This window comes from Genypterus blacodes, unplaced genomic scaffold (assembly GCF_046128005.1).
Source record: "Genypterus blacodes isolate CSIRO-AG114 ecotype Tasmania unplaced genomic scaffold, CSIRO-AGI_Gbla_v1 ptg000076l_1, whole genome shotgun sequence".
Classification (NCBI taxonomy): domain Eukaryota; kingdom Metazoa; phylum Chordata; class Actinopteri; order Ophidiiformes; family Ophidiidae; genus Genypterus; species Genypterus blacodes.
This window is the reverse complement of record NW_027466885.1, coordinates 4,227,850-4,372,028: the sequence shown is the minus strand read 5'-3', so window position 1 is coordinate 4,372,028 and position 144,179 is coordinate 4,227,850. Positions and strand designations below refer to the sequence as shown.

At 44.7% G+C, this 144,179-nt stretch overlaps 1 protein-coding gene across 1 annotated transcript; it reads right to left on the bottom strand.

Annotated features, from left to right (window-relative positions):
* Window positions 1–32,505: 32,505 nt before the first annotated feature.
* Window positions 32,506–88,502, bottom strand: LOC143006988 (cadherin-18). Its single transcript, XM_076158368.1, has 11 exons — window positions 88,260–88,502; window positions 76,413–76,707; window positions 71,439–71,558; window positions 60,756–60,923; window positions 59,594–59,781; window positions 57,456–57,709; window positions 54,578–54,714; window positions 51,177–51,298; window positions 48,008–48,125; window positions 38,822–39,073; window positions 32,506–33,062 (listed from the first exon to the last, which is right to left on the bottom strand). The coding sequence occupies exons 1-11, from the start codon at window positions 88,500–88,502 to the stop codon at window positions 32,506–32,508; spliced, it is 2,454 nt and encodes an 817-aa protein (XP_076014483.1).
* Between the last annotated feature and the right edge of the window lie 55,677 nt (window positions 88,503–144,179).

The window sequence follows — 144,179 nt, the reverse complement described above, 5'->3', positions numbered from 1 at the left end:
GCTCCGCCTTTATTGGATCATGAATTCTGAGTTCTAATTGTGCGTGCCATTTTTTAATTAGTGAGTTATTACAAGAGGTCGCCTTGGAGATGCGCGTGGCACTCTGAGCTCAGATGGACGAGTTACTGCATTAAGGAAGGGGGGGTGGAGGATCACTTCTAGGAACCCTAAGCTTCTGACGACGATGATGATGATGAGGAAGACCCACATGCTCTGTTAGTAACGTCGCTTTGTTGAGCGTACGCCGATAAATCGTCAAAATGAGGTTCAACCGGGGAGTTGTGTCGCAGCCGGAAGTATGTTTTCATAAATGGGATGATATTTGCCCTCAATTAAAGAAACTAGGGGGTGGAATAAAAACTCATTAAACCAAACAGAAGGGAGGATTACATATGAGGTCACACTTTGAGACAGAACTGAGTACTTGTATATCTCCATTGTTGTTGATAACTCTGTAAAAAGTAAGAGTTCATCCACAGGACAACCACATCTGCTTCAAAACATCCTTCACAACCAGCAACATTGTATCTCATCATTCGTTCATATGGTGAGTTCAGGGAAACTGGTTTGATTTCATACAGGGGTGTGAGAGGAAAAAGTACATGCTGTGCCTTTCTGACAACATATCATAACACCACCTCAACATGTCCACATGTGCTGAGAGCTGCAACACAGAACATGAACATGACCTCACTACCTGCTACAGCTGCTCCTCTGTGTCCATCACAGAGATCAAGCAGGTCAGGTCAGACAAAGTATCGCTTCACTTTCTGGACTAACAACATGTTACTCAGTATTCATAATTGTTATATTCTCGGGCAAATTTTTCTCCCTCAGGCTACCGCTCTGCCCTGCACTCTGCACTTTTCCTACCCAGTAATTCTTCTTCTAGCTTGTATCACTGACGACTCATGATGATTCTCTGGCTCTTCCCATGCATAAATAAACGGTTGCCTCCTAATAAAGCCGTAACGCTACATTACTCCACTCATCTCATCATGAGGGGCATTGACATTGCCCCTTTTTTTTTTTGTGAGATTACAGTCTAAGTTCAACCCAAATGCAGAACACAAAGAGGCAGAAGGCAGCGGTTTGGGCCAAGAATTCACTAAGTACATGCAAAATACACACACAAGCTGACAGGAAGTGACAAACTAGCATATGGGGGGAAGACAAGCTGACAATGAAGGTTTGTCTTGATTACAGACGAGGAACAGGTGGAGACCAGCAGCCAGGTGAAGAGCATCAGCAATCAGGAAAGAGAGAGAGAGAGAGAGAGAGAGAGAGAGAGAGAGAGAGAGAGAGAGAGAGAGAGAGAGAGAGAGAGAAAGAGAGAGAGAGAATGATCGTCATGAACTGTAAAATACTTTGTTTGAACACCATTGTAATATTCTTTTATTTTCATAATGGTGAAAGATCAGTGTAATAATAATCTTGTTTCCTGTTGTGTTTACAGACATAAGTATGTAAGACAATGTCAGTGACCTCAATTTCCCTGAAAATCCAGTTTTACCATAAAACTGATGGCTTGTTGAACAGAACAGTACAGAATAGCGACGTTACACACCAGGGACGGAGCTCTGCAGTCTGCGCAACATCAAACAAACAACAGCTGAGGCGTCCGTATAAACACTGCCGTGACCGTGTGTGCGTGTGTGTGTGTGTCAACCGAACACCCGCAGAGACAAAGCCTGTCACGCAGCATTTTGGGAGAATGGATGTCACAGGGAACGAGGGACACGGCATCGAGTAAGACGTCCGACTGAAAGATTGCAGCAGTATTGCATCTTCCTCCTTGAAAAAAGAAAGAGGAGGCTTAAGTTTGGGAGATGGAATATAAAGTGGCGGAAGAGGGAGAAATGCTTATTTTTGTATTTTCTTTCATTCTTTTAAACAGTTTTCTGGCCCGCAGCTCGCTGATTAAAAACCTTGCTCATTTCCTCTGGGCTCTCATCCCCGTCTATCACTTTCTTAATGAAGCGTTGGCGTCACCCTCTCACACAGTATGGAGACGGCGAAGCATGCAGCACGCCACTGAACCCGGGGAAAGATATGAAAAGATTGTAGACACAAGTTTTTCTGCAAATAGCATTTCTACACACTTGTTCCAGACAAATAAATCAGCAAAATACATTGAATCGGCGAATAAATACGGTGTCAATAATAAATAAGGAGCCTGCGCCAGTGAGGAGTCATCATGTTTGATCAATCAGCAGAATCCATCAGAAACTTCTAATTCAGGCCTCATTGCTGCGTCGTCATCTTCATCACTCTCCCCCGGTGATACAAATCAATCACAGCCAGCCGTTGTATTGTTGTGAACTGAGTGACCCTGTTTGCATCAGCTCGTTGCACCTCCTCATCCGCCTTTAACGCTTGTCAAATACGCGGCGGCGAGAGCGATCGCGCCCAACGATAGATTAATCCTGACACCCTGCACATCAAAATGTCTCAGTCCAATCAGCATTCCAGCGTCCTAAAGGACAGTGGACGTGCAGTGAAGCGTGCCAGGCTCACAAGAAAAGGCTAATGCTCGTTAGTGTGTGTGTAGGAATTAAACTAAAGCTCCAAGAAAACCAGGCACATCAATTATTCAGACACGCTTAATTGGTTAATTATGAGGGCAGACGCCTGTATCTGCTTTAATAACCTTTTGTATAGAGCTGGAGTGCGTCGTAATGGAAGTATTTAGAAAATGTCTCCTTATAAATCAACACCAGCTCTCTTTCTGTTTGCCTCATTGATTGCCAGATATTCAAATCATCCCAACTTATGTTTCAAAACGGTATAATTGAAGCACCTGCTCCTTCAATCAGCTTCTGTGGCTGCATGTGTTTGTGGGTAAAACATCAGCCTGCTGTGTGAAACCTTCTCAATGTTTCCCTCGTTTACAAATGCGCCACATAGAATGCAGCGCACGCATGTATTATTAAACTAGCTGCTTGCTTTTGCTGAGCAGTATTATCGCTCATTAGCTGTCATGCTATGCGGCTTTGTAGTCACGGGTAATGATAACAAGTCATTTCAATCTGTCATGTGAAAGTAATTAGGGAATACTGTGTAAAAAAAAGGCTGTGATCGTGACTATGACTCAGTTAATTATTCAGCATTGTTTCTAGCACAGTGTTCAAAACACAAGAAACACATTAGCAACCACCAGGCAGAACCCTAGTAACCAACAAGAAGCCACCAAACATCAACATCAATACAGTTTTGATCTCCTGACCTGCTGCTTTGTATCCACTTAAAAACATGCAGGACGACCACAACAACCTAAAAACACCATAAAATGATCCCAAATACCCTAGCAACCTAACCTAACAACCAATCAACAACCAATCATACCATGTCTCCACGAATAATGATCCAAGCACTGTACCAAACATCAGCAACCACCTAGCAAACACCATAGCAACCAAAAAGAAACCATTCATATAGCCTTATACAACACCTATCACAACCATAGCAACCACATAAGAGCATACTAGCAATCACTCAAACTCCTTGGTTTCTACCAACCAAAGAACAACTTACAACCACTGAGATCGTCTTAGCAACCAATTACGGATGTCCTCTGCATAGCAACCCACATAGCAACATCGCGTCTGCAGTTATAAATGTTACTAAGTTGTTAATAAGCCCAACAGGTCTGTGGTTGTGGTGTAATCAAATGGTAAATGAAGAGTTTTGGTCTCCATCTTCATTTCAGGGACCCTGGAATTCCCCCTTATCATTCAAATTTAATATATGTTTCTGCATCTAGCAATTAGAGATGCCTTTGAGCTTTTAGGCCAAGAAAAATGAGAATTTATTCATTGGTCGGGTAAAAAGGGGTTAAAAACACAATTCATTTATAATTTATATATTATTAGAAAAGTGGAGCTGAGATCGTCTGGCGTGATCACGATGTCACACTCAATGCTTGATTTGTAACACACACATTGACTTTTGTCATTTTCGCTTCAAACACATTTGAAAAGGCTTTGAGGCTTACACACTCACACACATACGCACACACACACACACCCTAATCAGGAGGAGGGCCGAGTTCATCGCACCGCTGATTCCCCGGACTCCAGAGACTTTACAGTTAGCCTTTCTGCCTCTCGACTCGATCTCTGCCACGGCTTCATTACCCGTCGACTACAAAGGATTCTCTCTCTCTGGTGGCCCACACACTGTGATCACTTGTCCCTGCTAGTCAAAGTGTGTGTGTGTGTGTGTGTGTGTGTGTGTGTGTGTGTGTGTGTGTGTGTGTGTGTGTGTGTGTGTGTGTGTGTGTGTGTGTGTGTCTCGAAGTGTCATGGCTTTATTGTCCTCATCGCTCATTAAAGCTCTCCTTTGAGGGATGTGATGGCAATAAACAGCAGGAGCGGCAGGCAAAAAAACATTGCGGCGGCGTCAGGATCGATGGTCTCCTCGGCCCACTTGATGACCGCGGGGTCACTCGTGGCGTCGGGCGGCTGATAATGTGGGAGGATGCAATTGTGGCCGCCTGAATGGCTTTTTAATTCAGGCTTTTTATTGGAAACAGCGCTGGCTATGGTTCTGCCCTCCAGAAAGCGGCGCTCAGCCTGACCTTGGCTCACAGATGCCGGTTTTTTCACCGTCCTCTTCGCCGCGGCCACACAGGAGCTCAGGAGGTCCAGTAATTGTTTGCCTGGAGTGCTGTGAACCACAGTCAGAGAATGTAAATGTGCTGCCAGGTCCGCGGGGACACTGATACAGTGTGAATGTACCACAACTCGACGCGCACAGACACTTCTGCGCTATAAAAGCCTCAGAATGTTTAACACTTTAACACCTTTTTCTGTTACGCTAAAGGATAAATTTGTTTATATAACCTATAAGCTCTTCCATCGTTGCTAGAGCTTCATCCTTAACGTTCCCCTGCTGCGATACCGTGCAAACTGGTTTCCCTTCTGAAGCTCCTATCCAAAATGAATGGGACCAACCGAGGCAGAATCCTGGCCTCTAGCTCCATCACATCGCACGTATACATACAAACTGCACACCTATACACAGCTGTGACCTCTGACCCGTCAGAAGCGCTTCAAGTGGAATGTGACTTCACACACAGCCGACACTACACGTGTGAAGTTCTACCTCTTCTTTCTCAGAGAATAAACCATGAGGAGAGAGTGGTGAACCTGCCTCCTCCTGAGCTGTGACGTGCCTCCATTCTTCTCTTTCTGCAGCTCGCGGCTCTCAATATCACAGGGGCTCTTTTGTTCTTCTAATTGCCGCATCAGACGCTTCTCCATTGCAAAGAGAAAAGGTTCTGCTGACAGACTTTCAGCTGCAGTAACAAATCACACATCAATGTATATACTAACTATTCCCTTCATGTACAATACAACTGGGCAGAATAGAGATTTTTATTCATTTGTTGGTCTCACTTGGGTAATTTTGCGCTTAAAGAATACACAAACTAAACAGACTCACAATCAAACTGTGAGGCAGTTCCAAACATTGTTTCTTAAAGTGGGAAACACAAATTCTTCTGATCCGTATGTGGATTAATGTCTCCAGCCTGAAGCTTCCAGGTTAGATGGAGCCGTGTTAATGTATATTGATATTTCCTGAATGTGCTTTACTCTTTTGTTGTACATGTTGTGCTGCACGAATATGAGCAAACAAACGAGAGCCCATTAACCTGAAGCGGCTGCTCCAGCTCATTAAAGCCTCACAGAGGTGCCGGGGTTCTTGGCTTTGTGAGCTAATTAGACTTTTCATTAGAAACAGGCAGGTGAACCTATGAGCTCATCAGCTGTTTTCACTGAAAACACACGTTGACGAGGTATTAGGTGGTTATTCTGCATCACCAAGAGAGGATCTAGGTAACACAAAAGGTTTAATTGATCAGGACGCAGTGTGAGTCATAAATGTAAAGATTCAGAGCAGCATGAGTGTGTGGGCTGACATATCAGCTAATAGAATACATTTACAAAACATAAAATACAAAATTATTAAATTATTAAATGTACTTAAAATACTTTTCCCACTTAAGTAAAACGGGAGGACGAAATTCTATTTTGATTTCAATGATGGCCATGAAATTGAAATGATGTTTAATGTCGTGAAGATCTGTTTCATGACAAAGATTTCTGCCTCTCCAAAAACACATTTACATCTGTTTGCATCATCTCAGAAGATGATGAGGAGAGATTGAGGGAAATCTTTTTTAAAATGGTCTCGCTATTTTGGGAAAGCGGTGAAACCCCGGATCGCTCTCGTCCTCTCCGGGCTTCTGTAGGTTAGCGAGCAGAATGAACCACGTGTGAGCTCTGTACAGACAGCTAAGATTAGAAACACAAGTCAGCTGTTCTCTGCTGCCCAGAAGCTGAAGACGTCCTGTGAGGACACACTCATCCAGAGGGCGCGTGTGTGTCTGTGTGTCTGTTATGTCACCTGAAAGCTCGGCGATTGTGAGACGACTTGGCAGGCAACTGTTTCCCCTCGAAATTACTGCCTAGATATTAAATTCAAGCTGATGCAAACGTCCTCACATGAACCACAGAGTCGCTCAAACACTGCAGACACCAGAACATTTCCTTATTATTCATTTGTGTGCATAAACGTAAACAACAGTTTTGACACGAGCTGTAGATCACTGAAGGAAGGAATTTTGCGTCTTGGTTCCTTCCCCACGTTTGTCTAATTGGTCTCGCGGATGCAGAACATGTTGCATTGTTTGTCAAGTTCCTGCGCGACCAACGCAATCATGTACAATCTTCACCCGACCGTCATCATCACAATTAATTGAGCAGTCAGCGAGACAGACAGGAAACGTAAAGAGGGCTGCCTCAACTCCTCGGCAAATGTGAAAGTTTGTATACGTGATGAATGTCAGAGGGGAAACATGCAAATTGCTGATTGCCGCTGTAAACATTAAACTCACTTTGTGATGAAACGCTTCATTATGGAGTAATGTGTAATTTATCCTCCGTTTACGCCGTTATTCCGAGCGAGTTCCTCTCAAAGGCCTGAGCTCTAAACTTAAGCAGATTCGGGTGAAATACTGATTATTCCAGGATGAATTCATGAAAGCACAAAGCAACAATCAATCTTTTGTAATTACTCTTTGTCTAATGTCTCAGCCATAAGCGCCGCAGTGTCTGTCTGTACATTTAAAGAGCGCCGTCTTAATTATCCGAGGTGATTAAGCACAGTGGAAGGCTTCCAAACACACTCATTAAGACACATTCAAATTCAATCTACCGGCAGTCAGAGGCGATTACAGCCAGCATGGATTCTGATTGCTGATTAGAAGCTTTGATGACTTCAAACCTCTCGGCTGGCCGTTACTTCATACAATCCTAACCAGGCCGATCGCCGCTTCCGGTCATCGCTTCATCATTACTGCTTTGTTTCTCCCCCGCTGGAGTTGTACGTCTCCACAGCTACCCTAAACATACCTTTTGGATGAAGGGAGGGTGGTGCATTAGTGTCCTGACCAGCAGAGCGTCTCTCACACAGGAAGCATCCCGTCGATGCATCTCAGCCGCCGTCCCAACGTGTGACATCCAGGTGTGGAGATGGACACCATTTGTGAGCGTGAAACAGAAAAAAAGGGTGTGAGGACGCACAGCGATGTCACAGCTGACTCTTCCAGAAATACTGTCGAGGTGTGGGTGCGAGGATTAGCCACAGTCAAGCGAGAACCAACCACCTATCACAACTCAGCTCAGTTCCCCTGTGCCGCAATCTTGCATCCTGCTATCTTATGTTTCAATCACAATATGAGTGAAACCAACAGTGATCACATCAACTTCTAATCCTGGGACCTTGCTGTACATGCTGAGACTCTTTTCAACCTTAAGTACTCACAAAAGATTATGAATATATCTTTATTTTTAAATGTACAGACGTTAGAGAGTGATTTTGATGATTGATCTCTTGCTGAGTGTGGAGGAGTTATGTCCCTGTGAAGGAAACCTGAATGATTCCTGTTCTACTGCTGGAAAAGGCAGACAACAGAGGAAGAGTTAGTCATCGCAACACAGGAAACAACACAGCTGGTATGATGTCACTGTGTCTCTGTCTCCTCGCCTGTTTTTTGTAGAGCAGGATGAAGGCGTCTGTCTGCCTCTTCTCACACGCAGAATCGCACGTCGTCTCCTCCACCAGCTTGTCGTTGCACGTGATCCAGCCTGCCTGCTCGCCAACCCGACACGGCCCGGAAGGCACAGTCGGCGATGTAATGACCTGAAAGCAGGGGGAGGCTCGGTTCAATGGTGTTCCAAGAAGAAAGTAAAAGAATTTGTGACCAAACACTGACCTGAGTCGACCGTACGGCCCAGATGGCTCAGGATGCTCACAAGTGGATAGGTGACCTGGAAGAGAACGCGGAGAAGAACGTACACTGAATGAGGGACGTGGAATATCGTGTTTTTGTCCTTTTCACGAGATGTTGAGGACAGAATAATTTGCTCCTTGCTAGAATTCTGATCCTAGTAATCAGTTTACTCTTACAAACAGTGCTGGTTATCTTTGTGGTTAATGTGAAGACCGTGGCGTTGGGGGGGGGGATGTGGCTGTGCCTACCGCTGCCATGTCATCACTCTGGTGTCTGGCGTGCACCAGAAGCTCTCGGCTGAGGAGTATTTTGTTCTGCCTTTTGATCACTTTGCACCTTTGGAACTGAAAATGACTCAATTGGAGGATCAGTATGCTGTTGATAGAGTGAGACACGGGGTTACTGTAACTGAGCCACAGGGTCAGGGGTTAAGATTAGCACCACGTTGAGGGAGAGGATGGTGAACTCCTCCTTGGTGAGGGTCTGCAGCCCACACCTACACAGAGAAGAGACAACGGAAATCAAAAACAGCTCCAGAAAATGTCTTCTTTTGTCCAAAATGTCAAATTGTGGTCTTACCCGCCACATGTCCTGGTGGTCAGCATTACAAACACCATGTTGGATTGTACGGGGCAGGTGTACTCCACCCCCAGGCCGCGGGCTTTGATTGCCAGATCGGTGAAAACAACACCTGAGCCGGTTGAGCACAATTATCATAAACTCCTGGGCATCCTGCAAACAAAGAAACACACAGAGGAGAAGTTCTGAATACTAGATAAGACCTGGAGCCAGATTCAGCACAGCTTTCAGCACCACGGACAGCGAGCCAGACGACAGGAGACTCAAATCTAGGGCTGCAAAGAAGTGCTGCTTTTTAAGATGGTAAATACAAATAGAAATAAAGTTGACTTGACCTAAATCATAGATGCAATGACCAGCCAGGTGCCAAAACATAGTAAGTTAGTCTGACCCCTGGAGTGCTATGCTATATCATGTAATGGAGAGTTTACTGACCTTTTGATGGTCGTCCTCAAACTGTTGTTCATATTCTTCCACCATGTACTTCAAACATGACAGGGCGTCTCTTCTGAAGCATTCGTCTCTGGAGAGTCGGGACGCGTCAATGACCGCAAATGATCTGGAAAGAGAAGATAGGAAAATGTAACAAGGACGTTCTTGCTTTTAAATTGGAACACAGCTTTTCTTTAAACTCGGATTATAGTGAGTGTGACAGTGTGGGTGAGGACCACACCTCATGAAGCAAGGCTGAAGATCCGAACCCCAAACACTCAGCCTCAGCGTCAGGAGGCTCTGGAGTGTGGCGTTCATGTAACACGTCTGCGCCAGGATGGGGAACCTTTAAATACAAACAAAAGACGGAGACAAAAGTCAGAGTGGCCCCTTTTTTAAATGAAAGTGAGCTCAAAGTGATGTAGTTGGTTCTCACCCTATGCAGATATGATCCCACTGGGACTCTGGCAGGGTGACAGTGGCCCTGCTGAGGATGAAGGGCACGGCATGCTCATACAAATGAATGTATCTCTCGCTCCAGCTTGAGAGATTTTCTGCATGACCTGTAAACTTCCCCTCACTAAATCTGTCTTGGTAATGTCTCCTGGTTGCTATAGAGATGAATTTATCAGCCAACTTGGTGGAACTGAATTGCTTTTCCAGCTCTTCCACCTTCTTCGCAGTGGCACTTGAGATGTTGCTGCTGCCAAAAGTAAAGTAATAAAACTCATGAGCTTCTGAAACATAGTTCAGTCAATACTGTGAAAGCATCCAATATGAACAGTATTATACGGACAGTAACTCACTTGTTCATAGCATTGAGGGGCCATCTGCCTGTGATGGGGTCAAAGCGGCTGATGTGGACCGAGCTGCTGAGCAGATTCATCTGAGAAACAGTCTCTTTAAAGCTAAGCAAAGAGATGGGCGTCCCCTGATCTGAGGACGGAGCGCGTGGAGCTCCCTCGTTTCTTTCTTTGCCTTTCTGTCGGGTCGTTTGGACACAAACCCAATTAAATACGGCGCAAGACATCAGCAAAATCAAATAAACATCATTCATCTGGGCTGAAAACACACCATGTAGCAGACGAAAGGCAGACACCACGGAACCTCCTCCTCCGCCTCGTCCCTCTTCTTCTTCTTCACAGCAGCCACTGAGACAGTCAAGGCTGGACTGTCCACAGCAGATTCTCTCCTGGAGTCCCATCTAGATTTGATTATTCAAAGTGATACAGATAAACATTATTTATTTAGACCTTTAGAGTTTGGGCTGATTTAATATTCATATTGATAATCTTATATAAAGCAGAAGCAGAAATGTACAGACTGAGGTGTCGCTTCTGTATGTTGGCGGTGATGTAACTGCCAGTAATAATACAGCAGACTTCGGCACTTAATTCAGCAAGTCTAGACACTTGTACTTTCCTGTTAATTGTCTGATAAACTCCGATCTGCAATTTGTCGCTTTAGACGTGTTCGCCCTTTTATCAAGTTTTTTGTGTGCGAGCGGCGCTGTAATAATAAACTCACCTTGCCAGGAGACGGAATAAAGTGAACAAATGTGTTTACGTCCTCTGGCTGCTGGTGAACGCTTTACGCCACCAAGGAAGCGTCTTTGCTGCCCGATGTTTAGTCTCAATTGCGACTTTGATACTAAAGTCGTCGTTGTCCTGTATTAAAACAAAGTATTCAATGTCATCGGTAAGAGAAACAGGTAAGTAGAAGAGCTGCTGATGAGGACAATCAGCTCAAACTAACAGCATTCGTCTCAGTGAAACATACCTTGTAGCAGATGAAAGGCCGCTGACACCAAACCCTCTCCTCCTCTTCCTCCTCCCTCTTCTTCTTCTTCACCGCAGCCACTGAGTCTGTGGACGCATACGAGGCTCGACTGTCCACAGCAGATTCTCCATTGGAGTCCCACCTGGTTTGAACAAAGATGGTTATTCACAGTAATACGGATAAATATCAATATTTGGTAAGAGAAACCAGAAAGCTCCAGCCATTTTAATATTCATGTTGATTATCCCAAAGATAGTCAACACACTGCCATTCAAAGGATTGTAATCACTCAGAAATGTTTTGATTTTGAAAGGAAATCACAGATAATTTTGTAAATGACTATTAAAGCTGCAAATGGCAGATTTTTGATGGAATATCTGCACCGGTGTACTGAGGCCCATTTCCATCACTCCTGTGTTCTAGTGGCTCATTATGTTGGCTAATCTTAAATGACCATGTTAAAAGGCTTATTCATCATTAGAAAACCCTGATGTTCGCAGAGCTGACAGCGGTGTGCTGTTCAAGGGAGCAGTAAAGCCAGAGCATCAGCATTTGTGGGTTCATTTATGATCTGAAAAAGCCCAGAATGAGCAAGGCGTCCTTCAGAAAGCTGTCAGTCTATTGTTTTTTGGAGAAATGAAGGATATTCCCTGCCAGAAATTGCCAATAGACTGAAGCTCTCTTACACCGCTCCCCTAACTGAACAGCACAAACCGGCTCTAACCTGGAGAGAAGGAGAAGTTGGAGACGCCGCAGAGTCTGAATCGTAAACAAGGAACACCACGACTCCATTGTGACAGCAATTTCATTCTACGACAAGACAATGATCCAAAGTTCTGATCCTAATTATGCAACAGGAAGCTGTTGTTCAGTCAGCTGAGTGAGCTGTTGTTGGAGCATCTTCACCGTATGGAAGCACACAATTGCTATGTCGAGCGGTAACCTTGTTGATGTTGTTAATTTAAAAAAATGTTGTTACTATATTTTCTTTTCATTCTATTCAAAAGCTGGACATTACTGCGGGATCCCAAACACTTGAACCATCGTGTAAACAACCTTGGGAGAGAATAAACTACACAAAGCTTACCTCTGCTTTCTATGAGCAACAGCTTTACGCCACCAAGCGAGCAACTTTGCAAACAGCTGTTTACTCTGAGCTGAGACAGATAGAGGCTCTGCAGAGGCCCCGTCAGGTCTGCGGTCCAAGGCGTCGCTGTTGTCGTGCTGCATGTAGAAAGAATCGAAGGTCATCAGTGAAAGAAACAGGAGTAAACTATCTACAAAACAACAAAACAAACAGATTGGCAGCATCATTTATCATAACTGCAAATGAAGTATCACCACTTTATCTTTGCTTTGTCATCATCCTTTTAAATTCACATCATTCGAATGCACATTTCTGTGAGAAAATGCACTAAATTACTCTGGTTACAGAAGTGTTACATGGGGGACGATATTAAACCCGGAACCAGTTTTGCGCGCTTTTAGTTTATTTCCGGCCACCGGGACCACCACCAAAAAACTTCTGATCTATAAAAGGGGGGCGCGAAAGAAAAAGTTTGAGAACCACTGAGCTAAATGAAGAACGTACCTGCTGGTTCTGATCATCGTCTCTCCCCTTCTACTGCTCCTGATATTTTGAGTAGCTCGAGCTCCCGTGCGGCGCGTTGCGCAGATTTATGACCTCATGCACGCGCCCAGGTGCGAAGCAAAGTGCCGGAACAGCTGTTTACACGCAATGGCGTCGGAATTCAAACACGCGCATCGGAGATTCACGAGCATTTTGCATTTTCAGGCGTTTTCATCCCGTGTGTGTCTGTGTATGAGCGTTCCCATCACACAGGCTACAGTGATTATTGATCATTATCAGCTGTTGGCTGTGTATTCTGATCCATCGGCTCAGTCAGCTGGTGGAGCTGCGGGGGTGTAGTGTTGTGTCATATTACACACTAACAGCTTTCACTCATGTGTTACCATATTGATTAATGTATCCATACTCTGCTGTATTCTATTTACTTTAGTTGTTTGCTATGGTAAAATATTTTGTATTTTTCTACATTTTGCATCAAATATGGTAAAAAATTCAAACGCAAATAAATCTCTTTGTATGGGCTCATTTCCCTTTATTCCAGCGATACACAACGTGACATACAGTATATATGTCAACACAATGACTTTTACTGTCGATCTTTCAAACTAAATACACAGGTTTCAACCTAATTACGCTGCAAAGAAGTCGATGGCAATAAATGAATCATGCTCTGTTTTATCTTCTCTTGATCTCTATCGTTGTGATACGTGAAAGTGTCTCTTCTTTCTTCTTTAGGTGTTGTGGTGTTTACTACCCGGCCTGACAACATGCTCAGGGAAGCGCTGCGATATGAAGACGTCACACATGGTTGAGGGCCCTGCTGTTGATTGATTAGCCATCAATCACATTTAAGTGTTGACAAGAAGGTAGATGACACTCGCTCACTGTCATGTGCACACACCCGCCTTCTCCCACACACTGACAAACACACTCGCACACACTCACCACCTACGTGATGTTTGAAATCTGATGACACATCTGTCACTGCTGGATCATCACGTGCATCACAGGTAGCACCGGTATGAACTGCTGCCATCATGAGGGTCCTGGTCACTCACAGGGGCCGCTCACTGTGAGACAAGAGGAATCTCCGAAGCCTGACTTATTCTCTTCACAGCTTCAAGTTCACTTAGAGAGTTTTAGTTGAAATGAGCTTTAAACCAGTTGAACAAAGTCACATCCAACATACTAAATCTTTCAGAATTCATAGAAATCTGGATGTATATGAAAGACAAACCTGTTCCTGCAGCCCGAACAGACTTGGAGTCGTGGGTAGAGTCTAGATTTTGTAGGGCAGACGTCCCTAGATGTCTCTCTCGTGCTGCGTGAGTGTGTACGTTTCATCCTTATGCAAACTCACTGGCGTCCTCGTCTGGGCGAAGGTTACTCTGCTGTGAAGGAAAGAAGGACGGCGTTAATGACGGCTTTGATCCACACGCCTGCTGTGATTGTGCAGTCTAAGCAGGAAAGTGACCGACCGCTTCTGTGCCATTTTCTCCTGCTAGGACACACACACATATACACACACACACACATACTGAACAGAAGAAATACGCTAACAAAGTATCTGCAAGTATCAAACAAAAAGTACTGGGAGGTGGTTATTTGTGTGTGTTCTAATCGTAGGTAATCTACACCCAGCGGTTCTCTTGATCCCAGGCTTTAGTCAGACCCGTTTTTGAGTTGTCGGAATCACGTGGAAACGGGGAATGGAGTGCACTGCCTAATCCCATTTTTGCATTTAATTACCCGGCACTTCAGAACGCCCGCCGGCTCGCTGCACCCTGGCTGCAGAAATGTTTGGAAAAAAAATCCCCCAAAAACTGGAAAGTAGAATCCCACTCCACTCCACTCACACACACACACACACACACACACACTCACACACGAGGGAGAGAGGCTTGGCTGAGCGATTGTTCATCCCCCTCACATACGCCTGACATTAGCATATCTGGCTGCCTGAACAGACATTAAATGCAGGTGAAGCACAACCGCGGTATTATCACACTTTGTTTAGAACACAAAGGCAGTGTGTGTGTGTGTGTGTATCTGTGTGTGTGTGTGTGTGGTAGTGTCTGCGCTCTTCCCCCCACTTCATTTCCTCTGACACCATCAGACGCCACACACACGCTCTGCATGTTGTTGTTTTCTAATTGCCTACTTGGATTGTGAGTCCTGACCTGTGATCTCTGTCTGTCCTCAGCTGCTTCCTGTCTCGTCCTCTACAGAGACGCTGTGGCTTCTTCTTTGTCAACACACACACGCAGAAAACGCGTCTGTGTGCCACCGCTGAGCGTCGTCTTAATTTAAACACTGTGTCAGAGTAATTAAGCGATGGATGAATAAAAGAATGAATGATAACGACATGTCACTCAGTTTGTTTTGAAGTAGTTTGCCTACAGAGACGTCTCCTTCCCTGTTATCTTACATACCGCTCACACCTACACACATACAGCACAGTACAGACATCCCTTCTCTGGGATTTGTCTCGTTATCCTGGGAATTTATACAGAGTACACAGAAGGTGGCTGTGCCGGGAGAGTAAACTTTGTCTCAAAAATAGCCGTAGAATTCACGCAGCTTCAACAGATTGGTTGGAATGTGACAGAAACGTTCTTCGCTCTCATGCCGAACACAGCAAGCTGTCTCATTGCCCCACTTTCACTTTTACAGGAATATCGTATCCCTTCACACATTTCCTTATCCGGTATTATCCATTAAGACGATTCGTTGAGGTGCGGCCTAGTTCGGCGATAACTGCAGATCCGCGTTTGAGATCCTATCACAAGCCTGCAGCGTCACAACAAAAGCTCTGCAACGGATCCACCTGCGCTAAACAGTTTGAAGCGGAAGGGAGGGAAGAGCGGGAAGCAGGAAGCAGTCGTCGTTTACATATGTTAGGAGGTTGGCGGCGCAAACGGGCATCTCATCGCGCTATCAGGCACGTGTGAAGCTGATTGGATGCGGCAGACGTCTTAGCTGCGGCTGCCCGGCGTTGACGACGTGGTAATCAGCATGCCATCGCGCGGCTCCGTGTGTACAGAGGTGTCAGCGTTAATTAGACGTTCCCATCGCTTGGCTTGTTGACGTTGTTGCCTCTGCTGTGAATTGTAAACGGCCTAATCGCCCTTGTGTGTCTGCGATGGGTTTAAGGCGGCGCTTTGTACTCTGATTCACTCACAAAGCAGGCTGATGCAGAGGTGCAGCCCGAAAAAGACAATATGTAAATGAAGTGAGATGAAAGTTACACAAGCTGACATGAACGGTATAAAAAGATTGTCCTGGAACTCCTTTATGTGTCTCCATGCTGGAAACCTCAGGTGGGCTGTTCCATTAAAGGAAGCAGTGTAGAGGACGTTTGGCTTATCCAAGGGCAGCAGCCAGCCTTTGTTGGGGATGTGAGAGAGGAGGAAGATGCCAGATTTGCTGTCTAAGAATTGACTCATGCTGTACGTGAGCGCAGGACTGGCGACTGAAAAGTGTTGAGCCAGAAAGCTGCGGTGTGGGGAAGGATCCTTCATCACACGCCTCCTGTTCCATATGGTGCCTGTGATCCTTCAGGGGTTTGTGGATTCAGGAAGCTGTGTTGCTATGGATCCCTGAAGGCCATTGTGACGGACGTGCCTGCATGGCCGCTCCACCACTCGCACGCACACACACACACACACACACACACACACACACACACACACACACACACACATACGCTGACTAATTTGGAACATTCACAGTGAAGATTTGACAGTGATTCGTCTTGATTTAGTTCTGTTTTGTTCTTTCCTGTCAGTGTTTATGTAAATGTGACCTTTATTGCTGAAGTTCCACTCTACTTTCTCATCACCTGGTCCAGAGTCAGTCGGACCTCAGAGTTTGAGTCACATCTGAAGGCTTTGCAGAGGTCCATCCCACCAGGGGGCGCCTGCCTCCATTCCCCCCTGTACAGAGAGCCTGGAAGTCCACTGAAACATCCTTTTTTTTTTACTACTTTCTCTTAAAGGTTGTAGTGTTTCTAACTAATTTGTGAGGAGGGTTGCTTGGATGTAGCTTAACTACTTTAAGTGAAATGTAACTTGTAGCTTGAGCTGGTACGATTTCAAAGAAGCCTCCCCTGACTTATTTGCGTTGAAATGAGCTCAGCAGTCGCCCACACTACATCTACAATTTAGCACCGAATGAAAAACGAATTATTCACCTCACAACATGAAAGGAACGTGAGTGAAACGCAGCCACGCCGGCTTCAGCCTCACACACACGCACACATACGCACACGCACACACACACACACACACACACACACACACCTCTCCCCCATCTGAGCCAAGCAGCCTCATTGATCACCTAGACCTCTCATTCAATACCAGGCGTTGCTCTCTCGCTCGCTCGCTCTCTTTCAGCAAAGCTAAGCAACCTTTCTCTCCCCCAAGCCTGAGCGGATCCAGAGGTCTGATCCGTGTATCAATTAGCTGCAGGTAGACAGTATCTGCAACACACTGACATTAACATGGTAATTAAGCCCGAGATGGATAATGGCTTATTTACACACCCCAGTCATCGGCGGGGGTCACGTTCGCCCCCGACGAAGCAATTTTCTTTGATAGACCCTCAGAAGCCGCCTGTGCATGTCAATGGCGGCGTTCATTAATATGTGCCCGCTCTCTGCTATTACTACCAGACTCCGGGTGGCATTACCAGGCAGTGGGAAGTGGGATGGATGGACCTTTCGCTTTGCTCTTCGCCGCGGCTTGCGTTATTAATTTGACTCCTCGCCTGTGGGAGTGGTGTGTTTTCCTAATAACCCTCCTCCAAGTTGTTAATTGGCAGCACTGACTTGCGTTGGACTGTGAAACTGGCGTTAAGAGGCTAACTGTTAGCAGTGTGTATGTGTGTGTGTGTGTGTGACAGAGTCCTAGCATACCCAGTTGGTGTCATTGGCGGCGTTGTCGGGCGCCGGCTCAATGACTCATTAATCATGGAGAGCGGCGAGAGTGGGATGACAGGCAGTCGAGTGTGTACACATGCAGAATCACATCATGACACAGAGTACACGGGGGGAAGCTCGCCATGGTGTGCTCCGCCTGCTAATGTGCTCGCTGGAGTGCAAACAAATCTCGCATCCACGCCGCCGCCACCTCAACGCTAAGAGGCCCCGTCCACTCACCGATGCAGCTTCCTGTTTATTCGTCTCCTGATTTTGATTAATGCGTTTTCTAGAGTTTCTTAATTACACACGACACGCTCCAACCAGGAATTAATGGAGACGCATTCTGCTCGGCATTAGCACGTTAGATTTGTTGCCCGTAAATGAAGTTTGTGAAGTTCGTTGGCAAATTAACACACAAAAAAAATACCCAGAGAAACTAATTTGTATTCATCTTGGAGGAGGATCTGTTTTGGGTGGGTGGGGCCAGTTTGCAACTGAGCTACGGCTCTGATTGGTCGTCTCATTGTGCGACTACTGATGATTGAAGCTCCTGCAGTTTGTAAAATTTTCGATGTTTTTTCAGACAAGGATGTCGAACCTTAACAACTATCCAGATTTATTCCAGAGTTCCTTGGCACATCTTCCTATCTTACACACACACACACACACACACACACACACACACACACACACACACACACACAAACACACACACACACACACACACACACACACACACACACACACGCACACACACAAGCACACACAAGCACACACATACACAAACAGAGCTGAAAACTGCAATGTTCATATAATAAGCATCAAACTCTCTCTCTCTCTCTCTCCCTGTTTCTCTCTTCCTCTCCCTCCCTCCCTCCCTCTCTCCCTCTCTCGCTCTCTCCCTCTCTCTCTCCCCCTGCCTCTTTCTCTCTCTCTCCACCATGTTGCCAGGTCTTGTCATTTACCAGCAGTGTGCAGATGTTCTGATGCACAAAGGTCCCGCTTGGCCGTGATGGGGAACAGCTTGCCTTTGTGGTCGCCGGGCTCTCCGTGGAGCGGTCAGGTGGCAGACACACACACATATAATAAGATGGGCTATTGTGTTTGGACGGGCCTGCAGCGAGCCGGGGCAGAAGAGGTCTAATGAGGACTCGTGTTCCTACAATCACACATAAATACAGTACAACGCCGCCACCTGATCACCGCCTTCGCACCAACCGCAAAAACGGAACAGCCGGTTGGAGATAATGGAGTGTGAAATCCTCTGGCCTCTGATACAAATAACAACAATGCTCAAAGATGTAAAGACACATTTCCTTACAGACCACATGGCTCGGGTCTGAGTAAGTATGTCTTTGTGTGTGTATTGTGTCTTAGGGAGTGTGTAAGGTTTCAGAACGTCAACTTTTCACCAAGTTTTGTTATCAGGAATTCTTCCGAAATATGTGTTCAGAATGCCTCAGTGGAAGCAGCGGGGGGTCACATGGTGCAGACAGCTGAGTTTGTACAGGCAGTTTGTTTGTTACTCCAAAAGCTCCTCAAAAGTGACAAAACCATTTGTATGAAGCAATAATAGGTAAAGAATTAGTTATATCTTTATATCAAAGAATTATTGTTCCGGTAAGTGACAGAATAACAATCAGTCAGTGCAAATCTTCAGTGCAGTGAGCTGGAACAAACAGTTTGGGAGGCAAACTTAATAGAAAGCGGCGCTCACAGCCCTGACCAATCAGCTGACACGCTACACTGAATGCATCACAGTCGAGGCGTCACCTCACCTCCGCCTCGCAGTCCAAAAATATGACCGTGTCTAAAAAAGGTAAATGCATCCAATAATGGCTGCAGAGAGAGAAGTACCTGAGTTCAAACACAGTGCCACGCTGAGGGCTCACAGCCACGCTAATGTGTTCAAATCCCCCCGGGGCCTCATCACACAGAGATTGAAAACGTTGGCAGTGACTCGCGGCGCTGCACTTAAACAGGGAAAAGGCCTGTGGTCACACTTTGTGACACGTGGCGTCTTAATGGTGCTGTTATTATGGGAGCTGGGAGGAAGAGGAGGAGGAAGAGGGGGGTGAAGGGGGACATACATACATCACTCTGCCCCCCCAGGCTCATCACCAACCAAACAGCCCAGTTTTTAGTCCTTGGTCGACATTTATTGACCGGATTCTGTGTAAAAAAGCGATGAGATGATGACACATCGGCTCTGAATAGAAGCCGGGGGAAGGAGGAAGAGAGACGACGCCTGCTGTCGCTCTTCGTCTGTCACGTTTACACTTCAGCCGTTGCAGAGTCGTCGAGTGTGAAACAGGGATTGTATCTGATGGAAAGTGCTTGATGGGAATGCTTACCTGAGGTCTGGGGATCTTTGTGGAAAGATTAAAACTTTAAAGATCACAAAGGTTTTGTGAGGGCGTCACCTACGTGTGGCGCAAACAGGAAGTTGCAGTTGAGAATGGATACAAAGCTACAAAATGATGTTGCTCATCCATCATGAAGTTGCAGCGTGCTTGGACCCCGAATTGAATTAAAAGTGGAGTTTGCCGACTGAACCCAGAGGGGATGCAGCAGATGTGTTAAACACACGTTCCACCGCAGAACGCCGCAGCCTTCGCCCGTCTCTCCCTAAAGTTCCGAGCACAGAACTCGCTGAACCAGAATCTGGCTGCAGAAACAGGAGACAGCAGCTGCGATTCAACACGTGCATCACACAGCGCGGGATGAGTGGGAGGCGTGAGAGCCGACGATTTACACGAGTGGAACAACGAGCTCAGAGCGGAACCACAGCGTATTAATAAGCCTCCTGTAATCCACACCAAGCTTTATTTTGATATTCTGACGCCTCATTTCACGGTATCCAAGTGTAACATTTAATGGATACAACCTCACATTTAGCCTTTAAACAGCAGCGTTTAGAGGCATACCAGTGTGTACATCTATATATGTGTCACCATATCAAGGAATAATAATGCCATCGCACTGCAGTTCTGTTATTGTGTCGACAACGGCGGAGAAAACACAAACAGAAGTGATCTTCCTGGAGGTTTGTTTGTTTCTGTATGTTCAGCCAAGCCTACGTAGCTGTCATCGCCCAACACCGGCTGTGAAACGTGGACGTTACCCATGTAAGCACAGATGGCAAAGCGGAGCGTGCTCACTTAATGACTGCTGGCAGCCACTGACGAGTCCACGCTACATGTTCAGAGAAGGAAGACGAGTCGGATTGCGGCAATATGGACGAAAAAAACGTCATCCGATTAAAAGGCCTCTTCAAAAATGAAGTCGCTTCTGAGAACAAACAGTGAAAATGACTTTATAATGACTACAAATGACTTCTATGGAAGTATCCAAAGTATATTTTTGGGGAGGGAAGTGAGCTTAAGTTCTGAAAGTAAACGAAATCAATTCTATCTCCTCACTTTGGCATTTCCAAAATATTCCACGAAGGTACAAATCCTCCCTCAGTACCTCCCTCAGACTGATAAGATGCAGTCAGGATGTAAATGTTTGCATCTACGTCGGTCTGCAGGGACTTCAGGCTGGCGAGCGCAGCAGAGGTAAACATCTTCGTTTGCGTCTGTTTACCTCATTAGCGAACGTGTAGGATGGAGGCCCCGCCGCTCAGGAGCCTTCACACGTCCAAGCGCTGCAGTATAGGACGCAGGATTGAACGCGTCAGTGGAACCGCGGCGCCGCCTTCCGCTCGTACGCAGAGGCGAGAAAAGGGCGGGGGGAAAGCGTTTCACCGCTCGTATCATTCGTGCATGAATCACTTATCTGATATGATCTGATGTTCACCAGATGAACAACAACAACAGATGCGACGTGATGCCACCGTGTAAATGCATTATGGTCTGACTCAAGGTCCAATGCTTTCTATCATATCTCCTCTTCTATTTCAGCTTGTTGATGTTTTGTTTTGTTTCATATCTTTTAAAGGTCCATCCTCATGTGTACGTGTGACATAAGGACAGAGTCCAGTTCCGAACCTGGCTCCTCAGGTGTTGCGTAGTGTAAATACCCATAATTCCTTGCAGATTGACACCAAACAATCACAAAGAAAATATCCGGATAAACAGGATTCGTCTCGCTTGGCTGAAACAAATCAAAACAAGTTTCTCAGGTGAAGATCAGAACGTGCGTGTGTGTGACGAGTGATTAACGCGGAAACACAACAACTTCGAGAAGGATTTGCAGCCTTTTCTTTTTCCCTTCCTTCCTTTCTCCTCCTCGTTCAGCCACCACAGTCGTCTGCCCGAGTTTATATATGCACCAAAACCTCAGAGCTGTCAGAACAGGATTATGCTGCATCCCTCCGCTGAACTCGCTGTGAACCTGTTTTTGTCTTCATGTTTCAAAAAGGACGCCCCTAACAAATCACTGGACGTCCCACAGCCTCCATATTTGACTTCCCTGTGATGAGACGCTCCAAGCTACATTGGATTTCTCTCACAGTCAAAAGTGAAATGGTCACAGCGAAGAAATGTTCCATCTGTTCGTCTTTTTGTCCTCTTTCTTTCTCCGCAGCCACCGAGGGATTAGAGGTGTTACTGGTAATAAAGCGTGTTCATCTATTTGCTTGTATCTCCTAAAACATCTCATTAAATAAACGTCCCAGAGAGGTTTGGAGGCGGCACGGCGGTGCTACACGGCGGCAAGATTTTGGCCTCTTGAGTAACTGGGACGAGATTCGACGCGGCGATATGATTTCAATACATATGTCATCCATCCACAGACACACACACACACACACACACACACACACACACACACACACACACACACACACACACACACACACACACACACACAGAAATACGCACACTATCGGGTCAGGAACATTTCCCCCGAGCTTTGCCGTTGGTGTCTGGAGGAGCAGTTGTGTTCGTCGCTTCACACACACGTGATAATGAAGCCATGCGGCCCGACTCTCCTCAGGGGAAATCTGCCCCACAGACACACACACAAACACACACACACACACACACACACTGATCCTGTGTCTGCTTCTGTGTCATATTTTCGTTTTGTTGACTCCTTTTTTCTGGATCTTATGAGACGCAAACGCAAGTACTTTTATGGAGAGAGAGAGAGGGAGATTGTGAGACAGAGAAAGAGGGCAGGAGAGTGAGAGAGAGAGAGAGAGAGAGAGACAGAGACCGAGAGAATGAGAGAGAGAGAGAGCATGAGAGAGAGAGAAAGAGAAAGAGAGTGAGAGTGAGAGACTGAAAGAGAGAGAGACTGAAAGAGAGAGTGAGAGAGAGAGAGGGAGAGAGAGAGAGAGGGAGATTGTGAGACAGATAAAGAGGGCAGGAGAGTGAGAGAGAGAGAGAGAGAGACAGAGACCGAGAGAATGAAAGAGAGAGAGAGCATGAGAGAGAGAGAAAGAGAGTGAGAGTGAGAGACTGAAAGAGAGAGAGACTGAAAGAGAGAGAGAGGGAGAGAGAGAGAGAGGGAGATTGTGAGACAGATAAAGAGGGCAGGAGAGTGAGAGAGAGAGAGAGAGAGACAGAGACCGAGAGAATGAAAGAGAGAGAGAGCATGAGAGAGAGAGAAAGAGAGTGAGAGTGAGAGACTGAAAGAGAGAGAGACTGAAAGAGAGAGAGAGGGAGAGAGAGAGAGCGAGAGAGAGAGCGAGAGACAGAGAGGGAGAGGTGTTGAGCTGAGAGATGACTCTCTTCCTCTGCAAACAGCTTCATCCCAAACCACAACCACCTGCATTTCTGCTTCCTAGGTTTGTTCCTTTCCAGGGAAGGAAGAACAAAGCTAAACCGTGTTTTCCATGGTTATCCCTCCACCAAGGCCGAGTAGTCCTCCAATTATAACCCTCTCAATTATGAAATTTCACAGGGTCTTGACTGGATCATGTTGCTGGTGTGAGGTCACATGAGCATCAAGTTTGGTTCCAGTCCACTCATTAAGTCGTGGGCTGCAGCAGGTCTGAAGCCCTCAGCAGCTGCGTACGTTGCTTGATATGTACGGCCGACGCTGGTTCCAGCTCGTTTAAGGAGCGTTCAGACGCTGCTTAGTGTGCGAGCACGTCTCTACGCCTCCATCAAACAGACAAACGCCACAGGAGAGATGGACGGCAGCGGTGAAAAAATTCCCTGGAGGGGTTTGCCGCCTCCTTTTATCTCCACATGAAGAATAATGAGGGACAACGTCGAGGCCAGGATGAGTGGGGACGAGGGCGGGGACGCCGCGTCACCTGTGGCACGTTGTTGCTTGTCCCTGCAGGCTCACATGCCTTCACATTGCACGCAGCACGCCTGTATGAGCGTGAAATCCTATTATTTCAAATGCCGCTGTGACATTTAGAGTGGAGATATGACTTTTGTTTTAATCTATTTGTTCTATTTAATGACAGGATGGACAACTGATGATGAACACAAACAGATGGATGAATGAAGAGACGGATAGAGAGATAGATGATGAGACACAGAGTACATGTTGTTTCTCTTCTTTACGTTCACAGTGAGTAATTTTCAATTCCTTGTCAAGTCAGAGTTTGTTCACGTCTCAAAGAGCTTCACAAACAAAGGCTTCTCCACCCCGGCCCAAAGCGCTCGAGAAAGTCCAGGAAAATCACCCGGAAAAAACCTCGACGTCCGAGGAACAAGGGGAGAGTTTCAAAGAGAGAGATTCCCTCTGCTCGCTCGCCCAGGTGAGCAGGAAACAGGAAACGGGGCACCTAATGAGCAGTTTCCTGTAGTGTTGATGTGTGTTGACGGTGTTCTGCTATCTTGTCAGTCAACACTTGGAGCTGCATTTGTGATTAAAAGTGCCCTGAAGTCTGATTGATTGATTGATTGACTGGTATACATCCTGTGTATGTTGGAGTGCTGCGGGGTTGAAGCTGCCGGTTTCTACAGAAACGTGTAATCAGGGAACGATTTACACCTTCACACAGCAGGTGAAAGCAATTAAGTGTAATTAACGAGGACGGCAGGGAGACGAGAGCGGCCGCCGCTGTTTCCACCAGAATCTGTGAAGCTTCCAGGGAGAAAATCGAATACAATCTTTCGCCCTGCGTCGGCGTCAATTAAAGCAGAACGCTTCTGTCTATGTTGCATATTTAAGACCTAAATCTGTGCTTGCTTTATATCCGCTGAGCCACTTGACCATGACGACGTGTAATCGTCTCTAAGAGTTTATTCTCTGTGGTGCAGCCTCCTTTCAGTCTGAGGAAGCTCAACTGTTTTGTCTCTGATGAGAGCAAATCAATCAAAGCGCTTTAGATATTCTGTCCCTCGTTCAGAGGAATGTCAGAAACGCTCAGCGGCGTCTCCCCAAAGACCTCATTATCCTCTTAATTTCCAATTATTTCAAAGACAAATGAGTGCACCTGGCATCCTGAGCAAACCTGTCAGCGACGAGCGCCGGAGACGACGCCATCCCCTCGTCTCCACGGACAGAAACGGGCAGGCGATCAAACTCGCACTTATTTCGTATTCCAAATAGGCCAGAATGCACGTAGGACTTCCATATCGAGCGTGAACAATTGCGTGTGCGGCTCTGTCCCATGCGGTCCGCCGTGCTGCATTGACATGATTAGATGCTCTGCAGCAACACGTGAGCGCCGCGTGTTCAGATTTAATCTTTTCACCCTACAAACACTGACAAGAGGTCAAACATCCAAGACTGAATGATGAAGATGAAGAAGCTTGAAGGAATTAAAACATTTTCAGGTCATTTCCTTTGATAATGATGGGCGTGGCCTTGATGAGAGGCAACATTTCCTGTACAAAATCCACAATTTCCGCAAAGCTTATGTGGGTTCACTCCTTTGCTCCACCTGCCAATGCAAATGTAGATTTCCTGGCTGCGTTCAGGCGGCAAACCGGCTGCGTGGAGCTTCAAACTTCCCTCTCTAACCCGCTAAATCCACACCCTCTCCACCGCGCTGCGCCAATGACTGTTTGCATTATTTACTTTACCCATTATCCATTATTCATTCATGGCTTGGCATTAAAGTTTCACCGTGCAGCTTTTCAGGAATTGGAAGGTGTGGTTGAGCTGCGATGCCACTGTGGCCGTCAGGTGGAAACCTCCCATCACGGATGTTTAATTGAATCCGGCCCGCAAAACCCGCATTCAGACCTAGACCTAGGTTTCCTGACTTGGAGATGAGAAGCAGGCTTCCATGGAGAACCATCGGTGGGGGCAAGGTTATGGAGATAGAAACACTCGTCTAGTAAGTAAGTGCAGTAAAGCGTAGCTCCACCAGCTGAGCCCCTAAAGAATTAACACATTAGCGCGCGTTAACGATTTTATGAGCACATGCCTAATGTGTAATATGTCAGACTGAGGCGTCCTGATTTGTGCCTGTACGTAGATGAATTGTTAACCAGATCAGTCATATCTCCTCAGCAATCACACAGAGAAGGTGTGAGCGAGTGACAAGTTAGGGAAAATGGCTCAGAGCTGAAACAGAAGCGGAGAAGTGGCAAAATTTGTGCAGTCGTATGTCCAGTCAGCTCAGCGTTTGTTTGGTCTTTGTTGCTGCCTCCATGCTCGCCTTCTCAGGTGGCCGCAGCCAGAATGATTTTTGTCAGAGACAGACATTCCTTTGCATCACATTCCACCATCGATGCATCTCCGTGTTTATCCTCGTTAAGCAGGACATGAATCTGTGTCGTATTCATGAGCATCTCTGCAGTATTCCAGTGCTGCGAGTCATCAGCAGTCTGCCCCTAATAGGTTTCCTCTGTGTCTATGTAGGTCAGCCGTCTCACTGGTGGCGCCGCTCTGAACCCAGATTGTCTGTTATTCCACTGTTGATCCTCTGGTTTCTTTGTAAATCACGGCCACAGAGGTAAAAGTGTTTGGAGACGTATGTTAATCGGCAAAATCTGAGCTTTATTCCTCTCCTGCCTGCATTGCAAGAATATAAATGCTCCACAAAAATCTGATTTTTAACAGACTCCGCTGGAATTGTATTTGCTAAATAGACTCATTTCATTTCCAAAGCCTGAAATCAGAGCGCAACAGTTTCCCCCTTGTGAAGGTATTAAGACGCCATGTCAACGTTTCATCTCGCTGTTGTTTCAAAGTAAAACTCCCAAGTAGAAGTTGGAGACACAAGAGCGAGCTAAATGTGTGTGGCTCGGCAAACTTTGGGCAAAATAACTTTAATGATTCTGGGCTGGCATGTGAAAGGATTTGTAGTCTCTTTGATCTTTTATTTTGGCTTCACCTTCAGACACTCTGGAGTCATGAACATTTATAATATGCAAAGCCTTCTTCTATTATAATGTGAAAGCTCCAAGCCCTCGGTCTTCTTAGAAGTCTCTGACCTCAAACCGTATAAAAAGGAGCACTGCAGGCACTCAGGCCGCAGCTTAGACCCCCGACTGGAGGAAAATAAAACCATTACCCCATAGAAACATCAGAACACACACCCACACCCACATTTGGATTGGAGCCGCACTGCAGTCCACACACATGTGCAGGGACTGGATACGGGTAAATATAAGGGAAATTGGACGTATAGAGGTCATTGGTGAGAATCTACACTCAATGCAAACGTGGTAAGAATCTGTTGAAGTCTGATGGAAAGGAAGGACAAGTCAGAGACAAACCGCCACCCAAAGCTGCTTTTGTTTCCCGATTGCGAGGAGCAGACGCGGATGTAAGAATGCAGAGTTTTCTCCAGTTGGACACGCATTCATGGAACTAGGATCGCTATCTCACGCTTGTGGTTCTTGATTCTGATTGGTCAAAAGAAAGGCTGAAGACACCTTCCAACAGGTCAATCTGGGCACCTGATTAACAGACAATTAAACCATTCTGACACCATCACAGACTTTGAAAACAAACATAAACCAAAGCGTACCTACAACGTGATCTCATATCTCTTCCTTGGTTTCATATCGCTACCTGTAAAATTCCGGCATCTCAGCTCAGCCAATCACCTGCTGGTTTTCGGGGGGTCAAGCTTCATGAATATTCACAGACTTGCTCGAGGCTCACCTACGGAAGGAAAATGTAGATGTGAGCGGAAGCCTGAGATAAACAAACATCCAACCCTGACCTGATGAGTAAAATGCAATTAAATCTGTTTTGGTATGCAAACACACGCTGTAAACAGGCGGCGAAGCGCGACGCCGGGCCTCTCTGATCAAAGATACGAGGTTGTTCGGGGTGAAGGAAGCAGTAAAACATCGCCAGAACCATTGGCGGCGGAGGCTTTTGCCAGAAAATCCATTCTGCTTCTTTTGAGGAAAGATAAAACCTCGGGAGCCGTATCCCGCCTCAACACGTATCCTCATAGACTGTGAGATATTACCCCGGCCTTATCTGAGGAGCATATGGGCCCCGGCTCAGATAGATTGTGGCTCTGAGAAGAAGAAATCTTTATTCCGGGGAGTGACAGTTTAATTTCATGTAAACTCTGTGTGTGTGTGTGTGTGTGTAGCGTTTTATCTTAAACGTCATATTCCTTACAAAGGCGAAACTTGCCGCTCCCCTGGAAACTTCACGTCACTTTGTAATTAATTAACATTTGAGTTCATTTATCCACCAAAACTTGTTGTGTCATGTATGCTTAATTACCTAACAAGTATCTAATTGCCTCAAGATTAGTTTTTCCAGTCATGGATGAAAAATCCCCCTCCTAAAACGCATTATTCCGCAGGAGATTTATCTGCCACGAGATTTTACAAGCGTATGGATGCGATGCGGCGAGTAGACAGAGCACAATGGAACCACTTTGCTTCGGAGCAGGAGATGATCCGAGCTTCACGTCATTAGTCTGGGAGGCAGCGATGTGTACGAGCTGCGGCATCCTGTAGAGGTCACATCCACTGCCTACAGACCGAACAGGATTCTTAATTACGCAGCGGAAAATCTGCTAATTGTTCAAATAAATCATTTAAAGGAACAAATGATTTCCTGCTGTACATATCGACTGGAGCGTCACATGGGAAGAGGCGATGCGCACGGCAGCAGAGGAAGTACTGCTGCACGGAAAGTATTCAATTAACCAGAAAGAGTACCGCATTAAGAATGTAACCCCGGGTGGTGTCGGGGTTATCCTCGCCTGAATTTACATCATTAATAGAGAATAAGTCTACAAGTAAACGTAAGAGCTAAACCTATAACAGCCAAGTGTATATCAGGAAACCTTAGAGCAACTTGACAGCATGGAGGATGTTGGTGAAGGAGCAGAAGAAGAAGAAGACCGTCCAGCCTCCATCAGGGAAACAAAACAAAAGGCTTACAAACGGGTGACCGAGGAAGAAAGCAGCAAAATCATCTCAGACTGTTGTTTTCAGAAATTGTTCCTGAGAGCATCATGATGTCACCCACTTCCTTCTTGTGAAATACATAACCTGACCAATCTCTTTTACTTCACCGGTCTTCGCTCGGTCGCCGTCGTGTCTAAGCAGGTGTATCAATGTCAACCTGTCACAGAGGCAAGAGGACCAAACAAAAAAGAAGCTTTTAGTGCAGCTCAACAGTTTTGCACCTTGAAACAATGTTTGACAAACACACCCTGCAGCTGTATCTCACTAAAAGAGGAGAGGAAGCAACAACAAAACAAAAAGCTGAGAAATTGATGACGAGGCTCATGTTTGAGTCCTAACTAGTACTGGTTGCTACTTTATCCGTCTCCCAGAGGAAGACTCCTTCTCCCAAACCGCCCTCACTTGTTTCAACACAAACACACACACACTCGTTGCCCCTGGAGGCCTCGATTAGTTGCCCGAGGATTGAGATTCTGACACCCCGGGCGCCTGGGAGTCATGAGAAGGTTGCAGCTTTGTTGCCGATGTTTCTCGTCTGCCAATCATTGTGCGAACAGACTGACGATTTTGCCTGGCATAAGCAAAAATACTTTGTACTGCCAATGATTTTTGTTTTTTTTACCATAAACTTTCAACCTTTGAATGAAATGAATGAAGTGAAGAGAAGCAGGCCAAGTTAGACGCCCACTGAATGGGATTGCGGAGCTCATCCGTCTCCGGCTCAAGCTGCCGTATGACCTGGACCCTGGGGCGGCCTGGAGGAATTCTAATGCCGGAATGTTTCACATCCAATCGATAAAAAGGCAAAAAAACTTCCCAAAAATACAGCGTGGGAGTAAATAATGAGAGATGGAGGGAGGATTGTCATGGAGAGAGGGGTGCAGAGATGTCAGGGCGGGAGGAATGAGAGAATGGTTCCTGAAATATTCATCATCCTCTCTTGTTCTTCATCTTTCCTCAGACCTCCAGCGGTGTTTCTGAAGCCAGCCGGCGTCTGACGGTCCAGCCCAGCGAGGCGAAGACCTGATGAAACTCTGAATACGCCGCCGTAAAAATGAAACGCAGCAGCCGTGATGTAACTCCAAAAGTGCTGACGCGAACGCCTATAAGTGCTCAAGGTTCTTCATCTCTACTTCGGTTACATCATACGGCCGACGAGCTGAGTTTGGGGAAGTTTTGTTTGAAATGAGTTTTGATCAAACCTCGACCTGACCCTGCCTCTGTGCTCATTAATGCAGGACGGAGGCTGATTTTCCTACTTTCTGCTAGTTACTTTGATACTTTGCCTAAGGAGAGACAAAAGGGACGCGTGTTCTCGTATTCAGGTAACGAGGTCACATGAAAACCAAAGGTGTAAACGCCGGCAGAACGCATAATGATCCGAATGCTCCCAGCTCTGCCTCGCCGCATACGTATGAGGTGGAGGTCAGGTCGTGATCCGATCTCTGTCACGAGGAGAGGATGCGTGTTTCTTCATTAGCGACTCCGTCCTCTGGCCCAAATATCACTCGGCTTATTGCTTCAACGGTGAGGAGCCAGTGGGCGGGGCTTAAACCAACAAGATAAGTTCTCTAAAGGCCCTGCACATGCAACACCTACAAAGCCTTGTGTTGTGATGTACACTAAGTGCTGTAACACCTCAGGGAGGCAACACCGTGAGTTGCCGTACTCATTCCTCGTTGCTATGCACCATCTAAAGAGTGCACGCCCTTAATTCCCTAAGCGGCGCTGGCTTGCAAGAGACGTCACGCACGAGCAAATTGACAAACTAATGAACCAACGAAAAAGAGCCTGGCTCCTGTACAGGCGCTCCCAAGCACCTAATAAATTGGAAAGTTGACCATGAGCAGACCCCAGGGAAATTTCAGGATATAAGGTTGCATTTTGCGGTTCTGTGCTTCTACAAAATCAGTTGCTGATTCATTATCTATGGAAGAGTGAAAGTTTTAGGATCACAACGTTAGGCTTTCTGCTTTTGGGTGATCACTCACTCTGATCCATTTGATTACAGCGTTCATAAAGGCACTGTGTAACCCTGTACACACCCATACTGCTCACTATATGAATCATTTGTAGATGCTCAGAATTAGTTTGATGCATGAATCTGTTTTGTATCCATAAACATCCCATCAGTCACAAGTTAATGGGTGATAAACTCTTAATTGGTGTTTCAGAAAGCAGGGTAGGAGAATCCTTCTGCTTTTACACCACGTTTATCACACAAGTTCATGATCCAATTTCAGCTTCAATTAGGTTTGTGGGGTTAACGCGACCACAACAAACCATCAACACCGACTCACTGCTGCAGTACAAAACAATTTCAGTGACATCAAAAATTCAATGATGTTTCAAAAAGTACGGGTGGTAGAACTGCTCGTATGTAAACAAACATTTGCAGCTGAAATCAGGTTCAGATCACTTGATTAAGGACGTTTCTGCATCGTTGCAAAGCTGATCAGTGTGTGAGGCCGAATAAAGACGAAGAGCGTTCACAAAAAGACACATTTAACCCTGAGCAATTTAAGCTGATTAGAGGTGATCCCGTCTGAGCTCGCCTCTCCACGGTTTACTGGAGGAAATGGTTTGAGGAACTAAAATAGCCTTTATTGTGGTACCCAGCTGAACTCCACACGCGTGTCTAACATAATGCAGGAGTGGAACAAATGACATCAAACGCAAACGCAGCATTCATATGCGTATGGCTCCACAACACACCACCTGCACTAAAGACTCACAACTGAAGCCTCACGACATGAAGCCTCACGACATGAAGCCTTAGGACATGAGGCCTGACAACCTCAAGGCTCACGACATTGAGCCTTAAAGACATGAAGCCTCACGACATAAAGGCTCACGACATGAAGCCTTAGGACATGAGGCCTGACAACCTCAAGGCTCACGACATTGAGCCTTAAAGACATGAAGCCTCACGACATAAAGGCTCACGACATAGAGCCTTAACACATGAAGCCTCACGACATAGAGCCTTAACACATGAAGCCTCACGATATAGAGCCTTAACACATGAAGCCTCACGACATAGAGCCTTAAGACATGAAGCCTCACGGCATAAAGGCTCACGACATGAGGCCTGACAACCTAAAGGCTCACGACATAGAACCTTAAGACATGAAGCCTCACGACATAAATGCTCACGACATAGAGCCTTAACACATGAGGCCTGACAACCTAAAGGCTCATGACATAGAGCCTTAAGAAATGAGGCCTCACGACATAGAGCCTAACAACATGAAGCCTCACAACATGAGGCCTCACGACATAAAGCCTCACAACATGAAGCTTCATGACATGAAGCCTCACAACATGAGGCCTCACAACCTTATGACCTTAAATTCTCGGCGGCTTTCCCGCTCTCGAAGGAAGACAAGTGTACACGTGTTCACATATCCACTCATATGGATTTCAGGACTTTATTGAGCAATAAAAAATATACACCAAGGAAAATAGCGTTTTCCTTTATCCCATATTGTTGCTTATTCCATCTCAAAATCTGATTTAATACTTCCAGATGACCGACCCATGATCCAAAGGGACAAAATGGAAAAAAAGGAGCTGCGAGTTCAGCGGTAGAAGTTTGGACGACTGGGACAGTTTGTTTATATCGTTTATTGTAAATTTTGTAAAAGGGATTTCAGACGGATTTTGGTGTTGAACAGGAGGGGATCGCATCCTGGGTCGTCACGACGACCACGTCTGAATCTGCCTCTGCGTAGAGTTCTGCCAGTTTCTGGAACTCGGGCCCCCAGTCGTCCAGGTAGTTATAATCCTGCTCCGATTGTGCGGCGAGCGAGTCTAAAGGACTGATGGATCCCGTGGGTGACCCCTGACCCTCGAAAGCGTAGGTCTGGAGGGAGTCATAGGGCGGCACGCTGGTGTCCATGTCGGCCTCCACGAGTCTCTGCCTGATGAACTCGTGCACGTCCACCTCGTCCACCTCCAAGGGGGGGCTACTCCGGTGGGCGCGGCGGTGGCCACAGTGATGTCTCGAGTCAGGGCGAATGTCCCGTCTGAACTTGAGCTCCTCGGCGGCGGCGGGGTTGCGCAGGGCGATGATGTCGAAGGCCTCGGTGTCCTCCTCGCCTCCGCCCTCGTCATCGTAGGTGACCACGTTCTCGCGGACGTCCTCCTCGGAGATGATGAGGGGCTCTTTCTTGCTCCGCCTCAGCGTGACGAAGAGGACCACGATGGCTGCATGAGAGAAGAGAGAAGAAGAACATGGAAGTAGTGAATGTTAATATCATTTTAACATCACAGAGGACAGTACTTGGTTAGTAGTAGTTGGTACTTTTACATTACGTATAATTTATAGACAGACAGAAGAGATGAAATGTGATAGGCCAGAGTCTTGAAATATCACCTTCATCATCATCCATTCTCTCTTGACTCATCCGAATATGGATAAAGAAATGAAACGAGTCCCAAGTAGCAATAAATGTAATAGAAAATATTGGCAGTTTGGAAGAAGCAGGAATGAAACAAAATGAAACGAGCGGCAAAGCACAAGCAGCGGCATCATGCAGGCACAGCTGGATGCGGCTGCAACGCTCAGCCACTTTCTATGCTAATATGATTCACTGCGTGTGCCTGCGTTGTTTGTTAATTCATAACTTCTGACAGATTAACACGTCGTGGCTCATAAACAGCCGAGCAAATGAACACAGGATGATTTTATGTGCATATTTATCCGATCCGGCACTTAAACCGGCCGAGCGTTGAAGAGGTGCAAATCAATAATACGCATTAGCCGTCATTAGCGCTGGCTGTGATGATTGTGAGCTGGTGACAATATAAACATTATCATCTCTGGAACGCATTGAACCTCACACGCACCAACACACAGCGGCAGTGGCGTGTGTGTACATGCGTGTGTGTACATGAATTCATCTGCCGGCTTAAACCAGAGGAATCTGACATGGGTTTGTTTACAGTTTTGTTTTCTTTAATTAGTAATGCAGAGCACATTTCTATTCTGATAAACACGACCCTCATGAAACTATAGAAGATGAATAGTTTGGGAAATTTGCATATTCTGATACCTATTATTGCTTAAAGAGTTACTAGCAATGTAGTTACTCTAGTAAATAGTAAGGGGCGAGGTAATGTCATTTATCTTATTGAAGGAGCAACAGAACACATCGATCCACCTCTGGTCTTTGTTTAAAAGGTGTTTAAATGTAGGTATTTGTAGGTCGCTGTTAGGGGCCGTGGTAAAAGTAACAAAATCTATATAAACATACTGTAAGAAGCCCGACCAACATACTACCAGAAAATACTCACAGTTAAAATCACAGTATATGTTGCAATTTCTTTTGGTAACAAATCAAACCGCTCTTACGTGTCTTATGGCAGGTGAAAATATAATGTTACTCGTTGTCATAAAAGTGATGAGCACTTGAAATGCAGCATGAAGACGCCAGACCTCATGTGAAGTTGTTATCCAGCTGTTAATGAAATCGTGAAGCAGGGTCATATTTGATGTCATGCCTATGTAGCTAATGAGAGTTAATGGTGAACGCTCCGCAAGGCGCCAATATGATGCTGAGTTTACACAGGCGGCCTGAGCGAATCAGCGTCTGCAGAGGCGTTTTGCATTAGCAACAAATAGGAGCGACGTGATCCTCGCTGCACCTCACCGCTCCACATCAAACCGCCATATTTACACAAACAGCAGCGCGGAGAAGGTGAGACCCTCAAGCAGCTAGACAGTGGGTGGATCTTTGCTATCTTACAGACACAAAGACACGAGGAAGAGGAAGAGGAAGAGGAGGAGGAGGAGGAAGAGGAAGCAGCGTTCACAGTCTGCTGACTGCTGAGATGTTTGACTCCTATATTTACTCAAAGGGATTAGTTTTGTTTTGGTTACTGCATCACGTCGCTATCACATTCTACATATTTCCATTATTTTCTCTGTTGCAATCATTTTGTTCCACTTCTGCAGCTCCATAGCTCACGCTGAGTGAAAACTAGGGTGGTTTTAGGTATTGTATCTTTCCCGTTCTGACAACATAGAATCCTGCTCCCCAAAACTATAAAAATGAGGGTAAATAACCAAGAAAAACAAAACATCTCCCCTTATATATTTACACCATAACCTGTTAAATATTAATAGTCATCATCAAAGTTTGTAAAACACGACGACCTGAAACAATCTCCTGAAATGATCCCAGAATGCAAAGTTTTATGATCGGAGGGACAGATAATGGTGCCTGAACATGGCTTGGAGCAAAATACAAGACAATATAAATAAAACCAGCTGCTATGCTTCAGTATGCAAACACCAAAGAAGAAGAAGCCCTTGAAATGGAGTATTTCGACTCAAAACCAAGTGCGTGTGAATGAAACCTTAATCGCAGACTCGGCTAATTATGTAGATAATTATGCAACGTGCGGTGATATTGTGAGGAAACATCCCTCCACCCTCGGGTGATTAATCCAGACTGGAGACATAAATTCACTCCCCTCCAGTCTGCGCGCTGACACGGCCCGAGTGGCTTTATCGAGGTGAAAAACCCTGGATCTGTCTGTGGCGGTGCTTACCGGCAGAGTTATTTAAAGGAGACAATTACACCGTGCAAGCGTGCCAGACGAGCACGAGCGGCAGACGGGAATTTTAAAAATATGTCCCCTCTGTGAGTCGGGAGATTTCTGAATCCTAGCTGCACTTTTAAGACTCCGCTGAGGTTTTTAAATCCAAATATAACGCAGAAGAAAAATGACACCCAGACGCCGGGCTAACGCATCGTTTCCTCTGCCTCGCCACATTCCACGGCCGAGCAATAATCGACCTGTATGTTAAGTAAAGTTTCTATCTGTGCATCATATTGAAATGCGCCTCCGGCTTAAATGCGTCCCCAATGCTCCATTCAGGTCATTTCATACGCCAAGGCCGAGCCAGATGAGGTCTAACTGTTGCTCAATACACCGGTTCTGGCAGCGGCGGACATTAATCCAGTCTGCGGTTTATCTGCCTGCTCCACCCTTTAATCCCAAAGCTCAAATGCGGCCTGAAGCTTTGATCGTCACCTGAACAGAGTCCCTCTCCGCCTGACTCGACACACACCGTGAGTTGATGTCAGGGTCGACAGAGTTTTGAATCTAATCTGAACCCGACCAGTAGGCAACCAAAGAACTCCTCATTCTAAGAACATCTGGTTCATCATAAATCGGTGAATAAAATCGATTTTTTTGGGGGCGATTGTGTGATTGAAGCCTTTTCATTTCACATCAACTCACACACTGAACAGAACCACACCGTCGGTTTTCTTGATTACACACTGACAGTTGACGGTGGTTGGTGGTGTGTTAGCGTTTTAGTGTGTAGCCGGAGAGGGGCACGGCGCTGCAGTATTTTTTAGGCAATTGGACGCAGCTGCAGGTAATTAACAATCACCCGGTGAGCTATCTATGCTGCTATCATGGCGACTGCAGTGTTGCCCGCTGGATGCATGACGACAGAGAAGAAGCTTAAGTTCCTGCCTGGTTGATAATTAGCTGCAGCCATGACAATTGAGACACAGTGATACAATGGAGGAGCCATCTAACACAGGTATTGTGAAGGTGAAGGAAAACTGGTGTATAGGTGAGTGTAAAGGAGTAAAAGTGCGGCTCACTGATGTTTTTGTAGTCTAAGGTTGTAGAATTAAATGTATTATGATTGTGTGGCCTTCAAGTTCCTTCCTCTTAACCAAATTACCACCGTAACACTGAATCAATTGAAACTAAAGTGTATTTCCAAGATGTTCTTATTTTCGTCGTGTTCAGAAGGCCTTTGTGAGCCGGACCCAGCCCGGCGTTCGTCTGCGGCCACGTCCCAATTCGCTCCTGACTCAATTAGCGCGGATTAGTCGAGCGCGCTCAGATAAAACGGCAGATGCAAGAAGAAGGTGCAAATGAGATTTTGAAGAGAGAAAGGAACAAAGAATCTCATTAAAAAAAATCAAACAAAAAAAAAGTATCTCAGTTTTAATGTTTGCAGCCCCATTAGAATGGGATTGATTTCACTGTGGGAGGTTGAGCAGAAAGAGGTAAAGTACACAAACGCGTACCAGGCAGCAGCATCACCACACAGATGGTTGAGAGGAAACACGCTGCTTCGGAATCCACACTGAAGAAGCGGTAATACGCGTTCATTCTACCTGAAGGAGCTCGAGGATCTCGCCGTCTTGTTCATGAGTGCGTTTAGGATAAAAGAGCTGAAGTACTTTACTGATCGGAGCCAAATCTGTTGGTAGAAAAGGTGTCTGCCTCTCAAAACAAAATCACATACTTGTATGATACTCACTTTAATACTTCAAGTACTCTCTCTGTCACTCTATCTCTCTGTCTCTCTCAGTCCCTCTCTCTCTCCCTCTCTCATGTTGTGCTGGTGATTAGCGATGCAGTGTGTGTTTCGGTGGAGTGTTTGCAGCACACAGTGGTGATGGCCTTTTGTTCCTCTCCGCCAGAGGCTCTGGCATAGAGAAGAGACGACCAGTATGAATATGCATAACCTTCACGCGCTAATGTCCACAGACAATCGCGGGGCGGGAGGAGGCGAGGCGCGTTCTCCCACGGTTTTGTCTGGCGCGTGTCCTGCTACAGTTTAGTTCTTTGTGTGTCTGCTCCCTCACTTTTGGCTGACAGGAGATTGTTTGTTGAGTTTTTGCTGCGTTCTACCTCCCATCAAAATCTGTCAGTCCGCGGCACGATGCGTGACGGCGACGAGCCAGACGTGCTGGCTGTCTCCAACGTGCCGAGAAAATGAGATTTGTATCTGGCGTCGGCCTTTTGAGGCTCACTGTCCACCTTCTAAATCACAAGTGACAAGATCAGATTTACATGCTTATGCATAATCATTTGCCGTCATTACCAGACCGGTTGCCATAGCAACAACATGCACACGCTTGATGATTGGGGACTGGTTTTCTTTTTCTTCTGGGTGCTGCAAACAAACGAGTAACACGGAAGTTGTGCCGAGTGTGTTTGTGAAAGTGTTTTGGCATTCGTGCTGCAGATGACATCCGTCACACTTGAAATGAAGGAGAGCCGTGTGTGTGTGTGTGTGTGTGTCGGGTGCTGTATGTTGTTTGCTGTCACTGCATTCCTCCATGCTTGTCGGTTGCTCTTCTAGTCAGAACATGCGATGTCAAACACGTGCAGGCTTGGTAGTAGGGGGGAGAAACAGGACTGAGGCGGCAGGAGCAGAATGTAAAGTGGGTGGAGGCGGTTCATTTCTGATCTGGTTTGCAGTACCGACACAAATCCCCCAATGTTCTCTGACCCACCATCTCTCCAGCTGTGACAAGGTTTGACACCAGCTTTGGTCCCTCTGTAACCAAAAACCCAAATAGATACTTTTGGCGACTCGTCCTTATCCTGCTGCATTTGACAGTCACAGTAAAGATTGTTTGTTTGGTACGATTCAATTTAAAAAGCACAAACTGAGACCGAGCACAAACTGGGGCTAAAAACAAAACAAAAACAGGCATTTGTGACTCAAACGAGACACAAATAGTTTCCCTTTTGGTGAGCTGAGGGGTTTTGCAGGGCATTCTACCACAACACAGCTCTGTTTGGAAATCAAGAAGCTCCTGTACATGCAGCTTTCATGGCTTTACTTCTGTTAACATAAGGCTCCGTTCCGGGGGCCTCAACATGTTTGTGTTCAACTCCGGCAGTAAATTTCCCCAAAACCTAATTTTTTTTGAAAATGTCCAGTCCATCCCTTCACATCGGAGCGTCTGCTGGTCTCTCTCTGACATTTTCCTCCCTCACATCCTCTGCTTTTACTTCCATCTCTGCGACTCCTGAACTCTGAATCATTTTGAATTCAACTTCTGTCCACTCGCATCTCTTCAGCCATACCTCCTCTTCCTCCTGCCCTTGTCAAAGCGTTCCAATCCCTCTGTGGTGCACCTCCGTCCACTACCCTCAGGATATGTACCCCTCCCCCCCCGTCCCTCACTTACCCAGCAGGATGACGATGCACAGCAGGATGGCGATCAGTGCTCCCGTGCTGAGGCCGGCCGAGGAGAGGAACGCCTCTCCCTGGCACGTCCGGATCTTCCCGTGGCGCTGGCACGGACAGACCCGCAGCGTGAGGGTGCTGGTGCCGCTCAGCGACGGCTCCCCGCCGTCCCACACCACGATGGCCAGTTCGTACAGCTCCTGGGTCAGGTGGTTGAAGCGCCGGCGCCTGCCGATGATGCTAGCTGTGCTGTCTGCAACGACACAAAGGAAGGGACATGTGGCGTCATTCCTCAACTTAGATTAATTCAGTTCAATAGCCGCATCATCAGGAAAAATAGTTTGGTTAGTTCCCTGTGTCACTGAAGAGGGCACCATGTTCCCTATTAAATAGGTAAATCGGACAAAAACTAAGGTGTTTGCGTTATAAAATATAAAAAAAAAAATTATTTATACGCAAGCATTTTCAGTCACTGTTGTTTTTGAATTTTTACATTTTCGATGGTTGCCATAGCGCCAATATATATATTAATTATCCCCAGACTCAGTGTGAAATAAGAAAAGTAGAAATGAAAAAAGGGAAGGAAGAGATTGTATGAGCTGAATGGATCTAAATGACGTCATCCTCTTAATAAAGCGTAACAACCTTCACTCAGCCCCTGATAACAGCTGGAAAGGAAGATTGAGGTTAAGGACTCAGTTAAGGAGAGAAAGGGCTTCTTTGCCGCTTCTACCGGGAGGAACCGTCCTCCACGTTTCCTGGGGCTAATTTGTTTCATTCAGTGTATTAATGTGTCACCTTAGCCTCAGCAGGAGCATTATGAGTTGATAAGAACGAGTGAAAGGGCTGAAAAAAGCCAACAGGAGAGGAGGAATGACATAAAGACGCAAAAACCAATGACACACACACACAAACACTGTGATTAGAAAGTACTAGTTCAGAAAAAGATTGTATTAGAGTTTATTTGCAGACTCCTGCTCACGTTTGCAGGTCTCTCAGCCTGAGTTTGGTGAGTTTACTTGGTTCAGCTAGCGTCTCTGCGCGGGTCAACGTGGGATCAGATCCCAGTGCCTTTCCAGGGTTTGCAGGTATAATGGAAAATAAATGTTTACATACGGTTCCATTTGGGATTTGAGCTTCTAATCTGTAATGTTTACAGGGCAGCGGTAAAGGTTTGCTGCCTTTCTCTGCTAAGCTAACAGTCGCGGAGCCTCCTCAGGCTTCTCTGCATGTTCACTTGTTTGAAATGAAAACAATTAACAAGTCATAATGTTGTGAGAAGTTGTAACAGAAAATGTCTTCAGGGCTCTGGCTTCAAACAACAACAACAACTTTAATGGCATCTAAGGTCAAACTGTCTAAAAATACAAACTAAATATAAACTAAAAAGCTACACAACAACTACCAGCTAAAAAACATGAAAGCTACGTCAAATGAGAACAAATAACCTGCTGGGTTTGGTCAAACTACACCACAAAACACTGAGAGGGAACCAAAAAAAAGGATAAAAAAAGACAAAAGTTGGACTGTTAGTGAAGTGAATCTGATTTAAATGGGTCATAAGATCAACGTAACGTATATGAGCGACACACATGTCTATTTACATCTTTATAAAAGCCATGTTGAGGGTCGTGAACATGCTGTGTTGATGGAAACGTTGTGATGTGATGTTTCAGGTTCCTGATAATGCAGGAAACGCTGACTCGTGAGCGGCAACGCCTCCGCCGCACCGCGCTATCCTGCCGTACTGCCGCTCTGAGACCTCTCCTCCCACTCCAATCTCTGCTCCCATATATGAATAATTATAATGATCGACAGTCGGAATGACAACACGTACTTCAAGCTTTATTAAGTCAGACTTGCAGTATCACCGCATCGCTGAGCAGATGGGCGGAGTGGGGGGGGGACGCAAATAACAAGAGAGAGGAGAGAGAGACAGAGAGAGGAGAGAGAGGTGTGGGCGAGGGGAGGTGAACGGAGGAGGAGGTGTGCTGTTGTGCTGAGGCGCAGTGTGTGTTTCTGTGTGTGTGTGTGAGTGTGTGTCCATACGAGGCCGTCACAGCCTTTACGCTGTGCCGCAGAGGAACGCTGGCGCCGTGCGGGGGTCCTACGCGCACAGACCGCAGCGAGGAAGTACGCGTCAATTATGTGGTGCTAATTTCACATTAAAGCGCCTCTCGTGGCAGCTGGGCGGAGGAGAGCGGCGGGCGAGTTGATTAACGACGGAGGGCCATCTGTATGCAGCCGCACGGAGGGAGAGAGAGAGAGAGATAGAGAGAAAGAGAGAGAGAGAGATAGAGAGAGAGAGAGAGAGAGAAGAGGGAGAGCAACACTGTTTAACCATGTTGTGTTAGCGAGGCAAATTAACAAACAGGAAATGAGGGAGACATAAGAGCATGAGAGTGATGGTGTTATTGCTCGCATCAACATCAGTCAGTTTCATGGATCCACAATATAAATGATCGCTGTCAACTTACAAAAACTAAATCGGGTGATTAACGGGACTTCCAGGTATATTATAAGCGATGCTGAAAGCCAGAATGAGTTCCATAGAACAAGAAATACTTGGTAATGAAGTGAAATTACCAATGTTTGTGTAACACTTCTTTGCTACGTTCCACTTGAGCAGCTTTTACGTTTCCAAGTCTTTGAGAAACACTGGAGAGCGAAGTGAGACACTAGTTTGAGCAATAACATCCGTGCAGCATGCGTCTGTGTGTGTGTTCCTGTGTGTGCGCGCGTGTGTCGTCATGAATCGGCTGGTGTGCAGGAACATTAGCAGAGTCGTAACTGCTTTTTACCGTCCGTGTGTGAGGTTCTACACCCCCCTGGAGAATTCTCCGGTCTCTGGGTTCGTTAAGCCGAAAGAACGAGACGCTCGCCGGCAAATGGCCTTGTTTCTTGTTTTTTTTGTTCCCTCCTCGCTCCCCGCTTTTGCTAAAGCGTTGCCACGACAGCAGATGTATAATTTGCTAGATTCGATTGCGTTCCGATTTGTCCATCAAGTTGAGAAATTATATGAATGAAATGAGATTTTACAGGTGCAGGAGAAACTTTGTGGGTAATTATAGGAACATTCCACAGCACCGGGGTGTCGTTAAGGAGTTAAAACAGACAAAAACAACCTGACGAAGACGCTGATGAAGAGAGCGTGCTGTCATGTAACATACTGTATGTCATCTGAGACATACACACTAAAGTTATAAATATTTATCCAGTGTTACTATACCGTGCAAGAGTAGTACCAGAAAGAAGAACGTAGTAGCTAATGAAGTAGCTATATTGGAGCTACTTCAAGGGGCGATATAAAAGATTTGCTTGACACTCAAAGCAATAAGCAGAGACAGTGGTGCATGCTGGGATACGCTCAGGGGAGTAGCGGTGCTGCATTGGCTGGGGTGAGAGTTCAGTGTGAGTGCGAGTGTGAGACACTTTCCATGACCCACATGATGAGTAGTGAAGTCACCCAGTACGTTTACACTTCAATTACACTGCCATCAAGGCCATAAATCCACTTTTTCAAATGTCACATATACAAATGAATGGGACACAATCTAGCACAAATCGAAGTATGTTTACTTAATCATAATTTCCTTGGCCTTAATGGCAGTAAGGACGAATACTGGGTGCAAGCAAACGCGTTCGTCACATCGCCGGCCATCTGGAGCATATGGAGCGAACCGAAAAACACCAGAAATCGCTAATAGGACGCGGGCGAGGCCATTACGTGTCTGCAGGCTTCACATTTGCCTCCGCCTGCACTTATCTGTATTCTGTGTGAACTTGGGCATTGTGTGTGTGTGTGCATGCGTGTGTGTGTGTGTGTGTGGGTGATGCTGGTGAGATTCATTGTATAATTTCTCTCCAGCTGCTACTTGGACTTCTAAATACAACACAGTGTATACGTAGAGAGAGAGAGAGAGAGAGACACACACACACACACACACACACACACACACACACACACACACACACACACACACACACACACACACACACACACACACACACTATATATATATCTACAGAATGCAGCTGCAGGTCGTCCCATCAAAGGCTCCCGAAGGTCCAGATTACAAAACAGCTGACTGGGAGTCGTTCAGCCTTTCATTACATCGTATGGTTGTTGTGTTGTCCTGGTTACATCTCCAACTATCCATTCTGACTATATGTCATCAAATATCAAGCCTATAGCAGACTTGTAGCCGTGTTATATAGTAGTTCAGATCATTGTGACGCTTAAACCAAGAGCGTATTCAAGTTTCAACACCGTCGGCGGATCGATGAAATTTGAAAAAGACGATTTATTTGTTCCATCGCAGCGTAGAAGCGGTTCAAATGGTACACAGTGACTTGGTCCCGCCGCTGCTCAACACTGATGCCTTGAGAACAAATCAAATCAGGCAGCGAGGCAATTAGGTGGTACCACTGCCGTTGCCATGGAAGCGCAAATGACACAAGATGGCTTTGAATATTGATGAAAGGCTCGACGTTGTTCAAACACTATTATCATTTTCTGGGGGAAATAATGGAACTTTCGCGCAGAATAACAAACAGTGCATCAAAAGACAAATGAGACCAATCTGGTCCTGGAGAAGAAGAAGAAGAGGAAGAAATTCAATATGGATCAGTGCGACTCAGTCATCCTTCTCTATCTATCTATCTATCTATTTATCGATAGATAAATCTGTCCCCCTTTTTATTTCTCAATCAATTTCTCAATTATTCAATCCATCCATTTGTCATCTGTTTGTCATCCACCCCATCCATCCATCCCTCCGCCTACCCCCCCCCCCCCGGCTTTCGTCTCTCCGCATCGCTGCGCCCGGTTCCTTCGCGCTCCTTCTCTCATCCGTCCGTTAATTACGTCGGGTTGAGGCGGTTGGATGCGAACCCGCCGTTTGTCAGATGTGAGAGTTGTGGGGTTGTGTTTGTTGTTTGGCGAGAAGCCGCTCTACCCTGTTTCCTGCAAATCCTGCAGCTTCAGCACGGTAATGAGTGTTTGGGAGAAGCACAACACCCACTGCAGGTGAAGTGTGAATGACATAAAAGCTAATTAAACGTCCCGCACATCATTGGCGTGACAGCACTTCCTCCAACACAGCTGATTAACTGTAATATTACCACGTTATTAGCTTTCCTGTATGCGCGGCAGGGAAAGTTGCCTTCAGAAATCAATTGATCTATACGAGTGTGTGGGTTATTTAGAGATCGTCAACCCCATTTAATTGCCTTTTAAGCCAAATGTCAACCCGATGTGACAGATAGCGAGATCAGAGCAGCATTCAATTTCCAGTTATTGTAAAGCAGGCATAGTCAAGTGAAAACTATTTAAAGGGCTTTTAACCAAACAGGTTTGTCACAAAGTGCTTCTGTGGAGCAGTCGTGCAGAAGCGTCCCCCTCATTTTTCAGCTCTAATGCTTCCTAATATACCGCAGGCCTTTGACCTGCATTTATCACAGCGCGTTCGGCTCTTAAAACGCACCTGAACGACGACTAAGTGTGCTAACGACGGTTACAATACCACAGCACAGCCAGGAGGAGGCTTCGCTCCCCGTCTTTAAGACTGAATCAATGGAGTTCATTTCTGCCCAAAAAAATCAACATGCGGCGATATAATCAGGTTGTGTGAGACGGAGCAGCGAGCGATAGAAGCACCGATTGTAACGAGATTACAGCTGGAACAAATAGATGCGGCGGCGAGGAGAGACGGTAAATAGTCTCGACGGAACATGCCACAGGTTTGGGTTATCTCAGCTTTTGCAAAAGTCGCCGTTTTTAAATTACCCATCAGGAGCAGAAGACACCTGCAGTGTATGGAATAGATTCAAAGATGATATGCAGATCTTCCTGCCACACACACACACACACGTGCATTCTCTAAGGAGACACTCAAAGCCATCTGGACCCTCTCCAAAGCACCTTGGGAAACTGTAGCAGCCCAACAAAACTTCAGTCAATCAGACATAAGCGACAAACACAACGATGGGTGGACATCATTAGAAGGAGAAGACAACAGAGCGTCTGTGTCTGAACTGAGCGCAGCATCCAAATATCCAAGTGGAGCTCGGATCCTCAACGAACGAACAGCTGGGGAGGAGGAGAAGGAGGTCAGGGGGCAGCGGAGGTGTGAGAGTGACTGAGAGGGATCCTCGTCACCACACTGGCAAGGAGCAGCCGGCAACTGTTGGTCCGCTAACACAGAAAGCAGCCGATTCAAGTGTGAAGAGCTGTTTAATTATCAGAGTCGTATGCCGCGCGCCAACGCCGCCGCCGTCTTCTAAAGCGGCGACAGAGGGATTTTAGGTGACCTGCTTTGTCTGCGGCTGGCTTCACATTCAGGCCGGAGTGCAGAAGACCAGACGACACAATGAGGGTGCTGGTGTTTTGGAACTACAAAGATGTTTACAGTTCTTGTAGATCAGATCGTAGCACAGTTTGAGTGTATGTGTGTATGTGTTTGAGGCAACGATTGAAGATCTGAAGAAGGCATTTTCTGGTAGCAGTAGTGTAGTACATGATCAAAGCAGTGGAGCTGCTCTCCTTCTTCAAACCGTGTCCAGGATGTTGCTGTAAATAAGACGAAAAAACAAAAGTTGGCATTTTAACCAGATTTAAAGATTTTTAGGAGAAAATTTAAGTCTAAACTTAAACGCTGACATATTTTGACTTGTATTGTTCTGGAGATAGATCCACACAGAAAAGCATTCCCCTATGACCTTTGACCCTGAAGCTGCCCGATAGTAACTTTGGGGTTTCCGGTGGCAGCTTGTGCCCTATAATGTCAAATAGCTTAGAGAATGTTATGTAGTGTAATTATAGTAGAAGAAGAACATGAGTAATGGTCAGTATAGCGTAACACCCTATAGGTCTCACAGGTGAGTTACATATGCAGCCTTTTTGCTTGACATCACCTCACATCTGAGTTCTTTTCCTCGCAGCCCTCATTGACGAATGGATAAAAGAGTTATAAGACATATTTGCATGTAATGACATATAACAGGGCCCTTCCACATGGGGATTACTTTGCAGATAAACACGGAGACTAACAGCGACGATGGGAAACTCGGTGGCAATTTTATGAACTTAATTTGCGGTAATGTGCTAAAAGTGGACACATTATTCACCCCTGTGAGTATAATTACAGGAACCCATCAGAAGTTCAGCGTTAACGCTGGTGCGTAAGAAAAGGGGGAATGAAAGGAAATGCAGGAATCGTATGCTGAGGTGCTCGCCGCTGATTCATTTAATAGTCACTTACAGACATAATTCATACTTTGCTGATTGTAACCATAAGCTACGTCTCTCTCATGTGTGTGTGGGTGACGCAGCGGCAAAGACTGGAGTGCAGCGCCGCGGTTAAAAACAGACAAACTCCTCCAGTTTGGCCCTCGGAGTGGTGTCCGTATCACTTTTGCGACAAGGGCCACAGAATTTCCAGATTTCACGCTCTCAAACTCTAGAAACAATGTCAGTGTTTGATTTGTGGAAGTGGAACGCCAAACTCCAGCCAGAGGAAGTAACAAAGTGGCCAGTAGTCAATGATTTACGATGTTAGCCAATATAAAGCCAGAATTCGACAATCGTAACCTTTAAATCCTGATGTGAAAATAAGACTAATCATGCGACTTCACAGCACAGTGGGATTGTGAGCATGTTTTTCCGGAGCCGTATCGCTGAATCATAAGTCAAAAAACATGTGAGCAGCATTTGATACTTCGTCCTCGACACGCGCCGGTGGTTCTTACACGTTCCCCCGGCTGATTTAATGTACAGCTACGCCACAAGAGACCCCGGTCCAATCTTGTAGGATCTGTTGGGACTGTTAATAGTTCATCACAGGACACAAATGGCTGAATTCACAGAAATCCATTCTTAAGGTGGCAATTCAGCTGCGTCGGACTGAAACGTTGAAATCGATAATAATCAATGTTTGCTGCATTGGAAAATTGACCCCGGTGAGTGTTTTCTTCTTCGCCTCCATCCTTCCTCCTGTGCGTTTGTAGCCATTCCTCAGACTCGACACTCTGAGTGATATCGTAAGCTTGAAAATTCACTAGGGTTTTCCGTTTCGAGCACCACAGCTGTTCCGTCTTGTCGTTAAAAGTTTAATAAAGTTGATATCTCTTAACATTTAATTTCCTCATGGTAGAAATTCTGGTCCGTTCACTTCCAAGATCCTATGCTCGTATTTAGAAATTTAATATAAAGTTAAAGCAAACATTCCCTCATTAATCCTAACTGGATGGAATCGCCATGGGGACAAAAATCTACATCCCTTGTGTATAGAAGTAAGCACATTAATGCAGTTTAAAGGCACTTCAGCACATTCAGCAGATAAATATAGACAAAAGACAAAGTTTGTTTACCCCTTGGTGATTTGTTTATGAACACCTCCTGATTACCTTTCATACCTTTCACACCCAACTCTGCAGAGTTTGTACTGGAGCTGGCTTTACACTGGCAATTTTGTGCTGAAACCTGTAAACCTTATGTCTTCAAAAGTAAAATGTGAATAAGATCTTTCTTTTTTTGTGGCGTGTTTCCAATTCGCAAGCTTCAAAACGCAGAAAACTAAAGTCAACAGAAACCTGGCTGTTGAGTGCGAATGCGACGCGGCGATACAGGCAAAGTGAGCTTCTGTAGTGGGCGGAACCGGACCGAAGGCTGAGCACACGTATCTTCTGTTATGGTATTGATTTTTCTGATATCTCCTCCGCTCTGCGTCTCAGTCTTTACGACTCTCCGTGGCTGAGTTTCATCTGGAGTGCGGTGAACTCCTCTCCTCCGCTGGGCATCTGTGAGATCTTCTGGCTGAGAGATTTAAAAGCCCTGTGATTGCGGACCAACCCAGGGCAAGGTATTCACCTGAGACGGAGATGGTTGCCATGGTAACACCCACCGTTGGCCCTGTGCCGGCGCAAAAATACAACACACGGGGAGGAAGGGGAAGCATGTAATCCATCCTGACAACATGGCTGGAAAACCTGTTTTTGTGAGAGGTGGGGTCTCCGTATGTTGACGATGCGCACGTTTCCATGGCATCTCCAAGATGTCCGAATGGCTAAATCTGCCGAGCTTATCGGGTTTCCCGAATGCGAGCGATGAGAATGGTGTCGAGGCCCAGAAGGCAGAGCTCCAAACTCATAAGAAATGCAAACAAACATATTGATCGGGGCTAATTACCTTCATTGTCCTTGAGGGTGAAATTTGGATTAACGGGTAACTCGTTGGGCAGAGCAAATGAGAAACGCTGTCCATTGGCAAAGTCGTCCTTATCCACCGCCGTGACAGTCTGGATCACCTGTTGTGGGGGAAGAGGAAGATAAATCAACCAATAAATCAACACCTGCAACCACATAATTAGCAGCTGCACCGTCACAAATCACTTCCCACTCAGCATCTATGAGCAGCACTCATTAGTTTAGATTTGTACTTAAGACTCGAGAAAAAATCGTTTATTTGTAATATCCAAGAGTAAGCAATCACATAATCGGTGGAGCATTTCTATCGCTCTTTTTGCCTGACCAGCAGGGGTTATTGTTGCCGCTGGTAACAAGGACTCATTCCCACCTACTGTATCCATATCTACAGTATGTGTACGTTTGAATCTACTGTATGTACTCAACACCACCTGCGGCTTGACCATTTGCATTCAATGCATACATTTATGATGTAAACTCTCAGTTGGAGGCTAGATAAGCTTGTTTACTGTAAACGGAGGTCAAAAGTGCAGAGGACATCAATGTTTGTGCACCAGGAGCGATAAAATCCAGTGGAAATCCGTTCAAATTGATCCGTTCCTCATTACAAAATCCTGGTTTCTGAATCTGGCTTGTTGGCCATAACTACACTACTAAGTTTATCTCACAGCTCTTATGACCTAAAGCCAACTGGCCATGTTGTACTTTCTGCTCTATAGACGCTTTTGGGCTTAAGCTTTGTGAGCATTTGGCTTGTGCCAGAAGGAAGCGTGTATCAAACGGAGACGAGGGCGCTGCCGGGACGACCCCATAGCCAATGTTGTCAGCTTGTTACACTTAATTGGTAAAAGAGACGACCGGAGAATGCAGAGATCAAGCCGAGACAGAACACGACCTGCGAGCCTCTGTCACTCTCTCCTATTTTAGCTCTCTGAGGGTGTTGCTGTGCGCTGGTGTCTTTGGGTGCTCCTGGTACACAAACCCGTCAACAGTTCAGTACATTATGTTTGCGAATGTACTATTTTGTATTTTTTCACACGACAATGTTAACGTAAGCACTTATAGATCGATCACGGTTCAGTATTTCACCAATTCACCTCCATGAGAAGCATCAGGCTTCACACATTATAGGCAAATTAGCGATTACCTACACCATTCTGATGCCTGTAACAAACAATATAACAATCGATTAGTGATTTTTAAAGTACCCCCAATGATGTCCCCCTTTTAATTTGTGTCTGCACATTTGTTTGTTTCATCTTCCAGGTTCCAAGTATTTCCCAGCAAGAGGCATTTGACACTCTGTTAAGACTTCCCAAGCCAGCCAGGTAAGGACAGGAACTACCCCCTTTCCTTTGACCTTTCAATTTCTCAGTGCTATAGCGCCACTCAGTGGACGGTATGCTCCTTATTTCAAGCAAACCTGGAAGTCCCTTTATCACCTGTTTATATCGGCTAAGTCAATAGGATGACACAAAGCCTGAGCGTCATCTTGTCAAACTCACGAAGGTCCTAAGATAATTTTGTTGCAACAAAATCCAGATAATGAGCTCTTGGAAAAGCTCGGGGAAGCAATTTGGTGGCCTCAGAAGTGTTTCAAAGTACCTGCTCCAGGACAGAAGCAGCACCTCTAATTGGTTTTTCAGTGAACACAAAGAAGTTCCTCATCATGTCACGTACTTTCTTTAAAGCCTAATAACGGCGTGCTCTCTGTTCTCTCTCTCACAGCCCTGCTTGCCTTCTTTCACGTAAGAACACTGTGGATCATATCTCATCTATGATATCTCATGTTCCATTCTTCTTCCGTTGTTATTTTAACTTGTTATTTTTTCACCAATTTGCACTCAGTTTGGATCCTAGGGACACTCGATCATCTACCGGGGAGCGAAGTCAGGTTTCTGTGAGTGTTTTCTTCTTTCAAAATGTTGATTCTGATATAATAATCAACCAATAGAAGGACATACTGCATAGAACACATACTGCACATACACATAACACATTACAAACTTTAAAAACGTTCTATACCAACAAAGTGTTTCCCACAGTTATGGATTGTTATGCTACATTTAGGACTGCACCTTCACCACGGTCCCTAACTGTGATTACCAAGCTGTAGTGATGCCAGCTCAGTCTGCATGCTCTTTGAATAGCCTAATGAAAATGATAAATATGTGCATTATGCTTGGCTCACACACCAGCATGCTATTGTGTTTACACTGCTTGACACATCTACGATCTTTTCAGGCAAAGCAGTTGTAAAATGACTGTAATTACCCTAATACGCTGCAGGCATTGTACCCCAACCACAATTTGGAGCTCCTTGATGCTACATATTTAAACAAATGGCAGCTTCTTACAATTTGGTGATCACATTTGGCCAAATTGCAATTTTGATTTGCATTAGATTAATCGTGCGGCCCCTAAAACGCATTCAAAGGCACTTTCAGTGTTTGTCGCCCCACTGTGACGAATGCAATCAAACCATGACCCTCGCAATAGATCTCATCCCTGCTGGCAGTGCATGATGGTTAATATCAGGTCGACCCAGCAGCTGAGGCTGATGGTGGGGGTCTCTCGCTCTGACAAGACTAACACGGCGTTAATGAGCAAATACGTGATGCCGCTGTTGCATTTCACACTTTATAATGTATTTCTCTCAAGCCTTAACTGAACGTTCACTCAAATTAGACAGAAACCTTTAACTCCTCCTCGCACTAGTTTAAAACACGAGGTTGTGTCGCCTCAGTCTTTACGCCATCATCCCTCACGTTCCCACCGCCGCTGATTGCTTCATATCTCAAAAACCTTCTTAATTCTACCGAATCAAAGACTGCTGACAGCAAATTGGAACGAGCTTCGATTTAAGGGCCGTCATGCTTTGCTGCTGAGATACTCGTTTTGAATGAGGGATGATTAAGCGACTCTCGCTCATTGCTTTTACACTCTCTCTCAGCCAGCAACCCCCAAACTGCTGAATGCAAAGAAAGGCTGCATGTGGTCGGGGATAATGCGATGCGTAGCTCTCAGCGCCTTTTGAAAGCGAGCGTGGATAACAGAGTGTGAGGGTGAGAGAGAGAAAAACAGAGAGAGAGCGTGTGAGAGAGATCGTCACGGTGTAAAGGATTCCTGGAGGTGAATCCTTGGATGCTCACCTGTCCTGGCCTTGAGCTGTCGCACACGATGACCTCCTCATCCGTTGCTATTTCTGGCGGATTGTCGTTCACATCTAAGACCTGAACGGTGACAGGAACCTGACTGAGAAGGCTCGGGCTGTCTGCAATACAGAAGCAGAGGACAGAGAAAAGTCAGTCGTCACTCTTATTGACCAAGCCGAACGTCGACGCTGTGATGTTATCATGAGACTGCTTAAATGGGTTTCAGATTGTTTATTTTTATATACAAACACAGAGCGGCAAAAGGAAGTCAGATCATCTCCATTGGATTCACATCCGTGCAGTCACAAGTGTTGAGTAATTCTAGAATTCAACAGGGATTGTCATTGTTTGTCCAAAATCAGCCGCTCCTTGCAGAGGCTGCAGACTTCCAGTGTTTTAGATCTATTTGTCATTTTTCACTTTCCGATTCGAGATTATGATGTGATTACAACCTCCTGATGTGAGACCATTGACATTGCTCACTGTATGTACATATACGGCCGGTGAGAGAGCTCGAAAATCACAGAGCCACACGAATAAACGCTCCGCACATGAATCATGACCCCACTGTCTGGACTTTGTGCTTATGAAGCAAGATCCAATCGCAATCCTGGCTTTGCTAAGCAACAACAATACTGGCAGCGCTCACATGAGGACGTATAGTGTGATAAATATGAGCCATATTTCTGATAAAGCACCTCTGCGCTCTGGCAGTATTATGACCACAGTCCTGCTTGAGGGAAATCATTTTATTCCATACTTGCGAGATAAGAAGACCACTGAGCGAGTTTTTCCTCAGAACATGTCCTACACACAGCCTTTGACACATCTAGGCAGTAAAATGGCACATGAATTTCCTCTGCCTTCATGAATATAGTTAAGGTGTCCTTGAGCAATGCAGTTAACCCCCAACCCATCAAACTCATCAGCCACGAACAGCATAAGACTGGTTTGAGCAGGTGTGGATGTTACCCCCGGTGTGAGTGTACTTCACATCAGGACAGCGCCGGAGAAATAGCACGCACACTCAGCAAAACCTGTCTTTATAAATAAAGTCCTTATGCAGAGAGGAGGCGTGCAGGTGCAGCCGTGTGTGCGTTGACGTCGTGTTTCCAGGTTTTGTATTTACCTCTGCACCTCTCCTACCGGTGCATAAAGCACAGCTGTGTACTCCGGTCACATGACCTCAGACTTTACACAATGAAAAAAACATCTGCAGCTCCATTTTGACTTTGCTACCACATACAAACTTCAGACACTCACTTCAGACTACTACTAATAATTAATATTATGATGAAGATAAGGAAAATATACACATTTTCTATTAGTTATATATTTTACCTGGAAAAGGACTAAATACACTAAAATCATTCATGATTAATTTACCAATTAATTAATTAACTATACAACCAAACATTTAGTTACAGAAGTTACATTTCATTATTAAAGGAAAAATGATGCAGTATTGTTTTAACACTGGCTGGTCACTGACTCCGCCCACACATGATGAGAAGTGATGTACCATTCTGCCAAGCTACATACTTACTTGTGGAAAGTAGCTCCTAAAGTAAGTGACTGGTACAGCTAGTTGTTTTCCATCATGGCTGATCTACAACCGAGATACTGAAACACATGATTGATAGTGACTCATCCATTCAAAAGCACAACAGAAGCAGGCTGTATCCACTGATGTGCTCCTAGTGGTCATTAGAAGGTTTTACACGTCTGTCCTTGTCCATTAAGAGTTGCAAAAATGTCCCCAGAATGCCTCCTGCGAGCATTTGTGAAACGTACCTGTAACCTTGAGCAGAGCGGAGAGGTGTGGAGATAAAGACAGATTAGCATGCATCTCCTCCATCACACACCCGGAGGTTCTGCCTAATTGTGATTACAAATTACCCAAGTTTCCCCGACGCGTTCCTGAAGTTAGCGAGGCCTGAAGCCGATTGAATTAATCTTCAACGTGCCGCCGAAAAGGAGAGGACAATGAAACAATTGGGACTAATTTGATTTGGAAGTTAATTATATGGAAAATACACTCTTACCTGTTGGAATTCATTGTTATCCATATGCAAATTATAATCTTCATCAGTTTCCCCTAAACATTAAATGTTAATTTCTGTATTTACTCACCTGGAATTTAAATCCTCTTAGTGTTCACTTTACTGCTAATAACGTTCGTGTCTATGCAATTTGACTTTTTAAATGCTGGACACGTGTTTGGACGCTACCAGTGCAGAAGGTGTTCGGTTCATTACAGCACTGCGTTAGCTTCGCGCGTATGCTTTCCCACGGGGGCGGGAAGCAGCTCTGCTTCTCTCCAACGCCAGCGAAACGTGTCACAGAAGGCGAAGAACAAGCAGAAGAAGAAGAAAATACTCTTGACGCCAGATTCTTTTTTTGTATTTATAGCTCTTGTTAGTGGCCGTTGTTCCAACTTGTTAGCGCGAGCTGGAATCCTATATCCCGCTGAGGTGTGAAGATATTAAGGCGCTTTGAGTAAAAGTCTTTGCTGGCCGCCTGATATACGACTGCACGCTGTAGATAAGAGGGACGCTGTGCGCTGCAGATCCATACCGCCGTCCCTTTTATGGAACCCGCCTTGGTGTTGATATCGATCAAGACTGCGGCTTTACACTCTTTGAATTTAAACATGGGACTTAAGAAGTGAAACCTTACGATCCCCTCTGGTTGTCTTGTTATCGTCTGGGCGGGTCCACAGCGCCAGCAAAACCTTTACTGCCGTCCTTTCATTTCCACATCCGTGAGTTCTTGAAACACTGTGTAATTCTGCTTTTAAGTTGAGGTGAAGAGTTCTTGCGGTGTCAAATGTGTGTACGACAGCCTCCAATGGCCTTTCCTTTACCTAAATACTGTACCAGCAGGTGAAGCTAGGAGTACTCACTGTAAATATGTGTGTGTACAATCACGCCGCCACACCTTTCTACCAATTAATGAAAGCCAGGAGCGATAACAGCGTTTCCTCAAGATAACGGAACAATCTCCACATCTCAGATAAAGACGGGCAGACATGGAATTATCATCCTTTAGCCGAGAAGATGAAGAGGAGCAGGAATATACGGATCAGAGCACAACATCTCTACGTGTGACAGCCCCCTGTTGTTGACTCAAGGAAATCGCTCGAGAAGATTTCCTGTATATTAAACGCTATGGGAGGTTAATACTTTATTGATCGCCAAAGGGAAACTCCTTCTCTGCATTTCCAAACTATTAAAAGAGCTCCGGGCTCAGGCCCAACATCATCCACGGAGCGACTCCCCGGCGGTCGTCAGGAATAGGTGTAATTATTTATGTGCCAAAAACTAGAGGGAGGAATAACGATGAAGAACGGGGGGAAAACTCCACATAGGGTGCAAACACTTAACCTGGGTACCTACCAACCTCCGAGGCCATCACGGTGATGTTGTGCCACGGCGTCTCCTCCCTGTCCAGAGGCTGCGTAGTCCGGATCACGCCGTTGTCCTCGTTGATTCGGAAGTAGCGGATTCCCTCCTCTTTGCTGTCCAGGAAGTACCTGCGCGTGAGGAAGCGAAAAAAAAGGGTTAATTGTACGTCGGCGCCTTTCAAACACACAGAAGTTACAGGGTGGGGGGAGTTTGAGCGGGCGAGATGGCATCGGCGGCTGCGGCGGCGGCAGAGCGTCTATGTTCGCGGGACAAGCTGTGACCACAAAGTCACAGATTAGATTCCCCGCTGCAGTCAGCATATATTAGAGCCAAACTGTCAAAGTGCCCTTCAGTGTGGATATGAGACTGCACCTGCTCTGTGCTGTACATTTACGTCAACCTATAGATCAAAACCTGGAAGGTGAAAATCGGCGTTTCAATCATTACACTAGACACACGATATGAAGCGTAATTAAGTCTTGAAAACAGCAAAGCCAGTGAGAAAACCTGGATCAGTGCATTTACAGATGTATACAATTAATCAAATGATAAATGTAAAGGATATGCTTACTTTAAATGTAGAGTTGGACTGTAACAAACATTTCCTGAATTACTCTACTCAGTTTTGAGGTACACCCTTAATTCTAGACGTTTTTGCATTTAGACACATTTTGTTCTTCTGCTTGATGATGAAATTGTCCATGCAACACACAAGAAACTTCAAAAAGTGATTAATTTTGCTGAACGCTGCCCAGTTTCTATCAAAATATTGAAGAATATACACTTATACTGAACAGTCTGACTTGTTTTTTTGTATTTGGAAGTACAAAATCCATAGTAAACACATCTGCTGACTGTGTTTACGTCCCTGAAGGCAGCTCACCTGACAAGAAGCAGAGCATTGTGGGGAATATAGAGCAGAGACGTGATCAGTCAAAAGGCGATGCGATCGTCGTCTATACATCCCCTAATTTATCTCTTAATGGCTTCTGACAGAAAAGCAGAAACTACTGCACGCCTTCATTTGACATAATTAACCTACTAATTTAAAGCTGGGATTACTTACAAGTTCACACGGCGCTTTGAGCTGAAACGTTGTCACAGTTTATTAGATGCTGGCGGGAATACTTTACATTTGTGTTTCCTGTCCTATATGTCATCTCCTCAGATAAGCGCAGAGCGTTTTTACAACCCGGTGAGATATCTTCACACAAGCTTCTCTGGAATCTGATCGCAGATAACGCATCCGCGTAATTAGCACGTTTTAGCATGGAGCCCTCGGGGATCGTGAGGCGTAGCTGGCTGCGTTAGCGCTGCACCACAGCGATCCTTCCTGTACATCTCCGTCATTTTGATGCATTAAAACGTTAAAAATAAGAGCTTTCTTTCAGGCTGACGCTAAATGTTTCTTTCTTTTCATTCTTTCCTCCACGGTGAGGCCTTTGGCGGTTTCTTTGTTTCCTCTGTCTATGCTTACATCCAAACATACACTGAAACATGCGTTATGTCATTGTTTTCGTTGTACTATGGTGACTTGAATGAGCTGAAATCACAATAGCAGAGATTTAACTTGGCACAAAACATTGACTGTTTATGACTACGGCTACGGCTATTTAGCCCCTTCCTATCTTATCGTTGGCAGATTCAACTGTATATCTGGACCCCACCAGGTCATTGATTATGTTTGATGTTTGAATGGATCTCAGGGGAGCTGCTGATGATTATGTTTTGTGTAAGAGCAATCAAAGGCAATGACGCGAGGAAACATCGCTTATTCAGACGCGAGTTTCAGATCAACGTGTGAAATATCACTTCAATGACGTGTTTACTTTCTGGTAGCAGACGACTGGTGATCAAAGGCCTCAAACGCAGATCACTGTTTCGGGCACAATGAGCGGTGACGCGTATTCTCCAGCTCTGCTTTTCTGGGTTCAAGTGGATGTCATGGAAACGCCTCCCGCTGCCTTCTTCTCTTCTCGAAATTAAGCATGACGGGGTGCAGGAGTGAGGTCTCACAAGGAGAGGAGCGGGGACTCTTTCATATGTAGATTACCATCTTGTTTACCACACACTGGGTGCAAAATCTTTGTGACGTGAATCAAAAGAAATATTTTCCTTCACCTGAGCTATATGCATCATTCATCAGGAGGAACGCGGACGCCGCCGAGGTCGTAAATAGATACATTTGTGCCGGAGATTCCTATAGGATCCTCAGCCGGGTGCTCCTGATGATCCCGTAACGTGTAATAACGACAGAAGATTACATCGAAGATTGCAACTTATTGACAAACCCGCGACGCACCGTCTCACGAGGAGGTCTACAGTGTGTTTAAGTGTGTTTACAGCCGCCGCATCATGTACCAGCTGGGTGCGGGGGGAATTCAAATTAATAGAAGCCGTGCAGAGTTGCGTGAGCGGAGTGAGGTACCTGCGGAAAGCGAAACCCAGGATTCCTCCCTCCCCCCTACCCCCGCCGGGCCGATATCAATCTTGTTCACAAACAGTACAGAAATATGTGTTCAGAGAGCATACAAATGTGCTGAGCAGATGTATCGCCTCGGGTTAATTCACAGGCTCACACACACAAAATGTACAAATATCTGTTCATGCAAAAAACATAAATAAATAGTGGATTTGTTTTATTATCCCGTTCTCTCGATGTTTTCTGGGGAAATCATAGATGTGCAGGCAACAGATTTGCATTTTCTATTTCCCTCGCATTAATTTTGACACTAAGGCCTAATTTGCCGCAAACGAATTGGTTCACTTCTGACTCCTCCGTGCTGTAACACTACCGTGCACACTAAATGAAAACGTGGGAGCCAAAACACCCTTTTGATGCACATTAGCAACAATGAAAGCCTCCCACCTGACGGGACTGTTCCTGTTGTCGGGGTCCCGGGCCGTCACGGCGCCAACTTCCGTGCCGGCGGGCGAGTTCTCGTAAACGTCCATGATGTAATAATCCATAGAAAAGACGGGGGGTTCGTCCACGTCGCCCACGGTGATCTTAAGTGTGGCCGAGTCTTTGAAGGAGCCTAGATAGGAGAAGCGGGGATCCACGTGCGTGTTTGTGCCCTCGATGTGCAGCGTGTACGTCTTCTTTCGCTCGTAGTTCAGAGGCTGTAGGGGAAAACGCCACACGGGGATGATAAGTACAAGTTAGACATGTATTTAATAACATTTAGCTTGTGTTGGCACATGCGGTTCACTCCCCTTGATGAAAACTGAGGAAAGGTGAAATGACCCATTGTTATTTGTGAGTTGCATCCCTGTTGTTTCAACCAAATAGCAAACCTCTACTTTCAGACTCTGATCACCTTCTACCAAAAAGGTCCAGATTAAGACAGCAAAATCATTGAAAAAGTAATTTCTCCAGCTGTTTTGACCACAGCGGTGCGACTGAGCAGAGTGGGAAAGCACGCAGGACCCCCAGTTTTGATGTGGTTGTTTGTGTAAACAAACTTCCAGACGATCTGAGGTCGACGCCGACCGTCAGCGCTTTTAAAGGACATTACATGTTTTGGCTGTACGTCAGAGGCTATAAATAGAGTTTCCAGCCCTCCGCTCGGTCTGTTTTGGGCGGGCGTCGACAGTATGCAAATATATGCACGGCTCTGGTTGGTCCTCTCCATACGGAGGGAGAACCTGCAGGTGTGATGTCGCCGGCGTGTGGACAGGGTTTGGTTTAATTTTTCGCAATTGGCATTTCCTGGGTTGTTACAGTCGAGCCTGGCTGACTTGAGAAGGGCAAAGCAAAAAATAGTTTGGAGTAGTCTAACATCTTAAAATCTCTTAGATTTGCCAGTTTGTTCCTATTTTACTCCTTCACTGCACCGTTTTATTCTTTTATCCACTTAATTTCCTTAACTTCCTGCAAAGCATAAAGAGACAATTGAAGGGGATGTAAAAAGCCGAGGCAAGACATGGAAATTGGACAGAAGAGAAGATACACTTTGGATCACTTTGTGTCTAAAAGGTGTTACAACAAATAACCTCGCGTCGCCTCTCCCGCTCTGATTTGACACAAACCAACGGTTGTAAACATGCAGACTGACAGGTAAGTCATTTGTTGGACGCTTTCAGAGACCTGTCATCCTGCATCATCCTCACAACATGGACCCGCAGGGGAAATCAAAACAAACTTGTTACTACTGACTGACAGCAAGTCATGATGCACTCGGCTGTGCTGGAAGGCTTTATTTATCTGCTGTGATGGTCTGAGAGGCTGGAGTGGAAAACGCTCTGTGATGAGGACGAGTCAAGTCCACCAGTGGACTTCATTTGTCATAAATAAGGGAAAAAAAAAAACAGGCCGGCAGGAAGGAGATGAAAGGGGGCTTCCTGCGGTGTGGTGCAATGCGGTGCGGCGAGGAGGCCTGGTCGGTTTGTATTTGCCCGATGAAGATGCGTGTATGGTCCGTTTTGTCGTCGTCACCCATCACAGCGGGTGTCGCTTGTTTGAATGATGAATGAAATGAACCTGAAACCGGTTTGTGGTGTTTGTTAAGAGTTTTGGTTTACTGTTACGGACCAAATGCAAAGAGAGTCACAATGAATGGTTTTGTTTAAAGCAGCACTGTGTAACATTTCAAGCCCCCTGGCAGAGTGTTATTATAATTACATCTATTCACTCAGCGTTTCTCAAGGTTTCATTTGTGCTTCAGTCCCAAACTGGCTTTTATTCACTGAGCTCTGCAATCACAGGCGCACTTATGACTGTCATTGCATTTGTTTACGTCGTAAAGTGATCCGAAAATAATGCACGAGAGAGCGGCGTCACCTGAGCACACCGAGTAATGGAGCAAACTTTAGGGAATCAATAATCTGTGTGTGCGGGCCACAACGGCCACGAATTAGAGACTTTGGATAAATGATGTCATCAGTTATTCTCCATCTCAGAGCTCAAACGACATCTACTGGCTACTATAAGACAATAGATACGCATACAGTATCTGTCTAAATTAGCTGTGTGATGAATGTGTGGCAGGTTTGATTGGCGCTTACCTTTTTGAGGCTGAGGATTCCCTCTCTGGTGTCTCTGTCTGTGGATATGGAGAAGACGTTGGCCCCCTCTGAGTTAATGATGCTGTACTTGATGTCTGCGTTGGTGCCGAGGTCTTCGTCGTTGGCTTTGATCTTCCCCACCGCCTTCCCGACTTGAGCAGACTCGGGGACGTACAGCTGGTAATTTTCTGCGAAGAAACACGGAGAGCGAGGATAAGTTCAGGAACGGCCAGAAAGCGCAGAAGAAAGAAGAAAGCTCGAACGATCTGCAGGTATTCTGTCTTAGCCGAGCAATTTACCTCCTTGTCACCATTGGTTCCCGAGGGAGCGTCATTAAAAATACGCCGCAGCGCTTCAACTGACATTTAACGTTGAAGGGAGTGTGATGGCGCCACAGTGGAGCAGATCAAACTCTGGGGCATGTAATTACTCTTAAAGTGTTGATAGTTTAGAAATTGTTTCCTGAGCGGTGAGAGCCAAAGGGAAAGAATCTCAACTTTATCATTACCTACATTTGTTATTATCAAAGTATATTCAACCTGCAATGCAAAACACAGGGGTTTGATTGAAGCTGGCGGAGGTTTGGAAGTGACTTTTTTACTGTAAAAATATCAATTTTGCGCTGCAGCTTGAACTTTTTCAGCCATCGTTCATATTTTTCGGGAGTTATTAAAACATTTTCCTGCATTTTTAATGACATCCGAAATCATGTAAGAGGAAGGAAACGCAAGGCGATGCCTGGAAGATACAGAATCGGAGTTCTAGGACATAAAGCATCTCAATCGTTTGCTTCACTTGTCAAGATTAGATCATCATAAAAACCCTTTATGACTTTTTTCAAGACGTTTGGGATATTTCATCATTTTCCAAAGAATTTCAACTTCTATGACCTCTTCAGCGTTTTCATGTAAACCTAAACTAGCCTCAAGTAGGAAACCTAAATTAATGAAGGAAAGCAAGAAATAATAAAACAGTGAATGCTTGGTGAATTCGGAAGACCTTTAACACTGAATTAAACACTTTTTGCGTGAAAAACTTTGCATTGCTAGGTAAACAATAGTAACAGAGTCAAACCTACAAGTCTGGCTGCAAAGGAGGAGAGAGACAACGAATAACAACAAAGACACGATCAATCAACCTTCAGGTCAAGTGGCATACGTACTTTGGGGGAACTTGGGCGGGTTGTCGTTGACGTCTGTCAGGGTGATGTTGATGGTGGTGGAGCCGGAGAGGCCGCCCACCTGGCCCGCCATGTCTTTGGCTTGGATGACCACAGTGTAGTGTTCTCTGGCTTCCCGGTCCATGTCGGCTAAGGCAGTCCTGATGATTCCTGCACAGCAAGAGGGAGGAGGAGAAGGAGATGAAAAATCGTTGAGCCGAAATGGAAATTGATTTGCGACAGTAAACAAGGAAATAAGCAATCAGAGAATCTGAGCACTTCACATTCGCTGTTTCCTCATATTTGCAGGTGATTGGAGAAGCTCAGTCAGTGAATGAGATCAGAAAATACAAATGAGGTTTAATCTTCACCCAAACACACTCAGACAGACGTAATGAAACAGACTTGTGCTCTGATCGTTGGCCATCCAGGCTGCTCAAAGTTTGGAAACTTTGTGTTTTCTAACAGACTGAAGCTTTAGCAGCACAAAACCAAAACCAAAATGCTTTGGAGAACTCCCGTCATCAATATTCCTGTTTTGTATTGATGTTTCCATGAACTGCTGCCTTCAGGTCATTCCTCAGCATCTCTATTGATTTCACAACCAATCTTGTATTTATGAAGTCATTCCGTGTGGGAGAGGTTGCCTCCCTGCATGATCCAACCTGTGTTATCCTTCAGCTGATGAGCCCACACGCTGACATTCGCCTGTCAAACGGCAGGTTACTACTATGAATGAGTTCCATCAATCAGAGGTGAAACAGGATGAACGTTCTCACACATGGAACATACAACAAAGCTCCGACTGCAAGACAGACATTCAGAGACTTCTTCTTTCTTCTGTTTTGTTGCGTTATGGTGCGAACTTTACACAGGCGATCATAGATCAATGTTCCCTCCGGACTGCAGTTACGATATAACCATTCAAGTTGCCATGGAGAAGTATTAAAGGTCAACAAGACAGAATGCAAAAGTCAAATGTAGACGGAGATGCAGGTTTTAGCTTTTGTGGTAAGTTAGAAAGAAATGTTCTGCCTTGGTGGAGGTTTAATTGCTGTCCAGGCCCCGTAACTTCAAAACTCTACATCTCCAGGCTCATAATCAGCTCAGGCAGAACGTCTTCGTCCTGTTGATGAAGAGCGTAATCCATTTGAGGAGTAATTAATGCCAAGAAATTAAGCCAACAACTTGTCTTTGAAAATGCGTTTTTCTTCTCCGAATGCATTTGTGGGTTAAGAACATGTCATGCTGCAGCGCGTCACGCTTTCCCTCTGAAGCCTCTCATCATTAATCTGCTTTCTCGTCTGTGATTCTCCGGCTCTCTTGTAGTCAAGGTCAGCCTTTCCTCGCCTTTCATTATAATCAACATGACTATGCGACCTTGGTGTGGGCCGCATGGAACGCCAGCTTTCTAAGGCGCCCATTCACTTACATTTATCGCAGAATACCACGAGAAACATAGCCGTGAACTTTCACAACTCTGATGTATGACTGCAGTGCCATGTAGAGGAACATAACACTGGTGAAGATCCGCTTCCTGGAACAGCGTTGTTGGAGCGTAACAGGCACATACCACACACACATATCTTACACATGTATTTTCCTTCATGCGTATCCCTATGTCTATATTAGTTTGCGCGCTGGAGGGTTAACCCGCAATCATCACTCCCACGAATCACGTAACCACACGGAGCCTGATTTAATATGTCGTCCCAGTTACATCCGTTTAGTGGAGGTAAAGCTCTCTCTTCCCCGGAGCCAAGAGCCTCTGGGGACCATTGAACTGGCTCGTGAACTTGTGAACCCTGCAATAACACGCAAACAGCAAGAGAGGGAGCACGGAGACGCCACGGCACATGGCGAGGCATCCGTCAAGGCAGAAATAAGGCTGGTTAAGACATTTCCTCCTCTTTGTATGGAAGAAGGCTGCTTCTTTACATTTCAGCCATTAACGGAGAAGCGAGGTGAATGCAACAAACTGCAATTAGCCTCTCCGCACACGAGCTTGATGATTCTGTGTACGGGGTTTTCAGCCCTATAATAGACGCGTCACGTCTCCCCCCGGCTCCATCTGTGATCGGTAATTGTACAGAAAATAACACGCGCCCGCAAAGAAATAACAACGACGGAAATAACAGCAAGAAAGAACGTTTATGCCACTGTTCTTTATCTGCTATATGTAAAGCTGGGCAGACGCAGTACCAGATAAACTCTGTGCAGTGTGTTTACTTGCTCGCTCGCCCACAAGAAATCTGCTGACTTGAAATGTATTGTGTATTTGGTGCATCGTGGAATCTGTGTTTAGTCCATCAACTCATGTGCGAGTACCTATATTGCCCTGTTTTCACTCAGCGAGCATGGTAGTGCAGCAGAGTAGTGTGGAAGTGGTTCCATTACATCATTACAGGGAAGAATAGAGGACAAAATGTACCGATATGCCAAAATCTTTAATGGTGTGTAAGACTTCAGGAGTGATTCCAAGGAAGAAAGAACGACTTTCCGCATGAACAAGGAAGTTTAATTAGAATTGTTCTTGTTTTATGACCCAATGTGAAGAAGGTAAATCTCTATTAAATGTCTCCTCAAAAACCTTACCTGGTTGCATGCAACAAAATGGGCAAAAAAGGCAAATATGCATGAAATAATTAAGTTGAATTGTCTCCTGTTTTCACAATCGAGGCAGCGATGACGTACAGTGTTACACAATAGGACATTTTCCTCTTTCATTCTTTCTTTCTTCCCTTCAGACTCCACAGATGGAGACTAATCCACTATCTCGGGGCAGAATAATCATTAAATCTGGGTCAAGGAGCAGAGCAGAGCAGCCAACAGTATTAACGTCCAGCAGATCTTAGGTTACACATCATCTGTCACCCGACTGTGCCTCCAGTCCCTCGGACCGCCTGCAAACCTGCAGCCGACATCAAACGCGGACGGAATGAGACCCAGATGGGAGAAACGGCAGGATCCTTTTTGTTTTCATTCGCGATTTAAATCAAAACGCAATCAAAACCTGTCGATGCAGCAAAGTGACAACCGGCAGACGAAATCTATAAACGATTAGGATCAGGAAAGAGCGATGGGTGGAAGTTGTGTTAGTGCAGATTGCTCGCTATAAAGAGCTGATGTGTCAAGGGAGTAAATATGAGAAATAAGCATGAACTCAAATATAAAAATAACTCAACAAAAGTGCTGCAATTAAGTCAACGGGAAGCACGACAAAGGTTCCGCTCATCCATTTCGTGTCTAAAGATATGTACTTCTAATCACGCAGGTTTGAGATGAGACGTGTGTACAATATTCAAACTGTAGAAGAAGTGAAACTGTGAACTGAAGTCGTCATTGCATCTCGTCGCATTAAAAGGCGAAATTGTATCATATGGCCTCACGGAGAGAGAGAGAAAGAGAGAGAGAGAGAGAGTGAGAGAGAGAGAGAGAGAGAGAGAGAGAGAGACAGAGAGAGAGAATTCATCCCTTCACTGTTAATGTATGTAAATGCATTCATACCAGTGCAGAGCTGTCTGCAAGAAACACATAAACGGAATTTAAGAATTAAGAATAGCGAGCTGGAAAATTGAAATAAAAGAGGTTAAATAGCAGAGACGTAGGCGCTCTTTCACTCCTGGCCTTCACCAGCTGACCCCCGTGTCAGCTCTTCTGTAATCTCAACACAGCCTGTAAAAACTCAAACCTGACCCGGGAGATTCTTTCCCCTCCTTGTCTCTGCGTTGGCTGAGACGGCCTTTTCCATTTAACAAAAGACTTTTACGAACAGATCGGTGAAGGAATTGTGTTGAAACGTCGATGCGTCTGTGCTGAGACGCCTACACAGAAACACAGCGGGGGGCTTCAGTTGTACCATCTGTACGCTTTCACCACGCCTGTATGTGAAACGTGAAATAACGAGCATTTAGCGGAGATGTAGATAGATGTCGAAACGCTGCTGTTTGAGCATCGACGCTAAATCTCTGCCTGGTTTGTTCATTTTGCTCCACGAGATGTTTTTGTAAATTAATTCCCCGCTTTAAAGGTGATAATTATTGTTATATTGTTGTAATAGGATGTGTGAGTCGAGGCCTGTGGTTCAGATGAATCTCCCCCGGGGTCCTTTGCACAAACACATCATAAAGAATGTAGTTATGTATAAATAAAGCAAGCTAAGTGCATAAAAAAAACAAATGTATTCACATAAAGAACAAAATGGCGTGTGATTAACGATTATGGATCCAAACATGAGCTCTATATCCAAATTAAACAGGGACAAATTAATCTCCTCCCAAGCTGATGTTGTAGATATACATCAGAATAATGTTAACGCTGACATTTGAAAACAGCTGACTCATCGTTTCATATTATACTTTGTGCATTGCAATGTGCTTCACAGGGTTCTGTTGGAAATGTTACCAGATCCTACTGATCCTACAGATCTAAGGCCACAGCTCCACAGGCCCTCTCTCTCCCTCTCTCTCTCCAATGATCTTCATCTGGCTGCTGATCTCCACCTGTTCCTCGTCCGCAATCAAGAGATCCTTCCATAGCCAGCCTCAAAATCCACTCAGTCCGTCAGCTTTTTCCGTTATCCCGCTAACACACAAACCGAAGCGAAACAATCACACAAACCAACAAACACTGACAACTTTCTTGTCGGAGGGAACAACAGAAGTTCGCACACGCTTGACTTTGATTACTCACACTGAGCTACGACACTTTACTATTATTGGACAAACGTTTAACTTGTTTCGTATTTGTCCTGTTATTCCTCAAACTGCAGTAAAGAACTAAATGCTACAAACTATTTCTTGGTAATGCATCAAACACAGAGGGAGTGCTTTTTGCTGTGGACACAGTAAATCCAAAATCTATGAAGTTGGAAAACTGCTTGTGAGCTGAAAACACACAGTGGGATTTGTTTTTCACTTTAAGAATCCAAACAACAGCGATTTCTTTTTTTTTTTTTATACTATAAAGTTGATTTTAAATGCCAGGTGTCAGCTTGGTTATTTCTCTTTCAGAAGTAATCAAAGTGCTCCACGGGAACTCTGCAAACTCTTTTGGAAGTTGGTTGTTATTAACCGGAGTCTTGGCATTGTTTAACCTCGGGTCCTTGGGAAACGCAGACCTTGGCAAGTGTCCACGTTTTCCATTAAAACAACACCAAGACGGACGATCTGACCTTTACAGGCTCTTATTACCCGTCTGCTCGCGAAGGCTCCAGAGGTATTTTTCATCGCATTCCTTCTCAGAACCATCACAACGCACTTTTACTATACCTATGACATCATAACATCTATTTCTGTGTGACGGCAGCAAAGCTAAAGCTATCGTTTGACTCCAAAACAAACAGATGATATCGATCCGAACTCGCAGAAACCAAACGGTGTCGAGTGGAGTGGAGTTGCTCTGGTACCAAAAATCGATAATACGACGCACAGAAATGAGGCAGCCTGGCAAGAAACAGCCAAGTAAGAACCATTATGTCATTTATATTCAGACAAAATCCAAAGGAGACAGTTTATATGTGAAACTTGTGCATTTGCCTAAATAGATCTACAGATTCTCAAAAAAGCACAGATCTATTTTCTGGTCAATGTCTCATAATGTCTCGTAAAGTCCCCAACATTATGAGATAAATAAGTCGTGGATGATTATCTCAAGGCCTTTACACATTTTTATTCGCTGCTATTTCAGAAAAATACTGTAAACACTCGAAACAGAGTGAAAACTTTCCCCCCCCGGGAGACTCCAGCCACTTTCCACTCCTAGATGAAGCAATTCTTTAACAATGCGGCGGAGGTCACTGGGGTATTCTGTGGAGAGTGAAAGTACCTGAAAGGTGTGTCAGTACTTTGACACCAGAATCACACCCCTGAACTCTCCTCTCTGTCTCCAGGCCAATCTGAGCTGAATTACCTCAGACAGGCTCTGCCAAATCTCAGCGGAACTCATCGGTTAATTTAGAAAATAATTGAGAAAGAGTCGACTGCCTTGAACTCGGGGCCGATTCGACACAGCGAGTTGGTTAGCCTTCTCCTCAACCTCCTCAGTCTATTAGGGCTGATACCATCAGACGATCCTGCTCTTTGTCTGGCTGGAAACTTCTGAAGAAGGACAATCTCCAGGGCGAACAAAAGGGATTAGAGGAGATTACTAAAGCACTCTTCAATCTCCCAGCTTCAGGAATCTTAGTTTCTGGTCCTTCCATGGCTGTGTTATCCTTGTGAGTCTGCACATTAACAGCATTTTCAGGGAAGAGATTATGGATAACATCATTAACAGCAGTAAAATAATCACAAATCTCTGCATCAGAGGGTCATCGTCGACGCCTTTGTGGTTGAAGGAGCGACGCCACCGGCTGATTGACTGACAAAGCGATCGCTTTCCCTTGATCCGACCGGAGGAAGGACTTAATCCATGAGCCTGTAAACGTCTTGATCTGTGTCAGCTCCTTCAATAAACTCCACCGCTCCCAAATCCCAGATCAGCAGAGAAATTAGCCTATTTAGGATGCAAAAGGGCTGAGGGGTTCAACACTATAGTGTGTATGTGTGTTTGTGTGTGTGTGTGTGTGTGTGTGCGCACAGCTGTGACGTCTCTGCGGGTAAGTGACAGATATGCAGCATCGATGGGATAGACAGGAGTTACGATGCGGCCATAAAAGGGATAAATGCTGCGTTTTTCCTACAATATGGATGGCTCTTATTCAATCTGCCAGGGTGCAGTTTTAAGATTTGCTAACCACAAAATCAAATAAATCCTCTCAGCCCACCGTTTGCCTCATCGCCCGCCCAGTCCTGCTCCCTAATGTTATCGGACATTAGCGGTTTGGACACTAACAGAGCTCTCCGGAGTAAAAGCATAGGCTGCGTCCGCCCATCATCACTTTACATGACGGATCATCCGTCTCAGCTGATGCTTTTAACCAGGGAAGCTACTTTCACACGGTAGCTACTGAGGGAAAAGACCACATTAGAAGCTTCCTCCAGGGGCAATGTTAAATATGTGTGCTGGTTTAGTCTAAAAGTAAATAAGAGGAAGAATATGTCAAACAATTCAAAACAATCAGCCTGATTTTGAAAGTATAATGTTGTATGATATTAATATTTGTAAAACAAGATTTCACACTGATTTCTACACCTGCAAATTATTTGTTATCTTACAAATCACTGAAATCATGGAATACTGTACATTCCTTCACAATGCTACATTCCTTAGGCTGAGCAAGGTGACCGGGAGGAGAGATGCATGCTGGGATATTTGGAGGTCAGAGTGAGAGTGTGTGCGTTTTGAATAGAGTTGAATTTACTCAGCTACACAGCTATAATTCAGGAAAAAAGTATTAAGTTAAAGGAAAAGCTACTGGAAGAAGCAGTTAAGTTAGTAGCTTAGTCTAGTTGTTAGAACATAGGTTGGAGTCTGACGTGTCCGATGTAGGTTAAGTTGTTGTTGTTGTTGCAGTAATCTAAATGGTATTTTAAGAACTCAGCTATTCTACAGACAAACCTTCTCACTTAGAAGTACAAACTAAGAAAAAAATGTCGGTGTCCAATTTCAGACGTCATTTATCAGCAGATCAATACATTTAGTAAAACTCACTGGTGCGTCGCTTCAACGCTATGATGACAGTTTAAATGGCGGCGATGCTGCAAGATCTGCAGGCCAACAGGCTGCAGGTGATTCCACTGATTAGTCTCTCTTGTGTAATCAGTGAGATGTGCCACAGGCTCTCTGCCCTCCACTAACCCAACGCTGATAATCAATCAAGGTGCATCTCTAAATCACATTTTATTGTCCTATAATGGCCGGGAGAGGACTATAGGAGACTTTAAGCATCTAATTTACAGACTGGGCAAAGTGCTGACATTAAATTAGAGGCCAGTACAAGATAGATTATCCTCCTGGCTGCTGCAGGTGTCAACGGTGTCAAAACCTCTAACCTGGCGGGAGCTCGGGCGGTCGAAGAGGGACGAGAACGGAAACGGCTCGGTTAAAGGAAAGCTGCTCCACCGTGGGTTTGGATGGAGTTTGGTAATATAGATGTAGAAATAGCACAACAATTCTTCACTAACAGCTGTTTTGTAATTATGATGAATCACTTAAGTCGCTATTTTTCAGATAGTTAATTAATTAATCGACGATGACAGTAATGAATAGTCGTAGCCCGAAAATGAGATTTTTGGATTATTCTTCTTCATCTTTGACATTTAACAGCTAAAAACTTCATTTAACAGAAACTCTGAGACTCCGGCGGAACCTGTAAAGGGAGGCAGAAGACGAAATAGATAAAAAACTTTCCTCCACTCTTTCACTTGGTTCCTGTCTGAGGATTTGGGTCAAGTCTGCCCGGCTCCTTCAGGGATTCCTTCAGCTCCATATGCCATCATTACCCTTTGTCCTGGAACAATCTCCCCCCTTTGTAAGATCTGTCACTGGGGTATCAGGCCGGCAGTAACGAGGTCAACCTACACACATGAACGCGTCCACTTACAACTCTTTGAATCCTGCTCGTATTTAACGTGGGCGTTCCCGCAGGTTCAGTCCAGAGGCCACTTTTCTTCTTCCCACCTGTATTCCGAAAGACGTATGGCAGAAATACATCACTCATTTCTTGGTTTGGATGGTTTCTTTGTGCATTATTCCACATAATCACCAGGTTGAAACACGGCTGGCGGGGATGGAGAGAAGACGCGGAGGCATTTTTCAGCTCCCTCAGTGTGTCGCTTTAACGTGGCATTGTGCCGACTCCGCTTCTTAAAGGCTTTTCTTTGGGTAACGAAGGCGCAAACGAGTGCAATTGATCCGTGTGCAGCTTTGGCGGTGACCACTGGAGATCCTTGTCCTTATTTTGAGGGACTGCGGCGGTTTGTGCCGACTTGTGTAAATGAGTGAGCGTAGGTGGACCGGCAGTTTGCTGAGGCTGCAGCTGGCTTGGCTTTCGAACACACCCCACGCTGAATTACAACAAGAAACAAACCCGTCTGACGTGTCCAAAAGAGAGAGGGGGGGGGGGGGGATCATTGCGAAACAACACTGTCATGTTTTTTCACCGGAAAGTATTGCCAGCCCACATCTGATACTCAAACCTATGCAAGAAAACCCAATCTTCGCATGAAAATGGTCCCTTCTGCTGCTCCATCAATCCCGACCGCGTCTTCCCCCCGGAGACAAAGTCAGAATATTCAGCAATTCATTTGTGTTGCTCGTTCAGCAAAGACTGTGTTTTACATGAGGCCGTGCAGTCTCAAAGGAGCCAATCGCTGTTCAGACAGAAATGAATCAATTCACTCGGGTAAATTTGCTCATGTCAACCAACCGAGACAAGTGTGGAACACAGGCAGAGGAGGTGGAGGATGTTTCAACGGGAAACATTTGTTTTTTTACTCCACACAACATTTCTTTGATAGGTGAGGTTACTGCTTACTTCAACGTGAGAGAATCAAACAGAAAAATGTGACAGGCAAACCCATGATGAAACTAGAAGCGGACATCACAGTCCGTCTCTGTGTTGGTTTATCCAGGCTATGCTTCAAACAACATGCGTCAAAACTTCAAAAAGCGATGGAGGGAAACAAGTTAATTGTCTTCTTCTGTTGTGCACTTGATGATGAAAATGAAACGCAGATCTGACCAATCAGCCATGCTTGGTTTGGCAAAGTACTGAGCACAGAGCTAAAAATAGTTTAGGAAACATTCTGACCCTGACAACATGACAAGGTTTCTGTGATAGTTTCAATTTGGAGCTTTTCAGTCAAAGGTAGGAAACTAAAGACAATTACCTGAGAGTCTTGATGCATAAAACAGCACGGCTACAAGGGAGACTCATTTTGCAACGTCGGAAAGGCCTGTAAACAACTTTTAACTGGATGTGACCATACAGTGACTCACAGCACCACCGAGACTGCAAGAACTTTCTCCAACTTTATGAGGAAAGTCTTGATTTACATAATGTAAACTACCTGCTGTAGAAAATAAAAGGATTTTCCTAAATGTTGTGTTTTATTTGCTATTTGTCTCTCATTACTTCACTGAGAATACACAAGGATGAAAGCCCATGATGATACTGAGATACTTGTAGGAAACACGTATTCACTTTACTGAAGTGAGAGCTTGAAAGTGAGAGAATTCATCCATTTTCCAGCACAAACAGAAACACGCAGTCCCTTCACCGTCTATCTGAGATTTCTATTTGTCTCCCTCACACACGGAAGCAGAAATATTTCACCTCGTATAAAAGTTGTATATCTTGCACTCGGGAAGTTCCATTAACATTTAATGGCCGCGGGTCGAGTCCTCTCAAACAAAAGATGGATTTTGAAGCGGCGGTGTTTTCCTCTTTCAGACGGGCGGAAACAATGGCTTTCTGAGAGCTTCTCTACAAATATCTCCTTTGACCCCTGAAGAGTTAAGTTATGGCCCGGAAAGTGAAGATGGCGTGCTCAACGATGTGAGCGCCGCGCGTGCGTTCGGCCCATAACTCTACCGCCGCTGCTTCAGCTTTTATGATGTCAGACATGCAGCAATAACACAGCAGGATGTTCGCCGCCAAAGGTACGTGGTGCACAGATAAAACACAGAACACTGACAGAGGTTTTCACCCCCAAATTCTTCTTCGGGCCAGCAGTAATGATTGCACGCTTGCAGGAATGCATGTGTGTTTGTTTTTCCCAGCCGAGCACATTTATACCGCACCTGTTTTAGGGTCCACAGAGAAATATGGCTGTCCTTGTAGAATACTGTAGACTATCCTGGCGCTGTTCCCATAGGTGGGATCGTCAGCGTCGCTCGCTGTGACTTGTAACACAGACGTCCCTGAAAACAAACAAAGGGAAATGTTATTCCATGATTATTTTATGATTTCCAGGTCACGAACAAGGTGTTTTTTTGTAAGTTGTAGCTTTCTGGAGCTCTTTGGCGTCGACTTGCAAGTCTGCAGGCACAAACATCCTATCGGTCATACATCAATGGGTGATTAATTCTTAATGAGTGCTTCACGGAGTGGAGAGAGAGAATCTTTTGGATTTCATGGTCCGATTTTAGCTTCAGTGCAGTTGAGAAGAAGGAGACAGCACAAGCACTCTTTTAACCAAGGGCTTAACGTACTGCATCAAAATCAAATCATTTCATTATGTTATCGACTGTGTTTATCAGCAGGATGACTCAGAGTGATTTGAGACGATGCTCATGAAGGCACCCTTGGCCTGATGGTGGCGCTGTACAATTCTCTGGCTCTATCTGCCCCCATTTGAGCAAAAGTGCTTCATTTGATTGCATCATTGAAAGACAGATTGGAGAACTACTCAGCGTTGGCATAGGTAGGAATTCTTTTTTGGTGTTTTTTGTTGTCTCCAATGAGAAAACGGTTGAAATTTCACCTGAGCAGTTTGCTTTTTCATTCTTTGTTGGTGAAGTCAGATGATTATGAAATGATGAAGTCAAACTGACTGAAATGATGACTCACTGTTTACTCTGTTATTTAAAAGCACTGTTTGTAATTTAACACTCGATGTGTTGCTCAGGCGGCATTACAAGCTTCATCAACTCCTTCTAACTGTGTGATGAGCTCAGTGTAGCTGCACCACGAGCTCATATAATGCATTAGTATATATAATGAACACATTACCGTGGAGTAATGATATATGAGCTGAACGCTTTAACAATGCTGTTTTCTGTTGTTGCCCTTTGAGGATTTCCAGTAAATCAAAGCAGCCAGAGTCGATCCGCTCCGTCCTTGGCGATGTGAATGATTTTTCCCTGGAAATCTCAGTGGTGATGACAACAACACAACGCCCCCGATCTCCCTGAAACCCTGTCCAAGCACCTGTCGAGGGGAAATCTATTTGTTGCAACTTAAATACTTTTTGGCCTTATTAATGTGACGTGCAAAAAGAATGGTTATGTATTTCAATCATTTAATCAAGCTTGAGCAAAGCCTTTTCATCAAACCTGGGAAAAGAGCATTACATTTACTTCTCCAAGGTTTATTCAATATTTCCTTTACGTGTTTGTATTTTTTGTGATTGTTGCTCATCGTCAAACTCGCTGTGCTGGCCTGTAAAAGTCTGAAATGATGTTTTACTGCTGCTGTAACCTTCGTTTGGAAAAGGCAAAGACTTCCTAATGAGTTCAGACACTTCACAATGTAATATGATAGAGATTCTGGCAGAGGATTCACAGCCTAACAAGACCTGCTGAGTGCTCACCTGGAGCAAAATAAACCTGAAACTATTCCAAGATTTGGCAGGGACGCACATTGGGATTCCATGCACTCATCCTGGTTTGGTATCATCGAAATGATTGAATACTGTGGAATGATTTAGAGAAAAGTCAAATGTGACAAAGTTTCATGAGGAACCACATTGATATTTTTGCTCGACTCTCCTTCTCGCACCGCACATCATCATTTTTCTGTTAGGAAACCAGTCACATATTTCATCGCCACCGATTGGTTTCAATTCATCTGTCTCATCTGTCGGAACTTGACGAATTGCTGCGACCGAAGAAGGCTCTTTTAAAAGCTCCACTGTGCCTTTTTCTGAAATAAGATTATAGCCACCAGGTTCTTTTAATCCTCTCTTAGTGAAACGGAGCTTTATACAACAGTAAAGCTGCTGCCTTTGTTCATTTCTTTAAACGCTGCGCTCATTGTAACCTAACTGAGCAGCAATTAGTTAGATTTTGGTTCAATTATTCAATCACATTTTCAACTTTTCGACATGAGATGCAACTCAAAGTGCTTTGCAGAGATATTAGATGAGCAGGATAAAGAGCAGCCAAACAAATGATATATATTGGGTAACCGTGGCGACCATAGAGGGTACTGACGCCAAAGCATGCATACATAAAAAGGTTGGAGAAATGCCAAATAAAAACAAGGCTGGAATGATAGATATTAAATAAATTCAAAATCAAATTTTTCAGTTATGCATAAAGAATAAAGAAAAACATCATATAAATCACTAATAACTCATTAATGTAGCTTAAACATATGTTAAAAAGAGGCTCAGCTAGTTGAAGTGCCGCGCTTAAAGAGGACTGAATCATTTTACCCCAAACTCCCTTCGTCTTTGAAGGTCTTCACAGCGAGCATTGATCTGTGTTACATGATGGATGGTGCTATCTATTGGAAGCCGCATTTGAGAGGGTAAATAGAGGAAAATAAATCAAAATGTGTGTTCATCCCTCCGCACGCAAGCCTGAATCTCAATTGTCTTTTGTTTTTAGACGCTTCAGCTCTCACCGTCTGAGCAATTCGCCTCAATTTTCCTACATTATTTCCTAAAACATTCCACTTAATCATAACGACTCAACTCAACCCAGCCACAGCATCTGCCTGTACTTTTTAAGAAACATTATTAAACAGTAATTTTCCCAGAAGTGAAACGGTTGACAGGAAAGTGCGGCAAATAAAATCCGGCTCGTCCATTTATAGAACATTTCAACGGGGGAAGAGATTCAGTGACGGGAAATTGATACTCCTCTCAGCTCAGCCTCAAAAAATGCGATTCTACCCTTAAATGGGAAGTTTGAATGTAGCGTTGGAGTACCTGGCACATTCCCAGCTCATCAATTTAGACACTAAAGAAGAACATCGCTACCAATTAGCCGCCTCGCTCCCAGACAGCCCCTTCCTGCACTCGTGAGAGGCGGTATCGACGACTGCCGGGAGGATTTAGTGCTGCGGAGGGTGAGGACAGTTGATTGTTACGGCCGATTTGATGCCGCAGACGTCAAAACCAAAGAGGAATTACTTTAATGGCCAAAGAAAAAAAAAGGCGGGGGTGGTGGAAGGTAATTATTTTCCCCTTCACAGTCCCTGATTTCCTCCCTGGGGTCATCAATTGTGATTGATTCTTTTTGTGCGTTTTCAGCAAGAATTGGAGTTTTGAAATGAGAAGGCTTGTTAGAGGCGCACATAGTGGTTTGAGTACAGACAAAAGGTGCACGCACACACTTCTTATACACTCGTTAAAACCAATAGCGGTGTGATCTATGCCTGAAATAGAACATTACACACACCTTGGTCCTATGGCAGCTCTTAAACATGTTGACCCCAAATATGTCAATTTGAATCGATCAATTCCCGTCTACCTATGAGGTCGTTTACCGCTGTAACTAGATGACATCATCAGGTAAGCATCCAGCGTTCCCACCCATATTCTGACAAGATGGATGTGATTGCCCAAATATTATCACTTTGAATCTTCATTGGATTGCTTAATTCCCACGTTCTTTCAGGTTGGCTACAGAAGTCTGGACAGCCCACCTTCTTGTCAGAATACAGGCGGGAAAACAAACAAATGTGTTTAGCTACTGTGTGTATTGCCAGCTCAGGCCTAACGTGGCCAATCAGAACAGAGCTTTTCATGAGCAGGCCTCGGAAGATAATTGTTTGTTTTCACTTAGTGTTGGACTCCGGGGTTGTGGCATGAGGGTGAGTGGAAGTGAATCAGTGTGGCTTTTGGTCATTCGCAACAGTAAAGATTAAAAAAAATAACTCCAAAAGAAAATTGGAACACGGAAAATCTCGGTTATGTCCTTTTTAAAACTCATTAACACTGCATTCAATTATGCATCGCACAGTGTCCCTCAGAGGAGATGGAGTCGTGTACCTGACACATCGGGAACAGAAGCAAACACACTGGCTGGCAAAGTTCTATGTGTGTTTGCTCATGAATATTCATGACAGCAGCGAGGGAGATATTGACTGTTTATAAAGGGAGCGCCTACGTGTCTTTTGGGGTTTGCATATCTAATCGCTGTTGCACATTTCCATCTTCCTGCTGGGAGAAACTAATTCGAGAGCTTCATTTCCTCTTGCGACACGCATTTATGCTTCTTTTAAGTCAGACAGATACAAATGGATTGTTTTCAGAAGACTGTCCGCAACACAAATCTGCTATCACAAAGTGCTTTAGAGGCTCTCAGACAAGCAGTTTGTGCACCTTTCGGACAACCTACATATGTTTGCAAGGATCTCTGTGAATTATGTGAGCGCCACACTTTTGAGTCATTGTGCTGCAGGGCAGAATCCACTGGGCTGAGAGGAGAGTAGCTTTTGTTCAGCCGAGCTAAAAACAGAACGGCAGAAGAAAGAAACGAGGGGGGGGGTGAAAGGAAGATGCCACACGACGCCAGGCCTCAGAGGTGCGTGCGTGTGTGTATGTGTGTGTAAGCTTTTTTAACACCGTGATGTGGAGGACTGCACGGTCTCTATGGCAGGGATTGCTGCGGAGGCACTATTGAGTGCTTTGTAAAGACCAACCCATCCGGGAAACCATGGCAGAGAGCAGAAAGCGGAGATGAAAAGGAGGCTTACAGAGAATCAAACTGCCATATCACACTGGGTTACGGCGCGGTTTGATCGGACTTATCGGACACTTGGGCGTTCCTTGGACCGTCTTAGTGAATGGCTCGATCGGGATTCTGTCTGTTGACTGCTGAGATCCCCCTATGGCTCAGTCATGTTTAAGTATTGTACTCTGTTCCAGAGTGTTACAAGCCCCAATGTCCAATAATCACAATGTTGATGATGCTGCTCAATTTTTGCATTTGTAGCAATGCCATTGTGAATGAGTGTGAATGGAAAATATTTGTAATGCTGTCCTGAGTCAGACAGCGGCAGACGTCAAAGGGTTATGCAGCAATGTAGGCAGCATCACTCACCTAGTTCAGACATCTCAGGCACCGTAGCTACAAAGGGACCGTCTGGAAATTTGGGTGCATTGTCATTGATGTCTTGTACTTTGATGATGAATTCTGACTTTGGTTCCAGCGCCTCCTCCGTGTTGCGGTCCAAGGCCTGTGCGTGCAGGACGTAGTGCGTTTTCCTTTCCCGGTCCAGGCTCTTGGTGGCGTGAATGTCTCCCGTCACTTCGTCAATGATGAATATGGTCCCGGCGCCCTCCCCGCTCAGGATGTACCTGACGGATCCGTCGCCTTTGTCTGAGTTTGAGTGAAGCTGCAAGGAGAACCAGAGAGAAACGTTAAGGATTAAAGAGAATAGAACATTCACAAACACACATCTGAGCACTGTTTTTTATTTGGGTCATAAATATTTGATTCATGGTCGGGATTAATGATTTTCTAAATCTATAAAGCAAACACTTAGGGAAGGGAACGTCAACAGTAATGTGGGATTAGTTTATCTCACAAAAACTGACCCATTTATCTCTGATTTATACAACATTCTGCTGCTTGGCGCTCTAAAGGTCAATAACATAATAAAGCCAGACTTATACTGGATTATTCAAGGCCGATACACACACACCAAATTTAAGATAAAGATTATGATCAATACGTGTGTAACATTTTTGCTATAGATACTTCAAAAGTCATATTAAATAATTGTGACATTTGCATTAGAGTTACAATGAAATACTTATTTAGATTATAATCATCAAAGTAAATGAAATGTTTTGTGAAACATTTACTGGAAAGGAAATCAAGCACAAATCTAAACCTGCATCACAAGTAATAAGGGATAAATAGGTGCAAAAATGTAAAACATTCCCACACCTCCGCTCCCCTCTTGTGCATTTACTGCTCTGTGCAACATTTCATAACCAAATGTAGAAACATGAACTATGCATGTGATGTAGCAATTGTTGAGTAATTGTGATGTGAATTGTTTTGACATTCAAAACCTGCAAAATATCTGCCAATTTTGTCCACATGACACATTCTTAATAGGAGGTGGAAGCCAAGCGTACCACCTGCACTGCAGTTACTGCAGCATTTGTTGTTGCCCAAACACTTTCTAAAACATTTATCCCCAGTTTTCTAACAAGGTCTTTCCCACAGCAGTAAGTCTTCAGCATTACGGCCCCACGTGTCGGCTCTCCAACCAGAACAGAACGCGCACAACAACACTCTGAGACCATTTCATTATTCAATACTCCATTCTAAAGCTCCAAACAAATACGAGTATCTTGAGAGATAGTTTTTTTTTTTTTTCTTTGGGGGGACGGGAGGTTGGAAGACAGAACCTCTCCTTCCTCACCAGGAGAGAGGAAGTGAGAAGGAAGTGAGCCTCATGTTCAGCCATAATTGAAACCAAGAGGATTGAGGCTTTCATGCCAATCGCTCAGCTGGGTGTACAGCACTACTGGATTTGCGCCATGGCAACATCCCTCAGAACACTTTCATTTTCACACATGAATAAAACATGTGATGAAACTTTTCACGGCAGAACACGCTACACACACACAGTTTTTTGTTTTAAAAAAAGACTTACAAACCGCTGCTACATATTTTTACATATGTTCTCGATTCGCATCGACGAGCTGTGAACACCATTTGAATTCCTGACATACAGAGCGACCGACAGAGAGCATAGAGTCGACATAAAGTGAGGGTTCACGCCTCCCTCCAAGCCCACTCACAGGGCCCACATGCTGGGGAACACAGGAGCCCTCCCCACCCCTCTGGAGCTCCAGCTGTCTGGGGGAGCTCACCTCCCTTCATCCTTCCACTTTAACTTGTTCTTCCTAATTGTTATTCTATAGGATATACCAAAAAGCATGCAAGTAACGCAGTAAATTATTCACGCGGTAAACAAATTAACGTCAAAACTGGATGAAAAACCATTTAATCGCAAACACTTCGGCAGAGGTGGGTCTTCTGCTGCCAAACGGCAATTAGCGGCGTTTGTCAGCTGCAAACGAAGTCTGACACTCAGCACTTGGATGCGTCGGTTTGCAAAGGCAACACTAGCCAACTGAAACTAACAAACAGGGACATAATTGAGATTTACAAGAAGCGAGAGAGTTGACAAGTAAATTCATTCGTCCTGACATTGCATTTAAATAGATTTTTTAGGATAGTTTTGTGGCATTTTACATATATTTGTGTACCTGGACTCGGCTTTAAGACTGGTTAGATTTGTATGTTTTTGCATATCTGGATGTCTTCCCAAAATCAATCAAAATTCATTCTGGGCAGCAGTACAGCAGCTTCAGTGAAACGTGAAACTGTAGTGGCGCCAGTAATGCGGTTACATTCAAGTGCAACTCAAGGCGGCTGGACTCGCTGCTTCCGAGAGATGAAGAAGATGAAGGGGAGAAGTGGAGCAGAATGCAGGATCCCGGTAGCTCTTAAAACCCGCCAACACATTACGATGAGACACCCGTGTCCACACCCAAAGGCCACCCACTCAAAAGCTGAACAGAAGCAGAGCACCTACGCCACAATGGAGACCAAACTGTTAGAAACTGGAAGAGTGAATAGCTGTTTTCTTATTTAAAAACGATTAAATAACAATTTGAACAGAGACTTTGGAGGGGTCAAACTGTCATTACCAATGTCCGGGATATTTTAATTTGAAGTTGCGACTCTCCTTGAAGGAACTGCAGATACTAGAACTGACACTCCAGTAGCCTCAATCACAGATGAGTAGGAAAGTTTTGTTGTTTTGTTTGTTATATTGTTTGTTTATATTTGTACACTTTGAACAGCTGCTCCCTATAGAGCGACCCTGGTGCCTCACGATCTTCACAGGCCGCTAATCCGGGTTAATCACCGGCACATTTCAGGTTTCCACTCGAAACAAGATTCAGCCTGAAAATGAGCTAGTCTAGTTTCACAGTAACCTAAATAACCCAAACAATTCGTCATGGTGGCGCTCACGTTTATTCAGAGCGTCGCACACTGCAGGCGCTATCCACCAAGACCCAAATATGGCCCTAGCTCTCTCTCTTCATCTCTTTTGAACTGAGTTTGTGTTGTCGTACCGATGTGCCTGATGTTCAACTCTCATTGCTTTCATTTGCAGACATGTTTCAAGTCTACAACTGTCACTTCTGCAATGTACTTATCACTAAAAAAAGTAGTACCAACAGCAGAAACACTGCTCCAAATCGAAGAAAAAAATATGTCAACATCAATCAGGATGAGTCACTTTCATGAACGCCACACATACTCCTACACACGTACATACACACATTAACAAGCTGAATGGCAAAGGTTCGCAGGCCAAATCTAATCAAAAGCTGGGCTAGCGAATAAATGACTAATTGGAAATCCGCCCGTGATTGCCGCCGCGGCTCACCATGAACGTGAGCGTCCTTCCCGTGCTTAATATTAAGCATGTAATTAGACGCAGAGTCAAAGGTCTCGATGAATCAGGTGGATAATCAGCTGCTAGATTGGACTTCTATAAAAACACAACCACCTCCAAAGCACGGACTCAGAGTGTGTTTGCTCAATATTGGTTTTTCTAAGAGAGAAATTACTGTTAGCACTTCTCTAATATTTGATCTGTTGGAGCTGTAATGGTTTCAAGCAATTACAGCTGAAATTGTAGCATTGTGGAGATATTTGGTGTTCAGTTACCTCGTTAGGTCTTTAAATGGACCCTTTGGATCCATGAACACGCATTAAAGCCTCTAAAAGCTACTCTACATGAACTTAGATGTATAGTTAGATACAAATATGTTCACCTATGAACCTTTGACCCTGAACCCTCTGTATCTTGTTATGGATTTCTAACCTATAGTTACTTCTGCACGCCTTCTCTCATCAGTCTGCAGCTTGTGTCACCTCATAACGTTATTTAGCTGAGAGCATGATAAGGCGATATAAATGCAGGGCGTCGTAAGGACAAATAGAAGAAGAAAATAGATTTAGCATCATTATAGATACAAGTTTTGCAGACATGGTCAGTGAACGCAACATAACACCAAGGTAAGCGACCTAGATCGGACGTAAACAACCTGACTAAAATCGTTGCATTTGGTCGCAGTATCGCTTTAACACATGTCAGCAGTGTGTGTGGCCATCCAGCAGAGGAAAAAGAAGAATCAATCTAAATGTACGGAAACCCTTGAACACAGACAGACGCTCTGTGAAATCAGAGGCAACATCAGAAGGAACGCTCGATAAATGTTTGCAAAGGGTGGTGCTTTGACCTCTGTGACCTTCCTCCACGGCAAAGACTTAAAGGAATCTTCTTCCTCCACGGGGCATCAAAACAAGGGATTGTGTTTATCTCTCAGCCCCGTTGGCTGACTTTATTAAAGACGTCAGGAATAGATGACTGGCATGTGGCTGGCGGCTCGCAGCTGGCAATGCATTTCAGAGGAGTTTAAAGAGATCAACAGAGTCTGGGGCTCTGAAGACGCTAGCAAAAACACTCCAATCTCTTGAAGAAACCTCACTTATAATTTCATCAGACGCCCCTGGGGGAGCAGGAAAGTGTGCCTTTACTTTCTTTTGTCAACAGATGCACAGTTTCCGTGTTTGGTTTTGCGGTCGTCTGTGTGCTCGTTGTCAGCAGTCTCCTTAAACTGTTTGTGTTCCGTAGCTAATTGGAGCTCGCAGCCAAACAGTTTACGCTTGGCTTTACCTCCTCTCCTGTCAGGTGCGGAAATCAATTACGAGGTAGGACGAGTTTTAAGGAAGACAACAGTTCAGCAACCTAATATCTGTGATATTAGTCAAGTACTGTAACTTCTGTAACAACGCTGCTGGGTAATGTGGAGTATAAACATCAAAGGGAGCAAGATCAACTTTGTAACATCAAAAAAGTTCCAGCCTGTTGTTCCTGAAGAAAACACGCTAATAGTTACAGAATTGTAGAAAAAAAAGGAAGAAAAACAAGAAAACACTACAAACTTAATACCTCAACCAAGGCCAAACATCTCTCAGTCGCCATATTAACAAAACCTCCATTTTTGTGTCTATACGTCCAGCAGATGTCTGTAGTTTGACTTAAACTGGTACGGTCACTCTTTTTTCTTCTTATTCAACATTAATAGCTTATTAGCATATTGCTTCATCAGCAAAGAATTCCAGTATTCTGAGTGTAAGAAAAATGGTTCAGCGAATAAGTAATTATCTGCGTCTGTCCTCAGCCATTTCTGTTTTCAGTTTCTTCCATTATCCTGCAGCCATTTTAATCCACCAGCTGTAAACAAAATATAAAAGTTGGTGAAGAGATCTGAAGGAAACTTGGTGGACTGTTCCGCCATGGGGCCACAGAAGTTTCCACACAGACCAGCTGAAGGGCTGTAAAAGCACACAACACTTGGAAACGTTAATTTAATGCCATTAAACTTGCATCAGCGCCGGCCCGCTAACATAACACGGAGGCATCAGGGCATTCAGTGCTGTTAAATTATTCCACCAAGCAAATAAAAAGATGATCGCCGGTGCTGTGATGTCGGCCGGAATGTAAACGATCACGTCTTACGTCTGCAGTCAAGCAAACATGTCCGAAATCAGCTGTGAGCAAAGGTCCGACCAGTGGAATCGGCGCAAATTCACAATTACACAGCACCAGCAGAGGGATTTGCTCTCCTGAACGACTCCCAGACTCATTATCATTTGTTACACGCTTCGACCTTGATCCAGTTTACTCTGCTGGTCTTCTCCTTTTGATTCTGCAGATCCCACTAATGTATTTGCCTAGTGGCCCTGTGTACCCGCAACTTTTGTGCTGGCAAATGGCATTTGTGAGAGTTTGGTCCGTGCAGATCCAGATGATGTATGTGTCAGGCTGACTCGCCTCTTATGCATCAGGATGATCGATACCTCTGCCAAGGACGCTAGGGTTTTAATCTGGTTTGTTTGTTTGATGAAGTGAAGGTGATCTGGCATCTGCTGCTGTGGCCAAGGAGCTAGAAATCATTTCCAAAAATTAACCTAACAGACTCACTTGGTTTCTTTGGCATTTTTATGATTTTATCATTTCTTTGGTGTTTTATTTGTGGTTCATATAAGATCTGCCAGACTGAAACATACATTTATAACAACACAGTAATGGATTTGCTGTAACAATTTTATCCAACAACAACAGGTACTACTAACACTACTACAAACTACTGCAGGTTACTCGTATAATGAGTGCTAACGGTGGCAGATATTGACATGATAGGATTATTATCGTCTTTCTCTTTGAGCCAGTATATTACTTTGTCTGGGCTTGTTCAGCTTTGGCGGGGGTATGGAGGTATGCGCTCTGATCATTACTGCTGCAGTTATTGGTGAAGTGAAGAACAAGAAAATGCGTCGGTTTAACATTCAACAAATCTACAGTTAAAAAAATAAAAAAATATATAATGAGGAGAGAATAAAGTCGTCATTTGCGCTGATTAAACCTGAGCAGATCTATAACAGAGTTTCTGTGCGTTTAACTTTCAATAAGACATCAAATCCGAGCCTGCAGGCTGCAGGGGAGCGCAGCACATCTGCTCAGACAAATGGCTGCTTTGACTTCTGTCATACATCACTGTGAGCGTAACATCTGTGAACATCAGCTTGTGACTTCAGAGACCTTTGGTCCAAATATGGTTTTAAGTATTCATTATCAATAATAATATTTTTCTGCCGAGGGCCAATGAGCTCTGTCTGCGTTTATTTGTCCAAGTTGTGAACGGTAGCCAATCATAGAGAAAAGCCAGCGGACGATTTTGCCTCGACCTGTGTGTGTGTCTGCTGTGCACAGTAACTGATCCACAATGTTCAGAGCGACAGAAAAGTGTTTTAAATTATTTATTAGTCGAGGCCAAGTTATGCAATATGCATGCCTTCTACACACTTCTTGCACCGTTGTAGGTCAACGTTCTTTAACTGAAGCTCCGCCCCCCAAATACCTTAACATCACAAACAATAATTTGAATTGTAATTTTGTACTCTGGGATGAGCGGATGCTGAGAGAGCAGGTGAGCCATATCATAAATTTTTGATAGTATTCCCATGGTAAACATCGTCTTTTGGTGGAAAACAAAAGTTATTTCCCTCAGATAACCAAACATTCTCCTCCAGTCTCCCTAGGCGACACACACTAAAGTAAACACTTCCTGTCGCGAGGCAGAAATGTGACGCGCTGATCGATGCATTCCTCCTCCTCTGCCATCGCCGAAGGCTGCTCCAGGAAATGTACGGCTTTACCTTTTTGTTTTCTCCACATCGCTCTTCTTCTCTCTGCGTCAGGGCTCTACTTCCGACGTAACCAGCGAGTATTCGAAAACAAACAGTGGGCGGCAAAATGAGCAGGTCGTTCGTTAAAAGCTGCGCCGCCAGGCCTGCTGATGCCAAAACGGTGAAGGTGAAATGAGGTGGGAAGAAGAGGAGAATGCGCCCTTGTTGATGATGTGCCCGGGATTCATACTTGTAATTAAAAAGGGCGGATGGGATGGTTTCTGATTAAATTTCAGCTCCTCCACTTCACTCGAGAGGTACACGTGAAAAGTGGGCGTGTCTGATTGTCTGATTATCGCCACGTTTATGCCAATCAGACCCTCTCGAGTGCCATGTTAACGTTCTCTGCGATTGATTCGTAACAGTCGCGGTGAACGCTGATGATGGCTAATGACCCCGTGCAGCAGGAGGAGGCGATGAGGAGCTTGATGAGCACGAGCCGTTGGCACGTCGCAGCGATCCGCCCCAGTAGTTGTCCTCTGTTTTTGACATCTGCAGGGGAGTAGATTCCTTTACTTTATTCCTTTACATTACACTATTCTCCTCTAGGAAATTTTGCCCAGGATAGATCACTGATATCATTTTTTTGTAAGCAGGAGCGTTTTGGAACCTGGAAGTCCCATTAATCACGTAGTTTGTTTTTAAGTTTTTGAGGCCTAAAAATGCGAACAAAGGTTTAGCCTTTGCATCATCACGTCACGACAGTGCCTGACAGTCGCCTGATTCTGTCATGCCACTCGCCACTCTCCATTTCCAGCTGCATGAATAAAACATTTGGCCACCTTCTAAGCGGTCACCACTTTCTTCAAACGAAGGCAGAAGAAGACAGAGGGGCGATTCCTTGCTTGTCTGGATTGAAGCACTCATTCTGTCACTGCGTTTATTTTTCAGACCGCTTGGCGTCTTCGGTTACGGTGCTTTGTATTCTGCGCGGGAGGTTTGGGATTTGCCGTCACCGTCTAAAAATCACCCAGTGGTCCATAACCTGCCAAACGACATCAAAGCCCCACGCTGAGCTGACTGACGTGGAGACATTCACGCCTCCTGACGGGATAGTGGCTACTCTTCTCTCTCCTATGTGGACGCCGCCTGTCCCCCGACCATACATTGGCGTCTCAGTCACAAAACTGTCATTTCCCAAACACATCAACCCCCCTCTGCCTAAGAAAGGTATCACAAGGGATTATGGGAAACCTCAAGGGGATTAAAAATGTCCCTGTTAGTCTGACTGCTTCACTTATTCCCAGACGTCATGCTGTTCTATCCTGCGTCTTTTTCCTGATGTATCAACGTAAAGCACACACACGACACAGCCGACTGCTTCTCGCTTTGTGGTGAACTTGTCAGTTACCTCCAACAAGGAGATTAAGTTTCAGTTCTTTTCCTCAGTTGGCGTTGGTGTAAGATGACTCAAAAGGTTATCAATGTGTTTGACGCGCTCTGTGATCCTCCTCCTGATTGGTCCATTCAACTGTCTTAACAATGGCCGCCGAACTTGCCAACGGTGCGATCGGAGTGTCTGCTCCAGTTTCACATTGCTAAGCTCCTTTGTGTCGTTTAGAGACGAACGTTCTTTCTTCTCGTGTTTGACCTTGCACATTCCTCGGGACGCATTGTGTTGGCCGCTGCGCAATAATTGAAATTTGTCCTTCTGCGTGCCGTGTGCGCCTTGTATCTTATCGTGGAACGTCTGTTTGCGAAATTAAAACTTTTGATGAAAGCAATTATCGACAAAGGCGACTCCCCAGAGGAAACCGGCTCGTCTGCTGCTGCTCCCGACGGTCCAGAGTTTTTTAATCAAACAGAGGGAGGAGAGAAAAACAACGCAGCTCCGTACGTGCTGAGTGCATTAATCCTCCTCCTCCTCCTCCTCCCCCGCCGTCTTCATCTAATTAAGGGTCATTCTGTCTCCTGGACACATTAGGACATGGCACACAAGTCCCAGCCCACATAATTAAATGTTTTTGTGCTAACCATCTGGAGACCCCATCTCTTTAAACATGCGTGTCAAATTGACTCCTTAATAATGTTGATGTTTGTTCCCAGAGCTTTATTATCGGTTTGTGTTTATTTAGCATTCACCAGCACCACAAACACAAACACAACTCCACACACGACACAAACAGCCTTAAGGAAGAAATGAAGTGGGCTCATCATCACAGACCAACCAGCCAGCAAACCAAACACGCAGGAATCCAGAAGAGTAACTGCTCAATGATTATCTGACACTTTAAATATGTTGCAGACCAACCTCCTGTGAATGCTGGGATGTTCATTTATATGCTTCATTCGAACATTTAACACAGTTTTCATAAATGTTACGATTCTGAAGAGGAAACACTTCCAAAAATAGTATCTTTGTAGGTTATTGTGAGTAAGGCTTGTGTAATCATATCATGTCTGTGTCTCTCTTCTCTTCCAGGTCTGTAAGTCTTTGTATAGACCCTTATGGATCAAAGGGACACTTGTTAACGCCTCTAAAAGCTTCGCTACATAGAGCTATACGTTAAGTTAGATACCAGTATCTTCACTTTAACTGTTTTCCTATGACCTTTGACCATAAAATGTGAATGAAGATATGAGCTTTTATCTCGGCACAGGGGATCCATTCACATTGATCCACAAAGGTTCCATTCTACAGACTCCAGATGCAGCAAATGAATGCAAACCATCTCCACGCTCCAACTTACAACTAACATAGAACACTTTGGATAGTGTTTCACCGCATACTCCCTCATACATCACAATATCCATCCATCCGACATTCCCGCTTATCCTACAGTGTTAAGGGTCACGGGAGACGGGAGACGATGGCAGAGGTCACTGGGCGAGTGCCAGGGTCCGTCCTGGACAAGCTCGCCGGTCCACACTTTACACTCCTGTCTGTGCCTTTGGGTGAGTTTTATAGTTCACCTCACTCTGCACACCTTTGGAGGAACACACAGAGGACACAGCACCCTCCCACAAACACCCACGCACACACACACAGGAAGTCCCCAGTGGGATTCAAACCCGGGTTGTTCTTGCTGATGTAGATAATACTGTGTCTCCCCTTGTTAACAGAGCTCTCCTCCATTCCATAAGCTTATCGACAGTCTGCCTCTTTGAATCTGCTGCAGACGTCTTCGCTCAGACACAATGCCGCGTAAAAGCTAGGCTAACGACTTGTTTAGATTATACGCTACGCTCATGCGGTTAACTTTATGTACAAAAGAAAAAAACAGTCTTTCTTTTGACGTACGCGGATATTTGCAAAGTTTCATTCAATAACACAAAGTGATATTTGCTGTTTTTACCCCGCTCGGGCTCATTTCCCTCCCTATTCTCCCTTCAAATTGTCTTGAGGAAATCCGGACACACTCGCAGCCGGAGCGACGGCGCTGTGGCCTCCTCCCCGCTCTCCTTCTCGCCGAGCGCAACGGAGGGGGATTAGCCTGCGTCTGAGTGCCTGGAATAATGATCATGAAAACACATTTTCGCATTTCAGGAGATAAGGGGCAGACAATCTGCAAGCCGAGGACTTAGCCAGGTCCCAGCGGTTCCACGTAGAGTGAACACACAAGTCACCGACTAAAGCCATGCTCAAGCGCCACTATGAACGCCCCCTGCTGTTTGGGCAGTGTTACATCAGATCTCAAGTGCAAAATTACTGTATAGCCAGGAGTGAGAAGCCTGCAGAGGTTAATAATATTGTGTAATACTGTAAAAGGCAGGAAGAAAGGAGATATTTATCCACGTTTCCTCTCTCCTGTGACTGTGGAGAACAAACTGGATTTTAGAAATATTTGTGGTTCCCTTACCAGATCCATGAGTCTTTGAATGGATCATTATGGATCCATGAACAAGTTTGATATGGTTCAACAACGCCTCATGGATCTCTATCCTATATGAACCCCCGGGTGTCCTCTAATTATCCCATAATTTCGTAAAATCGGCCGCACGTAACTTTAAGAGTTTCAGCATCCATACATTAAAATCTTCATCCAGAAAAAACAAACTCAGGGGCAAGGCTCCACACCAGGCGCAGCAGGCGGCAACTCCCATCAGTCATTCTGTAAAGGCAGCGCGGCGATATAACATTTGCAAAATATTCTAACTATCAAAGCGCCTAAGCTTACCCGGTCCCCAAAGCACGACTGTCCAATTTCTCACCGTGGCGGTTCATCTCCCCACCAAGAGATCAAATGTGGACTCATTTCCCACAGAGAGACCAAATCTTATATTTCATTTCAAAGATGGTTTGATGTAGAGGGCCATTCTCACTTTCCAACTTAATCCACTCCGCTGTTGCTGGAGTGCTCAGCGTGCTGAGAGTCTCTCCTTAATTGCGGTGAATAAAACATTTTTTTTCTCGTGTGTTATCTACTCGTTCAGCACACCTTCACAGATCAGACTGAATTTCCATATCACAAGACCCCGAAACTGCACATACGTACAATGCCGACGTGGCAATCTGGCTCCATAGAACAGCTTGCACCAGCTGTAACCCATTTCTTAATAAACAAGACAACAGGGGGAAATGCTTAATAAGCAGTTCAAGTAAACTTCAGTGGGATTAAAAAGTTACATTCAATTTGAAAAATAGAATCTTACCTTTCCCACATACTGAGCGTCTGGTCCCAAGTGTTCTTCTAAAACAAAGAATTGGTTCCAGATCCAACCACGCTTGGGCCTGTGGTGCACCTCCGTCTCCCCGTTGGCCAGTTTGGTCTGGTTCCTGGAGGGCACCTTTGAGGACACCTTGGCAGGCACGTGGTGGCCTGCCCCGCAACACCTCTGGATGAAGCAGAGGCAGACCAGAAAGGGACAGAGACAGGAGGTGGTGGGTATCCTCATGGTGGTGTTTGTAAAGTTATCCCTGTGTCCTCCCCACCGCCACCGCCGCCTCTGACACTGGCCACCGCCGCAGACGCCCGCGAGGTAGTCTCGGCAATGAAAAGGGTTTCTAAATCCAATCCGAGAGAATAGCTGTCCTCGTAGATCCTTTAAGATTCATGGCTCATATCCAGAGGTTCGAGATGGGGCCGAAAAAAAAGCTCGAAAAGCATATTTACATTATGGAATTCCTCAGAATGTGAGATACAGCGCCAACAGAGGTCAACTTCTGGGTGGAACTACCAAGAGCAGAGATTAATCCCAGCAGCCATTTTTGATTTCCTGAGAGAGAGAACGAGAAAGAGAGGGAGGGAAACACAGCGTTAGACTTTGATACATGTTAAAAGCTAAACGTCCACTAAATCTTCCCAATTAAATTGCAACTCCTAAAGCCGCGCACATGAGAAGGAGCGCAACAACTGACCCACCGCTACAAACTACACAGAGGAAACAGGAAGTGGGAAGTCATGCCGTTTTTTGACCATTACAGGCATGACAAAAACAGGCTGAGCCGCGATGCGTTCCCTTGGTATTTAAAGGCTGTCTCGTCTCTGCCTCGTTTGACGAGCGAGTCGACCCAGCGAGGTCAGGGCCTCGTATCAAAGCGCCGCCATAACTCAGGCGCCCCGGATCTATAAGAAAACATGATAAATAAAAACGTTTTTTTTATTCGCTTGTTTTAACATCCCGAGGGCTCGCTGCCAGGCCTCGTCGTGCGCCTCATCACTGGGGGGAAACGATGAGGGCGCACGGAGCCAATCAGAGGCCAGACAGAGGGAGAGTTTAGGGAAGAGCTGGAGTGGAAACGACGGGAAGAAAACAGCTGAGCTAGTCTCACTCTTTCCACGTCAATATTGTATATTGAAGATGGCACTGAAGTGGTGGAAATAACTGCAAGCAATGTTAAATCTCCAGCACGAGCGCCGCATCCCCCTCAGCGATGTTGAGTGAAAGCTGAACACAAGCCAAGGTGATAAAACCCAAGATTTCTTTATGTCCTTTTCGCTTTTTCTATTCTCCCGACTGTGTGGAAAATTTGGTTGAGAGAGAGAGAATCAATAAACGGAGGAGTCCTCAAAGACGGAAAAGGCACGTTTTCACTCAATGTGCACAACAGCACAACAACAAAATAAAAAATGTCAATATCCACAATCAGATTTCAGAGTTTGTTCAATTCGATCATTTATGGATTCTTCTTGGATAAATAAAATGACGAAGGATGGAGAAACCCTTTGAAGTTGTGCGGTGGACTTGCGGGAATTAGCTGGAGGACAAACATATATTTGATTTTTAACAGGATACGGGAAGTCCCAGATGAAACGAGGTATTAATGCAAGTTATGACACACACTGCACTTGGGAGGATAATCAGTGAATTATTTCATATGCATGCTTTTGTATTTACAGTATATATATTTAAATATTTCATGTACGTATATATGGATTAAGATGTGCTTACAACCCACAACTAATCCCCATGTTACACATATCTCTCTCTGCATGCACATTACAGAGCTCAGACATACTTGTTGACGATGTAAAGTAAAGACGGTTCAACAATGGCCGGGATTAAAGCAGGAGAGGATGAATAAGGCAAACACTTCCAACATTAAAGCCACGTTAAAGCTGCGCTCCCTTTATAAATGCAAGAAATACATTAAAGGAGACGTGTCCTGCTTTTTTTGTTATTTTACCCCTTTGTGCTGCAGTATCCAGAGGATTTTGTGTGAACGTGGTCAAAGTGGCCCAACTTTAACTCCTACAGGTGCCGGTCTTTCCTGAAAGCTTCAATTGTGGTCACTCCATTTCTGTAACAACTCTGTATTCATGACTCCTCTTCTGGTAAACTCCAATGTGTGGAATGTATGGATTCCTCTCAGGATGTCTACAAAATTGTGACTGCAACCAAATCGGTCTGTTTAAAGTTTTAACTCATTATGCACAGTCATGCTGTAGGAAAGTTGAGCCTGAGTAGACACTTTTGAGGTGGCGTCTTAATTGGGTGTGGAGTTATGATACCAATATGTGGGTTGTTTTAAGTTCACTCTCCAAATTCCACATTTACTACTGCAGGCTTCCAGAAGAAAGGGATATTATACGCGATGCTGACTGTCAGAATGAGCTCAGTTAACAACAAGAAATGAGCTCAAAATATTTCCCCTTTGAGCTGTAAGTATTGCAAAGGTTTCAATGTAAACTCTTGAAATTGTCCCCTTAAATTAGTATTCAATATATTCATAATAATACAGTAAATATTTAATTTCATGCAAAACTACTCATTTACACTGTTTTTACTGATTCAGTGATATGAATACACGCATACATTAATGTAGATCATATTTCTACAGAGGAGAGCCATCGGTTCATTATTAGGTACCTCAACCATGTGTGTGTGTGTGTGTGCGTGTGTGTGTGCGCGCGTGTGCGTGTGTGTGTGTGTGTGTGTGTGTGTGTTTGGCCTCCTGGGTCTGTGCTCGATGGGTCACCTAATTGTCTGATTACCATGCAGATTCAAAGCAAAATACATTTCAGGCATCCATGAAAGCCCCCCCCCCCCTCGCCCCCCCGTTATGATGATGATCTTGTTCTTAGCCGACTCCAGCCCTGCGGCATGTTTATGTATGTGCGGCGTTTAATGCGACGGGTTATGCGTGATGGCAGCCATACAAAACCTGGCAGGGCACACGTGCAACATTGTCTCTGATTACAAGCACATTGGAATTCATTATTACAGCCTGATTATAATATTCTTGATCATAAAGCTGTTTAAATGCGTTTACAGGAACATCAGTCAGGTTCCTGTGAATATAAACATGCTTAGCTTATATGCTCTGTCTGTTCAACATCACATCATTACAGGCCGATACATTATTTGTGTTATACTGGATGTGACGCCTGAGGAGCAGGGTTGAGACTTCTGGGCCCTTGGGTGGAATTCTGTTCATCTGGATCAATCTCAGAGACCGCAGCACCATAGATTTCCATATTTCCCAGCTAATGGAAGGAAGAGATGGAATGTGTGCAGAGCTGAGAAACAGTGGGATAATCCATTCCATCACTTTCCACCTTTCATTTTTTCCATTTGATTCAATTCTGAAGGTTATGTTGTAGGATTTCTTCACATCCAGTTTGTAGGGGACTTGGTTTAATATATATTGGTTAAAGATCTCTGGACTGCGTGCCTACTTCTCATCTGGGGAGAGAAAAAATGCTTGCAGGTTTCCCAGAGGACAGAGACGGAGAACAACTAGGTTAATCCCCAGGTTCTCCGTCCTGCTCCTTGGGGAACCACAACACTGCTCATTTTCCATCTCCCCTTGCTCAACCAGCACCTGACTGGCTAAATCACGGGGCCCCGGGGATCCAGGAGTGCAGACGACCGTATTAATCTGCAGGATATTAGATCATTTGGTCTTTAGATTTAAGGTTACATTAGAATGGAGCCAAAACAGGGGGTTCCCATTGAAATATGCAGGAGGCTACATTCACTGGAATCTGTTGTCAATCGATCAATATTTGAGAAAGTAATAAGTATTAAGAGGAACAAACAGAAAAAAGAGAGAGTTGCTGCTATATCTGAATATTGTTGGTATCTGCCACAGCCTGATCATTACTGGAATGATCGTTCAATCGCTCAATCAATGGCAGAAGAGCAGGAATATATTGAGACGCTGACTTGTTCTCCAGATCTTCAGAAAATCGTTCCAACATTTTGGGAGAATTACTTTCACTTTCCCTCCAGGTTGTGAGAAAATGATCGGCAATCATTAACAATTACCAACAACAAAGCAGACTTTCATTTTCTTGAGGTTTTGGAAGGGAATGTTGTTTGTTTTGTCCAGATCTGTAGAAGGGCCAAAATGTTTAAACAAAAGCACAAATTGGTAGAAGTGTGGAATGAAAGAACGACAGCGAGGGAGGCAGAGAGGCTGAGATTAAACGCACCTCCATTCATTCAGGCTGACAGACAGACACAGAGAGACACAGAGATGTGGAGAGAGAGAGAGAGAGATGAGCTTCCTGTGGTCTGTGGCTAATAGCGAATGTTTTGGAAGCCTGCTGAGAGCTCGGCTGCTACATTCGATTTCACAGCATCAGCTCTCTGCCCATGTTCCAGAGCAGACAGCAGAAGACCTGAGCAGGATCAAAAACACACAATGGTGAACCAATGTTGTATGCTCAGAACACAGAGAGAGAAAGACGGAGTGAGAGAGAGAAAGAGAGAAATAAAGACAAAGGGGGGGAGGAAGAGAGAGAGAGGTGGAGGGTTGGATGAAGTCCATGCGTTCTCTCGACTTTTCACCTCGGCTGAAAGAGGGAAAACAGAATCGCTTCTCACTTGAGTGCTTTCGCTCAGACGACACTCTGCTGAGTTGTGGCAAGTAAACAAGGGTTAGAAATGTGGAAACAGAGAAACAGACGGCAGCTGCCAAGGAGGAAAAACAGTGACGCAGCAGAATGCACGGACATGAAATGAGCAACGCTGTGGTGAAAAAAGAAGATATATTTAGAATATACATATATATATTGAATAAACATACACACACTGTGTGTGTGTGCGGTTTGAGTCCATGAATGTAAAGCAGAGCTGCAGTCAGTAATTGCTTTCATTATCCATGAGTGTGTTGATTAATCCTTTAATTATTCAGTGAATAAATGACAAAAAATGAAACACATTAAATGCATTCGTCAGTACTTGTCAATGAAGTTTAATGTATATTCAAATCAGGTGTTAAACTCTATTAAACGTGATTGTTTCTGCTCTTGCACTTTTTCTCCACTGCTATAAGCATATGGATGTTTACATTTTCTGATTGGCAAATGTTCCAGCATCAAATATTTACATTTAAGTGTAACGCCCATGTTTGTACGCATTAAATCTTCATCAATGTTGCAAAATGGCCCACAATTACAAAAACACATTCAGAATTGCGGCGGTTTGTCTTTTGCACCATAGATTTCAATTAACCCCATTAATCTGACTTTCATATCATTGGGTTCCTAACACGAGTCTTATCTTCAAATGCTGGATCGGTGGATGTATCTCATCAGGTCTAAACGTTGTGTTTTTGTATTAGTTGTGTTGGACCTGACGAACAAATCTTCCACTCCAGCACAATCATGATTTATCGGCAACCTACAGCGTGAAGCCAGATGTCTTAGCCTGGAGTGTGTGGAGCGATAGTGCCAAGCGTATTGTCTGCGAGAGAAAGCAGATTAGTGCGATCTGATTCACACGCACACACGCAGAGAGAAACCCTGCGAATGTGTGGAAAACTCCGGAGGTAAACCGTGTGGAGAGGCGAGCCAGCCGAGTCTGGGCTTTGCTACAGTATCTCCTTACAACAGAGCACACAGGGAATCTGGCAGAATGAATGTTTAACTCTAATTTATTCCAAAAGAGTTTCATGAATGCATCAGCTGTCAGGTCATTCACATCCAAACTGGCTTGCTGTCATTGTAATGCTGAAAGTTGCATGATTCTGGTGACATACATTTACATGCCAGGTCTGTGGGTCTTTGAATGGACCCCTTCTGAATCAAAGGGAAAATGTGTTAAAGCCTCTAAAAGCTCCTCTACATGAAGCTATACGGTTAATTAGATACAAATTTGTTCGTCTATGACCCTTGACCGTATTCAAAGCATCTCACATAGGTCTGCAGCTTGTGTGATGTCGCCCATTAAAGTAGCTGATAGAATACTGTGGAGATATACAAATAGTAGAAGACGAAAATGGATCTTACAAGGTGTTATGGTATTAATATCCACAAATAACTACGACGACAGTGACCGAGTTCAGATGTTAATGAGGTGTTCGGCGTCTTCCTCGAGAGAATCTTGAGGATATTTGTAAAGGCAGCAGAGGAAGACTTCCCACCTGGGATTGAAACTGGCAGCCACGAGATCTCATGCTTTGGCACTTCAGGCCGCCTACACGCACAATTAATATCATCAGCTGCCGTAAAAGACATACTACAAAGAACAACTGTTCAACAAAGTTCACACACACAACGTAGATGTGACATCGGGTTAATTAGCCGAGCGTCTTCACCGACATCTGCAGGGAGAATGAGGGTGATGGACAGGACGCAACCTGCAGATCGGCTGATAACGGCGTCCGTGAACTTCCCTGTAACGTTCTTGTCAAGCAAGATCTGAGCACGCGAGAATCGACTCTCTTTCTTCTTCCCCGAGGTGAGAGTCATTCAGTTTCCAGGCTGCGGACGGCACAACGGCATGAGCGACATCATAAATCAAAGCAGCGACGAGAATATTTTGATTGTCAAACTAGCACAAAAGGCAGAAGTGTAAACAGCTACAAAGCTGCAATCAGGCGTCTGAAAGTACTGATTCCTTTTTTGTGTTTGTGTGAACATGAAATCACACGCGTGGGAAACGTGGCGACCTCGCTTTTCCATCTTTTCCCCGACGCTCGCTGGTAATTAAAACCAATCAACAGCAGGTTTTAAACACAGATTAGACCTGGAGGTAATTAGCTCGGTTGTGAATTGCGTGGGCAGGACGCGGTCAGTCACAAGCAGCCCCCCCCACCGCTCATCAACCACGTCTCGCCCTTCCAGCGTGCGCCTCCATCTGTCTTCACCATCCACAGAAAACCCAGAAGCGCCACCAAACCCTGTTGGCGTGGTCCAGCGGGGCCAAGGCTGCCCGGAGTTGTGAGTTAAACAACCGGAAGGGAATCTGTTTCTTTCTCTCCCTCGGTGTCATATTAGAAAACATGCCTTCGCTCCTCAACCCTGCTATATGTTGTTTGGTTGCTTAATGAGAGCTGGATGTAAGATGGGAAAAACGTTCCCATCTGTTGTGTGTTTAATGGCGGGATTCTCGAGACTCGCATCAAACGGCGCCGGCGCCAGGATGGAGCAGACAGCACCCATCTGCTGGCCACTGCGGGTAAGAAACAAACAGCCTTTCATTTCGCATCGTTGGCTTTCGACACTTTCGCTGCAGCGCTGCGGCAGGACGTGGAGTTGTGGCTCCCGCTCGCTGCCGGCTCGGGGGCGGAAGTACGACGACTTCCGCTGAGGAACGAAGTCCCACGGCCGTCACTCTGCGCTAGCCTAGCACAGCGGTGGAGGAAGTACATTGAGTAAGTCACTCAGACGCTGATGAAGTATAATAACTGTGCTAGTATTTAGGTAAATGTTTCATTTCTCATTCCTTTGTGTGACACTCTGATGTTCAGGTAACATATTGATGTTTTCCTCTTTGATTCTTTGTTTCATATAATATATCCCTGGACTTAAAGGACATACTTTAGACGAGAAGTACTCATCTTCCCACAATGAACTTAAGCAGTGTAATGAAGTACTTCTAATTTGTTCCTTTACTCAGTCCGTGGTATTCAGACAGATACTCCAGAGTAATCAGCAGTTCTTCAGGATGATAAATATCCAGATTGTTCAATACAGGAGATGACTGCGATTATATTTCCGTCCTCAGCTATCGTTGTCTTCAAATCTTTGAGTGGCTTCTGCAAGACGCAGCCGTGCATCATGTCGGGCCATCAGGCTTTGAGTCACCCCTTTAAATAAAATATAAGGCAGAGCACAAAAGGCGCAAATGTATTCGTTTCACCTTCGCTCCCTCTCTTCGTGTCTGGGAGGTCGAAACTCGTGCCGAAGCTTCTGGGGGTTTGGCACATCCGGCTACGATTCACGGAGCAGGTGGGCCTCTCGCTACAAGAAGGGGCCCCTTGTGCTTCCAACCGCCGAGTGGCACGGAGGCTACTCGCATTAGCATTTCACACACAGATAAGCTCGCCTCTCTCGCTGCCAGGTAGATTCCCTCACGAGCAGAGCTGAGACGTTGGAGAATTTTGCAGATGCTCCCCTCGCCGCGTTTCAAGTGACTCACGATGAGCAACATCGCACAAATGTGTCAACTATTTGCCCACAAAGACAAAGAGAGAGAGAGAGAAAGGGGGGAGGGAGAGGGAGACGGTTGGAAAGGAGTGAACGCTGCGTGGGTTGGGCTTTTGTGAAGCGGTTTGGAGTGAGCGGGAGTCTCCGATAAGTTTCAGGGTGAAAGTTCAGTCCAAAACAAAAATACCTTGCCTGACACATTTGTTAATACATATGTTTCTGCCAAGACTGTAGCCGTATAGATCCACAGAACACATGGAACGTCTACATCAGACTACCTGATGGTGGTGCTGTAACCACCACAGTTTCAATTTGTCAATAAAAATGGAAGCGGACATGGCAAACGATCCTGGGCCGTGGAAGAAGAAGACGGTTCTGGAGAGCAATCTAAGAGGGCCGACGAATCAGTGAAGCCATATGTTCCGATATTTCAGTGCAAAGGCTTCAAACAGCTTCTCCCGTCGCTAACGCAGGAGGAACGCAGGCGTGTCTCACTTATAGATGCAAGGACGGGGAATGTGGGAAACAGGGAACAGATGCACCCGAACATCACTGTTACGCTTCCTCCACCTCTTGCGATATACATTCTCCTCCCACGGCTCGCCTAAATACGAGCGTTCTGGCTTTAATTTAACCTTTCATGCTGATCGAGTGGTTTTAGAATTCCATCCGTCTGTCTTCTGACTCTCTTGGACAGCACCCCGCAGTTCGCCTCTCATCCAGCTCACATCTGCGAATCAGTAGGGACGCCATGTCCATCTTCACCTCTCTCTCTCTCTTTCTTTCTTTCTCTTTCTGGCCCTCAAAGCAGACCAATTAGCATCTCTCTCACATCTCCTCGTTGCACGTGAAGAGCGAGTGCGTTTGACAGGCGCGAGTGTTTCATCAGCACCACACATCAGGGTTCCTCTTCGCACTCCGAGTTCCATTTCCTCTCTTGTCTAACGCTATGCTACACAGGTTCAACAAAGGAATCCATCCTCTACTTCAAAGAGTGTCAGGACAAAAGGTTAACTTATTCCTATCGAACTAAACTTGTGAGTTTATTGGAGGCTTTAAGCCTAAAAATCATAACATTCATAGTCAAGAACTACAATTTCTGAAGTGGAATCATTTTAGTATCTCAAACATAAATAGGTGGAACCTTTTGATTTAAGTGAATCCATTCATTATTGTGAAGTGGTAACAAATGTGAGGACTACGAGCCGACATTGCTTTTATTGTTAAGAGGCTCTCATTTACGATGATACAAAGCAAATACTGAAACAAATCCCCTCCTTAGATGAGCAGAAACCAGCTGATATTCATGTCTTTTGCTTGATATTTGACTGGAATAACGAACCGATGTGGAGAATTGTGCTGGATGAATCAAAGCAGCCTGGTGTTCTGCTCAGGTGCTCTTGAGCGGGAGATGCTGAACGTCTACCGGTTTCACTCTGCGATGGTTGCTGAGGATAAAAGTGTTTGTGAAACGCCTAAAGCTCAAAACATAAATCTGTGGCGGTGTGAGGATGACAAAGGAGATGCCCGTGTGAATGCAACACATAAAGCTTCCCGAATGTGACCAGAAGTCACAACCGCTGTCGCCCCGTCACTTTCAGCCGGAGAGCAAAATGAGATGGTTGGAGGCCCTCAGGATGCCGTGCCAAATACGCCTTGATTACATAATGACAGCCCGTCTGTAAGAGCTCTTTAAAAGCGGGGAGAGTCTCCGAGCTGGCCAACACTCAGATGCGAGCTGGGAATTCGATCCTCTAATGGTGCATTAAGTATTCATGCGACTCATTGCCAATCAAGGGCTTCTGTATTCATCAATCGCAGCGACGTTCCTCTAACAAAACACGCAGGGCAGCGTTAATTTTCTTATCTAACATCCCCCCGCAGATAAGAACATTTACTTTTGTTTGTGGTTTCCCAGGCTCTGCAGTTAAACGTTAAGTCAATATTTAATGCATAGAAATTCCCAGGCCCGGGTTTATATTTTATGTATTTTACGCCTATGTTCCAAAAATTCAACGTCCTTTTTTTCCTTGGCTGTGGCATTAAAATGCTGGCTCGCTCAAATGTCCTTTTACAGTCATGAATGTGTGTGTCTGTGTGTGTGTGTGTTCTTTTTTTAAAAGGAAACAGTTTGCTGCCCATTTGTCACTGACAGTAAGAGCAGCAGATGAATCATTCTAATGTTGCTCTCACCCAAAGTGAAGGAGCCCGGAGCACAATAATGTCGGCGTGATGCAGATTGTTCCGTTTGCCACGGAATTCTGAAAACATACAAAAAGGCGACACAACACTGAAAGATTCAAGCGTGTTTTGGGGTTTCGATCCGGAAAAACTCTGCTCGGCTCTCCTGAAGACCAAGAAGTAGGTGAGACACGCCCACAATGTAGGTGAACGGGCAAGTTATTGGCTCGTCAGAATCTGGCCTTAAAGAGACAGCACTCAAAACAGCCTGTTCAGTTTGCACAGTGGTGCTGCATCAAAGGAAAATGGAAATGCATCGACGGGAACAACCGGCAAAGGAAAATAACAAAGCAATCTGCATCACCCGTCCTCTTTCAATCATCTGCTATTGAACATCTGAGCAGACACACACACACACACACACACACACACACAGATAAATATGACGCCGGCAAGCCGAGGCGAGCACAAACAACAATAAGCCCAGGTTATTTGCCACAATGCGATTAACGCGGGTTTGTAACTCACTCACAACATTGGCGCTGAAATGAAATATCCTTAACGTTGCAAATCGATGTGAGTGGACAGCGGGTCATCCGGAACGCAAAGGAGCGTGCGGGAGAATATCATGAGTGATGGCCGAGTTTCCAGCAGACTCGTACGTCAATACCATTGAATGTTTTAGTCTTAAATGGTACAGCACAGCAGTTCTTATCCTTTTATCGCGCTCCCTCTGAGATGCTGTAAAGAGGAATAATGCTTTGCTTTCAGGAAGCAATTGGTGAGGAATGTCTAATTCAGTGTCTCCCTGAAACTGGCAGCGGTGCTTTATCGCCGAGGATGTTCGCCCAGGGTGAGGAGCACAAACAGATTCCTCGGCATAAGTTTGAAAAATAGTGACACTACACCGGCGGCGACGGTGGCGGTGGCAGCGGCGGCGCGGGGAAATGAAAATGGTGATTTGTGATTGTTTAGGGTGAGGATGTTTGTTTCCCGGTGTGGGTGCAGCCTGTGCTTTCAGCTTTCACCGCGTCTGCGATTCGCTCGTTCAACTGTAAGCGTCAACAATATTTCTGTCAATGATGTAAAACAATTGTAAGAAACGAGGAAGAGAAAAGAAGGTTTGGGTTTCGTAGGCAACATCAAAGTATCGAAAGGTATGGACACTGCAAATTAAAATCGGGTTTACTACTTTACATTACTGTACTGCTACAATAACAAAATACATTGGACTGCTAGTTTGCATTGGGAATGTTGGTAATACATATACAAATACATTGATACAGTGAAATACCGTAAATAAATAAGATATCAGCCTTTATAAAAGCCAAGATATGAGGTTGTGCTCTTCAGTTTGTTCTTTTTACTGCTTACAGAATCGATACTTTTCTTGTTTACCAGAGATTTTACTTGTACTATTTGCATTTGTTGACATTGCGATGTATGTCTGCTTTTGGAACACAATTTCTTCCTCTTCACTTTCACTTCAACTAAAATTCAGAATAATACTCTCAGTTTGACAGTAGTTGGATGATGGTACTTGTGTGTGTGTGTGTGTGTGTTTGTCAGTGTATCACCATCTGGACAGCATCCCGGGAAGGGTTAGAAAAGCTGGTGCCATTTTGGATCCAGTTCCAGTTGGTAATACACTCCAATGTGTTTTGCAACAAGTCTAACAAATCTCCTCACTAATTTCCTTTCCCCTCTTTCTGTTTTGCAATACTACAAACATCCAGTAAGCCGACAATTATTATTATTATTATAAGGAACTGGCATCAGCTTGATTACAAACTTGTACACAAATAAGATTGAACTTAAATTAGAGTTTACTAATGTAATCATTATCACAATCATGTTTTTATTGCAGTTAAATTAGCAATAAAAAACATGATTGTCCCCCAGTTTAGTAAAACCTAATTTTCCGACTCACTGCTTGGCCCCTGGTCTGTTTTGCCCTGTGGGAGGCCACCCTGTTGGCACCCTGACTCACCAGTAGGAGTCGCTACATTCCAGGATTTTGTGAGTTTAACAAAGTGACCAGGCGAAGGAGGAAACTCTACTATCTTCTTCAGTATCTGAGTGTTTTATGTACAACGCTGGATTATGTTGACAAAGAAATCATCTATAATTCGAGGGGATTCAGATTCTGAAGCTGAACCAACAAATGATGGTGTCCTAACGGAGGAAGCTGACCGCGCTGGGAGCCTTACTGTGGCTTTTTGTTTTGCTTGCTTATCCGTGACGGCTGAAGGGCCTGAGATGGGTTTGTGGTAATGCTTGGAGCAGAGCATGATTCATCTTTAAATGGCCCTTTGACTGCGGCGTAAGAACAATAAAACCCCTCTCTCTTCGCCTGCCTCGTCTGCGAGTGATGGAGTCGAACATTACGCCGGCCATCACGCTTGTAGCTACCTGCAGCGAGCCATTCCCTACATGCTCCATGATTCCTTGATGGGCCATGGCGCTTTTTTTTTAGAATTGATTTGGCACAATTCAAAGACTGGCTGTGGCCCATAAATTAGGCGGACTTGTGTTGGAGCAGGGGCCTTCAATCAACGCTAACATGCACCAGACCATACGTTTGCGTGTCAGGGAAGTAATTGGAAAACCGTAATGGCACATATAGACTGCAATTGCCCTGTTTAAGGTAATTGTACAGTGCGGTCTAAGAGCAGAAGGCCAGTACATGAGTAGTGCTTGGTTACCTGAAATACACCTACAGAAAGTGATTATACGTATCATAAATTGAGCTGTTAACCCCTGCTAACTATTCATATTCCAGCCCTGCACAGTATGGACATCCAGCATGAAGGTTCACAATGTTCTAACGTCATTTTATCCCTGATTTGACCCCTGGGGCACACCTGAAATGTACTTGAAACAGAACAGCCTTAAATTGTCCAGACATGTGTTGTAGCTGTTGGAACCTCTTGTGGATATTTTGGACCACTTCTGAATTTCAAGATGAAAGAATGTTTTTTACTTCTCTCATTCATAGAAGTGGGTCAGATAGGAGCCTAATTAGGCGTCTTTGGAGCTTTGCTAGATGCCTTGTTTTGCTTCGTGGCGGCGGCCCGATCGCTTTGGATTGTATGATCAGAACTGACGTCACCAGTCACGTGGTTACTGCTTCAGAGTTGAAGGGATTTGTACACGCGGGGTTAAATCAGCCCTGAGAGACGGGCTTGACCTGATATATGGACGCTCACTGCAGTGGCTGCATGGCTCTGTGGGTGAGGCTGCACTGCTCATGCAATGTGTCATGTGTGTGACATGCAGCGTCCATGATCGTGCGTCATCAGAAAATTCCTGCTTCCCAACATTCTACTCCATGAGCAAACAAACAAACAAACAAACAAACCACCAGTCCATCCATCTCTTCGCACCTCTTTCACACACTTTTTCCCAGAGCACTCACTCACCACACACACACACACACACACACACACACACACACAGACACACACAGACACTCACACAGACAAAAATCACACAAACACGTCGATGCCCGGTGGAGCGTCCGGTGTGTCTGACTGGCAGTACCTCAGTTTTCCCCCTCTCCTCACTTTGAGCCACCCAGTCAATGCAATCATGAACAGCGCAAGCAGAGCATCCAGAGCAGAGACACCCGAGACCGCCAGAGCGTTCCAGAGACATCCGGGAAGCTCTGCCCGGGACTTAAGCTCGGTTATTCTTTTTTTTCTTCCCCTCTCTCTTCTCCCACAGAGTCGGAATCTGATGCGGAGAAAGACCTCTGCTGCGATCAATGCGAGGACTCCTGTTTCCTGCAGTGTGCGTAAATCTCCGCCCGGTTACACTGAGCCACAGTCCCGACAGCCGAGGAGCTGCGTGCAAACACCCCGGGACAAGATGCCTGAGGCGGGATGAGGAGGAGGAGGAGGGCACCCGCACACAGACATACACACACACACGAACACACACACACACACACTCCTGCAAACGAAACCGCGCTTCACTTCTTTCCAGCTCAAAAGGCGCAAACGCCGGAGCGCGTAAATGCGCACGCTGTCCAACTCCCCGCACACACACGCAGAAATACATACACACTGTCAGCATCCGTTGGCACCTGTGTGCGTGACTTCCAGTGTCGCGCAGAGCAGCACAGAGCGCTCTGCTCATCTCATCTCATCCCTGCTCTGCGTGGTGAAACTTGTCCCTCTGTCTTACCTGTTCAGGAGCTCCTCCGCACGCAAGCGACGCGAGCAAACCTCCATGACTTTCCCCTCTGCCCTCCCTGTGTCACTTCCCTCCCGTCGCGGCCGTCCTCCTCCTCTGCGGGGCAGCGTTGGGTCGCGGGGCGTGCGGGGGGCCGAGGCTCTCCCTTCCTCGCCGTGTGTGTGCGGGCACCGGGACGATCGAGCCGAGCCACTGCGTGTGTGCGCATCTCTCCGCCAAGCATCCTCCAATCCTCCCCGGCTACTGCGGCGCCTCAGCCAGGGGAAGAGACTCGATTGGTTGGTTCTCAGCTCAATCCGCGGCTACCACACTCGGACCAGCCCTCATCTCTCTCTCTCTCTCTCTCTCTCTCTCTCTCTCTCTCTCTCTCTCTCTCTCTCTCTCTCTCTCTCTCTCTCTCTCTCTCTCTCTCTCTCTCTCTCTCTCTCTCTCTCTCTCTCTCTCTCTCTCTCTCTCTCTCTCTCTCTCGCTCTCTCTCTCTCTCTCTCTCTCTCTCACAATCTCTCACAATCTCTCACAATCTCTATCCCTCTCTCGCTTTTTAATAGCTCTCTCTCTAATACTCACTCTCTCTATCTTCTCTCCTTTCTTTCTCTGTCAACACGTGATTATAAAAGATACTGATTAAGAAATGGTACATCATCACTCTGCTTTCCTACACAGGCACACACACCCTCACACACACACAGACTCAGCCTACCTGCGTCCCAGTAGGCTACAGCATCAGCACAGTGAATCAAACTGTTCCAGCACCACAGAGCTGTGGCTTTGGAACAACAAACATGGGGGTCACATCATTTGTTTAATTTATGGAAATGGGTGTAAAAGTCTCATTATCCAGCAATCATTCTCCTCTAATGGATAAAAATGTCATCAATAAAAAGTCAACAAAGCTTAACTCGTCTTTCTACATTGAACTAAGGATCAAAGTCCGAGAGACACAGAGCCTCCCCAACACCAAAACAATAAAGGCTTTAAAGGTGGATTGTTTAGTTATATAGCGCCTTTAATACCACGTAGGCACATTAGCTCTGAAAAAGTAACAATACGGTAAAGAAAATACATAAAGTTTCTACAATTACACAGAAAATAATCATAATGCTACTCATCATAATAAAGTTTATGTAGCATTTTCAATATGTGGCCGTAAAGTGTCCGAGAATGAAAGCAGTAAAAGTGAATAAGCAAATGTACTAAAGCAGTCAATCGTAAAATAGAAACTAAACGAAGAAATCACCAGAAAATAAAGTAGACAAGAAGTAAATATAATGAAATATAGATTAAAAGAGTGATGCTTTCAGTTAAATGCTAACAAAGCGTTTTTTTACGTAACGAATCACCGACTGGATCTTCTGACCGACCCTTTGAAAGCTGCATCGAACGATACCACGGCTACGCAAACATTTTGTACTCGTAAACGCCGCCGCAGCATCGCTCGCTCGCACGCAGAGACCACATTTGCTGCAGGCAGAAAGTGGAATTGACCCCCTACAGTCTGAAGTCTTCAATCCAGTTTACTACTAGTGTACATCAAATTCCTATATTTCTGTTCTACACAGAGAGAAGCCCAGACGTCTGTATTCCACCACAAACTACAGATACAGCTGTGATACATTTTGCCATTAAGTTTCCGCACGACAGGCTGCCCAGTAATCAGCGTGAGATGAAGGAAGAGCGAGGAGAGACGTTGATAGAACGTTGAAAACGCCTCGACAAACCAAACCACTTCAAAGGCCGAAAATACAGAAATCAGGAAACACATCAGAGGGAGAAATAATTGATGAAAACCAACGTGGCGCAGGGCAACAATAAAAGAGAGTTTGGGGTTTTTTAGGGGTCGCTTGTTGGATTTGGGATCGTTAGAATCCACGTGTTGCATTTGAACGGCGTCTGCGACGATGAGGTGTGGCGGCCAATTACTCCAGTGATGGGGTTTGGTGAGGTCGACAGCCTAGCAACAGAAACCAGGAAAGATTTGCTTTTAATTTGAATTTGTTCCATGATGCTTTATTTATTTCATTTGTGGTGCTTTCAGTCGAGAGCAGAAAACTAATCTAACTTCCTCGGAAAATGTTTTAACTCTTCAGCGGCGCAAATGTGAATGTAACTTGCAAAAAAAAAATAGAAAATGTAAACAAACATGTTGGAATAGAGCCTGCAAATTCAATCAAGTGATTTGTAGATTTGTATTTGATTGTACTTGTTCAGTTCTGTATCTAGTAGACAGCCGTTTCTCATTTTTATCTCTATCTTAACGATATATATCTATATGTGAAGTATCTCCGTATGTTTCTTTAAAAACACTTTCAGCCCGATGTGTCTTCAGGCCGGCGTGACTGACAGCCAGCCTCTGTCCTCCAGGGGCGGTTTAATGATGCTCGGTGTCTGGCCATAATCTAACTGGGGATTGAAACCACATCCTGGCAATCGCAGGACAGATAAGATGAGTCTGAATCATCTGCGAGGGCTAAAACGTGCCACGTTCCATGCCCGCTTCCTTTCTGAAGACGTCTCTGAAACCGTGTAGAGGTCTAAGCTTATCTCGACAATTAAACACCTCGTTTGGGTTTCTAATATGCTCATAATCATAAATTGAGATTGGGAAGTAGGGTTTGTCTCGACACATTCAATTCCAGAATCAATCCCGGAACCCATCAGCCGTGTGTGTGAGCCGGCACATCATTAGCCTCTTGGAGAAATGGGCGTAGCTGTAGCGTATTAAAGTCAGAACGATCCCCTGCCATGTTGGCATGAAGGCACAGGAACACTCAGGAACACATCAGTCCACTGCTCCATCTCTGGTTTATGTCATTTGTTTTCCACTTCTTTCAGCTCAAAGACAAAAGTTATGTGCAGCACGATAAAAGTAGATTACCAGATAGAAGTGTGTTACGCCATAATGACGCCAACACCTTATCCCATCTATGTTCTTCTTCTACTATTTGTCCTCAATACATACTGCTACTTCCTGTTATGGGGCACATTCGCATGAGCTGCAGACTGATAGGATACAGATCCAGGACAACATACAGAGGGTTCAGGATCAAAGGTCAGAGTTACTACAGGATGAAGATCCATGAAAGAGGGTTCAGGGTCACAGGTGAACATATTTGTATCTAACTGAACATATATGTGCATGTAGAGGAGCTTTCAGAGGCTTTAACACGTGTTCATGGATCCATAAGGATTCATGCTATAGACTACAGCCAAACAATAGTGAGCAAGTTCGGAGGTAATTTTCCAGAAAACAGTTTAATTTTGAAAAATCGACAAAACTCCTCAATAATAAAGAGTAAACAAACTTTCTTCTTCCTCTTTAGTTCTGCTCTTTCTTCACTCAGTCCAGCACAAATGCATAGAAACACACTCTCTGCCCGTAAGACGTTCTGTCCCGCTGTGCGTATCGATTGTTAGCTAGGTGACACACACACACACACACACACACACACACACACACACACACACACACCTTTTCTTGGTCTCTTGGTTTGGAAAAACAATCACCTTTTGCAAATGGCAGCTCTCAGCTTGGTTGCTCTGCATGTATGTTTTTAAAGCGCAATTACGCAGCTTCACAACTCCTTCCAACGTAGCGTTCTCAATTTTAAACCCCTCTCTTTGTTTCAGTCAGTCACTCAGCCTGTCAGTCACTATTCCTCTTTGTCTCCCCCTCCACTCTTTTCTTCCGTGAACACACACCGCTCAGGTACCCTTGGGCGAGCTATTGACTCTGCCTCTGAATTCAGCCGTGCTCCTGCTCTCTGCAGATCCAACGGGAGGCCTAATGAATAATGAACAGAGCGGTGGAAGAGGGCGGGCCGGCGTGGGCGGCAGATGAGGAAAGGGGCAGCGGGATGACGAGCGAGCCCTAAGGACCGCGAGGACTCCATGGGAGAGAGAGAGAGGGAGGGAAAGAGAGAGAGAGAGAGGGCTGCTTGTGAGCGTTCAACCATCAATTAGGCGGCCGAGCAGAGATGAAGAGAACAGAGGGTGAGCGAGTGAAGAGGATGGCCAGGGGATGAAGTCTATAAACTAAAGAGGGAGCTCGCTGAGGAGACAAGGAGGCAACGCGGCGAGCTGAGAGGCGGGAGGGAGGAAGGAAAGTCGCACAGCCCCCTGCCTCATCCATCATCAAGGCCCACTTCTTCCTGCAGGCTGTGCCCGGTTCACGTCCAGGAATGACTTAAGTACATTTCAAAACACTCGGTACTTCAAAAACGTCGAAACTCTCCTCGAAAAAAACATCTGCTGTCCTTCTTGGCATTAAAATCGACGTTTAGACGCCTTTTCCTGATTGGTTTATCTGCTTTATTCATCAGATTGTTACATTATGTTCCCCGACAAGTGGTCAAACCTTTCAAACTGTGCAGGTACTCAAGGTTTGGGATTCACGCTGACACAGGTTTGGAAGGAAGTCTGGCTTTTAAACGGTGGGATCCTCGCCTCAGGGTCGAGCCTCTTCATTAAACGTCTAGAAAAATCTTTACCAGGCTCTGAACAATGTGCTGAGTCAGTAATTTAAGCATACAGTGAATATGTGTGTGTGTGTGTGTGTGTGTGTGTGTTCAAGCAAGGCTGTGTGTGTGTATGTGTTGCTCTCAAGTGCATCCATTCAGTCAGCGTTTCTCACGGTTTCACTTTTTGTTTTAGTCACTAAAACGTTTTCTATTAACGTGTTTGTGTGTATTCTAGGGCACACACAGATACGGCGCCGGTTTGCGGGTCGGATCCCTGCACGATGTCAACAAGCAGGCAACAAGCAGACACAAGCAAAGGCTGACAGTGTAGAGCTGTACTACTCTATGTCCTTCAAAACACTTTAGTCTTTTTTCACAGTATATTAGAATCCTTTGATACTTTATATTTGCAAATAAACCCTGCTTCAGATTTTGGTTCCACTGTTAAATTGAGGAAACGCACCGTCTCAGACCAGCAGGGAGGAAGTGAGGAATTCTACAGCACATCGCCCAGACAAAGCATTGTGGGAACTGCTCTGAGCTGCAGCGGGATAAAAAATAAAGTCAGAGCACCTCCGGGTCACGGCTGAGAGTTCGCAGAGAGTTCAGAATCCCTGTGTAACCGGCCGCGTCTGGTCATTGGTAAACAGGATGGCTCCAGTCGAGTACGTGAATGTTCCTAATGGTTTATTAATGAGGCTCACAAGAGGCTCGTTTGTGATCGAGGAACACGGTAAACACGACAGTTTCTCCCCAATGACAAGCTACCCGGCGCTCCAAGGGTTACCGGCGCATCGATCCACAGGGCCGCACTGCATGATGTTTTAATGACAGCTCTCTAAATCATTTTGCCACAAGGGCTAATTGCTCAAGAGCCTTTAATGATACGCCGACACTACAATGGCGTTCCCTGACACGTCTGCGAGCGATTAACTCGCTTCTATGTTCCATAGCGTTCCCAAATAGCTGGCGTAGCTCTGAGACAAAAATGTGGCGGTTCTGTGGACCCTCCATATGAGAAACGTTTGGTCAATTAATCACAGCTAAGCAGAACTGAGGGATTATGCACTCCAGTGAATCTCATTTCAAGCTGCTGGTTCTGTTCTGTGGGCGTGTGTGTGCATGGGAAAATGCCGGCGACGCAGACAAATGGCGGAAGGATGCGGGCTCGAAGGTGGCAGGAGTGGGGAATTTGCTCGCCTTCCGCAACGTGTCTAATTTATATGTTGTCGACCGGCATCAAGGTTACACCTCGCACCCCACCATTAAAAATCCATATAGTACTCTTCCTCTCTGTGGAGAATACTGTTAGCGCCGCTCTGCCCGGAGCGCTCACCGAGCCAAAACAAATTGCTGCTCAGCACTCAAACAAACAGTTGCTGCCTTCTCTGAAAACACCGTCTCCTCATTAGAATGCAGGAAATATCACATTAAACAATACGCAGCCGCGCAGAGACCAATATTTTACCTGGTGTGCTGTGAGTTACACAGTCGCTTCTGTTAGACACGGACATTGAATAATTACAGCGTAAAGCCAGCAGAGGAGGAAGTGCATCCATCCTAACAGTACTAACAAACAATAGAGGAATAATCTTGAACAAATACAAAAGGCCTGGATTCAATATTCCATTTTAAATGTGCAAAACAAATAGTTTCCTGTGCTTACTGAGTGAAAACGGGTTCTTTTAGGTACTGTCTCTTTAAGGTCCGTTGACCATTGGCCTGGAAAGCAAGTAAAGCAGTTTGTTGACATTATACAAAACGTACTCATGAGTTTATTGTGGTATAAATATGAGGGAAACATTCGAGCCGTTTAAGTAAAAGAAAAAGTTATCGCAGAGTAAACATGCAGCGACGCGAACAACTGTGTCTGCACTGCATTTTGTCTAGTCCAATGTCACATCTGGGCATGTCTGAGAGCTTTAGAGGCCCACGCAGCAAAGAGTTCCCGACCCAGCCTGAAGCCCTCTGAGAAGACGAGGAAAAACAATGTTCACGCGCTGCCCTACAATAAAGTATTGTCTCCTTTGGAAGTCTACTCCAGATAACATGGAAATACATAATGCTGAGACATGAGGTTTTTACCCGATAGCAGCAAAGTTTGGGGTCTATCTGATGCTGAATCTAAACTGTCGCCATCGGATAAATGCAGTGGAGATAAAAGTCGGATATCAGTAAGTAGGAAAACGTGTCAAAATCCTATTCAAGAATAATATGAATAAAGGATCAAATCATTATTTAGATTTTAGAGACAGAACCTGAGGCGTTTCACATTATTCTTTCCTTCATCTGATGCATAATCTAAATGTTTTCATTTCAATGGGGAAAAAAAGCAAACAAGGATTCCCATGTTCTTCCCAACCCGCACTTTACATTCTCATTAATTATGAATTTGCCGCATCTGATTTACAACACAAACACTGCCGCTGGCTGAGAGGGACAAGGGGGGACGGGGGAACGGGCGGGGGGCAGGAAGTGTCAAGAGTCAATCTGTTTTACACCGAGGGGGAGGGGTGGGGTGTTCACACGCCACCCCGTGTGTTTACATCTTACTCTCACGCCTGTCGCATTGAGTGGAAACGTCAGACATCATTTGCAATTACATTCACTTTCCCTGACATTAAATATCAGCTTCAGAACTGAAAATATAGCAACTGTGACAACCAAAATAATGACCTGAAGGAATGCATTGAACCCCAACGGTTTTCCATTTCCTCTCACGCTCTGAGTGGCACCACGACACCTTGCCTAAGTGGTGACTAAACACTGGCAGTAAGCGAGCTAGGAGGGAGATACTCAACAGTTCACACAGCGAATGGACTCACCCAGCACGCACAAAGATCAAGACAGAGGTACCAGCTTTTTTTAATCTTGGTCCAGACTGTCTACATGTAAAATGCAGACGCAAAATTCTACTTCCTATTTAAGGAAAGGACACCAAAAAGTGTTGGGTGTATATGGGCGTGGCCTGTATGGATGGAGGCGGGTGTACTCACGGAATCCAGTGAAAATTTTGATTCGTGACGTACGGTTTTACGTAAAGGTGGTAGTAACCGTGCCAACATCAGGCCAACCGGTGTTGAAACTGAATGGAATTTTTCCTCGATAACTTTCCACGAAGCAACACTCAAGAAGATCGGAGGCGGCATGCGGACAAGCTCATGTCGTTCCGATGTTAAACTGATTGCCTCTTCTTCTTCTTCTTTGTTTGCAGAGATAATGGAATGAATGTCAAGTATTTTCTGCTGCTGCTTCAACATTTCAAAGTACTGCAACTTTGTACAACAGTGCTTTCCTGAAGCATTTACTTGCAGGGGATTAATTCTGACAAACTTCACAGTCACAACACTAAAATCCCTGCAGCCAACGAGCCCCAGCTGTACTACAAATACTTCACTGGATGTGGTAAAACTCACAACCTCAGTACATCCTGTGTTGTACGGCTGGCATCCAGAGCAGAGAGGGAAGCTGCTGACGGTTTGAAATGACTGAAACCTAAAGCTAATGCTGAAATGATATGTCTCTCCCTCCCATCCTACCATAAGGCTTAACTGAGGGGGTTAAAGGTCACCCTTTCATTAGCATTCTCCTCAGAAGTGCCGCGACAGACGATTAGAGCCTGCCGCCTATGTTTTTGTCCTTCCTCCGTCGGCAGCGAGGGAGTCTTCACGTCTAGTTAAAGCCCAAATCAGGGGAGCTCGTTGACAAGAGAAGATGCTGTTGTTTTTGGCGTCTCAACAAGGACAAAATAGTGGCGGAACTGAATGTGCGTAGTTAAAGTCCTCCTTTGTGGAAATGTAGGTATATCTGTTAACAACAAATAGGGAACTACTTAGATTAATGATGGTGTGTCATGATTCTGTGCATTGTTGTTGTGATTCCTTCCATATATGCTTAAATCAACATGTTTTATTTAATACTCTTTGTCTGCATTGCCTTGCTATTTCTGTGAATCCTCCGTATGTTTACATTACATCACTGACCTCCAGAGAGGAAAATGGCATTTCTACACTGTCTGTTTGTTTAACTGAGCTCCCTCTGGCAGATCTTTACATTGACTCAGAGGTGATCCTTCCAAAAACAACATATTCCATAATGCTCGCTTTGCAGTAGAATATATAGCATTTGTTTCCATTGTTTGTATGACTTTATGGCTTTACAGGCAGAGTGTGAGAGTGAGTGAGGCTCGTTTCCAGCCAGGTGATAAAAGCTGATATAAGCACTGTATGTCACAAACTATACGCACTTCACAGGTTCAAGTTGGATATTCTCCAAAGCTGCGCGCTCTCGCCTGCGGCAGAGCCCGAGGAGGTTCCACGCACGGATTCTCATTTACACATCCACAGCAACCAAATAAGGTAGCGATCTCACACCGACACATCCAGCATTAAAGAAAAGTGACACGCGCACTCGTATGGAATCAAATCAAAATCTGAAAAGTTTTGGAGGACAAAGTAAATGATGTGCGGTATGTGTCTACAAGCCGAATGTGCGTATCCATGGAAACCGCCTGTCAAAAACGGCTTCTACAAAAGAGAAATGTGGGAAAATATTTAAAGCTTTACAAAACTTCAGAAAGCACTCATGATACGACCGGTGACAGACAATCACGCTGACTCAATCCCCTCTGGGAGGAATGTGGCTTCACACAACATGGAATTGTAGTCAGGCAAATAGGAGGCAAAAATACATGAAACTCTGAGAGACTCCTGCTAAATTTGGTCGCATTTCAACAAACTATTCAGCCGTTCTCACAAGGAACAGGTAGAGATTGTTGTTATAGCTTGGGAGGTCTGTATGTCTTTGAATGGACCATTATGGATCCATGAACACGTGTTAAAGCCTCTAAAAGCTCCTCTACATCAACCTAGACATTTAGTTTGACACAGATATGTTCACAATTGCCTCAGAAAGTGTCCTCCTATGACATTTCTAGAGAAAATAACAACATGGATCAATAAGGGTCCATTGAAAGACCTAAAGACCTGGATGAGAAGTACAAACACCTACAAAAGGAGACGCCTTACAGAGAAACAACCACAGAAGGAGACTTCAGATGGAATTGCTTCGGAAATCCTGACATTTTCTAACACCGCCCAAGAAGCGTTTGACAACCCAGAGACAAACAAACAAACATAACCTCTGTGGTTCCTCGATCACTCTGACCTGATAATGAGCGACTCTAACTGTTGCTAACCAAACATTTCAGGACATTAACCTCCACTAATGTGCGACTGTAGCTGCCTGCGAGGTGATTAACCCACAATAATGGACCATTTGGAAATGTTTGCCAATTCCAGTTGTTCAGGAAGAGTATCTGTGTGTGTGTGTGTGTTAGTCAGCATTGTGCACTCATTGAGATGCTGCTTTATTCTTCTTCCTCTACCGTGTGAGGCAAGCAGGCGATGGCATATCCACGCCGCTCTCGGGGATTTGGAGCGCAGCAGATAATGTCACACAGCCAGAGTCGCAAATTGAGGATTCTCGACTCGTAGCACAGCAGCCTGAAAACCACGTAATGTCAACTTTCAGAGAGCGGTGAGAAACACACACAGATGCATTTTTAAAATGGCAACGACTCTAAATGCGGCACGACTTAAAGCCAGAGAGTTACTGCAGATACTGACACAGTTTTAACCATCTGGAGTCTAAACAGTTGGAATTTTACATCGAAAATCTTCTCTTTTACATTTTGTATGATTACACTTAACCCTTACATGCTGCCTGGGCTTCAAGTGACCTGCCCTGATAAATAAGAGAAGTAAAAACACCATTAATTCATTCTTACATCCTGGAATTTAAGGACTTTTCATAAAGATGGAAGAAATCCAAGTTGTATCTTTTTGTTCATCTACGACACATTTCTATTTCAGATCAATTGTGACCCAAATATATTCAAATGCTTACAGGCAAAGAGTGAGGAGTCGGTGTAAAACCTGAACAATATAGCCTCTGTTTTTGATGCAAAACAGATTAGTGACACATAGAAGTTAATTATTAAGGGATGCTCAGGCCGACGGTGAAGGTAGATGACGGGGGTGTAAGGGTTAAAGTGTGGGAGACGTTTCATTAATTTTCTGATTCAGCGGATTCAAAAGGTTAACAGCCTGAGCTACACAGGTGGATCCAATTAAACAGGCTGATTGACTGATTGACTGAAGCCACGCCCCCTTATCAGTGTTGACACCTGTTTCCTGTCTTTAAATAGACATCAAAACCCTGAGGGAGGGTTTGTTATGATGCAAGGACAAAGACTGTGTTCTTAAATGATGTCATGTCAGGATAAGGAATCGGAGTGTCCCAAATGCTTCTTAGACTTTTGAAAAAAATATGTCGATGACCAGAAACTTTCAAGAAATGTCTCAGGCTCACACAGGCTCTCAACACAGTAAACACATTCCGCCCAAAATGAGCATGAGATGAAAGATTTGCAGCAAGTAAACAAACTAAATAACACATAATGTGATACTGTCGCCCCGTTCTTACAAATGAGTCAATTCCAGCCGAGAGAATAGAAAACAATGGCTGCCAACCCACATACGAGCAGTCACAGGACTCATTACATCCCACATAATGAGACGGAATGTGGATTTAACGCGCCGGTAAGGGTAGACAGGCTTTGTTACCGGCCCCCTTCAATGTTTTAACCAGGAAGAGGCGTCACTATGGTGTTACCTCATTTGTGTCTCGAGGAAGCGAATGCAAAAACAACATGATTCAATCTGATGGTGAATCTGCGCAATAAGAAAGTTGGGCAGTGTTTTAAACTTTAGTGCGTGTTCATGATCAATAAACATGACATATACGCTGGTCAGTTGATTAATCAGCTCATTTAAGTTCAGAGAGAGAAGAGAAGATTGGTGAAAATGCTGAAATCGTGCCGCACATTTAACGGTATAATGTTTCAGGAATTCTCCGCCCAATGGACCTGTGGTCTTTTCCATGGCCAAATTGTTTTTCTAATTAATTCAGAGACAACAACAAAACAGAATCCACCAGCAGAGCCAAATGAGGCAAACCAACTTAGATCAAAGAAGACCAACAAGTACAAATACACTTAATTTATACCCACAAGAGATAAATAACAGCGTGAGAAAGCAGGTATTCCATAACAGGCAAATAATCAAGGAATCTTGGTGTATCACAAGAAATAAAAAGCCTTACTATATACAAACATAACAAAGGTCAGTTTACGAGGTCTTTTCACAGAATTGACCAAAAACATCTCCCACTTCTCCTCAGCTCAATAATCCATTTTCCACATCTAACATAAATCCCGGGGTACTTTGTCGACGACGACGGCTCTCCATTTTGAACTCGTATTCATGACAGTGCGTTGGCTTATTTCAGATGTTTGAGGGCTGCTCGTGACTCACTCTGCCCTCTGAATCATTGATGCGATCGATACGGGGGTCCGAGCGCTGCTGCTGCTGCTGCACATGAAATCCAAGTCTGAGCTTTAGAGTGGGGGCAGGCGCGGTGACCACAAGCCATTGAATCACCCGTAATAATAGCCGGACGAGAGACTGCGCGGCGGATGATCGAGCATTAGGGAGGGGACGATGAAGAAATGCGTCTTCATTTGTCAAACCGCCAGCGTGGACGTAAACACCAGCTGCAGGTTGAGCCTCTGTGAGATTCTAGCCCTTCAGAGGAGGATATTGAACTTTATTCTGGACTGTTTATCATCGTTATCATCTAATGGCTGGAGTTGCTTGTTTTTTAAACTACGTGCTTCTCTGAAAAATAGTCAACTTGGAGTCCTACGCTGGAGTTTGACATCTCTGGCCCGAACCTCAACAGGACCCGTCCGTTAACGCCATGTTGGTCCGGGTTCTGACGTCATCTCTGAGATGCACTCCGTGTATCAGGCTCAGGGGTTTAAAGTAACAATGTTGAGTTTTCTCCAGGAATGTTCAGGCTCTAGGAGTTTCTGACGAGTTAAAGTCAGGGTCAGATTGTAACCTCTGTCGGGTCAGGGGTGGCAGACATACAGACTGATCCATCACACGGTGATCGTGTTCAGAATCAAAGCATTACACTAAGCATGTCCTGTTCTAAGGCTGTAAACAAAGCCAGCAGTCTCGATCTATGCACGCTCAAATGACTCTGTGGTTCATAATGTATGGATCCAGAGCCAAGTCTGCACTCCGTAACATATTTTATGCCTCGCCAGCCGTGTCGTGGTGCATCACACTGCCCGAGACCATAAAAAATGTTGTCCTACATCCTGCTGGTTTCAACGGGGAGAAAATAATCTTCTGGATCCAGCGTGACTAAAGGGTCCAGGAGCGTTTATGGACAGAGAGTCACGGGTCAACACATTTTGCTTCCTGGCGAGTCGGAACTCCCTGTAGATGGCGCCTGCAGCACAGCTTCACTCGCACTCGTGTTTGTTCACCTTTAACCCTCAGACGAAGTGATGCGGCATGTGGGAAGATGCAGCTTTTGCGTCGGAACACTGCAAGGTTTTCTCTCCCACGTTGACATTTAAGAATACAAGGACGGATATCAAGTGTTTGATGAATATATAAAGTGAATAATCTGCTTTACTACACGAGAGCTGTGTAATTAGTAGGGGGTGCTGCACCACACAACAAATATAATACACAGTGACAGTTAAAATTACATGCAGAGATTCAGTAGTATTTCAACATCCGAAGGACCAATTAGAATAATGTCCTCTCACGACTGAAGTTCCAGGCAGCCTGTGTGTCTGCCTGGGTCCCACACGCTGCGACAAATCTTTATGAACATTAATGGGCCGGGAGATCATTTCCAATATCTTTTACACGCTCTGTTGGTTAATCAGAGTTGGTTCAAAGGCATCGCTGGCACTGATACAAGTCACATTGTAGTAGTGGCTCTGGGACTGTTTCTCATTACGGCGACTTGGGAGTGTGATAAAACGTGAACTGACAAGTGTGTTTTTCACACCATCCGAAACCTAAATGTCTGCAGCGGTTGAAGAGCCCGAAGCCCGAGCTGAGCCGTTCGCTGGATATCGAAGCTGTCAGATGCCATTCACGCAAAGACGGGGAGGCTGTGTCGAGAGGAACCTGCGCCTCTTTAGATGTCTGAGATGCTGCAGGTGACAGAAACAGATCGGACAGACACTCGGATAATAGGGACTTTAACCAGCGACAGCGACAGTGAATGGATCTGTACGTAAACACAGAGACGGGTAGATGTCCGGTCGGTATTAAATGCGTCCAGGCCCGTGGCTGTGCTGGTTCCGCTGGGCTCCGACCGCTCGGCAGATTAGACAGTGAATTGTGTCAGCAAGCAATTATAGCGAGAGCTGAGCGGAGAGCATCATTATGCACCCTGGGTTCTCTGCTATTATAAGATATATAATTAACTTGCTATTTAATTAAAAAAATAAAAATCATATCCATGGCAATAAAAGGGGTTGATTGATAAGTCTGTGACATACGCAAGAGAGTGAGGGCTGTAATATTCTTCGAGGGAAGATATAGAAGTGGTTGGTGATTTTGCACCTCGGCTGAATATTCCAGAGGCGTCCTGCACAGATTCTATACATGTTCATGACTGTAGCTTTGAATTAGTTCGGCACCCACCTGACTCACTGGTTTGGCGCCCATATGTTGACTAATAAAACAGTCTAATGAGATGCCGTCTTCCTTGGATCTACACATTTACTGAACCTGACATGATTGGAAGAAAGTCAACTTGTGCATATGAGATTTCTTCAAACAATAGAGGAGCTTATAAAGAAAGGGGAGCAAAGAGGATAATACAGAGAGGATGTTCACAACCACATGCCTAAGACGCAATTGTTTAAGACAAAAGACAACATACAAATAGTGAAACGCAGAGAGGGGCCTTGTGATGGATGAGGAATTCAGCGTGCAACATGATTTCCCACCATGTAACTGTACAGCCAAGCAGCGACTCCATCACACTTTGTAGCAGAAGCAAGTCAAGGTGACATCTTACTATGCCTGGCTCAGAACTTATCAATCAACCCTTGTAAATGTGGAAATTCACTCAGGGATACAAACACGTGTTTTGAGCAATCATGGATTCTTGATGATGAATGTGAGAACCTATTTTGGTTGTGTAACACATGCGGCAGGTTTAAGTGCAGGCTGTAAATGATTTATTTTCTCCCTCGGATCTCGCCTGTTTTGGCACAATGTGCTGCCGTTGCCTGTGAGAGCAGAGCTCCATAATCTCGAAGCGACACGGCACTCTCCCACTGTGCTGTGAGACCGATCGCAAATGTTGCAAGCATCTTGATCTGTATGCGGGTCTGCTTCAGCCTGCCTCCCCCACACAGCGTGTTCCTCTGGAGGTAGCTCTCATTACCTCCTCTCACACTAAAGTACACTCTAAACTCTACCAACATCTGTCAGATAGACTATCATAAGGAGTGCTACTCTGGCAGCGCTCTCGCCGTGACCCTGTGTAAACAAAAACCTAACGAAACTTTAACTGATTCATTAATATATATATAGAAAGGTGGATAAAGACATTCTGCTCTCCATCTGTATGAACAGACTTTAATTTCCATAATCAAGAAAATGATTGCTTACCTCTGAAAAGTGCGATGAGTAGTTGTTAGGATAGTTGCTATGGAGTATGGTGTAGTTTCTATGGTGTGAGCAGTTTCTAAAAATTACATCTGAATGATTTTTTTTGATTAACTGGTTGAAACTGAATTGATATTTCAATGATGTTTGTCTTCACAGTTTTACAGACAGGATTTTTTCTGTAAGTGATATCATTATGTCGATGTGTACATTCAAAGACCTACAGACCTGCTAAGTACCGCAAACATCTTCTCACCTCTTAATAGAATCACACAAGTAAAACCTGCATTCAGAAAGACACAAACCAGCAAAACAAGGACGTAAATGTGTTTCATATCCAATGTCTAATTTGCTCATAAAACCCAGCAAACGGCTTCATATCTCCTGACTGTGGGAACAATCATGATGTTTATGAGAGAGATGTTTGTCTTCGATGTCCGTGGCTATAAAGGATTCATTGCGAGCGAGTTTACTGTGATTCTGGGGGGAAAAAAGCACAAAAAAAAAGTGGGGCAGAGGTGAAGTTTGCGTGTCATTCTCAGCATGTTGTGTGGCACATTTCCTCACTTGTGCTAATCTTCGCAAGGTGGCGCTCGGATTAGGGAATCAGGAGTGATCGCAAGGTAATCCTGCTCTTGTGTCTCGCAGGTAGAGGTCACGCGAGTTGGCTTAATGTGGCTTCCAACCACCCTGGTGCAGAAAAGACTCATGAAATGATTGTCATAATTATGTACACACTGTTTTTCTTTTTTCAAACTTTTAAATATTCCACTTGGCCATTGGAAAATCCATAAATCCAATCTGATGTGAAGCCCCCCCTTCCCCCATGCCAATCGTAGTCGACTTTCCACCCAGACCAATCGATACAATCCACTCATAACAACCCCGCAGCGCTGTGATGCATTGCAGACGGCGAGTAGCAGGTTGACTGGTGGAGGCGTGGGACTTTACCTCTGCGATTAACACAGGAGCTGAAATAAGTACTTCTATCACAGCTGTTTGAGAGGTTTCTCTCTCCGCTTACGACTCCTCAGTGACAAACCGACCTTTCCGCCATAAAGCGCAAAAAGCACAGAACGTTTTTCTCCAAAAACATTTTTAAATTATTCGATTGGTTTGAAGCAACTTTCAGGAAACAGCCCACACACAACTTTCAGACATATAGCTAAGGGATGCTCCTACACTAGCCAGACACACACACACACACACTTATATAGCTCCTATGAATATACTGTACTGTGTCATGCATGCATATGAGCAACATATACGTAAACTGTATGTAGATTACTCATAGGAATATATTACATTGATATATATGGTGGTTTGAAAATTGATATATGTAACTATAAATACAGCAAAGATGGGCTGTAAACCAAAATTGAGCACATGTAGCCTCATTAAACCTATGTGTATTGTATGTGTCATGATCTTTATGATGTTACATATGAAGATATGGTCTTGTTACTTAAGTTTTTACTTCTTACCTAAGAGCAGAGTTGAAAGAGAAGACACAATCCTCTGTACTGTTCACAAAGTAAAGGTTTGTGTTGTAATATAACTTTCAAGTTTCCTTCTTTGTAGTTCTCACAGGTTCTGTTTCACCGTGGTGTAGTGTCTTTTTTTCACCTAGACTCATGTGTATATTGCATTTCTAACTGGGAGGAAAAGATGCAGAAATGTTAATGTATAAACAACTCAGACATCCACACCTTTTCTCTTCCAGGGGTTTTGTAATTTAACCTTTTCAAACAAAGTTCAGCTTGTAAGTCTTGTAAGTTTTTTTTTTAGCTGCATTTGACATGGTCGACCACAACATACTACTAGACAGACTGGACAACTGGGCTGGACTCAATGGCCCAGTTCTTAACTGGTTTAAAACCTTTTTACAAGACTTCAAATCTGAGAGAACAAAGACGGCATCCACTGTCTTACTAGCTAAATATAATGTGTTCAAAGACGAACGATTACATGTCATTGCTCAGCTTGAATTACTTTCACTGAAGATGTAAAAACAATGACAGAATCAGCTTACTATCACCTTGAACATAGAGCCAGATGAAGAGGATTTATGTCAAAGCATGACCTAGAAAAACTTGTGCATGCATTCATCAGCTTCAGCTCATTCAGAACGCCGCTGCTCGAGCTGTGACTCAAACTCCGAAAGCAGAGCACATCACTCCAGCCCTCAGATCACTGCACAGGCTGCCTGGATTTCACAGGATTGATTTTCAAAATGCTCTCACTGCTACTCAGGCCCAAAATATATCTCCGACATGCTTCTGTCGTAGGGAGCCTGCAGACCTCTCGGGCCGCCTGGTTCTGGTCTGCTTTCAGCTCCCACAGTCAGAACAAAGCACGGTGAGGGAGCGTTTAGTTTCTATACTCCACAACTCTGGACACAGCTTCCAGAGGATCTCAGGTCAGTAACTGTAAAACACTCTCTAAACCAGCCTTCAAATTGTCTTTTTAGCACTCCTTTTACTTAAACCTAATTAATCATTTCCACTTTAGAATATTTTCCTCGACTTTACATAACATAATATTATATTTTACTGCATTTTATCCTGTGTAAAGCACTTTGAATGGCCTTTGTGTTAGTGTTGTGCTATATAAATACATTTGCCTTGCCTGTATACTCCTGTAATTACTCAGATATTTCCTTCTGCCAGAAAAACTCTTTTGTCACCACACAAAGGTAAAATATGGATTCTCAGTTACCAGCATGTAGTATCTTCGCATCAGAAGTATAATACATCATGCGGTGACCTCTGACTTAAATCCAATGAGCCGCCTTGGCCCAGTAACGCGGTCACAATTCCATATCTGGAAATGACGTCCTAATTAGAGATTTGCGGCGGAATCAGCGACCGCTCCATCACTCTCATCCTAAACAATGCAGCAAGAGGCACTGTGAATCCACTGCCTTTGCAATGCGAGGGCAACGTCTTAATCTCTTACCTCATTAAGCTGTATAATGCACAATAAAACTCTCATTCCAGCCACAGGGGTGCAGAGCGTCGCCTCTGGAGTCCAGGCAGGCGGCGGTGATAAATCCCGTGGGGGGGCTGGAGCTGGCTTGTTGTGTGAAAGGCAACATGCAAACAGGTAGAGGAGCGAGGCTTTCAGCTAATTCCTAGGTAATCCTTCTTTCAACTCAGGGGTGTAAACACGTAAAGGGATTGCCTTGTCTTGCTACATGAGTTCAGACATGGCTTCTCATTATTGATATCGGAAATTTCCCAAGGACTAGGTGCGGTAACGGCCAACAAATTTGTATTGTCATGGATCCTTAAGTGTCGATTCAAATACCTACAGACCTATAAGAGAACCACTAATATCTAAACTATATGATTAAACTAGCAGAAGAAATCAATAGCTGTGATTTAGTTTGGACATAATTGATGAGAAAATTATGGCATTTTGTAGAAGCGATGGTGTCGATACCCGATTCCCTCTGCACACACCTAATTGTGCACATGGTTATGCATTTGCTGTGAAATTGGATTAAATTTGTTCCATTTATTTGGGTATGAAGCAGGCCAGAATGTGGTGTTCTGTCCATATGCAGGTACTGTAGATTGAACGTGTCCATTTATCTTCTGGAAGGTTTGTCATCCTACTGAATCTGACACTGCGAGATTGTAATCAATATACCAATTTAAACAATGAGCATTAAGATTAATCTGAGTGCAGGATTGCAATGTCAGAACCAATTTTTGGGCATTTTTTTGTTTTGCTTTTGGTAATGGAATGATTCTGCAGTGGCATCAAACTACAGCCCTGTGTCGGTCACACAATAACAATTCATCCCCAGATATGGAATCACTTGTCAAATATAATGCATTAGGACACAAACGGGCCGCCTCATCGATCCAGTCCCAAGGGTGCTTTAAATTGCTCCACCGCCACCGTGGCAATAACGGCGGGAGGGAAGTGTGTCCAGCTGAGAAGCTCCATTCAGCAGCCTTATCACTATACATCCTGAATATATCCCCGCGCCTGCAATAAACCATCCAATGTGTGGGGCTTAGAGAGGCTGTCCGGGTCCATTCCGACAGCCTTTAGTCCAGACGCCTTAGATTCTCCCTGCTTGCAACGCCAACGCTCTCCCCCCCCCTCCTCCAACCCCCACGCTTTGCCTGCTCCAGAAATTTCTGTAGGAATGCCTTTCGCTTCTGCTCCGTCGGCCCCACTGATCTTCAGGACGAATGGCCCCGGAGAGATAAGGCAGCCGGACAATGAGCTCGTCCACCTGGCGAGAAAAGCTACTCTGTCAAGGCGGCCCGGGGTTACCGAGGTGTCGGAGGCTCTCCAGGTCCACCACATTGAAGAAGTGCCATGTTCTCAATGGGCTCTGGCAGGTACTAGATGCCTCCTGGAGCCCTGCTAGGTCTGAATTTAGAATCCAGTATTAAAGCTGCATGAAGGAGGGATGTTGCTTGAAATAATTAAAAAAGTTCTGGCTTTAATTATGGTCGCTTCTTATCATAAATGGGAACTAGGAACTAATTAAACGTAGACTCAAGTGCTGTCTGTTGTTTAGACAGTTTTGATGTACTTCAGTTTGGTAGTGTGTACGTCTGTTCTGCTTCATTCAAAGTACAATATTATACTTTTTAGTCAGCTGTATTGGCTTAAAAGATTATAATTTTAAATATCATCTCTTTAAACCACAGGGTTCTTGAAGTTTTCTGTGTCTTGTTTTCCCAAATAAATCAAAATTTACTTCACCATACGATGCTTCTGTGGATAGTCAATAATTTTGACGAAGTACATGTTTTTTACTGAACAAAACAAAGATTCAAAACGGTGACATTTCATATTGCTGTTTTCACAAATAGTTTGGACATAAACATTTTACTCAAAATGAGTACTTGTACTATTGCTACAAGTACATTTTGCTTTGAGTACTCGATCACAGGAACCAATTTGACCTGCAGTCCTTTGAGAGCAAAAGTACATTTCCTTTTCCCGTGTCGGTTGTTCTTTGAGGCAACACGAGCCTGCTCCCTGTCGTTATTGATTCCTTTGCATTGACGGTCGACCTGACATTTCCAACTTCTTCACTCGGCTTTCACGTATCAGGTTTGTCACTTATCTTTGAAGGGGCCAACGTGGTGTTCCTGCTAACATGATGCTAGTTATCAGCACAAACAGGAGACTCTACCTTTTCCTCTCCGCTCTTGATTTCATTGGCTTTCATTTAGACGGCACACAGCAGCCGGAGGGGGAATGTAGGAAATACTGTTTCTGCTCTATAAGTACGATTAAAAAGAAAGATCACCTCTGCGTTTTACTCACAATTTATTCCTTTAATGGGGGAAAAATGGACTGTAATTTTTCCTCAAATGCTTGCTCAACATCATTACCAAATTGGAGGTAATGGAAATACATCCCATCTTGACTCATCCTTGACCCCACACACTACCTGCAGCTATATATCACACAGATTTTCCAATTCAATTTGATTGTTTTTGCAATGTTGGTACGTAAACGTAAGTGCACAGTTATGGCTTTGAATGCACAAATGCTCCATTTTTGGAACCAATTACCTCACAAACAAAGCCACCGACTGAAAGAAAACCACAAGTGAGAAGCTACTGCCACTCTGGAGAGTTTATGCTGAAATAATAATGACAACAGACTTTTAAATCATCCTCAATGAAACCCATAACATTTCTTATTCATTTAGGTGTTTTGTTTTATTATGGACATGGTCAATGGGTCAAAACATATACAGTATATATTGGCATTAACCACTATTTCCCTTATGTTATTTAATTTCTTTTTTGTTTCCATGCTTTATTTTAGCTCTACATGTATCCGTCTGGTCTGGTTCTTTTACCTTCGTGATCTAACTGATTAATTTAGTTTTTTCCTCAATCAAAAGTAATTTCATTTCTATTTGAGCCGCAGCCAATGTCTGAAATCTGTTATCTGGCATACCACCTGTCCTGCATACACCCCCAGTTTGAGAACCACTTTAAGAAGCATCACCTCCTTGCTGGGTTGAGGGTCCTCCACTCTACAGCTGAAGTGATGCCCGTGCCAGATGGCTCACCGAGCTACACAAGAAGTAGGTAATCTGGATTTATGACCTTGCACATATGCTGAGCCGGCGAGGCATCTGCTGAGGCGGAGAGTGGCAGCGTCTTTAATGCGAACAGGGAAGTTTGGGACAGGCTCTCGTACCTCTCGGAAAGCCACTGCAGGTAGCGTCAAGGCCCTGAGCTTGGCCCGGCAGAGATCAAGCAGCGCTGAGTCATGTTCAAAAAGATTCACACTCTGAAATTATTCATACAGTGAGCGACAGCACAGCCGTCTTCTGTATTTATATAGCAGTGATTAAATGCTGCCTGTGTTCGCTGCTCAGTGCCTTTTTTTATGCAGGCATTAAGCTTCTTTCAGTCACAGAAAAGCTTCAATCAGGCTGAAATGCAATCGGGAATAAGGCAGCTCAGCTATTTTGTTTGTTTGAGTCCGAAACCCATAATAAAGTTACTAAAATAATGTGTATACATTGGAAAAATGTGGGGGAAAAATGCAAACACATTAAAGGGTTTGTTGTGTTTTTTGGTGTATTGGTTTGTTTTTGTTAGCAGATTAAACAGAAAGTCCTGAGCCACTTTTGGTGAAATGTGATGAAAGGGTGGGACGTGACCCACAGATGAACCCATTACGTTTTGGTGTCGGTCCAAATCCAGGAGCAAATTATCCATTTGTTTTTCAAATGAGTCTGAATCTGAGCAAAAAATAGAATCAGGAACATTAACCAAATGACAGACGATCAATAAGAGCAATTTGGTGGTGATCAGCTTAAGAATTCCAGCAAATCAAATTATCAACTTAATCCAGTTCACTTATTAACTGTATTAACTGCTTCGATAGGACTCAAATCTTTTATGTCTTTATGTTTAACATGAAATTAAGAGCCAGAGAAGGTAAACAAAACTGCCAAGAAACACACAAGCTCTCACGCTGTCCACTATGCCTGACCCTTAAGCTCAATGACTAAATATTTTGTTAAATGAGATGGACTCCCACTCATAAAGGAGAGAGCCAGACGCAGACAACATCGTCTGTTTGATGTACGATCCTTTGATTCAGGAGGAGGAACAAAGCCAGATCCTCATTAGCAGTTCTCAACAAAGTCATCTCTCCCATTACCTCCTAAAGCAGCGTGCTTTGGTGTGGACATGAAGGTGAATGGCCACTAGAATTGATTTCCATGGCTTTATAAACACAAATTTTCTCCTTAATAACAACCCCCCCACCTCGATAAACTGCTGCCCATCAACTTCAGTGGTCCATCTTTTTGTGGAGCCACACTACATGTGGGCACGGCTGAGGCAGGAAGTGATAACGAATGAAAAGGATGTTGATAAGATGCCCGAATCGGTTTTCTGAGCACAGATAAGTGTCACACTGTGGCCCCTTTTCCTTCTCATATCCCCGGTGCCTTTTTCACGACACCACACACACACACTAAGCCGGCAGGACAAATAAAGGGAATTAATTTTACTCAATTGTTGGGAGGCTTGACGTATTTTCTTAATTTTATATTAAGTCATGGTCAATTCAAGTCAAATGTATTAAATTTTTGGGGAAATTGAATCATTTCAGAGACGTGTGGGCCTCTGAATGGACCTGGTTTCAATTTATACGCACCTTTCAGAACACAAAAGGTCACTTTACAATGGATTAAAACTGTCAAACAGTGAAAATTCCCACCGATGGTTTGGGATTGGAGCCCAATGTTGTCGCTAACTTCTACTTTAACTCATTGCTGTCTGCAGGAGAACCTCTGATAGTCGCACTTACGCTTTTAAAAATCCAACCTACAGGGATTGAGAGACAACCAATCAGAGCCCTGGCTTATTTGCATACCGCCAACGCCTAAAAACAGCTTGTTCTGGACCTTCACAAACTTAGCAGATCAAAGAGAGCTACAGGAACTAAACAGAGATAAATAAGGATCCTAACATAACCATAACTTCCCCCGCAACATATTCAAGGCTCAAACAAACAGCGGACTACATAACTGTGCTTAAAATTCACGAGACATCCGTATCATGTAGTAACATTTCTCTACTGCACCACAGCTGATGGGGCGCGTAAATTAAGGCGTGGCCGCATCGGCCCCGGCGAGAGCGCCTTCACCCTGAGAAGTGATCCGCAGACGCCGGGTCATGAATCTTGACCTCCGTCAACTGGCTTCAGCCTTCTGCAGTCACGCGTGGTTTATGGTGAAGCTGCCACTGGAACCGCAAACTTGGTTAGGGAGCGGCGTGTTTTCCTGACCCTGTTGTCTTTCCTTCAGGCGGCAAACTGGAGCCATAAAGCTTCTGGACGTGACCATCTGTCTTGTTTTCCCCCACAGCTTGAGCTTCTAACAGAGACGCTCTTTATCCGCCAAGTGATTTTGCATTTTTGGGATTTCTTTGTGCATTTGCTTTAGCCACTCAGAAGCTGTCAGATCTTCTCTCTCTCCCTGTGATGATAAACACTAAATGTGAAACCATATTTTTAGCATCATCTCCCATCCATCCAGGCTTTCTCTCTCCTTCCCCGTTGCTGTATGTTGGATGCATGCCTGCAGCCCGCGTCCTGGGCTGTCACAGCGCATCGTCCTCTCCTTTTGACCGCTTTAAAGCGCAATTACCGCTGATGAAGATCCAATGCAAGCTGTGTAACTGACAATCAAACCGGAGCAGAGTCAATTTGATTTTAATTGGTTCGAATTTAAGTGTGGAAGCGGCGCTGCAAGGCACTCCAGCTTGGATTGTGACATTTCATTCCCTCTCTAAAAAGCCACACTGCTTAATTGATTTCAGGATAGCCGCTCACACCAACCGCCCAGGGTGACCCTTGTTTACTCTCAGCGGGGTTTCACAAGTGGAGGAATTCCTTCAGACTTTCAGGCCATCAAAAGATTTGAGTTTTCCAGGTTTGACAGGAAGTTGTCGATTCAAACTTGCACACAGACCTTTTTGGTGTTCACTTACTGTACCTGAAGGTCTTTGAATGGACCGTTTATTTATCCATGAACATGTGCTAAAGCCTCTAAAAGCTCCTTTATGTGAAGTTAGATAGATACAAATATCTTTACCCTGAAACCTCTGTATGCATCTGCGTGCATACCTTCTATCTTTGTGCTGTTGAAGTAATAGCAACATTCAAAGGCCCATGGACTTACTGCAGATGGATTAGGGTCAGGTTGGAGTCTGACCCAAGGACCTTCTTGCTGTGAAAATGTACCGGCATCTGGACCAAACTGCACCTGAAAGATGCCGATGTGATACATTCCTCTATTCTACCCTGGATTCAGAGATTCGGATGAGCAACAAAAATAACTGCAATTAGTGCCATAAGTGTAATTTTCCAGCTTTGTAAAAGTTCAGTCATTAGTTGTGGAGAAAGGTGGAACCATGATGTCACAATTAAGGCAGGGATATATTTATTTACTTACAAAGGGCTGCATTATAACACAGATTTGACAATTATGGCACACCTGGCGACCCTGTAATGACACTTCTGTCCTATAATCGTGCAGCCTGACTGCATGCCTGATAAATGCTTGAAATTATCTGTAAAGAGGTGAACAAGCTGGCAGGACGTACGTGACCCGGCGCTCGCACCGCCGCGGCTACACGGGTAAACAAACCGCCAAATTAAGGGCTTGATGCATCTTGATCTATCCTCCCTAAAGAGCCCGACTCTGTATTGACAATTCGCTAATCAAATTAGCCGCGAATTACGAGTTGAACATCTGGTCGGTGTAATAACTCTCATTATAAAAGCTCCAGTGCCAGCACAATGTTCCAACGTCCGTATTCCTGCGACTCCAACAAACTGTTTATGATGCACGACAAGAGAAGAACTTCCTGTTCTCGCTCGTCACGTTTCCTCCCCTCTGATCTAATTTGCTTTTACATGCGTGGAAAATGAACCGAATATTTCATTTCTTTCCCCCGTATTGTGGGAGGCGACGACGCTTTCAATCTAACGGTCGCCCCTCAGAGCGTGTCGCAGCTCATGTATGAACTTCAGTGTGATTTAATGAAAGTCATTTTTTTCACCGTGCAGCAGAAAGCCAAAGAGCATCACGCTCAGCTCCGCGTTCTATTGTGAATACATGTGAAGCAGAAAGCAGGGACTGCGATAGATAACGGCGCGTTCCCTGGCTTTCAAATTACCATTAGCATCTCGCTATGTGTGTCCCGCCAGAGGGGACGATTTGGGAGTCATTATGACAATTCACGACCAATGAAAATCAGAAACACGTGTTGCTTGTTGGTTTGAGGGAGGATCATCAACAGAGTGCCGGGTTAACACGATGCAATTACAGTGAAGAGTCTCGCGTGCTTCACATTTCAGCCACCAGGGGGCATAAAACTCAAATCGCTGAAAACATCAAAATCTATTGGAAAATTGTTAGATATATGAGCTCAAAACTATGAATGAACAACTAAATATATTGATTTGTGGTACATTGCTCAACAAATGTACATATTTGGAGATTGAGTTGAAGGAGTAACATTTAATGAGAGGGACCAAAGGACGAGGGGGCAAAGTTTAAGTCATGGGAATTAACTCACTGTTTCTCACTTTGGTGTCACAAACGTTCCCAAGGTTACAATGTTACACCATTAATTCCCTTCAGATGAAATAAAGATTTAGAGTAATTACATTTTTACCACTCAGACAGTTATAAGGGGACTTACAGCTGGGATGACCAAAGTAAATCACAAAGCTTCTTAGCCTCGGGACCTACGGCAGCATTTGCACACTTCAAATGTGAGTGTGTGAGTGTGAGTGTGTGTGTGTGATGCATGTACAGAACTCAGTAGGATAGTTCTGAATGGGAACAGTTGTGTCCTCTTAATTTGTCTCCCACTGATAGATGCCATCTCGTGCCACAGCGCAGAAGCTACAAGCTTGCTGTGTTTACATTTTGCTAAATGAAAAGAGTCGCCGTTCGCTTTGCCGCCTCCACTCTCCCAATCTCGTTAATGGCTTCGTTGTTGTTGTCTCTTAATATCCTCTCGCCTCTCCGTTTGCTTTTGCTTTTAAGACAAATACACCTAATGAATACAGTAATTCTTCCACTTTCATGGGGGGGAAGTGGCCGCACGAACAAGTGCCTTATGAAATGCTGAGTGCCCACTTTAAAGATTTATTGCTGTTTGAATTAAAGCAGCATTTGTATTCACTGTCAAACAGCTTCACCAGGCCTGAAAGAGTTGGTGTGACATGTTTAAGGGGACACTGTACAGAGATTTGAATGGTTTTATCTCTACCAAAGGGGCTGTTAGAACCCTTAGCAATGTTTTTTAAAATGATGGTGCCTCTTCGGTTAAGTAAACTGCTGTTAGATTTAAAATCACTGCAACAGAAACACAAAGATTTCTGTGAGTTTTGGGTTCTCTGCGATAAAGACCAGAAACCACAAAAGAGGATTCTTAAAAGAACTATGTAAAAGGCACAGGTTAAAAGTTACAACACAAGAAGAAAATAATGTATTACATGTGAAACTGGCTGGCAGAGTGAGCTCAGTAGAACAGTATATGTATTCAAATGTGGTACTGTTTCTTTAAGGCTCCTCCTCCTAAGTGCTCTGATTAGCCAGCTGCGTCAAGCCTGAGCTGGCCCCGCCCACAACACACTCCCTGTGCCACACAGACAGATTGTCTTAGCAGGTGCGTTAATTTGTGTTAAATGATGACATCATGTTACAGCAGTAAAGGAGTGATTAAAAATTAAGCGTTAAAGGGAAGATGAGGAACTTACAGGATCCACTTTTCCTGGCACATTGACAGTGTTTCTACTACATTACACTCATGCAAGCTCAGCAGCAGTGACACGGCAACAACAAGACGCCAAATAGTGTCTCCACAGCCTGACTGTCAGGCCGCACTTGGCGTCTCACTGGGGAGAATCGGATTACTGAGCTACCGCAGCTGCCTTGGGAGCCTACAACAATCTGAGAGAAAAATGAGAAAATGAGTGACCGGCGTGGCCCGGAGCGACCCGAGCCGGGGTCGTGTGGCAAAGCAGATGATCCCCATCATCATTCTCCCGTTAGGGTAATAGGAGTCAGCGAGGAGCACGCATCGATTTGCTCTTCTGCTTTCTGTGTGTGCACGACAAACACTTCTGGAAAGGAAAATGGGCCCTCGTTCTATCTCAACAGCAATTGCCCCCTTGCTAAATCATCATTGGCCGCCATTTGTTGTCATTTTGTCAGCATAAAATGACTGAACTGTGAGAGACCACCCGCACCGCAGCGTGCAGCCTGCATTTACAATCATCCGGAGCGAGTCTGCCGTGTGTTTGGGTGTGTATATGCGTGTATCTCTGCGTGCTGCGGCGAGCCACACAGCCGTCAAGGGAACCCGGGCGATTGCATTTGCATGAGCTGCAGGTTTTCTGCGGCCCCGGCGCGGTCTGATGGGACCTGCGCTCTGACAGCCTAGGGGGGCCTCAACTGAGCCGAGGTCTTATTGACACGGAGCGCGACCGCCAACACACAGAGGCCCAGCTGATCCGCCGGGCCACACCGCAGAGACACAGACGCCAGCGTTAGAGGGCACAGCGGGGAGCGGTGGAGAGACAGAGAGGGAGGGAGAGAGAGAGAGGGAGGGAGGGAAGGAGAGAGAGGTAGGAGTTATGGGTTCAACAAGATAGTGAATTCAGCAGTAAAACCATAACGAACACAAAATTCCCTTTGAAAAATCAAAAAGTATCAAAAATATTAGACAAACTAATCTGCAAAAATATCTGAAAATGACAGTGGAAGACTATTCTAGATTAATAATTTGGAAAAAGGTTCATGTTTACCCCTCAGTGACTTTTGAGTCAGTTTTGTTATTTATTTTTCAAGTGAATTCAGTGATAAAAAAGTAAATGCAGTTTAAGATTTTGAGCAACAACTGCTTTAGTCGGCAATTTTGAGCTTTTCACAAAACTTCTACTTTAGGGGAATTCATAATTGCATTTTGCAGCAAGGAGAGAAATTAGAAAAATAATCCCTTAAACTTAATAACACAATGATAATGAAAGCTTTACTGCTGGACTCTCCTGAAAATAAAGAAAATGGGGAAAAACCTCAGAGAAAAACCTCAAAAGTTTTACATTTAATTGAGAAAGTTGAAACCAAACAAAGGTTTTCTTGCTTGTGTGTGAGGATGTTATTGACGCTCTGTCAGGAGAGAAACCGTGTCATCCGTCAGCCGAGGTGTGTGTGTGTTGGGACGTGGGATCGAACGAAACCAAAGCAAAAGCTAACTTTAGACTGCAGAATGTTTTGACAAACATGTGACTTGTGCTGCACACACACACACACACAACTTACAAACACACACACAATCCTTTTAGAAACCAGCAAAACATTCCGTTTCTTCCACTGCCACTCAAGTATGGAATCAAAACAAAACCGAGGTAAACAAAACTGGTTTAATATTTCTTGAATCTACCACAAAATGTAGCGATGACAACAAACAGCCTGCCGTTTTGTTCCAACAACCAGAGTAAAAATATGTTTGCGATTTAATCCGAGGCCTCTCTGTCTCTTCTTTGCTCCATTAGATGTAACAGGAGAAAAGGGACCAGAGGGAGAGGAGAGGAGAGGAGGATGATGAAGAGAGGGGAAGCTCACAGCATCAAACCACAACAGATCCACATTAAAAAGCTGTTTAGCTTCAGGAAACCTACATTTAAATGTTGAAATTGTGATTAAATCTGATTGCAGCCAGAGTTAATTATGATTTAAAAACTCAATACTGCCTGAAATAACTTATTAAGATGGATTTGCGTGGCGCTGCCTTCTCCCTTGTTAATTTTAATGAAATTACACTATCCGCAAATGATTCAATTACGTGATTTGTTTGATAATTTGATTCAGGCTAAACAATTAGAGTCACAGTTGCTGTCCTCATTTCTGTCTGAAAAAACCGCATTAATATTGATCCTCTTTCATAACAGCCGGGGAGGCGCACAAACCGCTGCTATTCCAGCAGTAAAAATTATTAAAAGGGTGAATTAAAGGAGGCTAACTTGACATAGCGAATCGATTTATTGCTGCGCTGCTGGGAAACTCTTCACACCGTGTACAAACAGCGAGATCACAAGGTTTCCCCCCACGTCAAAACCCGCTCTGGTAACTTTCTGCCACACAAACGCTGACTGAATGAAGAGCAATATTCTCATTCTCCTGTTCTATTTTTGTCATTTGAAGGAGGGAAACTGCTCCAGGGGACGATCCCGACAGAGAGCAGGAGCGCCTTTGTAGGCTGCAGTCACACACAGGGAGGTAAACATCTTCAAAGAGGCTCAGATGCCAAAGCAAAACAGCCAAAAGTCTTCTCGCACCCAAACCCAACTCCAAGCAACCCCCACCTTCACTACAAAGTCGCTCTGTGTTGTCGTCACGTACTCCATCATACCAATGACGACGTTTATGCTGGTTTCACGTACAGACGGGTAAATGTATGAAACACAAGCATCCCAGAGAGTCTCCAATTCGGTGCCTATTCCGAACATATGGCGGCGGTTGGTGAGCGGCCATCGTAGCCTCAACATGTGGTCTTCGTCTCTCATTTGCGGGAGACACCGAGTAGATTTTGAAGACTAATGATTATTAATTCCCCAGAGAGATACGAGATGGCTGAAAGTCTGAATAATGTTGGAGGCAGCAAGGCGGAACGTATATGATCGCCACGGTCCAAAGGGTCGACGCTGATCGCGGGGTCGTTCTGGGAGACAGACGCGGAAGCCGGCGAGGCGTGCGAAGGCAAAGCGAGGACACCCAAATGGGAGTTCATTACAAAATATGAGGGTGGAATTATTCCTCTAATGAACAAAAGCTGGAGCGTCTGATAATCAAGGCCGCCACAGTTAGATAAGAAGAGTTAGAGGAAGTAGAACAAAGCCTGTTTGTCCCAGTAAAGCCCTCATGTACATATCGGACTACTACTCCCCTGACGTACCCTGATACTCCTGCACACAAGCATCCCTCTCAACACTCTGCTATTTAGCCTTGAAATCAAATTCTGAAGTGTAAATCTGTATTTTATATCCAGAAACATTCCATCAGTCACATAGAAACGGTTCATTAAGTCGTAAACATGTTTCAGAGTGGTAATGTTTATGAAGAAATGCATCTACTATATTAATTGGCTCATGATTGACATGAAATTGAAATATTGATTGTTATTTTCTATTTTTATAGAGCTACAGTTGCAAATGTGTGTACAGAAGTTGTGTTCCAGGATGATAAAAAGTGTTTTTCTTCTTCTTCTTTAATGTAGCAGGATGTCAGTGTTGATTGTTTATGTCGAGTCGTCCATAGTTGTTGATCACATTTATCAAATGTCCTGTATTCTCATAAAAGTTGTTTAAAAGTTAAGGAATTCACTCTCCTCAATCTATGAAACACTAATTAGGAGTTAATCACCCGTGTGTATGTGACTGATAGGATGGTTTATGGTTGCAAAAATGCGGTACAGAGACAGTCTGAGCGTGTAGAAACGAGCCTGTGAACTCAAACGCTCTTATTAACGCTCCACTTCATGAGCTTGAATATCCAGACGAGCGGTAGAGAGCGAGCGAGCGGCTGAGTCTAGTGGTCAAAGCACATACGCAGGAGTGATGGCGGAGCCTCAGCGTCCGCGGGAGGAGAAACGTTTGCCATTAAGTTGTTCTCCTTCTGTTTCGCTCCATTTGATTCAATATGCAAAAGCCCTTTGAGAAATCTGACTGGAGAGGGAAGAGCAGGGTAACGTTATCCTTCCATCATTCCATCATCCATTCATCCTTCTATCCATTCAGTCACCCATCCTTCCATCTATCCATCTATCATCCTATCAATTGTTCATCCATCCATCCATCCTTCCATCTAATTATACTCCATCACAATTCAATTTCAAGTCAAATAATCAAAACATAAAACAAAAAAGGTAATAAAATAGAAACAAAATGTACTCATACTTTATTCTACTATGGAGCAGAAATCAATTGTTAATAAATAACTCCTCGCAGAATCTTAAATGATTTAAAATATTGACAAATTATATCTTCTTTATTTATCTCCTTTTTATTCAGGTATTGCTATGCCGGGAAACTGGGAACGGGAACCCGAGTGGCCCCAGACGTGTGCCTCTGACCTGTGAGCGGGCAGGACGAGCGAGCGCCTATGGCGAGCTGCAGCGTGATTGGGCGCTCAACTGGGTGCCACTTTTTAGCTGGCAGTGCTAATAGGTTGCATGTGGGAAGTCTTGGTCCTGGCTCTTGTTGTTGCTAAGCGACTACAGAAAAAAAAAAAAAACCATTTGAAGAGCGGCGCTCTCGCTGAAATCCAGTGAAAACATACAAAACACTCTCAGGACGCTTCGGCTGACGGACAGCTCGCGTCCAAAATCCAATCCAATTATCTGTGTCTCCATATCTGTCACACTCTCTGAGTGGCAGGGACGGACGAGACGGGGACGGATTATACATGTTTTAACCTGCTTGTTTTCATTAAGGTGTTAAGATTCTAAACATGCGTGAAGCTGAACTGATGCTTTGTTTCTGGCACTATTTCACATTTATTCAGTAATTTATCTATCAATTTAAAATGTAGTACAAGTGTAGAAGACAAATGTGGGGATAACATATTAAAAATTGGAGCTGTGAGCTGTGATCCACTTCACTCAAGTCTGCTTTGGGCCTCAAATCACATGACACAATGAAAATGAGGGATGTGTAATTTACAATAGGATTCCGGTGTGTTTAAGTATCTGAAAACAGAGCAACAATGGCATTATTGTTTTCCCATCACGCCTCATGCAGTCCGCAGTGTCATATGTGACACCAGCCACCGACAACAACAAACATGGAGGCGAGGCGTAAAGAGAGCAGCGTGCCTGGAAGGAAGCTTTAATGACACTCGTCCTCTCACTTCTCCACCAAGGATTTGCTTCATGAAAGTGACAGAGCAAGAAATCTGCACGCCTGCATTGTAACGAGTGACAATGACCAACAAACTCAAGCTGTTGACATGTAAAATGGAGCGTGAACAGTCAACCATAAACATTATTAAGAACAACACAATCAAATTGGGTTTACCCGCCAGCTGGGTCTAAACTGGCTGGCTCTGAGGAAATGAAGTCGGCGCTGTAAGGCGAAGCTCCCGGCGGACGCGTAAACTGTAAATGTATTCACACTGTAACCCAGCAAAAGCGGCCGAGGCGTGACACGCATCCTCAGACAGCTGCGCCGCCTCCCACCGCAATCAATGACTGGTTGGTGGTCGGGTGGGCCAGAGCTCAACCTTCACGCCCACGGGGAGATGAATGGTGTCGCAACCCGCGGGGGTGAAGTAGGTGGGCTGTAAGACGGCGAGGCGCAGGTGGGCAAATGGCACCTGGGAAAAAAAAAAGGCATCCCGAGCCGGAGGAGATGATGAATGTGGTTGTTTGGTGGGATTAAGCAGCGAGGCGGGCGTGACAGTCGCCGGGAGCAAAGACGTACGACGCGGCTAACAGCAGGCGTCCACGTGCAAAGTCTTTACAAAGCGCTGTACGTTTTACTGCAAGTCTGACTTTGCTCTGTCTTCTAAATAGATAAATAAAGGGGAATAAACGACTAACGGTGCCATCTGTTAACGTCCACTCCTAAGCTGTTTCATGGGATTCCTCCATTCCGTTTCCATTTTAGGTGCGTTTGGTTTATTGCGTCTCCTGCTCCTGATCACTGCCTCCTTCATTGTCACCTCCATCCTCTTACATAAAACACAACATCTTGGAAGCTTCTCCTCCTCTTTTCTTATTGAACAACAAAGCACTTTCACCTGTTTGCTCACAGCAGCCCTTCCGTCACCGTTTGATGGTCGTCACAAAAATGACCTCATCATCACCTGAAGCTTGTCAGATTGACCCAAAACACAAGAGCAAATCAACAACACAAAAGGTCCATAGTGCAGATTTTTCCCAAGACAAACACTGAGGTTAGAGGTTTGTTGATGCAGGAAATCTCAAAAGCTGTTTGTTCCTCCTCTTCAGAATAAGTTAGTCATGAAAAGCACAACAGTTCCTGTGTTCTATAGGCAAATGGATTGTTTTTGTATGAGAGTTGGACCCTGATACAACACATTTAATAAGGAATTGCTGCAAAGATTATTATTATTGTTGTTATTATTTAGGAGAGGCTGTTTCATAATCTTGCCCAGCTGACAGTTTTGCTTATTGTATACAAATGTATTATCCACATTCTATTCCACAGATGCGGATTTCACGCGCGCACGTCTTTTTCAACTCTAATTATGTGTAATGGCGCCGGCGTGGCTGTCGCTGTCGATTGCGAGGAGGCGAAACATTGGCCAAACTGTCCTATTTCCATTAATAAACTGAATTATGGAACTAAAGGCAGTACTTTCGCGACACGCTAAATTAAATTAAAGTCAAGCCAGAGTGCTCCAAGCTTGTTTCTCCCTCTCCACCATAACAAAACGCTTTTCACCATCTGCTCCCTCAGGCTACGCCGAGACATCACTTCAGAAATACTCACACGTGTGAAATTTGGATAGCTAAACTCCGGTTAATCACTTGTTTAATTCCCAAAACCAACATCGTGTGCTCGGTAATGTCTTGTAATGCTACGAAAAAAAACCTCGAGTGCCAAGTCTCCATTCAACAGAAACTTGTTGAGCATTTATCAGCTTGTTTGTACAGCGGTGGCCGTGAAGACGCCACATTCATCTGGATCCAATAAATGCAATTTAAGGAGGACTGTTGCAGGGAGAAAGGACGTTATTCTTTAAAGCATCAATCACGCAAATATGTTTTGTTTACAGCAGGAGTTATCTATCTTTCTGTCAGTCTGCCGTTCTTTTTCAGCAGCCAGCCATGTAAATGCGCTGCAGGCTGTGGTTTGTGTCAAATCGTTGTTTTCTTTGAGTCGCTGAAATGCCTTCATGCATTTGAGCAACACTCGGGGCGGTCGTCGGGGGAAAGATAACATTGGTGTTGTGGATCTGTTGCTAAGGTAAGACCACGCTCGCTAATGCTTTCCGGAGCCAAACTAACAAATAAGTAACAACGAAGGGTAATGGAAACACTCTAATTTCAGAAAAAAACTTGAATCTCCCCAAATTAGAGCTTTTACGCTGTTGATGAATGCTTGGAAATACAATTTTTTCCCCGGTAACAGCAGTGTGATGGGCTTATATGGCATGTAAACAAATACTAGCTACAGATATCAGATCAGATAAATGTAGAATACAAAAAGTTAATGTTGAGAAATACCTGAAATTGTACTTCAGTCCTTTCTCCCCCCAAACACAGAGCAGAAAGGTGAGCTGCAGTGTGTTTGTCCCTGCAGCAGTTGAGGCTTTGTGATACATTTCAAATGGGGGGAAAAAAAAGCAGAAAAGCAGGACATTGACAGGGTGATGTACTTATTCCCCATAACAAGTGTGTCACAATGCAGCGCTGTTACTTTTAAAGCCTCGCCTTTGTTTGCTAATTCATGAAATCAATGCCGCCTTATCAATAATTAATGGCATGGCTCCTGGCATTGGCGGCGTGTGTGGATTTGTTTGTGTGTGGGGCCAAATGGCATGCAACGCAATACCCCAAATGGTGCGCACACACACACACACACACACACACACACACACACACACACACACACACACACACACACACACACACACACACAAACTATTACACACATCAGAGCTAAGGCATGTATATATTTACGGACAGATGCACACACACACATACACATATCACTCAAAACAATGCTCATGTGCTCACATATGGAATATAAACAGAACGTTGTTTATTTGCATATTCATGAGCCGCAAACACACCGGCCAGCTGTATGAATACACACCTGACATGCAGACACGCACACGCACACACACACACAGTGTTCATTATGAGTGTGTATATGTGCGTGTGAGTGTGCATTCTGACACTAAGCTTGAAAGCAACACAAGTTCTCTCAGAGGATCTGCAGACAAACAGTGTGCACATTTAAGACTTCTGTTTGGCATCACAGTCATTCTCCTCCACGGACAAATAAAAGCCAGTTTGCCTTGGGTTTGCGACGGACCTTCGCGCGGATCTATAAACCTGCCAGCTAGGCGCGTCCCAGCGGTCTGTAATGTGCAGCCCAGGCACTGAAATACACACCGCCTTCCCCCTCTGCAGGAGAGATATCACGCATCCTGGAGGCACGTCACCAAAACAAGCAGGGAGACGAGCAGATTCTCAACACCAATGAGACCTATGCAAAACATATGGAGATGAGAGCGTCTTACGTGTGTGTGTGTGTGTGTGTGTGTGTGGGTGTGTGGGTGTGTGTGTGTGTGCATGTGTGTGTGTGTCTTATATCCATCTCCCACAGCTGATGGTTTGTGATGGCGTCGCATCATTTCTATTCTTGCTGTGTTAATGAAATGGGCAGCTGGCAGAATGCAGGAAAACACACACGCATCTCCACAGGTGGTGATTGTTTTCGTATATGATACAGGCAACTCAGACCTATATATACTATGATTATTATATATGATTATTGTTGTTCTTGTTCTTTAACGCGACAAACAATGCATCAAATGGGACAAACCCATATCCTGAACTGCCCTGAGCTCCATATGATTCAGTTGCTCTTTTCCCTCCCGTGACATGATGATGTCATCAGGCAACACATGTGGCTTCTCCCTCCTGCACACCTGCTTAGACACAGCCACCACTAGATATTTATGTTCAACCCCAAACATCCCCACAATGCTTTATCATACCAAAAACACCTAATTCAGTGAGCTAGTTCAGTCGTGTCTCATCCCTCTGTGATGTCACCGACCGTAGCCAGACTTCCCAAACGCTGAGTTGACCATGATCGTGACAGGGAGACGCCTCCCACACCTCCCCCCTCTCATCTTCTGCACAAGTCTTTGAATAAATCAAACACTGTAATACCATTAATCCCAAAGCTCAAAGGCCAGAGCGCTTTCATCTGCATCGTCTACATACTGCGGGGGGGCTGCTAAATATAGGAAAGGAAACCTAATAATGCCCTTAGGTTTCAAGGACCATGCTTTCCTGGAACACAAGGTCTGTCTGCAGCTTATAGATTTAATATGAAAGGAAAGAGAATCATTACTCTGTGTATACATCTCCCTCGCTCTATGCATCACCCTCTGCTGGAGTGATAATTAGACTGGTCATGATGTGAGATGGCACTGACTTCTGTCTCCTCCCCTGCTGGCAGTCGCACACTTGTTTTTATTGGGAACAGGGAAATGTCCAAATAAGGATACTTTGAAACCTGGCAGCAACCTTTCTCATCACATATATTGACAGAGGCTTGGGAAACCATAGGGATGATATCAGCCCACGCCTCTCTCTCTCTCTCTCTCTCTCTCTCTCTCTCTCTCTCTCTCTCTCTCTCTCCCTGTGTCTTTGCACGCCCCTCTCCTCCCACCTTTCAGTTTGAGTAGAAATCAAGGCTAGGGTTTGGCTCCGGACATTAGTCAGCGCGGTGACAGATGGCAAACTTGAGATTTATTTTCATGGTTGAGTTGGCGCGGCGGCGGCAGCGGCTATGTGACTGAGATTTCAAAGGGGCGGCATTAATCTGCCTCACGCTTCGCAGACGCAGGCCGTGGGGGAAGAGGTTTCAAGGTGGAGCCGGCGGAAGGCGAAAGTCCCAGGAGCGGCTGAGGGCGGAGGGAGCGCTTACCTGCCGCCCAAAGCCACAACGTGAATCAACTCAGTCGTTAATATGCGATAAGATGTCTCAAAGGGGGCGTATCATCCAGATTTGAATGCAGAATGTAGAAAAAAAAACACATTCATCGACATCTATAGTATCACTGTGCATACTGAGCGTAAACAGGTAGTTTTAGGCACTGTCTCTTTAAGGTAAGTCTAATTCTCTCTCTTTTCTGGGTTCTTTTCTCTAGGAGTATTCCAATGGGAATGATGTGATTGGTCAGTTTGGTATCACATGACACCAAACTTCCCGTTTTTGTTGTAAAGTTATGGTCGAGTACCGATTTTGTTCCTGTACGACAGTGATTAGCTTCAAATTGAAAACACGAGGGTGATTGTCACATCAATATGCTAGCAACACAATTCCGTTTTAATATCTTAATCTATGCACACTTCTGTCAGCATCAACCTCAAAGTTCTTGCCTATTTTAAGGATTAAAAATGATGGAAAAGAGCAAAAAAACATTATGTGTCCCACTTTAAAGGTCCAATGTACTTTCACATTTGCGTTTTTCAATCAGTCAGGCGGTTGTTATCTGTCCCCCTCTGGACTCAAAGCCCTGAATCGCTCTCCGGAATGCATGGCAGTGTGTTGGAGAAATTAAGGACATAATCTGTATTCGCTGAGGGTTAATACTCCCAGGGGTTAAATGAACGATTTATAATAATCATGGAGATTCTTGATGAATTTAATCAGCAGAGCAGCTGCCGTGAATGTAAACTATCAGGCAGGAAGGACAGGTGTCCCCTGATATAGCTTAGCCTATTTCAAAGAAATTGAGTATTGGAACTCAATTCTCTTTTTCTTCTTGGTGCTGATTTCTGTCTTCCTCTTAAAGAAATAGGTGAATGTTCCGAGTTCACATTTTTGTGCGATTTGTTTTGATGCGACAAGAATCCTGTAGCGCCTCGACGCAAACAAATACAACTAATTAGGACAGCCGTTTAAGAAACCGATTGGTTTTAAAGTCTGATCAGTCTTACAAATGTGATCGTATAATACCACAATTTCATAAAAAAGACACATCAAAATGCCACTAATTCTCCAAACGAGCTCGGTGGAGCAGCAGCACTGTGATGCCTTTAACAAGCTCTAATTGAGTCGTTTGTGAATTTTCCAACCTGCTGATGATGAAAGGCAGATAAAACCCTTTGATGTTCCAGTGTTCTGACTTTTACTTGAAGTCGTAGGTGTGTGTAAAAGTCACAGACATCACTCAGTGGTCTGGAATCTTCTCCCAGACGCTTGATCAGGGCCTTCATCTGATCCTAATGAGCCGCGCTAATGAAATATGATAAAGCCACCTCCCACTGAAGAGCTGGACGCACAGCCATTACTCTGATTAAATGTCAACTGTAAACAGAACTCAAGCAGACCTTTATGTGTGTGTGTGTGTGTGTGTGTGTGTGTGTGTGTGTGTGTCTGTTTAGCAGCTAGGTGATATGGAAAACATCCAGCTTTACCTCGATGCCTACAGTGAACCCACAGAAAGTTTTCTCTGACGCGTACAGTGTCTCCAAACTTTTATGTGAGGACATTCTGGAATGTTCTTTGAATGTGTTTGTGTCTAGAAAACATGCACAGCTATTCCAGAAGCAAAGATATTCCTCATTGGGAATAAACAGGGGGCTCGGCGTTCCGCTGCCACTTCCACTTGTCTGTTCCTCCCTGCAATGCTTTCAGACACCTGAGTGAGACGTTCACAGTTCACGTATCCCTTGGCAGAACCTTGGGCTCGGCTGTGATGCAGTGCTTGTTGACAGAGACGGATGCACTCGTGGAGGACACTGATGCGGGACGCTAAATTGCATCACTTTCAAACCTTCTTATTCAATCTTTTTTGCCTCTTTTCAAGGCCACACGTCACCTCGCCATCATTAGATGAGGGACACATCAGGGCAATGTTCCAGGAACCCCATAACCCAGGAGCAACATAATCAAAATAGGCCAGTTTATCTTAATAAACTGAATTTTAACCCTTACATATTCAGATGCTGAACCGTTGGCAGCAGGCCCCCTGGTGGTCGTTAGGCACTAAACCGCCACCAATTATTGCTTAATGCACATAATTGAATGGCAGGCGAAATATAACACAAAATGACAAAAAAAAACATATTTGTCAGATTATAGATGAAAAGCATTTAAATGTCTGTCTGAAAGAAAAAAAAAAAAAAAGTTTTCAGTCTGTATCTACCGTCTAAACTGCATTTAGAGAAGCCATGGCTGGCAGCTCAAACTGACTGCCGGCCTGAAGAAGATGGTTTCCTCTGTGTGCTTAAGTCGAACCGTGACCTCTCCTCTTTTCTATCGCCGGTGGGAAACATTGAAGGATGGATTATATACTGGACCGAGGGAGCCTCAACCTTGGTCGACAGAGGCGGGCGAGGACGCTGATATCTAAAATGTGCTCAAGAGAAAACTGAAGCTCCTGAATCTCAGGAAACATAATAATGAATATTACTGTGTCTAAGAGTGTATAAGAGTCACAAAATCCCCAAAATGTCAAGCGTGAATCAAACCTGACTCCTGCTTAAACAAAAATGACAAACGTATTTAACCATTTCATGGGAGTATAATATATAATTTTAAATAAATACATGAATTGAGAAAAGTTGCAAAAATGACAATTAGCCATACAAAATACTAAATTCAACATGGTGAAAATGAAATATATAAAAATAAACTTCAAAAAGAACGCAGGCTGAGACAGATAGATGGGAGTGCTTCAGGAGCTGCTAGACAAATGAGGGACAGGATAGTGAAGTTGAATGCATAATCCTGAGAAGCTTACACTAGTTTAGGAATTATAAATGGACAGTTTAGGAACACAGCTCACGCAAACACCTCGGTCTGGTCTTTAATGGACTTCGGCAGAGCTACTGTGTGCATGTGAACATGGCTGGTTTAGCATGGAGCAGGCCTAAAGCCTCTGATTGATGAAAAGAAGCACAGGAATACTTTAATTTGATGATAATTAAAGAATAGAAACCGGGGCTTTACGGGCAAACGGAGAGGCTGAGAGTAACAGCAGGAAGAAAGAGTGACAGTATGAAAGCAGAATATAAATGGGCTTATAATGCTATTATCAGAGGTTTATCAGTGTTATTATGCAAGTGCAACCAGCAATGTTTTGGTAGCCTTTGCCATCGTCTGCATATCTGATGGGATGAGTGTTTACCGCTGCAGAAGAATGAAAGCCCCGATATTGTTTGGCAGCGGCCGGTCGCTTCCATTTCAGCAATATTTCACTATCTGTTATCAAAGCCACATTTCAAATCTCTACAATCAGCCATTCCTGTAATTTATGGACATTATTCATGCACGCTTGTTGGCACGAGGCCGTTCCGTGGTACAGTTTAGTGTCACAGGCCGACGGGTAGGAATCACAGTCAGCATTGCTGGCATGCAGGCGAGTCTACAGGCTGTTAAACAGGCTGCGGAGTTCCACACGGTCACTACATTTCATTAAACAAGACAAGGTCAGCAGCCCGGGCAGAGGGATCTGTTTTACTGGCATTCAAGGAACGCCGCGTCGCTAAACGCCGTTTGACCTTGTTGTTGTATCCTGACTGACAGCACCCCCACCCCCACTCCGCCTCGCAGGAGAAGGGGCTGCTCAGCCCCGATAGGGGATGTGCTGCCTCGAACGCGTGTATAATGTCACGGTTTCGACGCTTGATTACAATATTATTAATTTCTCCTCTTCTGTTCCGCCTTGGTCAGGGTCTCCGGTCGCCCAGAGGGTTTTCCCCCCATCCAAGACGCCCACGCGGTGATGTCAGGGGTCTGCACTGGGGCGGCTAATGCAGGCAATTATGGAAGGTCGTGTGTTAGGTCATCTGCTAATCATGTCGTGTCAGTATCGAGGACTGTGTCGATTCCGCAGAGGGAAATTCAGGAGGAGCAGATCGGCTGAGTTAATAGAGCTTAAAATGATGTTAAAAAAACACTTTTTTTATAGAGTTTTATTGCATTTGGGTTGATTCCTCTCTGCAGCAGCACCAGGCTCCCAGCTCGCGGCCCTGACTCCTCTTTTCATTTGCAAGGAATGCGACTGAACATTCATTACTTCTGGGTCACGTGAGGGGATTAACAACCTTATTACTCATATTGGACATGCATAAAATGGAGTCCTGACCTTCTTTTCTAAACTGTCTTCAGCAATGCATGGAGGGTGTCCATTAATTGAATATAAAGGGGCTTCAGATGCAGGCTCTTGCATTTACTTTGGCCTCGCACTAAATGTTATGAGATCCCGAGCTAGTCGTAAAAATAGTCTCACTTTTGGTGTGGGCTCCAATTCATTTATGTTCCCTAAGTACAAGCTGGGATATGGAGTATGATGATGAAGGCAAAGGTTAAGAGTCTGCACCATTAAACCTGCACTCCACGTCCCACAACAGTGGGGAGTACTCTGACCCTACATCCAGGGACAAGTGACAACTTTTACTATTTTGGAACTAGACCATTTACAGAGCATTAGAAGTAACACTACATAAGCAGTTGTAAAGACCGGTCTCTTTATTTTTGCACCATTTGAGATCCAACCTTGTATCTCCAATTTGGTAAAGTGAGTGGTTCAATAGCAAAATTGTTATTATT

Coding starts and splice junctions, on each gene's coding strand:
- LOC143006988 (XM_076158368.1), bottom strand. CDS start 88,502: ATGAGGATACCCACCACCTCCTGTCTCTGTCCCTTTCTGGTCTGCCTC. Junction 71,559..76,412: donor GCCTGAGATGTCTGAACTAG/GTGAGTGATGCT, acceptor GTTTGTTTTCAG/GGACGTCTGTGTTACAAGTC. Junction 39,074..48,007: donor CACCCTCAAGGACAATGAAG/GTAATTAGCCCC, acceptor GTGTCGTTGCAG/ACAGCACAGCTAGCATCATC.